The following is a 144179-nucleotide window of genomic DNA, read 5'->3' on the forward strand; positions in this document are numbered from 1 at the left end:
CCCATCAGCACTGTTAATTTTTTCCATTCAGGATTTCAAATTCTTCTTTGCACTTGCTCAATGTCTTTTTTTTTTAAGATTTATTTATTTATTTATAATGTATTTCTCTCCCCTCCCCCCAGTTGTCTGCTGTCTGTGTCCATTCACTGTGTGTTCTTCTGTGATTGTTTCTATCCTTATCAGCGGCACTGGGAATCTGTGTTTCTTTTTGTTGCATCATGTTGTTGTGTCAGCTCTCCACATGTGTGGCATCATTCCTGGGCAGGCTGCACTTTCTTTCAAGCTGGGCGGCTCTCCTTATGGGGTGCACTCCTGGTGTGTGGGGCTCCCCTATGCTGGGGACACCCCTGTGTGGCACGGCACTCCTTGCGCACATCAGCACTGTGCATGCGCCAGCTCCATGTGGGTCAAGAAGGCCCAGGGTTTGAACCACAGACCTCCCATGTGGTAGGCGGATGCCCTATCCATTGGGCCAAGTCTGCTTCCAGCTCAATGTCTTATTGATGCCATTTATCTCTTTAACCATATTGTCTTTAATTCATTAATTTAATTTTGGAAATTTGTGTGCATCTCACTGATTAGTTCTCTCAAATTCTGCATCTCTTCTGGGGCTTGGCTTTATTCCTTTTCTTGGACCATGTCTTCTATTTTCTTAGTATGCCTCATAATTTTTTGCTGATATCTAGGCAATTGATTAGAATGTAGTTTACTCAGATGCTCAATTTCTTTCTCTTAGTATGGATTTAGTGGCAGGAGGCTTGTGTTACCACTGCTCTTTGATTCTTGGCTCAACCTGGATTGTTAGGATTGTCCTGCTGGTTGCTCTATCCTTGGCACTAGACCCAGGAATTGGTTGTAGAGTCATTTCCTAGGGCCTTGGGGAGAGAGGCTACAGAGACCAGAAAAAAGCCTCTCCTACTTATTTCTAATTTTCTTGCATGCACTACCTTGGTCTGCCAGCAGATGGTGCTCCTTGGCAGCTCTCTGTTCAGTGTCTGGTGGGAGTGTATTTGTTGCAACCCAGACCAGATCAATGTGGTAGGGCTTCCTGTCTGGAAGCTATTTGCCTTGTAATTCAAACTTTCTCTGAAAGAGTTCTCCAGCCTTCTCTGTCTACCCGCTCCCTTTTCCCTGGTGAGAAATATTTCCACTCCCCTCTGAGTCCTCAACAATCAGTCTCTGTCAGTAGAGGAGGAGATTTGGAGGGTCATATATCTTTAGCCCCTTGTGGGCTCCAAAGCAAACAAGGTGGAATCCCACCAACCTGGAAGGACGCCTGGGACACAGCAGACCAAATTTGTGAGTCAAAAGCTGAGTCAGCATTAGGCTGTATCCCTCTCTCTCCCCTTTCCTGGGGTGTCCTCAACAATTAGTCCCACCTAGAAGAGAGGGAGGTTACCAGGGTTGGATTTTTCCAGTCCTTCCCCAGCTCCCAGAGCAAACCGGTGTGTGGTCCCACCTGGCCTGGAAGGACTTGTGAAACATAATATACCAAATTTGTGGGTCAGAAACTAAGTCAACCTTAGGTTGTGCCCCTTTCTCTCCCCTTTCCTGGGGTCATAGATCCCTGGAGACCCCTTTGTCTGTAGTAACAGTCCCAGAGGCCCAAGATTTCTGAAGTGTCTTTAGTATAGGGGATGGTGCTGGCAGCAGCAGCCACTGGTTTCAGCTCACAGTTCTGCCATTGAAATTTTCCTCCTTTGTCCCTCTCTTCTGGGCAGTATCCAGCCTTTGCCTGGTGTCCTAAACCCTAGAAGATCTTTTCTAGGCTGTTTCAGCCTGTCCTCCAGCTGTCCTCCTGTCCTCTCATCCAGAGATGAGAGTCCCATGTCATTCTAGACCACGATCTTCCTGGAAGTCCCAGTGTTTATTTCTTAAAACAATTCATCAAGTCCCTGTGTACAAGGCACAGAGCTATACTATAAAGAAGAAGCACAACTGTGACAGCTCATAAATGCAAGAAACTTGATAGAGTTTCCCATATTTGTCAACAGTTCTAAAAATTTACATGATATGACAATAATGAGTTGTAAAGCTGAAAGAAACTTTTCTAAACTGGCAGTAATAATATATTTTGATCAACCATGATGAAGGAAAGAGTGAGTTGTCATTCACTTCTTGGTCTAGAAAATATCACACACTGTTTTCATATAAAGAGATGATAAAGAATTTGCAGTCAAAAATGAAGGTGAAAAATACTACAGCAATGTGTCAGGAATTAAATTTTGTGATATTTGTTATATTTATCAGCATCTAAAAATTTGTGCTTTGTTTTGATTTCTTGGCACACATAATTCTGTATCTAATTTTGTATTCTTATTCTTAATGAGAAATATTAAAATTAAATAAACCTTATGCCCTTCAAAACTGAGGTCTACCCTGAATGTAAAGTCTCAAGTGGGAAAGAATGTGATGAAAGTAGTGATTTGGGAAGGAAAACAACAGAAATTCAGGTTTAAATTCTATTCATATTTCCATTCATAATAATTGTTCCTTTCACTCCCATTAGAATATAAATTTACTTTAATTTGAGAAATATGCGGTAACATTTATACATGAACTGACAAAATTGGAGTGTCTGTCACAAAGCAATTTCAATGAAATAGCCAATATTAATTGGGGAATTGCTTGTAATAAATGCTGTGGCAGACTGTAGCTCCTCATTTTCTACAGATAATAATGAGAACATATAGTTTATTTTAGCTAATATGACTGAATTGTGAATTCTTAAATGGGAGATGATAGAAAATAAAATTTAGCAAAATGAAAACTGAAAGCCTAAAAATACAGCATCTAAACCAATGATAATTAAAAAGATACATTTAGCTAAATAAAACTGTCATGCTATTAACTAAACCCCCATAATCCTCAAACAAAGAAGAAAGGAAGGAAGGAAGTAAAAAGTAAAATGCCTTTCAATCAGCAACTTAAGGACTGGTTATAAGAGAGAATAAAAAGGGGAAAAAAGAATCTATGGTTTTTAGTGCAATGCTCTGGATCTAAAGAGTCAATTAATTTTTAAGCAAATTTAAAAGTTGTTCTCAAAGAATATGCAATCTAGGTAGAGATGAAAAGACAATAACAAAAATTTATTTATCGGAATCACAAGACTGAAGGTAAACGTAGAGATAAGGTTATTAAGCAGTATGACACTACTCTGATTCATTAAATCTAAAGAATTGGTGTGGTTTAGTAGAAATCACTAAAAGAGCAATGTTTGTGTAGTTAAGAAGAAAAACCTGTCAAATAGAATTCCTAAAAGCTTCTGGCTATTAGATTCTATCACAACCTCCATCAACTTTTCACAAAATATCTACATATAATAAATCCTTGAGGAAAAAAAACAGCAAAATTGTAATCATAGCGTAAAAGCTCAACCTATCTTGATATGGGCTGTGGGGCTGGAGGGGGGCTATGCATTTCTTCATAAATAACCTGGGCTGTGTGTGCAAGCTAAATGTGTTAATTCAAGCTTACCTGGAGAGTATGTGTTAATTCAAGACCTATCTGATACTCGGATAAAATGCTTGAAACTCTAAGAAACTAACAAAAAGTGCTTTTGCATATAAGCACCATTTGACTCCCCACTCCTATGTCCTCTGCATAAAAGAAACCCAAAGATACTATTTGGGGCTCGGGTTTTTGAACAGGAGTCCCTGAGCCCAGCCGGTCACTAATAAATTTTCCTTCCCAAGAATATTACTGAGTCCTGGCCTTCCATGCGTGATCATTGAATCTCTCTGCTTCCACAACAATCTCTCTCAGAGGTTGACAAACCATGCAGACAAAAATAAGAATGAAGACTATTTGATTAACACAATTAGCAAGCTTATCTAATAGATAAAACTTTATGCACCACGAAAGAGGATACATATTCTTTAAAACTTCTATATATTAGAAAATAAACCAACTAAATTTGAAACTCACAGGCTAGAAACAAAACAATGAAATAAACATCCATAGACATAGAAGGAATAAAGATATATAATATAGGAAAAATTAATGAAATGAAAAACATTGTAGAATCATAGAAATGAAGAATAGAATCAAAAAAATTTTTTTAAACTAGCTTTAGGGAAGCAGACTTGGCCCAATGGACAGGGCGTCCACCTACCACATGGGAAGTCTGCAGTTCAAACCCTGGGCCTCCTTGACCCGTGTGGAGCTGGCCCATGTGCAGTGCTGATGCACGCAAGGAGTACCGTGCCATGCAGGGGTGTCCCCCGTGTAGGGGTGTCCCTGTGTAGGGGAGCCCCACGCACAAGGAGTGCACACCGTAAAGAGCGGCCCAGTGTGAAAAACAGTGCAGCCTGCCCAAGAATGGCGCTGCACACATGGAAAGCAGACACAGCAAGATGATGCAACAAAAAGAAACACAGATTCCTGGTGCCACTGATAAGGATAGAAGCAGTCACAGAAGAACACACAGTGAATGGACACAGAGAGCAGACAACTGGGGGGGGAGGGGAGAGAAATAAATAAATAAATAAATCTTTTTTTAAAAGGATTTTAAAAAAACAAAAAACTAGCTTTAAATCAAATTCAGCAAAGTGATGGGGTACAAAATCAACACACAAAACCAGTAATGTTTCTATACACTTGTAACACATGTATATATTTTATAACACAGTGAGCCCTGCTGTAGATGATAGTCTATAGTTAATAGTACAAGTTTAAGAATGCTCTTTCATGACTTATAACAAATGTATGACACTGATACATGGTGTTAATAATAGGGTAGTATATGGAAAAAAATACACCTCATGTAAATTATGGATGATAGCCAATAATACTATTTTGATTATCTTTTATCAATTGTAACAAAGGTAACTACTCTTAAAAGAATAGTGCAATCATTAAAATGTGCTATCATCAATTGTAACAAATGTTCCAGATCAATACAGGGTGTTGGTGAGGCAGTGGTGTATGGGAAACCTGTATTTTATGCATGATTGTTGTATAAACCCACAGTTTCTCTAATGAAAAAAAATTTTGAAAAAGAAGGCATCAAAAAAAAAAAACAACAACACCACAAATGACATAAGTAAAACTTTGGCAATTCTATTGACAAAAAAAGAGACAAAAACATTAAATTTAGAAAGAGAACAATTACAAAGAGAGATATACAGGAAGATGTTAGAATTATAAGAAAATAATATGTAAAATTTTATCAAAACAAATTTTCATATCTAAATGGAATAATAATTTTCAAGGAATAGAAAAGTATCCAGGGAAGTGGACTTGGCCCTATAGATAGGGCATCCGCCTACCACATGGGAGGTCTACGGTTCAAACCCTGGGCCTCCTTGACCCATGTGGAGCTGGCCCATGCGCAGTGCTGATGTGCACACGGAGTGCCGGTGCCATGCAGGGGTGTCCCTGCGTAGGGGAGCCCCACGCACAAGGAGTGCGCCCCATAAGGAGAGCCACCCAGCACAAAAGAAAGTGCAGCCTGCCCAAGAATGGTGCCACACACACACACGGAAAGCTGACACAAGATGACGCAACAAAAAGAAACGCAGATTCCCGGTGCCACTGATAAGGATAGAAGCGGTCACAGAAGAACACACAGTGAATGGACACAGAGAGCAGACAACTGGCGGGGGGGGGGGGGATAAATAAATAAATAAATAAATAAATAAATAAATAAATAAAAGTCTTTTTTTAAAAAAAAAGTATGCACACTGACTCAAAAAGAGATGGCAATCTAGGTTTTCTCCATAGTTATTTAGTCACAGATCTACCCTGATAAAAAGGCACTAAGGCCACCAAATTTGGTATAAACTCTACAAAATACTCAATAAACATATCAATTTTATGATATTCACACTATTTCAAAACTTAAATGGGAAACTGCTCAACATATTTTGCTGTCCAAACTAACCCTAATACCATAATTGGGCAAAACTGTATGCATGCCCACAAACATATACATACACAACTCTGTCATTTTCACTAATGAGCATCCTCATGTGAAATATTAGAAAATTGAATCCAACTATATAGTTATTGAATACTCATCATGAACATGGTCTGCTTATCCCAGGATTGCAAAGATTTACCATTAAAAAGTCTATTGGTGTAATTCACTAGATTAACAGATGACATACCCAAAAAAATGTGATCATCTCAAATTATCTAAAAACTTTGATAAAATTTTAAACTATTTTCTGAAATTAATAAAAACAAACAAGCATTAGTATACTAGGAATAGGGGGAAAGTCTTCCTTAAGGTAAAGTTTATCTCCCAGAACCTTAGAGCAAATATTATATTTAAAGTTGATGCTAAAATAATTCTTATCAAAGTCAGAAAATAAGGATGGAAACTGCTGAGCAATATTGTATTGGAGCTCTTATCCAATTCATTAAGAAGAGGACAAAAAGAAACAAGAGATTAAATTATTATTTATAGAAAATAGGGTTGTATTATCTAACAGAATCAAGTGAAACACCATTAAAATTAATGAGACCAATAAAATCTCAGGATATAAACAAACTTCTTAAGTCCTATATATCAGCAATAATCAATTTTTAAAAGTCTTTATGTAAACTATAATCCATGTGGTGCAGAAGTGCTCCAAAATGTATTCACCAAATGCAGTGAATGTGCCACAGTGATGAAAGAGGTTGTTGATGTGGGAGGAGTGGGAGGGTAGGGTGTGGAGTATATGGGAACTTCTTATATTTTGTAATGTAACATTTTTTGTGATCTATGTATATATATTTTTAAAAAGACAATTAAAAAATAAATAAATAAATAGGATTCTATTCCAACTAGAAACCAAATAAATAAATAAACCTAGTAATAAATCTAACAACACATACATAGAACCTATTAAAATTAGTTGAACATAACAGACCATTAGAATAAATAAGGAGAAAAACCACTATTTTAGAGTCGTCAATTCTGCCCAAATCAATCTATAAATTTAATATAATCTCCATACATATCTGAACAGAATATTTTTTAGGGAACTTGACAAACCGATTTAAAAATTTTCTTCAAGGAGAAAAATACATAAGAATAGCCAATACGTTTTGAAACAAAAGAATAAGAAATAGAAAAATTAATCAATGGAAAACAATAAAGAATCCAGAAATGGTTCTCTCTTTCTCCTTCTCAACTTCTCCAATTCTCCCTCTCTCTTTCCACACATAAACACATGCACCTGCATACACTAGAATTGAGTTTATTTTAGATGTGACATTTCGTATCATGGGGAAAGGGAGCAAAATAGAACAGTTGATAGTTTGGCGATTATTAGCTATCCATTTGAGGAAATACATTAAATTTTATTCCTAATTTCACCACATAAAACTCAATTCCATGAGTAAGAGCCAATATTTAAAGCAAAACATTTTTTTTAAATGTATTCAATTGTAGACAATCTTATGATGGGAACCATATCTGAGCAAGCTATAAAACCCAAATATCATCACAAAAAAGATAAACAGATATGACTAAAAAAACACAGTTTAATTCTGCATGGCAAAAACTCCCACAAACAAGGTTGAAAGACAAGAAATGTATAGGCAGAAAAATAATTGCAACATATATAATAGATAAAGGATTCATACTCAGAACATGTAAAAGAGCTCCTACCAATTAATAAGAAAAAGTAGCCCATATGAATATGGTCAAATCATTCATATAATATGAACGAGCACTTACAGATGAAATGCAATGTCCAATAACTACATGAGATGCTGGATGGAATGCAAATGAAACAAGATGGTTTTTTACCCTAAAACTGACCAAAAAAGAGCTAAATAGTGACAATATTTCGTATACCTCTTATGGAGGTAAGCAATAAAGCCTTCTTTAGAAGGCAATTTGGAACAGTATTTCCAACTTTAACTTAGCTATTCCAAAGAAATACTTTTACAGTATGCACAAACTTGTATGAAGAAGGAGGCTTATTTCAACACTGTTTGTAATAGTAAAACTTGTGGGAGAAAGCCCTAAAACTAAATATCTATCAATAGAAGAGTGGTTAAATAAATTACATTAATCCATCCATACCATGGAATACTGTACAGCCATCAAAAAGAATAAAGACTGCAGGGACGATGGGGCGTCCAAGAACTTGGGTCCGCGTTCGCCGCCACCCAGAGTGTGACATCACTCCTGAACAGCCGAGGACGGTGCTTAGCTGGCGAGGGCATCTGGAAGCCAGGTCCCAGGAGCCAGAGCAGGAGAGGGTCAAGGCAGAGGCAGGCCGGGCTCACAAGAAGGGAGGCTGCCCCAAGCCTCAGGCCTGGCTTGGCCCTTTGAGCCCCTGTCCAGCCACAAGGGCCTACGCCCAGACCCTGCCCACCCCCTGCATTGCAACAATAAAGCCCACTGCCTTTTTATGCTTGAAAAAAATAATAATAATAAAGATCAACTGTACTAGCATAAAAGATGTCTAAGATAAATCAAATGGAAAAGAACCACCACAGATGCTTCTTTCCACAACAAGACAAAATAAGCACCCTACTTACATGGGTATATGTACAGGTATGTACATAAATAAGTAGGTAAATGACTAAAGTACGTTATTAAATTTTAATAGGGGAGAATGTGTATGAGTGTATATAGGTGATAGCACGGGTTTAAAGGAGGATGGTTAAATCTCTTGTGGACCCCAGAAAATAATGATTATTTTTAAATTTTGATTTTTTAAAAATCTTCATTTTTAAAGATATGTAGATCACACAAAGTGTTACATTAAAAAACATAAAAGGTTCCCATTTACCCCACTCCCCAACCCCCCTCCTCCCACACCAACAACCTCTTTCATCATTATGGCACATTCATTGCATTTGATGAATACATTTTGGAGCACTGCTGCACCACATGGATTAGTTTACATTGTAGTTTACACTCTCTCCCAGTCCATTCAGTGAGTTATGGCAGGATATATAATGTCCTGCATCTGTCCCTGCAATGTCAGGAAATTATGTTCTTAAATTGAACCTATTGTGAGCCTTTGACTAGATTAGATCAGTTAAGGGCCATTTGATTAGATTGCTCCAGTAGCGTATAGACCCGGGTAAATCTTAATCCTCTTACAAAAGTCCTTTATATATGGAGGAATAAAAGCCACAAACACAGAAAACCACTGCAGAGATAGAGAAGAACCCAAAACTGAGAGAATAGGCCCCAGGACCCATGTGCCTGATCACCCCACAGCTGAGTTTGGGGAGAAAGTGAGCCGCGAGGAGAAGGCAGAGACCAGCAGAGCCACCATTGGGCCCTATCTCATGGCAGGAGTCCAGGATCACCAGCGCAGACCTCTGGGAAGAGAGCTTCACCTGATGCCTTGATTTGGACATTTTTCTCAGCCTCAGAACTCTAACCTTTTAACGTAATAAATCCCATTGTAAAAGTCAACTCATTGATGATATATTGTTCCCAGCAGCATTGAGCAAGGTAAAACAGTGGACTACCATATTTTATTCTATATCCTTACATATTGCTTGAATCTTTTGTAAGAATCTATTATAAGAATGTGGTCATATAATAATATACAATTAATAAACAACAATATTCAAACAGCCAAAATGTTATCTTTTGGGGGGTAAAACAAAAGTACAAAAAGTCCTAAAACATATTAGTTCTGCTTCCTATATTGGATCATCATTTCCTTACCTATAAAGTGAGAATTTGAAAGTAATTTTCTCTTATTTCCCCAATAACTTTAAGTTTCTATCAACGTATAAAGTATACTTTGAATAATTTTTCATTTTGATGTTTTTGTCTTTTATTTTTTATTTGCATTCACCTATTAACGCATCAATCTTACAGGCACAATACCAATGTAATAAATAATGAAATTTTTGCCTAAAGAAGTAAATTTCATCTACCATGAGTACAGTTATCTGTTTTTATACTTAAAATGATACAATGTTCAGGTTAGTTCTTTATCTTATTGGAATTGCTACATGGTCAATGGATTTTATAAGGTAACACAGAATATAAATTGCACAATTGTTCTAGTTGGAAAGATATATGGCAAATTTGACCAAACTGAAAGATTCTGGGTTTCCTGAGATCTCGCTCTCAGCTTCAGCTTTTAAATCTCGGAAAAGAAAATGACAAAACGTAAAATTTCCATGAAAAAACACCAGGCAATTCTCCAGAGGAAGTAAGAAAGTGTTTATGATAGAAAACGAAGTCACTTCAATTCTTTAAGAGAACACATTCTCAGTTTTTTAAGATATAGAGAGAAACATCAATGGATACCATTTGAGGAGAAAATGTATTTTCATGCAAAAGTACCTAAACAATTCACCCAGAATGGTCCCCAAGTCATCACCATCCTGATAGTGTAAAGCTAGAGGAAAGAAAAAGATATATACATATTCATAGCAAAAAGTTCTATCTCCATTAGCTACCCAGGCCTTGAATGCAAACACAGTTTTGTCCGTCTTAGATCCCCAGCCACGATGACAAATGGGTTGTCTTAGACAATGAGGACGTTTGCTCACAGTTATGAGGATAGGAGAAGCCCAAACTAAAGGCGTCAGCAAGGCGACGGTTTCTTCCCAAAGTCGGTAACTTTCTGGGGTTAGTGCTGGCAGTCCTTGGGATCCCTTGCCTGAATCCCTGCCTGGCATCATAGGGCAATCTCCTCTCCTTTCTCTTCCGGGTTGCAATGACTTCGGAATTCCTGCTTCTGGCTTCCCCCCAGGCTTTTTCTCCTACTGTGTCTGACTTTCTTCTTCTTATAAAGGACTCCAGTTAATTGTGACCAGGCCCACCCTCATTCAGTGAGGCCACACCTTATCCAAAAGTAACATCTCCAAGAGGTCCTATGTACAATGGATTCACACCCACAAGGACACTGATTATGACAGAGAACATGTATCAACTGGGGTATGTGATTCAGTCTATCACAGTGCTCTCGCTCTTGAGGGCATTCTTTTTTATTTTTAAGATTTATTTTTTATTTATTTCTCTCCCCTTCCCCCCCAACCCTCCGTTGTCTGCTCTCTGTGTCCACTTGCTGCAGGTTCTTTGTCCGCTTCTGTTGTTGTCAGCGGCAGGGGAATCTGTGTTTCTTTTTGTTGCGTCATCTTGCTGTGTCAGCTCTCCGTGTGTGCGACACCAATCCTGGGCTGGCTGCACTTTCTTTCGCCCTGGGCGGCTCTCCTTACGGGGTGCATTCCTTGCACATGGGGCTCCCCTACGCAAGGACACCCCTGTGTGGCAGGGCACACCTTGCGCGCATCAGCACTGCGCATGGGCCAGCTCCACACGGGTCAAGGAAGCCCAGGGTTTGAACCACGGACCTCCCATGTGGTAGACGGACACCCTATCCACTGGGCTAAGTCCACTTCCCGGGCATTCTTTATTATGTTTCATATTTAAGTAATCTTATTATCACAAGATACCTCATAACAATGGCCAAATGAAGCAAATTGAATTTTGGATAAATACCTCTTCTATTAATTGATATAGGCAGCAAATTTGGGCCCTTTACTTCAACACCCCCTATAAGAAATCCTCGCTTTCTTCTAGACGGAACTCTTTCTTCCACAGCAATTACAGAAACTAGCAACAGAGGCACCAAAGTAAAGGTAAGAGGAGAAGATATGAAAAGAAACCCTCAGGGATAGGGGTGGGCACACACATACCCATGAGCAACATGTATGTACACAGGTATCATCAGAAAGGGAAGGAGTAAAATTCCACTGCTGATAGAAAGGTGAAAATATGTTCATCCGTTAAGCTTTTACTTTCATTTATCCATTTATTCATTCAAAGGGCACTTGGGGGGCACCAAGCACAGATCCAGGGATAGAAAGATAAATAAGGCACAAACCCTAGAGAAGACAATCTAATGGGCGAGACAGAGAAATGAACAGTTACAGGGTGATACGATCACTGCTATAAAACAGGCATATCATGAAGGACTATGAGGGCCATAGAGAAGGAAGCCACTTCCCTGGGAAGACAGGGAAGGCTCCATAAATATTTGAGCTCAGTTTTATAGGATAGCAGAAATTCATGAATTATGCAATTGAATTTCATTACTTATGAATTAAGAATATTAGCAATCAAAAACAATAGTTGAAAGCACCAACCCAAAAGTATGAATAGAAAGTAAGATGGGGCGGCGGACTTGGCCCAGTGGTTAGGGCGTCTGTCTACCACATGGGAGGTCCATGGTTCAAACCCCGGGCCTCCTTGACCTGTGTGGAGCTGGCCCATGCGCAGTGCTGATGCGCGCAAGGAGTGCCGTGCCACGCAGGGGTGTCCCCCGTGTAGGGGAGTCCCACACGCAAGGAGTGTGGCCCATAAGGAGAGCTGCCCAGTGCAAAAGAAAGTGCAGCCTGCCCAGGAATGGCACCGCCCACACAGAGAACTGACACAACAAGATGACGCAACAAAAAGAGACACAGATTCCCGTGCCGCTGACAACAACAGAAGCAGACAAAGAAGAAGATGCAGCAAATAGACACAGAGAACAGACTACCATGGTGGGGGAGGAAGGGGAGAGAAATAAATAAATAAATACATCTTTTAAAAAAAAGTAAGTAAGATGGGTCTTGTGGGGTACACACACAGCTGGGGAAGTGGAAAAAATTAACAAGTTCAAGAGTCAAGCAAGAATATCCACACTTACCGTTTCTGTTCAATATTTGCAATAAGTAAAATGAAACAAAAAGGCAAGAAAAATAAAAGGCAAAGACTGAAAAGGAATACGTAAAATTGTCTTTTCCGCAGATGACTTGATTTTGTATATAGAAACTCCTAAAGAAACTTGAAGAAAAAAAAAAACCCTAGAATAAATTAATTTACCAAGGCTGATATATAAAAACTAATTGTATTTTTACATTGCAGCAATGAATAATTAGAAAATTAAAGAAAAAATTCTTTTCAGTAGCATCAGAAACATAAAATAATTAGGAATACATTTGATAAAGGCTATGTAAGGCCTTATGTTGAAGATACAAAATATTGCTGAGAAATATTAAAGAAGCCCTAAGTAAATGGAAAAATATACCATGTTTCTGGATAAGAAGACTCAAAGTCATTAAGATGTCAATAATTTCCAAATTGATCAACAGCTTTAATGTAATCCCAATCAAAATCCAAACAAGCTTTTTTGTAGAAATTGACAGTATGATGCTAAAATTTATGTGGTAAGGCAAATGCTCTGAAATGGCCAATAAAATCTTGAAAAAGGACAACAATGTCGAACAATTCACACTCCCTGATTTCGACACTTTATAAAGCTACCACAAGATAGTGTGGTACTGATATGGTATTGATTCCCTCTAGATTGACTGGAAAGGAGTATAAAGGAACTTTCTGGGCATGGAAGGAAATTTTCTATATCTCAACTGAAGTGGTCACACAGGTGTTTAACAAGCAAAAAAGAAATAGCTCTTGGGTCCTGATCTATCCTGGCTGTGGGGGCACAGAAAGGGCCATTTAGGGCAAATGAGATTGCTCTAATCCCTAGCAAGCTACAGAGAGCCCTTGAGAACTGCTTCTGGAAAGGCAAGGGTACAGAGGAACAGCAGCCAGAGACTGCACAATTTTGATAGTAATGGATATTTACTGATTTTCTGGAATATTAGTGCTATATGGCCATACAAACTGGGAATTCTTTTTTTGTGTGTGCGGTTCAGGGCATGTTCTGGAAGAACACAGTCTGTTTATTTTGCTCTGTCTGAAAGCAGTATTAGTGTAATTGAGGCAGGATAGAATAGGGACCAAAGGAGGAAGGGGGCAGAGAATCTAATAAGAAAAACCGAGGGAAAGACCTGCCAGCTCTCATTAACCTACTGAGTCACACAGGCAAGTTAGGAAGGGGCAGCTTACAAGCACACACACCATGCAGATTGCAGCATACATCCCCAAAGGCTGCGTTATTAGAAGGCAGCCAGCAAAGAGGGAAGGGCCGAGAGGGCACCATCTCCATCCACCCACTTAACTTTCAGGCTACCTCATGCTTCATGGACAGTGACCAGAGGCCAATCACCAATGGTCAACACACCCTGCAGAGCTCCTGGACAGCAGCCAGAAGCCAATCATACTGGACAGCAACCCCTAGGTGCCCCACATCCCTGGATCTGATGCCTCTAAGCCCTTGCTTATCAACAAGGGAGCCCTGTACTCCCATAAAACAGGGAACCCCAGGGCAGAACTCCACATTTCTTTTTGTTGAGAATGCCCACCCTCAATTCTGAAGGTGTGCTTTTGTTCTCTTGCTTTGCCTTCCAATAAATTCTCTGTTTGTTTGATTGATTTGTGGCTTGTCCTTGAATTCTTTCTCACAAGGAAGCCAAGAACCTAGACACCTGACTCTGATCACATAATGGCACCAATCAGTTGGATCCACCCAATTCTAACAGTTTTCCTTAACAATATCTTTCCTTTTTTGTTTCTGTTTTTATCCTCGGGTCTTCATAAAGGCTGTCCGATGGTTGGAAAGAATCAAACAGATACCATGAAGTAACCCACAGATTCCCAAATAGTTAACTGTAAATACCAAATATAAAAGAAAGCATGAATATTAGATAGCAATCCCTCTCAGAGACATGGCCAAGTTTAAGGGAGACACATCTACAAATCACAGAAAGAGAAGAGTTTTGAATGATAAATGAACAAGGTTATGAAAGGTATGAAAGGTATGAAGAGAGAAGAAGAAATTTTAGCTACTACTTTATAGTCCACTCCTGATATTAATAACATAATAGAATCTAATTTTATCCAAATCCCTATCTGACTAGCCTGGCTGTCATTGTGGAATCCAAGCCATTGATTGAGTTTAATGACTCAATTAGAAATATGTATCCATCCATTTCATGGCAGTTAATCTCCAATTCTATTGCTTTAAGGACACATTTGGTATTTACTTAACATGATACTTATTAAATCAAAATTAAATGTGAATTAATTAACTTGCAACCTAATAGGTATTAATGTTGGTTTCCAGTAGGAAATGCTTTGGAGTGAAAAACAACACTTAACCTATGTATACATCCCCGGATTTCCCCCCACTGCATTCAGTATTAATTTGTGTGACAAGTTTCACCTCACAAAATTGCATCCTCCTATTTGAACTTTTCTAAATGCACATTGAGGTCTATTTATGTATTAATTTCTGCTATAATCACAAATGTGTCCTCCTTCATGTCTCCTACCCAAAGGACCAAAAGGGCCTCTTGAGTGGCTATGAATGTCTCATTATAAACACTTAATTAAAAACTGCATCACAGTTAGAATCAATCTGGTCTGCACTCTCATGCCAAAAAGCAAAGTCTGTCAAGCTGTGCATTTTTACTATTAACTTTCCTGTGTAGCTTTAGAATCTTAATCAATTCTTTAAGAAATGTAAATGTTCTTTTCCCTTTGACTTAGCAGTAGCCACTGGAAATTACGTATGTACAATTCTTCCTGTCTATGCATGTGCTGAAACAATAATTAAAGCTAGAAAGCCCAAGAAGTTATTCCAGAGGATGCTCAACTTATTCCACCTTAACTGTTGGAGGCCATTTAACTTTCAGCCTTCCACTTGGCCCAGCCAGGAGGATAGTGAAGGTACCTCTATTCAAATGCAGCCTGTCTACAGGAGGGGACCCGTGCCTGCCAACCTGGGAATCAGCAGAGCAATGGGCAGCGATCCTCTTCAGCAGCAGCAAACCTCCAAAGAAGCGATCCATACTGCAGTTATCATATTTATTTTCTTTTTATTGACTTCAAATCCTCAAAAGTTTCTTTCCAGTTGATATCATTTGCTCCCCTTGTAGATGACCTCATCAACCATTTCCTTTAACTTTGCACTCCTCTGTCAACAAACTTACTGATGGTTTTTCCATCCTTACTTCTCGTCCTCCTCTTGTGAATGGTTAGTCTCTCTCCTAAATTCTAGAACCCATTCCTACCCTAGATATTAATAATTCCATAAATTATCTCCTTTCCATTACTGATGCTTAATGCAAGTAGAAGTTTTAATTAACTTTACTGTAAAAGTGTAGAAATGGATGGATTTGATGGTGACACGATATAGTGACTAGCAGGTGGTTTATAAATGGGAATGTGGCTGGAAAGGGTAGTCTAGGGATGTAATTGTCAATTGAAAGAAAGCTTGAGAATAATCTAGATACTGAATAACACAGTGAATCCAGAGGTGGTTGAGAACTGTGGTTGATGGTATAGATACAAGAGTGTCCTTCTGGGAGCTAGAACAGATGTACATCACTATGGCAGAGTGGTGGGAATATGGAGAAGTACGGGAAAAATACAACTGGTGTGACCTATGGACTGTTGTTAACAGCAATACTGTAATATTCATGCATCTATGCCAAAATGTACTGTGTTGATAATGGGGGAGTAACAAAAAAGTGTGCCAAATACATGCTATGGACCATGGTTGGTGGTAATAGTTGGATGATATTATGTCATGGTCTGTAATAAATGTTTCACCACAGTGTGGTGTGTTTGTGAAGGAGTCTTGTATGGGAATTCTGCATATGTGCCTGATTGTTTTGTAAGTTCACAACTTCTGTAATAAAAATGTTTAAAAAATAATAATAATAGGGTGGTTAAGGGGGAAATATACCAAATGTAAGATATGGACTATAGTTAGTAGTAAGATTTTGATGATATTCTTTCATGATTTGTAATAAATATTTCATAACAATGCAGGGTATTGGTGGTGGGTTGATATATGGGATCCCTGTATGATGTTATGCATGTTTGTTTTGTAAGTCTGAAATGTTTGTGATACTCTTATTGTTTATGTATGTTCATTATGTCTGATATATTTCAATAAAAATTTTTTAAATTATCCGTCTTCTTTATTTTACACTTAGCTTCTCCCATTCCCATCTTCCCCATCCTCAAAGCCTGTCCCATCTTCTTCCCTTCCCCTTCAGCCCAATTACTGCCTTTGGTTGCCATTTTCTATCCTTTATGTCTCAGTCAAGTTCTTCAAAGAAGTGTCTTTACTGACTCCATTTCTTTCATTCTTCAGCCAAAATGGTTCCTAAACCCATAATTCCACCAAGACGTTTATCAATATCCTTATATACGATCCAATAAAATGTAATAATTATTATATCCCCAATAATTCCTTGCTGGACCCAAAGGAAACTTTTTAGTCTGATTTCACCTCTGAGACAGTCTGCTTTGTTGACCACTCTGTCCTTTTAATGAACTCTTGCTTTTCTTGCCTTCCACAACCTATTCTCTACTGGCTCTCTTAGTACCTCTTTGATCTCTACTTCTTAGTTCTTTCATCAATCTCTCTTCCTCTACCTATTCTTTAAATACTGAGTTCTATTTTCAGCCATCTTCTGTTCTCACTTTCACTTTCATACCATCAACTACAACTTAAATACCTATCATCCCCAAATCTCTGCCAACCTCCCAAGCTGTATAATTCCAGATACCTACCGAGTGTCTCCACCCAGTTTCCAACAGTCATCACAGCTGAAGTTCAAAATCAAACTCACTTCCTTTCCTGCTGCTCCATCCCACAGACTCCACTACCTCCTGTATGTGTGATCAAGGCAGAAACCTGAGCATCCAACATCCTTCCCTGTCCCTTGCCTCCCACAGCCCACCATTCACCAAGTCCTGTCTTGTAAATTAATCACAATCCATTCTCCAACTCCATTTCCACTTCTGGTCCTGGGCCCCTTTCCCTCCTGCCCACCCTCCACTCTCTTGCTCAGGTCCTTCATTACCTCCCCAAGCAGCCTCTCCAGATTCATGATCTGCATTTCCCCAGCCCCCCCACCCAGAAACAACCCTGTGCTCAATCATGGAATCAGTAGCAATTGACAAAAACACACCTTGTACCTTGTGCCCCCATGCCCACGTGCATGCATCCCCTCTGCCTGCAGTGTCCTTGGACCCCAGGGGATCACCTACCCCTTAGTCCCAAAGTCATCTCCTCTGCAAAGCCTTCTCTGACTGCTCTCCCCTATCCTAGGCAGAGTTGAGAATTCTCTCCTTTGATTCCCACAGCACCTTGACCCACAATATTATAACAACATGTCACACAGCTGTCTCCTGCACTAGGCTGTGAGCTCCTTAAAAGTGGAAACATTTTCATTCTTGTGTTCCCAGCTTTTGGCACCATGCCTGTTATACAACACATAATCAAGAAATCTTTATGGAATGAACAGAACAGGAAATGGTGAAGTAAATGCGACAGGTATGAATTTTCTGGCTCCCCCATGCCCTTAAGAGCCTGTGAATTCCACTTTTATGAAGATGGATGACCCAACTCAGACTGGGCTTAAATCCCTGACTAAGCAAAGAAACGTGGAGATGACACTGTTACTTACAGATGCCCTCTCATTAGCTTTTTTTTTTTTAAAGATTTATTTTTATTATTTATTTATTCCCCCTCCCCCGCCACTTGCTTCCTGTTGGCTCTGTGTCCATTTGCTGTGCACTCCTCTGTGTCTGCTTGTTTCCCTTTGTTGCATCATCTTGCTGTGCCAGCTCTCCGCAGGCACGTGTCATCAGCTCTCCGCAGGCGTGGGCCATCAACTCTCCATGAGCACGGGCCAGCTTGCCTTCACAAGGAGGCCCTGGGACACAAACCCAGGGCCTCCCACATGGTAGATGGGAGCCCAATCAGTTGAGCCACATCCACTTGCCTCTCATTAGCTTTTGTCTCTGTACCTCATGGGACACACATCTTGCAAGCATTGAGACATGGGCACAGAGTTACATGGACAACTGATGATACCTACAGAACAGGGGAGGAAGGAGTTCTCCACTTGGAGGCCCAGGCCATCAATAAGCTTCAAGACCTTCAGGTGGCTGGATTTCAGGACCAGGCAGAATGAAAACTAAAAAAAAAATTTGGAAAAGAACAACAAAAAATGATTGAATGGGAAAAATTGCCTTGACTTTGCCACAGATCCTGGATCTCAGTGGTTGTCCGATCGACAGAGCTCAGGTAAACTGAATCAATGGAAAATCCCCATGCCTTATTTCCCTTCCTAGCCTCCTCCCAAATGAACCTTTTTCTCACTATTAACTGGTAACATTGACCTTGCCTGTCTCCTTTCATGTAAAGATGCTGACGAGCAACAATAATGTAAAAGAGGGTAATGGATAAGGGAGAAAGAGAAGGAAAAGGATAAGACTTTCCCACAACTCAGCCATGTTGTTGAATCAAAATACCACTACTTCTCTTTTCCCCTCCAAAGTCTCGGGTACAGATGATCTAACCAGTAGTTTCAAAGTGTGTTCTCCTGAGTCTGGGGAGATGCCTCCCAATGTCATCAGGGGTAAGGGGGCTACCTAGCCCTCACCTTGAATCAGCACCAGTTTTTTCCTACACCAAAGTTGGGCTTGTGTAAAAGACTCTATTAGAATGAAGAGTTTTAGAGTTAAAATGAGAAAATAAAAAGAACAACAAATCCCACCAATCCAGAAAATGAGGCCACTTGCTATGATGAAATTCCAGCTGACTGCTACAGAAATAAGAAAGGCTTAACTAGGTCTGTGCGGAAAAGAAGGAACCCAGAATTAAAGACAGGAGCCCAGAATCCCAGGCCTGTGCCACTATATTTGAGTGTCTGCCTTCCCTGCCAGATTGCCAGGGTCCATGAAAGCAGCAGCTCTGTCTGTCTGGCATACTGTGGAATCCTCAGGGCCTAGCTTGGTATCTGGGAGATGGAAGTCACTCAATAACTAGTTATTGAACAAATAAAGGACACGAGTTTCCGTTCTGGCTCTGGAATTGTGGATTCTCATTTGCTAGATCAACCTCTCTAAGTTTCAATGCTTCACCTAAAAAACAAGCATAATAACAATATCTATGCCAGAGAGTCATACTTAAGGATCAGATAAGAGAATCCATGTGAAATGCTTAAGCATGATGCCTAATGCAAGAAGGCATCTGATAAAAGTTACTGGTTTTTTTATAATTAATATTAATATTATTACTCCATGGGCATGATTGAAATTCCTCCTCAAAGCACTGTTTTTCCCAGCTTCAGGTTTGAGTGGGTGCCTGTGAAATTTTAATTGGACAAGGGTGTATTTTGAAGACATAAATTATATCATATGTCTCCCTTACTTAAAACCCTCCTTTGACTTTTTTTTTGGGGGGGGGGGTGGTATGTGGGAACCTCTTATATTTTCTAATGTAATGTTTTTTGTGATCTATGTATTTTTTAAAAATACAATAAAAAATAAATAATAAAAAAAAGACAATATGGCTTTGATAAAGGAGTAGATATATAGATCAGTAGTTCAGAAATTGACTTACACCTTTATGGTAAATTGATTTTCAGCAAAGGTGTGAAAGCAGGTTACTGGGGAAAGGAACATCATTTCATAATAGTGCTGAAATAAATATAGATCCATATGGAAAAATGAACATCACCCTATTTACAAAGATTAACATGAAATGCTGTAGAGACCCAAATGTAAAAGTTAAAAGTTTAAGACATCTTGAATAAAACATATGAGGAAATAAGAAAGAAAGAAAGAAAGAAAGAAAGAAAGAAAGAAAGAAAGAAAGAAAGAAAGAAAGAAAGAAAGAAAGAAAGAAAGAAAGAAAGAAAGAAAGAAAGAAAGAAAGAAAGAAAGAAAGAAAGAAAGAAAGAAAGAAAGAAAGAAAGAAAGAAAGAAAGAAAGAAAGAAAGAAAGAAAGAAAGAAAGAAAGAAAGAAAGAAAGAAAGAAAGAAAGAAAGAAAGAAAACCCAAGTCCTCAGTGTAGCCTACTAGGTCCCTGCCTGCCTCTCCCGCCTGACTTCCCACTCCCTCTAAACCTATTTGTCTTCATTGCTCACTTGTTTATACTTCCCCTTCCACCCAAACACGAGCCCTTGAGAGAGGGGCTTTATCCCTCTTGTCTGCTACTGTGTGCCAGTGCCTGGACAGTGGGTGGTTGAAATAGGCAATGGTAATGATGACGCTTGCCTACTAAGCACTTCCTGGGCACAGTCCTGAGGTCAGCACAGCATATCTACTCACTCCTACCATGCCTTCCATATTAGGAGGACCCAAGTCACAGAGGGAAACACCCAGCAGGCTTTTGGGGGCATTTGAACCCATGGTGATCTGGCTCCAGGGCCAAGCTCATGGAACATGATAAAGTGCTGCCTCCATACATATTTGTGGCAAAACAGAAACTAAAAACAAAAAGCAAGATGGTTAGTAGGGTGGAACTGCATGGCTCTTCCCCTAACATCTGCCAGCCTTTCTGATCTCCCTTCTCTAGAACCCCAAGCGTCCAACCATCCAGCCAAGCCTGGGGAGACAATTAAGCAGAGAATGCCAGATCTGGGGGACACGCACTGTGTGGTCAGTGCTCATGGAGCCTGTGGCCCATATCCAGCCCACAACAAAATATCTGTTGAAAGAATGAATAAAAGTGAGTGTGGAGGAAGATGGACAAGGGCAACCAAATTCCTCCCATCCCTAATTCTTCAGCCCATGAGGGTGCCCCCAGGGGCATCCCAGCCTCCTCAGACTTAAACATGCACCTGAACCTCTTGGGAGAGGTTGAGGGGGTGGAGCATCTCAAAAATACACATTGCTGGACCTCACCCTGCAGAATCTGTACTTCCAGGATTGGGAACCTGATGCTCATGGGACTCACGGGGGATCTCAATTTCCTTAGCCACGCTTTCGCTTCAGATTCCCATCACTTTTCGCCAGAGTCACTATAGTGGTCTCCAAAGGACCTCGGAGCCTCCCTCCCTGTGGTCTCTCACTCCTCACAGTCCAAGCTCAGCAAAGGGGCAAGTCAGGTTGTTTTGAAGACACTTTGTGGGGCTCCACTACTTTTAAGATAAAACCCCACTCCTTAGTACAACGTCTAGGTCAAGAGCCTCATGATCTTAGCAATTCCTTCCTCTGCAGCTTCAACTGCCTCTGCAGTCCCGCTCCTGCCCGTGCCTGTGCTCCACTTATACCAACACAGCCACCATGCTCCCTGTCCCCACACCTGGACCTTGGCCACCCTCCTCTCTGTCTCCTCCTGGACAACACTGAGTCCTTAGAGCCACAATGCAAGCATCGCCTCCTCACCAAGCTTGGCTGGGCGGCCTTCCCTGCATGTCCATGGTGACTTGTGTCTGGTCCTCATCACACCAGCTTGTAAAGCATACTTACTCGTCTCTGCCTGCCCATTTGACCGTGATTCTGAGAGAAGGACACTTTCCCCCCTGTTGTCCCAGATCCCACTTAGCACAGTACCAGCTATATCATGGGCATCCAATGTGGTCGATGAATGAACGCAGGTGGTGACGCACTTTGCAAGCTGTGGTGCTGGCCCCGTTGCCTAACTTTCCCACAGGATTACAAGGGAACACATGGTCCTTCTGTCCAGACTCTGGCCTCAAGGACAACTAGATTAGCCAGAAAATGTAGTCCATTTGTTTCAGACCAGCCTGGTCCTGACAGCTGGAAACTTCAGCAGAGACAGGGACCCACAGGGTGAAACCTCAGAAGCTGCAATCCATCACCTGAATGTCATCATTCACGATCTGGTCAGCAACTGTTGCCGAAATGCAGGAAGACCGTTCAGTAGTTTTCCTCACTGATCTTTCTCTGCATCCTATGAACCCACTATTCTAGATAAGAGTCCTTAGGGTGGAGCAACAGCAGAAGACTCAGAGCTATTGCTAAACCGTGCGGTTCACTTCTCTTCAGGGATTCAGGGAAGTTGCAAAGCATGACAATCATTGCATGTTAAAGGAAGCCCCCCTGGGGCGCCCGCTACTCAGTGTGGGCCTTGCCCCTGCGATCTAATGGAGCAGCGAGGAGCATTGCTTCTTCAGGCCTTTTGTAGTTTGAAATTAAAACCACTATCTCTTTGGGATGATGGAAAAATTTTGGTAACGGATGGTGGTGATACTGGTGGTAACATAACATGAATGTAATTAATAGCACACTGGGAATGTAATTCAAGTACTTATTTGAATGTTGTTAAAAGGGGAAATTTTAGACTATATTTATGATACTAGAATAATTTTTTTTAAATCACGGGACTATACAAAACAAACAGGTAAACCATGGACTACAGTAAATATTACAATTATAAAAATGTACTTTCATCAATTAATAATGTAACAAATGTTCTGCCCCATTGCAAGGTGTTAATAATATCTTTCTGCTCAGCTTTGGCAATAATGCCAAAGCTCAGTTTGGAAGCACTGGTCACTGGCCTTCGGTAACTGGCACACACAAGATTGTGCCTGTGTTGGCACCTGCATTTCCAGCCCAGTGCTTCTTACTCAGCAGGGCAATGGTGATGTCCGCGGTGTTTGTATTCACTCCTTTGTTCCCAGTGTGCTCTTGTGGATTTGTTTGTGTTACACTCACTCTTTAGATGTGCTAAAATCCTTCATGGTGACATGATTCTCACCCTAGATTGAGGGGACATGAGCTGGCACAGGTGGGAATATACTGGCTTAGGAAGGACTGTGTCACTTCCATTCTGCAGAGATTCTTCTGTATTCTCAACATGAAAATTAGAGCTTTGGCTTTCTACCACTGTTCTTTGTAGTGTTTGTGGCAAACTTATTTATATAATTTCATTCATAATAATAGCTATCATTCAAACTTCACAGCAAGCTGCTGAACTAGGCACCCTCATTTCCACCTTATTGAAGAAAATCTGAGAGGTTATTTGCCAAACACTCCCACAGTCAATATCTGGTAGATCCAGGATTCCAGCTTAATTCCTTCCTTCCTTCCTTCTTTCCTTCCTCCCTCCCTCCCTTCCTCCCTTCCTTCCTTCTTTCTCCCTTCCTTCACTCTTCTTTCTTTGTCTCTCCTTCCTTTCTTCCTCCTCTCCTTCCTTTCTTCCATCTTTTCTTTGTCTCTCCTTTCTTTCTTACTTTTTCTTTTTTTCTTTCTCTCTATCCTTTCTTTCTATCTTTCTCTCTCTCTCTTTCTCTCTCCCTCCCTCCCTTTTTCTTTCCTAATTTTTATTCTAGTCACATATATATTTACCACATTCAAGTATATAAGTCAGTACTGTTAATTATATTCACAATGTTATGCTACCATCACCATCATCCAGAATCCATTTTTTTAGCTAAATCACCTCTGGTGTCTTCAGGTCTTGAGAAATAAAAGCCAGAAATAAAAATCTGAATTGAAAGAGCCTTAACTTTGTCCTCTGCACTTCCAGAAGAGAGTACAAAAACTGATCTTATGATCGAAACTGGAATCTTCCTCAATTGTCTCCCTGGCCCACCGCCTCCCCTCATTTGTTGACGCAAATGGTGGGCTGAGACAAGAAGGCCACCCAAGTGGAAGCACAGGATAGAGAGAAGAAAATAACCTTCTTGTACTCAAGTAAACCTCCAGCAGATTGGGCCCTGTGGGGATCCTTATACAGCCACACCAGAGCAGCTGTGCCTGGGTTCCAATCTCTGCACTATCTTTAGACTGTGCAGAAAGATACTGGGTCCTGCATGCCTCACAGAGAAAGAAACTCAGCTCCTACAGGGAGTGCAGAGGCAAAAATATTCCATGGGCTCTTCCAGAAGTCATTCCCTGTGCCAAGGAGCGAGGGCTGCTGGACAGGAGGCCAAGGCTGGAATCGCAAGGGTTCTCAGGAACTTAAAAGATATATATATGAGGAGAGGAAGCTGATAAATGGCCACAGCTGACCCAAAGACATGACCAAGCGCATGGATTTTCTTCATTGTAGCACAATACTAATTCATGCCCATGCGTAAAATTAGGAAAGCACCTGGGGATGTTCATAAAACTGACCTGGTGGCATTTATTTAAAGCATTGGTTAGCTCTGAAGTCTGCAGGAGAAACCAGGCATGCTCAGGGCTTGGAGGAGCCTTGCACACCCCTCCATTGCCACAGCCTTTCAGAGACTCCACTGTCTTTGGGAGAAAACCCAAGCTCCTTGGCAGGGGTAGCAGTCAGGGTTCTCCAGAGAAACAGAACCAACAGGATCTAATGTCATGTACTTCATGGAGAGAGTCATTTCAAGGAATTGGCTCACATGACTGTGGGGGCTGGCAAGTCCAAAATCTGGAAGGCAGGCCGGGGGACTGGAAATGCAGAGCTGCTGTTACAGCCTAGAGGATGAATTTCTTCTTTGGGAAACCTCATGTTTTTGCTCCTAAGGTCTTCTACTGATTGGATGAGGCCCACCCACAATTTTTAGGGTAATCTCCTTTCCTTAAAGTCTTAAGCAATGTAGATGTTAATCAAATCAACAAGATACCTTCATATATATCTAGGCCAGTCTGTGAGCACAGCCGACATCAAAGCCTAGCCAAGGACACCTAATATTAACCATCTCAGGAGGGGCTTATGAGGCCTGCTCACCGCAGCTCCTACGAGAGCCCTCGCCGGTGCTCCTGGGCTTCCGTAGATCCTCTGACACGTGTGTGCTCTTGTCTTCAAAGGGGCTGCACCCCAGAACAGTCTCTCCACCCCTCCTTGCCTCAATTAGGTCTCCAGTGATTTACCACCTCCTCCTGGAGGCTGCCTTACCTCCCCAGAGGCCCAAGCCAGTACACTTCCCATGGTGCCTCCTAGCAGCTCTACTCCCCTGTCAAAGCACTAAGCAGGGGCACCAAGCCACACAGGTTCTTTTGGTTTCAACTGCATCGCATTAAAATATAATCCATAAATCGGGACCGAGGCTCCATCCATCAGATTCCAAAGGCCAAACCTGCCATCATCAATAATGGGGCTGATATTGCTGTCAGCAACAGGAAATGAGGCAAGTGATTCAGGCCCAGCAATTCATGGCCTCCAGCAGCCGCACCTGCTTTGACAGATCGCCTTGGGATGCTTGGAGAATGTGCCTAAGAAACAAAGGATTTTTACACAAGAGTATGGCAGAAATCAAGCTTTGCTTGTTGAGATACAATAAAATAGCGTAATAAAACATTTAGATGTACCTTAATTTTTCATCTGGCCTCAAGATGTACATTTTCTTTAAGAATAAAACCATGCTGCCATTGAGCAGTTACCTGCTTAGAAGGAAATTCAACTTTGACTCATTTTAATACTAGACTGGAGTGAGGGGGGCGGGGGAGGGGGAGCGGCTTCTTTATTATTAAGGTTAATCCAATTAGGTCAGAAGATATTTTGACATTTTTCTGCCTTTGGAGGGTCTGAATGGGACTTTAGGGGAATAACAACAACCTGCCAGTGAACTCTAACTTCAGAATCCACCCTCCATACAAACCTGCGCTGGAGGATTCATACTCTATATATCCTCCCCAATCCTTAGAGTCTTGAAAAGTGGCCTATGGACAAAAGCTTTTAGGGTGTTCACCCAGTTCACAACATTTTCCCTTCTCTGGGAAATGCCCTGGCCAGGGTAAACATTCAAACATATCTGTGCTCTATGACCTCCCTTGCCGGCGATGGGGGATGGCATCTGGGTGAGGGCACCAAACCTAAGTTGTACCAGAGTTGGAAATCTGGAATCGGGGCTAAGAAGTGTGAAATGGACTTTTGAGCAGAGGAGAAGCAAAAACTGAGGGGCTTTGAGGGCAGTCATATTCTGACAAACAAGGTAGAGAAAGCTGGTGTGTAGAAATGTAGCAGGAAGCAGCTGCAGAGAGAAGCAGAGACAAGAGATGGAGAAAGAAGAGAAGTTCCAGAGTTCCCTCACCTAGACTCTCACTGTTCCCTCCCTGCCAACTCTTTCCCCTCTGATCCCTAGACCCTACCCATTGTAAACAAATTACTCAAAACCCTCAAATTCCGTAGAATTGAGCCTCTACCTCACTAAGCCCTCCTGGCTTGATGAAATCTGACTTTAAAGGACCCTGATTTGAGGACTAAATCATAACTGCATGGAAACATTGCTTTCCCAGAAGCTGGCTCAAGGTTTTGTGCATAACATGTGATCAATAAATGTTTATTGAATGAGTATTGATATCCTCTTTATTGAAGACCTCTCAAGCTGAGGATATTCATTCACTTTGTTTCTCACACACCATGAAGGTAGATGATATTCTTCCTGGTCCCCATAATGCTTCTAGACATCATTCCTTCTCCTTTATAAAGAAAAATAAGCACAACAAAAATCCAATTATTCCTCCTCTGAGGTTTGTGATAGATATCATGGTCATCCACCTATCTCAACCCCATTTTCTAAATAAGTTCTCCTCTCCAACCCATCACAGACTTTCATCAGCCCTTGGTCTGATTCCATCCATCAGTTTCTTCTCAGGGTTTAACAGAATCCACCTTAAAGGAACTCTTTGGGAATACCCTGGTAATAACCAACGTGCTTGATCTTAAGGTAATTCCATGATTGGAACTAAATATAACAAGAAAGAGGAGAGTTAAGTCCATTCTGTTGAGTTGGGCTCATGTAATCAGCCAAAGTGGAAAAGTCACCTTTGAGAAAATGCTCTCCTCCCTTCATAGTAAGGGCTTACACATGGTTGTGAGTCTTAGTTCCCCACTAAAATTGAATAGGGTGACCATTACAATTTTTAGCACTTTTCTTGGACAAGAATTCATTTAGTACCAGGAATAATATCCTGGGTTCTTTATTTTTCTATCAGAACTGAGACAGCATGACAGCATCTATTTATCCCATTCTCCCCACTTTGCAAAGCCAGGAGAAGGGGCTTTGGCAATAAAAAGGTGTTTTGGAGGGGTTATCTAGTCTCTTTTTAAGGTTCTGATTAATTCAATGTGGTTCAATCACTTATGAGCAATCACTTAAGGGAAGAAGTACTGCAAAGAAGTTTGCAATTATACACATGTATAGCTGCCTTCACGTCTCTTTGAACCACTTTCATTTCATAGGCCCTGCATAACCTGAGAGCTGTGCATGTGAGGAGCAATTAGGCCTTGAGAGCTTCCTCCTGCAGAATCAGACAGATCACCTGATGCAATTTGCTGCCTGTAGCAGAGGCTACAGAGGGAGAAGAAGCCTCACAGTCCCAGCCTGGTGGCCCAGGGGTAATTGTACATGCTTTCCCCAGACCCTAGAATGGAAATCAGGTTCTTTGGTTCCCAACTGCTGCCCTCTGCTTCCTGAACAAGTGGACGTGTACATATGGGTGAGAGAAGACTTTCCCCTAGGAGGCCCTGACTGGTGACAGTTACAGTTTCCATAGGGCCAATCAACACTCACCCATCCATGGCCAAACCCAGGTAGCTCCAAAGGAAGCTCTGATGACCAGTAGGCACACTGTCTGTATTGAGCAGTAGAGCAGTAGGAATGACCCATTCTAAGAGTCTAGCAAGAAGTTCTTGCCACTGGGGGCTCACACACAAACATGCATGCACACACACACACATTGTTCTTGCCTCTCCTTCCTGGAGCAGATCCTGCCTGTGGTGCAATACAAAGAACCCTTGGGAACATGCAGGTGGGTGGGATGACAATCATGTTTTACCTCCTCTTGTTCACTGGTCTTGGCTGTTGTTTACACATGCAAGCTCAAAACTATCTAAATTATCTAAAGTGTGATAGGCAATTGCATTTTCCATTTCAATATATCATACGAATTATGTGCTATTATATAGCTCAAAATCATAACCTTTTCATTGTCTTTTTTTAAAAGATATATAGATCACACAAAACGTTACATTGGGGACTTCCGGCAAGATGGTGGCTGAGTGAGCTTGCCTTGCCGTCTCTCCTGGGAAGAGGCAGCTGGGCACCGCTGGAGGTTCTCCGGGACCAGGCTTTTTCAGGATTTTTTCAGGGCAGGAAGTGTCTGGACATCGATTTGGTGGGAAGGTAACAGAAAGGACTGGTCTATAAGATATAAATTGGGACTTTTCAGGAGGGGGAGGCAAGATGGCGGCTGAGTGAACTTCCCGGTTACTAGCTCCTGGGGGGAATCGGCTGGGAGGCGTCGGAGACTCTTTGGGACCAGCTGTTTCGGGATTTTTCCTGGTCCGGAGGTGTCTGGACATCGATTTGGAGGGAAGGTAACAGAGAGGATCCATCTGTGAAATATACACGGAGATCCCAGCTACGTGTGGAGGATTCCCTCCTTGGGTAGGTGGAGCCGAGGCAGCTAGCACCGCGCGGAGCCCCGGCGGGCGGCGGCCAGGGTAGCCGGGTCCGGCCGAGCCCGGCTGAGCCGCGGCGGGCGGAGGGGCGGAGCCCGGCTGAGCTCGGCCGAGCCCAGCCGCGCCGCGCCGCGCCGGGTGGCGAGCGGGAGAGCCGAGCCGCGCTGCGCCGCGCCGGGCGTCGGGCGGGAAAGCCGAGCCCGGCCGAGCCCAGCCGAGCCCAGCCAAGCCGCGGCGGGCGGGGGACCGGAGCCCAGCTGAGCCCAGCCGAGCCTGGCGGCGGGGTTTCTGTTCTTTGGTTTTTTTTGTTTTTTGTTTTTTGTTTTTTTTTTTATTTTCTGTTGTTGTTGTTGTTCTTATTGTTCTTTTTTTTTTTTTTCAATCCTCTCTTTCTTGTCCCCAATATTCTTCTTATACTATTTTACCTTAACAATACAATAGGTCCTACAGGAAATACCTCACATTTGCTGGGTTTCCTCACCCTCCACTGCCTCATTTCTCTGTGAATAGATTTAGCCTATCTACACTATCCCCTTTCCCCTACAACTTGATATCCTCCACCATCTGCTATCTCTCCTATATTCCATCTCGCTTTCTTTGATCCACAAAGTGTCTAACTCTTAATTTCTAATACCTTTGTTTAGTTTTCCATCTGGTATTCGTCCCTGAAACTATTACCTTTCTTTTCTCTTTCCCTCTCTCACGAAAACAATAGCCTCTTAGTACGTACCACATTCCTCCCATACTCAGTCGTTTACCTCATTATAGGTACTTTCCTACTACTATAACTCTACACAATTTACATGATCTAACCTCCATCCTCCCAGAACTCATATTGTTGCTTTGTAAACACATATCACCAATACTACGTCACACTTTTTCCTTCCTTACACAATTGACTTTCCCCAGCACTAATACTTTCCTTTAAAGTGAGCTTAACTAGCAATAAGAAATTGGAATAAGAAGAACAAAGTGACAAAGAGAAGATATAACACTTACGCAAAAACAACAGCTAATTAATCTCCAAGACTAGACAAAGAAGCTAAGGAACTGATTAAACCCGTCAAGAAAAAATGTTGACAAGACAGCAACAAAAATCTACAAACCAAACCAGTAATCAGGAAAATATGGCTGAATCCAATCAACAAACTGAAAATCAGGAAGGGGGGCAGGACTTCGCACAAGCAATGAAAGATCTCAGAACATTTATCACCGACAAATTTGATGAAGTAATGAAAGAGGTTAACAGCGTGAAGACAACACTTGGAGGGGAAATTGCAGACATGCGCAAAAAAATAACAGATATGATGGAAATGAACACCACAATTCAAGAAATCAAAAATACACTTGCAGCAAATATCAGCAGACTAGAAGAGGCAGAGCAGAGAATTAGTGATGTGGAAGACAGTGCATTGGAAATCAAACAGATAGTAGAAGTGGTCAATAAAAAGGTAGAAAAAATCCAGATAGGACTTAGGGACCTGAATGATAACGCAAAACGCTCAAACATACGTATTATAGGCATTCCAGAAGGAGAAGAGAAGGGAAAGGGGTCAGAAGGAGTGTTGAAGGAAATAATGAATGAAAACTTCCCAAATCTACTGAAAGAGACAGATGTACATATCCAAGAAGCACAGCGCACTCCACTGGTCATAAACCCCAACAGGCCCACCCCAAGACATATACTTGTCAAATTATCCAATGCTCAAGACAAAGAAAAAATTCTAAAAGCAGCAAGAGAAAAGAAAACCATCACATACAAGGGAAACTCCATAAGATTAAGTGCTGATTTCTCATCTGAAACGATGGAGGCAAGAAGGCAGTGGTATGATATAGTCAAGGTACTAAAGGAAAAAAATTTCCAACCAAGAATACTCTATCCAGCTAAACTAGCATTCAAAAATGATGGAGAGTTCAAAATATTCACAGATAAACAGAAACTGAAAGAGTATATCAACAAGAAACCTCCCCTTCAAGAAATTCTTAAGGGAATTCTGCAGGAAGAAAGGAAAAAACAGGACAGTCAGAGATGGAGGAGAGTGTAAAAGCAACAAGAAAGACAAAAATAGAAGGGGAAAATAAAATAATACAAACAAAATATAACAAACACAAATCCAACCAAAATATGGCTACCATAAATAACTCTCTAAACGTAATAACACTGAATGTCAACGGATTAAACTCACCTATCAAAAGATTCAGACTGGGACACTGGATAAGGAAATACGACCCATCTATATGCTGCCTACAAGAGACACATCTTAGACCCAGAGACTCATGGAGGTTGAAAGTGAATGGCTGGAAAACAATCATACAAGCAAACAACAACCAAAAAAAGGCAGGAGTAGCTATATTAATATCAGACAAAATAGACTTTAAATGCGAAACAATTGTGAGAGACAAAGAAGGATACTATATTTTAGTGAAAGGGACAATCTGTCAAGAAGATCGAACAATCATAAATATTTATGCTCCTAACAAGGGCGCCTCTAAATATGTGAGGCAAACGCTGGAAAAACTAAGTGAAAGAATAGATGCATCTACAATTATAGTGGGGGACTTTAATACACCACTATCAACTCTGGACAGAACATCTCAAAAGAGAATCACTAAAGAAACAAAACATTTGAACAGTATATTAGAAGAGCTGGATCTAATAGACATATATAGATCATTACACCCAAACACAGCAGGATACACATTTTTCTCAAACGCACATGGAACATTCTCCAAGATTGACCATATGCTAGGCCACAAAGAAAGGCTTAATGAATTCAGAAAGATCGAAATCATACAAAACTGTGGAGTCAAGCTGGAAATTTGCAAGGGACAGAGACCCAGACTTCACACGACAATTTGGAAATTAAACAGCACACTCTTAGAAAAACAGTGGGTCAAAGAGGAAATCTCAAAAGAAATCAATGACTACCTTGAAACAAATGATAATGATAACACAACATACCAAAATTTATGGGATGCAGCAAAAGCAGTACTGAGAGGGAAATTTATAGCCATAAATTCATATATCAAAAAAGAAGAAAGAGCAGAAATTGAAGAATTAACTGCACATTTGAAGGAATTAGAAAAACAACAACAAAGTAACCCAACAGGAAGAAGAAGGAAGGAAATAACAAAGATAAGAGCAGAACTAAATGAAATAGAAAATAAGAAAGCACTTGAAAAAATAAACAAGACCAAGAGCTGGTTTTTTGAGAAGATCAACAAAATTGACAAACCTTTAGTGAGACTAACAAAGAAAAAAAGAGAAAAGATGCAAATACACAAAATAAGAAATGAGAAAGGTGATATCACCACTGATCCCACAGAAATAAAGACTATCATAAGAGGATACTTTGAAAACCTATATTCCAACAAAAATGACAATTTAGAGGAAATGGACAAATTCCTAGAAATACATAAGCAGCCCATACTGACGAAAGAAGAAATTGATGATCTTAACAAACCAATCACAAGCAAAGAGATAGAATCAGTCATTAAAAATCTCCCAACTAAGAAGAGCCCAGGGCCAGACGGCTTCACAGGTGAATTCTACAAAACATTCCGGAAAGAACTAACACCAAGCCTGTTGAAACTATTCCAAAAAATCGAAACAGAAGGAACACTGCCTAATTCCTTCTATGATGCCAACATTACCCTAGTACCAAAGCCAAACAAAGACACCACAAGAAAGGAAAATTACAGACCAATTTCTCTAATGAACCTAGACGCAAAAATACTTAACAAAATACTTGCTAATCGTATTCAACAACACATTAAACGAATTATACACCATGACCAAGTGGGATTTATTCCAGGTATGCAAGGATGGTTCAACATAAGAAAATCAATCAATGTAATACACCATATAAACAGATTGAGAGAAAAAAACCACATGATTATATCTATAGATGCAGAAAAGGCATTTGACAAAATACAGCACCCCTTCCTGATAAAAACACTCCAAAAGATCGGAATACAAGGAAACTTTTTGAACATGATAAAGAGTATATATGAAAAACCTAAAGCCAACATTGTTTACAATGGCGAAATCCTGAAATCCTTCCCTCTAAAATCAGGAACAAGACAAGGATGCCCATTGTCTCCGCTCCTATTTAACATTGTCTTGGAAGTACTGGCTCGAGCACTGAGACAAGAACCAGATATAAAAGGCATTCAAATTGGAAGGGAAGAAGTCAAAATTTCATTATTTGCAGATGACATGATCCTATATATAGAAAACCCTGAGAAATCTACAACAAAGCTCCTAGAACTCATAAATGAGTTTAGCAAAGTCGCAGGTTATAAGATCAATGCGCAAAAATCAGTAGCATTTCTATACACCAATAATGAGCAAGATCAGGAGGAAATCAAGAAACAAATACCATTCACAATAGTAAATAAAAAAATCAAATACTTAGGAATAAATTTAACTAAAGAGGTAAAAAACTTATACATCGAGAACTATACAAGATTGTTCAAGGAAATCAAAGAAGACCTAAATAAATGGAAGAATATTCCCTGTTCATGGATAGGAAGACTGAATATTATTAAGATGTCTATCCTACCAAAACTGATCTACACATTCAATGCAATCCCAATAAAAATCAACACAGCCTTCTTTAAGGAACTAGAAAAACTAACTATGAAATTTATTTGGAATAGAAAGAGGCCCCGAATAGCCAAAGACATATTGAAAAAGAAAAACAAAATAGGAGGAATCACACTTCCTGACTTCAAAACATACTACAAAGCTACAGTAGTGAAAACAGCATGGTACTGGCATAAGGAGAGACACACAGACCAATGGAATCGAATTGAAAGTTCAGATATAGAACCTCATGTATATAGCCATATAATATTTGATAAAGCCACCAAACCCTCACAACTGGGAGAGAATGGCCTATTCAACAAATGGTGCCTGGAGAACTGGATAGCTATATGTAGAAGAATGAAAGAGGATTACCATCTCACACCTTATACAAAGATCAACTCAAGATGGATCAAAGACCTAAATATAAGAGCCAAGACCATAAAGACCTTAGAAAGCAGTGTAGGGAAACATCTACAGGACCTTGTAATAGGAAATGGCTTCATGAATATCACACCAAAAGCACGAGCAGCAAAAGAACAAATAGATAAATGGGACTACCTCAAAATTAAAGCCTTCTGCACCTCAAAGGAGTTTGTCAAGAAAGTAAAAAGGGAACCCACACAATGGGAGAAAATATTTGGCAACCATATATCTGATAAGAGACTTATAACTTGCATATATAAAGAACTCATAGATCTCGAAAACAAAAAGATAAACAACCCATTTAAAAAATGGGAAAAAGATTTAAACAGACACTTCTCCAAAGAAGAAATACAAATGGCTAAAAAGCACATGAAAAAATGCTCCAAATCTGGAGGACAGTTTGGCAGTTTCTCAAAAAATTATCCATAGATTTGCCATATGACCCAGCAATACCACTGCTGGGTATATACCCATCAGATCTGAAAACAAGGACACAAACCGATATATGTACACCAATGTTCATAGCAGCATTGTTCACCATCGCCAAAAGTTGGAATCAATCCAAAAGTCCATCAACAGATGAGTGGATCAATAAAATGTGGTATATACACACAATGGAATACTACTCAGCTGTAAGAACCAATACACTACAATCGCACGTGATAACATGGATGAACCTTGAGAATCTTATGTTGAGTGAAGCAACCCAGGCATTGAAGGACAAATACTATATGACCTCAATGATATGAAATAAGTTAACTGCCTCAGAGAGCTAGAGTCTGGAAAAGTGGCTTACTGGAAATCGGGGGGTGGAGGAAGGCTGTGAGTTAATGTCTGTAGGGGTGGAATCTGTGATGAGCTGGGGGTAAGTATGAGCACAAAGAAGGGACAAAATGGGGGCAAGGGGTTACCTTCGGGTGGGGTTTTCTGGGTTTGAGGGCGGCTGGGGATGGGAAGAGGGGTAATATGGTCCAAGAAATAGGTGGGAGGGAGGGGCAACATACAAACATGGGAGAGTGCCAGAAGTTCATTGAGAACTAAATGTTGAGTAAAACGTATCAAAGTATAAGTAGGAGGGTTACCTGGTTAGGACGCTCAGGGGGTATGGTCTGATGTGGGACGGACTCCGGAGGGAATAGCTGAAGGCTCATTTTGCCAAGGTGGGTTCTACCATTGGGTGGGGTGGACCTATATCCTGGGGAAGACTAATGCCGTCGAATAGAGAGAACTGTATCTCTCGTGAGAAAGGACGGCTCCCAGGGCATTAGATTGGCAGGTGTTGTGGGCCCTAAGGGGAGGGGAAAATGGACGTGCAATGGATGGAACAAAGGTAAATAAGGGGGCAAAAGAGGAGTTATGTGAGAGTACACGAGGATGAATATAAAACAGCTAATATTACACCAAAAACATATAGGGGACGACAGACTAATAATGAAAACCATAAGACAAAACATAGGATAACTAAAAAATTTAGAAAACTGTACAACCTAAAGTATGGACCACATAGTAAGCACAAATGTTACCTTGTTTGAAAACTATAGTTTTGGAATCTGTACATCAGTTTCAGGAAATATGATATGAATAAGTTAAAAGATTATTGCTGTGGAAGGGAAAAGGTTTTATGGTGGATCTGGGGAAATACTGTATATTGTATAGATGAATTTTGGTGATCTAAGACTCTTCTGAAGCTGACATTATGTTGGGATTCACTTTATGGGAAGTTTTGGATCACAGAGTGGTTCAACAATGGCAGCGGAAGAATACTGATATGGGATGTTATTGACAGGATATATATGGTTGACAGGGAGTTATACAGGGCATATGCCCAGGGTATATGGTAATGTCTATATATACTCATAGTGGAAACAATTAAAAACAACAGCTGGGGGGGTACTGGGCTCCTGGCCGGGGGGACACTGTTGTGGGCCCTGCGAGAGCAGTGGCAATCCTCCAGGTGCAACGGCAAGAACCAGGAAGGAAGGAGGGCCCAACAGTGGGCTCTTGATACTAATGGCTACACTTTTGAGCCTATGCACCTGCAATAAGAACAAGGCCTAGAGTAGCATTGTGCCTGGGGGTTTCCTCCTGACAGCCTTCATGTTACTCAAATGTGGCCACTCTCACAGCCAAACTCAGCGTGTAGATGTGATGCATTCCCCCCAGCGTGGGACACGACACCCGGGGATGAGCCTCCCTGGCACCGAGGGATCACTACCACATACCAGCTGAAGAAGCAACTAGAAAATGACCTTGAATTAAAGATTCAATGCGGAACAGCAGAATATACCTGTCTACATATAATAACATGACTTCGGGAAGCAGTTTGACCTAATGTAAGGGGGAAATGGAAAGGAGAAATGAGATTATAAGGCTGAGAGTCTCTAAAAAAGAGTCTGGAGGTTGTCAGAAGGAATTCCCCTATGTACAACTGAACAGAGTCTAAGAGACAGATAGGGTGGATACAAACCCAGGTATTGGTTCTTTTGAGGGATAAAGAGACCCACGGGTTCTATGGTCATGGCAGAAGGGGTTCACTGCCATGACAGATGGCCCTTCTTTGGAGCTGGTGTTTCTGCGTGATGGAAATGGACTCAGAGGGGATCTCTTTTCACAAGACTTGCATGCTACTTTATTGGAATTGTAGTTGGTGCTGAGTTTAAGATATATGTAGGGGATTTGAATCTCTGGACTGATAATATGACACCCAGGCCCAGAGCCTCAACAGACTTCAGCTCCTACACTTTGACTTATTGGACTTACTCCACTCAGCTAACATGGAGTTGAAGAAGGTCAACCACCACAACATGGAGCCTAGAGTGTCTACAACTGGAAGCGGGAAGAGTGCATCCAGTACCCATGTGGAATCTAAGCCCTCACTTGACATAGGTGTGCAATGGACACAACCAATCCAATGTCCACAGAGAAAATGTGGAATGGGTGTGGGAACGGTAGCCATGGGGGCTGCTGGGTGTGGGGAACGGGAGGAAGAGATGAGATGTGGAGGTGTTTTCGGGACGTGGAGTTGTCCTGGATAGTGCTTCACGGACAATTACGGGACACTGTAGATCCCCCCAGGGCCCACTGGATGGAACGTGAGAGAGTCTGGGCTATGATGTGGACCATTGACTATGGGGTCCAGTGATGCTCAGAGATGAACTTACCAGGTGCAATGGATGTATCACGATGATGGGAGAGAGTGTTGCTGTGGGGGGAGTGGGGGGCGGGGGCGGTGGGGTTGAATGGGACCTCATATTTTTTTTTTAATGTAATTAAAAAATAATAATAATAAATAAATATTAAAAAGAAAAAAAGAAAAAAAATGTTACATTAAAAAATATGAGGTTATAACTAGATCTTAAAACACTTACTGTTCCAATTTGCCTATCTTCAGAAATATGAAATGTAATAGATATAATACCCTGGATGGGAGTCCCTTTCCAATTCATCTCCTCACCTAAACATTCAACCAAGCACAGGAGCAGGGTTAAATTCTATTCTCATGATCATGCTGCAAGCTGACCTCACTTTATCCTCAGTTCATACCAGCCGTTCCTGTGCCCCCTATCATCTGGCCTGCTCCCCGGCTCTGTCCTCCACTGCCAAGCCACCTCTCTCAGCGCTTCCATGCCTGTTCTCCTGTGGTCCTGCCATCCCTTCACTCACACCACATCCTCTACCATCCGTCAAAGACAGGGCCTGGCCAGCTCTCGTGAGAAAACATACCTGCTAATCACTAAATTAGATATGAAGGACCTCGGTTTTTTCTAGGAAGCTTGAGATAAATTTATCAGACAATTATCAAAGTTTGCCCTTCATCTAGAGGCAGGAACACATAGGCTGATTGAACCATTTCCAAAAAACCACTCTGGTCACAGGAAAACTTACCTGACATGGGCTTGATTCAGGAGAAGCTAGATGAGAGAAATGACAGGTTGACTGGAGAAAGGGGGAATCCACATGAGAAGCAAGGCTACATTCCTTTAAGGGGGGGGGTGGCGATCAGATAGGGGCTTACAGTGGGGTGGCAAGAATTTCAGCAGTGACCACCTTTACACTTCTGTTCTAAAGCCTCATGTCTTGTTGGAGAGTATTTGATGAATTTGTTTTGATGTAAACTGGTATCTTATTAGCTCTAGATTAAAATAAATTCAAATTAAGAGAACATATATAAACAAAACAAGGTGACTCCACTCAGAGAAATATTATGATGTAATTAAAACATGGATTCATGGATTGGAAGACTAAATAACATTAAGATGTCAATTCTACCTAAACTGATTTACAGATTCAATGCAATCCCAATAAAAATTCCAACAGCCTTTTTTTGCAGAATTGGAAAAGCTGATTAACAGACTTGTCTGTAAGGGTAAGAGTCACCAAATAGCCAATAATAACTTTAAAAGGAAGAACAAAGTTGAAGGACTCTCTCTACCCAACTTTAAAGCATGTTAATTAGCTACAGTGGCAAAAAAAAAAAAAAAAAAAAAAAACCAGCATGGTATTGGCATAAAGATAGACAGATTGACCAATGGAATAGAATTGAGAATTCAGAAATAGACCCTCACATCTATCATCAAGTGATTTTTTTATAAGGCTGTCACACCCACCCAGGTGGATCGTAAGAGTCTATTCAACAATGGTGCTGGGAGAACTGGATATCCATATCTAAAAGAAAGAAAGAGGATCCCTATGTCACACCTTATACAAAACTTAACTCAAAAAGGATCAAGGACCTTAAATATAAGAGCTAAACAATAACGCACCTAGAGGAAAATACAGGGAAACATCTTCACGGTCTTGTAATAAGTGGTACTAAACTTGTACTAAAAGCATGAACAATGAAAGAAAAAATAAATTGTGCTTCAAATGGTTTTGTCAAGAAGGTAAAAAGGCAGCCCATTTAATGGGAGAAAATTTTCAGAAACCACATATTGGATAGGGGTTTGATTTCCATGTTACATAAAGAGATACAAAACTCAATGATAAAAAGACAAGCCACCCAATTTTAAAATGGGTGAAAGACTTGAATAGACATTTTTCCAAGGAGGAAACACAAACAGGCAAAAAGCACATGAAAGGATGTTCAACATCACTAGCTATTAGGAAGATGCAGACCAAAATTACAATGAGATATTTCACGCCTTACAGAATAGCCATTATTTAAAACAGAAAAAAAACTGCAAGTGCTAGAGAGGATATGAAGAAACAAGAACACTTCTTCTTCATTGTTGATGGGTGTGTAAAATGGTGCAACTTCTGAGGAAGACAGTTTGGCGATTCCTGGGGAAGCTAAATATAGAACTGCCATATGATTTGGCAATCCTGATACTAGGAATATATTCAGAAAAACTGAAAGCAAGGATGCAAAAAGATATTTGCACACTTATGTTCATAGTGGCATTATTCACAATTGCTAAAAGATGGAAACAGCCTAAGTGCCGGTCAACCAATGGATAAACAAAATGTCCTATATAAGATGGAATGCTATTCAGCTGCAGGAAGAAATAAACTTGGGGTGCATAGGACAACATGAATGAACCTTGAGGATTCATTCAACTCATTATGTTGAGTGAAATAAGCCAGAAACAAAAGGACGAATATTGTATGGTCTCTCTGATATGAACTAAATACAATGAGTAAACTTACAGAGTTAAACTATAGAGTATAGGTTAGTAGGAGACAGACTGTCTTGAGAAGGGTGGAGTAGATACTGAATGTATGTAAAATGTTTAATAAGGTTGATAGTAAATATATGGAAATGGAAAGAGTTGATGGTAACATTATAATGGGTATAACTAACACTTCTGATTTATAAGTGTAATTGGCTGCAAGGGGTAGTCTAAGGAGGTTAATGTTAATTGAAAGACAGCTAGAGGGTAATCTGAGGGACTGAATAATACAGTGATTCCGTTGGTGGATGAGGATTGTGGTTAATAATACAAATATAAGAAAGTTCCTTTGTTACAAGGTGTTAAGAATATGGTGATACATGGGAAAAATACAACTAATATAACTTATACACTATAGGTAACAGTAATGCTGTAATATTTTTGTAGCAAAGACAAAGAAGGTACTATATTAATGCTAAAGGTCAAAAAAGGGAATATGGAATTTAGTATTATGAGATGTGAATATGATCTTTTTTTTTCATTTTCTTTATTAACAAGGAGAACTTGGTCATTCATTTAACCAGTCTGTGCTCATTTATTTATCTTTTGGAACACTAGGGAAATGGTTGAGTTTGTTTATAGGTTTAATAAGATAGATGTGCCTGGACAGGTTTTTTTCAAGGAATGCTTCCATAATTTGTTAAGCTGCCTTTTGTGTGTTATTTTATTTCTTGACATTGAAATAACATTTAGAAAGCAAGGATTGTCCCCTTATAATTTTTTGTGTAACATTTTGTGTAATCTATGTATCTTTTAAAAATTTTTTTTTAAACTTAAAAAACAAGGATTGTGAAGAGAATGTTATACTTATGGAAGGAGTTTAAGATGTAATGTTAAGTCAAAAGGCAGAGGGAACCAAAGTGTGCATAACTTGTTACGAGTTCACATTTTTAATAAAACTTATGCAAAGGAAAATACAGCCTGGCAGACAGTTCTCCAAAGTAGAAATGGTGGATGTGTTTAGGTAAAAGGATTCTAGATCCTTTTTTCTTCTTTCTATGTACCTATATTTTCCAAATTTAATAAACATGCACAATTTTTAGTGAAAATATTTTATAAATACTTATTTTAAAATACAAGTAAACCGTTTCAGAGGCTACACATAAAAATCACAGTGTGACGTAGGTGAGGGAAACCCTACATGAAATAAGCTGTTCATCTGACAGAAGGCCAGGGCAAGCTAAGAGACTTGGAAGGTACCAGGGCAATTGCTCTATGGAAAACAATCATGGGGTGCATGCTACTGACATGAGCCCCCATTTCTCCTCTTTCTCTTCTGCTTTACCATAAAGAAATGAAGGAGCAAATGATGCTTTTCTTCTGAGAACTGGAAGCAGGAGATTGAAAGGTTTTTCTTCACTTGGTGCATTTTGAACTTTGATTCTCTTGCTGCTTACACTCTTCCTGCTATGAATCCAAGGAACTAGAGCCAGACCTCAGGGACCATAGAGATCCTGAAAGAACTGCAATTCCAAAAAAAGGCTTGCAACCTATTAGAAGATTGTGTTCCTGCAGACTGTAAGCTCTCTGAGGACAAGGATCAACTTTGTCTTGAGTTACTGGAAACCCAATGTCTAGCACATTGCTTGGTTCCAAAGGGTGCCACAAAGGATGTCTGTTGAATCAAAAATTTTTAAATATTTCCTTAGAATCGGGATTGGCCTAAGCAGAAATTGAAGTTATTTCAAGGTTAGCAGAAATTATACTTTATCAAACTTAGGTACTTGTTTTATTTTAATGTCCCATGGCTTTGTTTTAATTAGACAAATGATTTTACTGTTTTAATTAGTTTAAAATTTGGTAAAATCAGCATGTGGTGTTACTTTTAACACAATTTTTCACAAGCAAGAGAAAGAAACCGAAGCCTGGCAGTAGCATCCACCTACTGGCAACTTACCTGAATCATAAACAGATTGCAAAAAAGGAAATCAACAGCCTCTGGAGCATTAGCTTTGCAAACCCAGACCTATGAATAAGTGACAATCGTTCCACGAGAAGTTAATCCTAACCACTTCCAGGTAGTGTGCCTGCGGGACTGCCTCTTGACACCAAAGCTGGGAGTAAAACAGAAGCAGCTGTGTTTAAACCTCACAATTGTGACTGCACCAGGAAAACAGGTGCCCAGGAGAACCTCCCAAGAGGCCTTGCTTAGGGACACTTCCCACGGGCGCTGCCCGTAAGCTAACTTCAATCAAACTTGCTTTTGTGCTGATTTTCCAGTCATCAATCTACAACGTGCCTCTAGTTCCATGGTACACAGAAAGGTGGGATCTAAGCCCCTTCTCGGTTTAGAGGTTGAGTGGACATCATCTTCCCCGGGTCCTCAGAATGGAGGAATAAAATATGGATTAGAGTGGACTTACTGGTATTCTAGTATAGAATTATTGTGACTCTAGCAATGAAAGAAACTATATCACTGATGTGGAGATAGTGGCCATGGGAGATGCTAAGGGCAGGGAGAGGGAAGAAGAGGTGTGATATGGGGGCATTTTCGGGACTTGGAGTGTCCTGAATGATATTGCAGAGACAGATGCAGGGCATTATATGTCCTGCCATAACCCACTGAATGGACTGGGAGAGAGTGTAAACTACAGTGTAAACTATAATCCATGCTGTGTAGCAGTGTAGCAATGCTCCAAAACGTATTCATCACATGCAATGAATGCGCCACACTGGGAGTGGGGGGGGGGGGGATAAGAGGGATTTACCCCTGGTGTGCAAGGCGGTTCAACATAAGAAAATCAATTAAGGTAATACAACACATTAACAAAATGATGGATGATTGTGTTACTATGAACCAAATATATTGTGTAACATATTGCAAGGTTCAAAAAAATATTTGTATGTATCCAGTACATTTATTTGAGAAATATATGTTTTTATTAACTGTGTTTTCTTATTTTTTAATTATTGTTTGCTTTTTCAATTATTAAATGTACAAAATAAAGTTCGCAGACTTTTTGGGCTCTCTGCCATCTCCTCAATTAAGGACTTCGTAGATTCTTCAGTGCAAATATGAAATAATACAATATGAAATAATAGCAACAGTAATAACACTGAAAATAAGTTCTGGAAGGTTTCAGATGCTCTCCCTTATCAGGATATTATATGATATTCAGTTTCAGAGCCTCCCATTAACCTTTACAGGTTCAGAACTGGGAAATGAAACTTAGAAAAACCTTTAAGGAAATGGGATTGATGAGCCTTAGTAAAGAACAGTGCAAGTGTCTTTCAAGTGTGGGAATGCCTTCTACGGAGAAGACAGATTTCTCAGCTCCTCTAAAGTGGGGGTTCTTAACCTTTTTTGTTCCATGGACCCTTCACTAAGTCCACACTATACTGTGCATTATTTAATAAATATATCACATCCGCACAAGAAAAATATTTTCTTGAATTTCAATTAAAGTTCATGGACCCATTGTTAAGAACCCCTGGTCTAGAGGAAAAACAACAAGACTCAAGAGTTTAGTTGACACTTAAGGAATCTAAGTTAGATAATATGTTGCCTTTGGTTCTATGGCATTTCCTTCTCTGGAATTTTTTTTTTTTAAGTAGGGTAGATTCTTATCTTTCTGAGATGCTTTTAGACAATTTATCCAAAATGCAGAAGTTGGAGCAGATGGACTTTCAAGGACCCCATCCATCTATCAGATGTTGGATACCCGAGAGCTTCAAAAGGAAGCTGCACCTTGTCATGTGATGGCCAATGCAATTCTAGCAAGCATTTCTATAACATCCTTAGAAGACTATGACCTAATAGCGTTCTCATTCATTTAAAACTCCTGATTGGTTTCCTTTTCTAGTTATTGACACTGACCACCCTTTCTCCAACGGAAGCTCGCCGTGTTTCCTCTGACTCCTTTATCCTATCCAAGTCCCTGAGAATTCCCTCTACCTATTCGCAATAAAGGAGGGTTTTTACCCTTAAATCTATATTCCTCTATAAGAGGAGGATTATTAACTTCTTTGTCTTAATCACATTTCAACATGAGAAATTATATTTTGCCTCCCTACAATTCCCCTGTAATTTTAATTAGAAATACTATTTAGTAATCCCATCAAAAGAAAACCTGCTGCAGAGAGGGCTGTTTTTCCAGCACAGAGGAGGCAACGTTTCGGAGATGTGTGACTAATACTCCCGGGGCAGGGAGCTGAGTACATCAGGATCCCTAGGGAATAAAGGTGCTTCCAAAGGATCAAGTTTGCTTTCATTTTATGCCTGTGGTAGGCAATCCCATAAGACAGATTTTTCCCTCCAGCATTTCGCAGCATTTTCTGAGGTTTAGAATCAAGGCAAGAGCTGCTTAGAAACATTTTGCAGATGACGCATTACATGGGGCTGACTTTGTGACATCATGTCGTGTTGTTCTCAGTTAGAGTAACCTGATGTGCCTGCCCTGTGCACCCCAGCTCTGTGAGTCACTGCAGGATATATTGTCCCGGAAATGCAAAACGATGCTCTTCTAAAAACTCATGGTTAAAGAAATTGAGGCTTCCGGCCTGGAAATGGAGAAAGAGAAACATAAGTTCTCCAGAGCAGCAAGTTCTCATTTCTATTTTTGTTTTCATTTTGCTTCTCTGCTTCTTATGACTTAACTATAGGCTCCAACAATGAACTGTAATTTATAAATACACGCAGTAGGTAATTATTATCTTGAAGTTTTATTTTCCTTACAAATGAAGTTTCTTTTACACACCAAAACTTTTTGTATGAACAGCTATATCAATTTTTATGCTAAGGAACTTATAGAATCAAAACTAACTAAACATCTATATGCATATTATACATATAGCTGAATATAGCTAACCAAATAAGCTCCAGTCTTACCTACCTGTATTACAAAACAATTTTGATACAACAAACTTATTGTGGATTTGAACGATGATAGGATAACTAAAATATAAGAATAATCTCCTAAAGAGAAAATAAAAATTTAGTCTTATTCAATTATTTCCAGTTAGAAAAAAAAATTATGTGCTAGACCCCAAACAGTGAGAATTCAAATTTAAAATCTTTTCCTCTTCTGCCTCCACCTTCCAAATTTCAGTAAATAAAAGAAGTGGTGAACCGAGGGTCCAGTGAGCAAAACCTGGAGGAAAAGGTAGAAACAGCAGAGATAAATCATATTAACAAGGATAGAAACTCTTTCTGGCAAGGCTGACCTTTCAAACCCAGTGCTTCTTACTCCTGCAGCTTAAGAGGCTAGAATAGTTAGACACATTAGCAAGAGTGCTGACCCTGAGGGTTGAAAAGCAATCAGGCACAGAGTACATGCTAAATATCCTTCACTGACTCAAAAAAGGACCATCCTCCTTATGTTAGAAATGTTTGATAACAGGCAGGGTAGCATCTTTGAATGCTATTTCTTTGAATGCTGCAGGCTTGATTGGACCAAAGCCTGGTTAAATTGAAGGGAAGTTTCCCCATTAAGGTGATATGTACAAGTTCCGTGGAGGAGGGACCACTCAGGGTAGTCACTTCAACAGGTGTGCTGTAATAAAGTACGATAAACTGGGTGGCTTATTTTTGAAGCTAATACATTCCCGTTGGTGTGAGACCTTTGATTGGACTGGATTTGGCTGGGAGGTCTTTGATTGAAATACTTCAGTGAGGCATGAGCCAGGGTGGGTCTTGGTCCTCTTGCTGGAATCCTTTGTAAACAGAGGACTGAAAACAGAACATGCAAAGAAAAAGCCACAGGGATGGAGAGAAGGAACCCAGGATCTCAGAGAGGAAACAAGGAGTAAGGAAGCCCCAGCTGGTGCAGCCAGTAGCTGAAGCAATGAGACCCGGAAGAGAAGCAGATGCCTCTACGTGCTTTATCATTGTATAAGGAGTCCAGGATCACCAGCAGCTGACCTTTGGTGAGACAGCATCTCTGATGATTCCTTGATTTGGACATTTTCACAGCCTCAGAACTGTAAGCTTTTAACCTATTGAATTCTCATTATAAAAGTCAACCCATTTCTATATATATTGCTCCCAGCAGCCTTTAGCAAACTAAAACACTCATTACATTATACAATCCCACTTTTCTCCTTTAGCATTCTTCCTATTTACCTCTTTCAGCCCTAAACAGATTTATAAATCAGTGGTGTTATTTATATTCAGTGTTACCATCAAACATTCCAAACATTCACATTCAAACTTAACTAAAAATTCTACATACATTAAGTATCAGTTCCCTTTTCTCAACCCTCATTCTATCTCCTAGTGACCTCACTCTACATAATGTCCTCAAGTTTCATCCATGTTGTCATATGCATCCCAATTTCATTTCTTCTTACAGTTGAATAGAATTCCATTACATGGGGATATCCATCATATGTACATATATTTTGTTTATCTATTCATCAGTTGGTGGACATTTAGGTTGGTTGTATCTTTTGGCAACTGTTAATAATGTCACTATGAACACTGGTGTACAAATGTCAGTTCATGTCTTTGCTTTCAGTCCTTCTGAATATATTCCTAGTAGTGGAATTGCCAGATCATATGGCAGTTCTATATTTAACTTCCTGAGGAACTGTCAAACTGTGTTCCACAGTTTGCACCATTCTACATTACCACCAACAGTGAAGGAGTGTTCCGGTTTCTCCACATTCTCTCCAGGACTTGTTGTTTTCTGTTTTTTTAATAGTGGCCATTCTATAAGGTGTGAAATGATCTCATTGTAGTTTTCATCTGCATTTCCCTAATAACTAGTGAAGTTGAGCATCTTTTCATGCACTTTTCAGCCATTTGTATTTCCTCTTTGGAGAAATGTCTATTCAAGTCTTTTGCTCATTTTTAAATTGGGTTGCTTATCTTTTTATCATTGAGTTATATGATTTCTTTATATAACATGGAAATCAAATGCTTACCTGATATGAGATTTTCACATATTTTCTCCCATTAAGTAAGTTGCCCTTGTGCCTTCTTGACAAAGTCATTTGAAGCACAAAAGTGCTTAATTTTGAAGTGGTTTCAATTATCCATGTTTTCTTTCATTGCTCACACTTTGAGTGTAATGTTTAAGAAACCACCACCTACCACAAGACCTTGAAGATGTTTCCCTACATTTTCTTCTAGGATTTTTATGGTTCTAGCTTTTATATTTAGGTATTTGGTCCATTTTGACTTGATGTTTACATCAAATATGTGATAGAGGTCCTCTTTCTTTCTTTGAGATATGGTTATCCAGTTCTCCCAGCATCATTTGTTGAATAGACTGCTCTAAACCAACTGGTTGGACTTGACAGTCTTTGTCAAAAATCACTTGATCATAGATGTGAGGGTCTATTTCTGAACTCTGAATACCATGCATTCTTACCACTGTAGCTAAGTAATAATATTTAAAGTTAGGAAGTGAGAGTCCTCCCACTCCATTTTTTTTTTAAGATATTTCTATTTGGCGCCCCTTATTCATCCATATAAATTTGATAAAAGGCTGTTGGAATTTATCAGAATTGCACTGAATCTGTAAATTGATTTGGGTAGAATTGACATTTTAATGATATTTAGTCTTCCAATCCATGAACACAGAATAACCTTTCATTATTTAAGTCATCACTGATTTCTTTTAGCAATGTTGTGTAGTTTTCTCAATACCGGTCCTTTACATCCTTGGATAAGTTTATCCTTAAATATTTGATTCTTTTAGTCACTATGGTAAATGGAATATTTTTTCCTGACTTCCTCCTGAGATTACTCATTACTCTTATATAAAAACTGTCCTGATCTTCACTCTGCTGAACTCATTTATTGGCTCTAGTAGTCTTGTTGTTTATTTTCCAAGACATTCTAGATAAAGGATTATGTCATTGGCAAATAGCAAAAGTTTTACTTTTTCTTTCCAATTTGGGTGCCTTTTCTTTTCCCCCTACCTAACTGCTCTAGCTAGAACTTCTAGCACAATATTGAACAATGACAGAGGGCATCCTTGTCTTGTTCCCAATCTCAATGGGAAATCTTCCAAACTTTCAGCATTGGGTACAACATTAGCTGAGGGGATTTTCGTATATACCCTTTATCACATTGAGAAAGTTTCCTTCTATTCCTATATTTTGGACTGGTTTTATCAATAAATGATGCTGTAAATTGTCGAGTTCTTTTTCCACATAATCAAGATTGTCGATGCCCTCAAATAGAGGGAAATGTATCTCTCAAGAGAAATGGTGGCTCCCAGTGCATTAGAGCAGTTGAGCATGTCAAGCCCTCAACACTGTTGCAAGTATCTCTGAACATGGCCCTTCAGGCAATGAAGATTGACTATCACTGTGGGCCCTAAGGAGAGGTGGAAAGAGGTATTGAATAGATGGAATCAATGTAACTGTGTGGGCAACAGAAGTGTTCCACAAGAGTACGCAAGGATGGATATAAGACATGTAAATTTACACCAAAAATATATAGGGGCTGATAGGCTGAAATGTATATCATAATGTAAAACATAAGATAACTAAAAATTTAGAAAATTGTATAGTCTAAAATATAAACCACAATATAAACACAAATGTTACCTTGTTTGAAAGCTATTGTCTAAATATCTGTACATCAGTTTCAGTAAATATAGTATGAATATGTAAAAAGATTATTGCTGTGGAAGTGAAAAGGTTTTATGTTGGATATGTGTGAGTACTGTATATAGTATATATGAATTACTGTGATCTAAAACTCTTGTGAAGATAAGCTTAATAATTAGAAAAAAGAAAAGAAAAAGATAGGATGTAGACACTGAGGAAAAGTCGTAAGTAGTTGCCTTACCAATTTGCATACAGGGCAACACTTATTGCAGTGATGGAAGGCAAAACATCAAAAACAAAGCTTTTGCATTTTTTAATTTTTTGATACCCCAATTTATTTTTACCTTAATTTTTCCAAATTAATATGTATTCTATATCTAACCTTTAAACTCATCCCTATATTCCATTTTACTATTAATAGAACCTGGCAATATATTGGGCTTCACTTTTCAGGAAGTTTTGGATCACAGAGAGGTTAAACAATGGCAGGGGAGGAATACTGGTGTGGGATGATATTGACAGGGGACACATGGTTGGCAGGGAGTTCTCCAGGCTATATATCCAGGGTACATAAAAATGTTTGGATATTTTCATAGTGGTTACAAATAAAAACAACTGAGGGAATGCTGAGTTCCTAGCCAGGGGAGCTCTATCACATTCCCTAAAGGAACAGCAACAATCCCCCAAGTGCAACGGCAAAGACCAAAAAAGAAGGAAGGTCCAACAATGAACCCTTGATACTAATGACTATGCTTGTGAGCCTGTGCACCTGAAATAAGAACAAGGCCTAGAGTTGCAGGGTGTCTAAGAGTGGCCTCCTGAGAACCTCCATGTTGCTCAAATGTGGCCAGTCTTAAAGCCAAACTCAGCATGTAAATGCGTTGCCTTCCCCCCAGCATGGGACATGACTCCCAGGAATGAGCCTCCCTGGCACTGAGGGATTACTACCAAGTGCCAGCTGATGATATAACTAGAAAATGACCTTGAATAAAAGGATAAACTCAGACCAGCAGAATATCTCAATCTACATATAATACCAGGAGTTAAAAATGCTTTTTGACCTGAATCAAGGGGGAAATGGAAAGGACAAATGAGTTTATATGGCTATGAGTCTCCAAAAAGAGCCGGAGGCTATCAGAGGGGTTGCCCTTATGCACACCTCAGCAGATCCCAAAGACAGATAAAGTAGTTACAACCCTGGGTATTGGTTCTTCTGAGGGCTTCAGAAACTCCCAGGTTCTATGGTCATGGCAGATGGAGTTCAGTGCCATGTCAGTTGGCCCTACTTTTGAATTTGTGTTTCTTTGTGATGGGGCTGGACTCAGATGTGATCTTTTTACACAATCTCTCCTGTTACTTTTACCAGAACTGTATTTGATGCTGGAGTTTAATATATACCCAGGGGACCTGAATCTCTGGGCTGACCATGTGATAGCCAGGCCCTGAGCCTCAACAGACTTCAGCTCCTACACTATGGTTTATTGGACTTACCCCACTCAGCTAACATGGAGTTGAAGAAAGTCAACCACCACACCATGGAGCCAAGAGTGCCTAAAACTGAAAGCAGGAGGATTGCATTTAGCATCCATGTGGAATCTGAGCCCCCTCTTGATATAGATGTGGAGTGGACACAACCATTCCAGGGTCCACAGGATGGAGGAATAGAGTGTGGATTAGAGTGGATTTACTGATAATCTATTCATGAACTATTGTGATTAATAATTGAAGAAAATGTGGCATTGGTGTGGAGAAAGTGGCCATAGTGGCTGCTGGGGGTGGGGAATGGGAGCAGGAGGTGAGATGTGGAGGCATTTTCAGGACTTGGGTTTCTCCTGGGTGATGCTGCAGGGACAGTTACCAGACATATGTCCTCCCATGGCCCGCTGGGTGGAACATGGGAGAGTGTGGGCTATGATGTGGACCATTGACCATGAGGTGCGGTGGTGCTCGGAGAAGTATTCACCAAATGCAATGAATGTCTCATGATGATGGAGGAGATTGTTGTTGTGGGGGGAGGAGTGGGGTGAGGGGGTTGGGGGGATATATGGAGACCTCATATTTTTTTTTAAATGTAATAATAAAAAAATAAAGACAAAAAAAGATTGTCATGTGATTTTCTTCTTCAACTTATTAATGTGGTATATTACATGGATTGATGTTCTTGTGCTGAACCACCCTTGCATAACTGAGCTAAAACCCACTTGAAGGGAGTGAGTTTAACTCAGTGGTTGAGTGCCTTCCTGGTATGTACTAGGTCCTAGGTTCAATCCCACTTGATCAAATCCACTTGATCATGATGTAAAATTCTTTTAATGTGCTATTAGATTCTATTGCTATGTTTTGTTAAGGATTTTTGCATGTCTATTCATTAGGGAAATGGGTCTGTAATTTTATTTTTTTGTATATCCTTATTTGGTATTAGGGTGATGTTGGCTTCATAAAATGAATTTGATAACATTCCCTCCTGTTTAATTTTCTGGAAGAGTTTGAGTGAAAATTGATATTAAATCTTCTCTGGGGAGGCAGATTTGGCCCAACGGATGGGGCATCCTCCTACCACATGGGAGGTCCAGGGTTCAGGCCCAGGGCCTCCTGACCCATGTGATGGGCTGGCCCACATGCAGTGCTGATGTGCGCAGGGAGTGCCATGGCATGTGAGGGTGTCCCCCACGTGAGGGAGCCCCATGCACAGGGGGTGCACCCCACGGGGAGAGCTGCCCAACACAGAGGGAGTGCAGCCTGCCCAGGAATGGCACTGCACACACATAGAGAGCTGATGCAGCAAGATGATGCAACAAGAAGAGACAGAGATTTCCATGGAAGAACACACAGCGAATGGATACAAAGAGCAGACAACTGGGGGCGGGGAGGGGGGATATAAATAAATAAATAAATCTTTAAAAAAAAATCTTCTCTGAATGATTGGTAGAATTCACCGGTGAAGTCATCTGTTCCTGGGCTTTGCATTTTGGGGAGATTTTTGATGACTGTTTCAATCTTTTTACTTGTGATTGGTTTGCTGAGGTCTTCTATTTCTTCTAAGGTCATGTAGATTGTTCATGTATTTCTAGGAATTTATCCATTTCATCTATGTTGTCTAGTTTGTTGGCATACAATCGTTCATAGTATAATCTTATGATCTCTTTTATTTCTATGGAGTCAGCAGTAAAGTCCTCCCTCTCATTTCTGATTTTATTTATTTGCATCTTCTCTCTTTTTTTCTTTGTCAATTTAGCTAAGGGTTTGTCAATTTTATCAATAATCTCGAAGAGCCAACACTTGATTTTGTTAATTCTATTTTTTCTCAATTTCATTTATTTCTGCTCTAATTTTTATTTCTTTTCTTCTGCTTGGCTTGGGATTAGTGTGCTGTTCTTTTTCTTGTTGCTCCCAGTATGTAGGTAGGTCTTTGATATTAGCTCTTTCTTCCTTTTTAATGTAGATGTTTAGTACCATAAATTTTTCCCTCAGCACTGCTTTGGCTGCATCCCAAAAGTTTTTATATGTTCTGTGTGTTTTCATCTTCATTTATTGTTCTACCATAATTTCCTCAAGTATTCTCTCTGTCTCTTTTCCCTTCTCTTCTCCCTCTGGAACACCCATGACAAATATGAACACCTTTGCTTTCATTCAGTTTCCTGAGATCCTGTGCAATTTTTCCCATCCTTTCCAAGCAGTGTGGGCCAAAATTGACTGCTGTTGCCCAGAAAGAACTGACAAAGCTCCACCCACCCTTCTCTCCTGCCAGCGGCAGGGTTAGAGCCCAGGCTGGCGCAGCAATCTGACCTGAGCAGAAAGAAGCCAATCCCAACCATCCAGGAAGTCACTGTGATTTTCATTCAGCTCTGCTTTAGCTCCTGCCAGGGGCAGAAGTTTACCAGCTTCTATCTGACTTGGATGGGTTCAATCTTTAGCTGTACTTAAAATTGGGCTTTAGCCAGCCAAATTTTCTAATCAATAGTCAAAGCTGGTGCCTGGCTGTCTCCTCCTCCCTTATTCTTGGGAAATGGAGCCTCCAACTCCATCCAGGGAGTGGCTCCTAAGGCTGCCTGCTCTGCCAGTGGGGGATGAGCACCAGCTTTTGCAGCATGGAGGCATCTACTTACAGATGGCCAGCCTCCTCCTTCCATTCTCCCAAAGATGGTACATGGTGCTCTTCTGGTCTCCTGAGTCCCCCAAACAGGTGATGTATATATATCCTGGCTGATTACTAACTGCACTATAGGATGAGCTGACTCTTAGATCTCCCTACTCTGCTACCATCTTGCCTGTCTCAAGCCCCCAAGTAATTTTGAAGAATTCCAGCTTAGGGTCTTGTGAAACAGTTTGAAAACCACTGCTTTACAAAGTTAGTTTAATAATAAACATAATGGAACAAAAATCAGATTTTTAAGGGGAATATTAAGTGGATCCAGAAAAGTGAAAAGCCCCAGTCCAGGGTGAACAATTTTTTAAAAAGCCACCACAGGAAGTGCCTGCTGGAATACAAATCAGATATGTCCACACCCAAGACAAAGCGGAATTTCTGCTTCTTTTGCTTCATCACATTATGAAATGAAGGATAATATAGGAAATGGCAGTGTTTTTTCCTTCCAAACTTCTTTCTTTATAAAATAACTTCTTAAAATAGAAACTACAAGTTCTTATTAAAACATCTTACTATGGAAACTGGACATTTAAAGGGAAATCTATTAGCCAAGGAATGTCATTAATACAAGGTGTTCTCTCTGAAGTTGACACTAATGATCCAATTGATCAGCAGCTTTAACTAACATCAATCACCACTGGTCCTTGGGTAGCATTCCAATAAGAGCACAGAAAGAGGGTGTTGGAAAGAAGTGTGTTTTGAAAACTCTAATATAAAGAGTAAACAAAATCTATTCTGTCCAAAAAACCCACTGTTCATGATGAGCCCTCATTAGTTTATCCTGTTGCAAGCATGTCATGTTTGTGTTAAATTGCTTTTTCATGGACTGTTCATGTTCTCAATAGTTTTCCAACTTCACACTTTGCTTTTCCTGTGATTGCATAATTTGGTACACTAAAAATAGCAATATTAACCATTACTTTTAGTATTATAAAAGCAAGTCAGAATGTCCAAGAAAGGAATAAATTTATATATTCCCAAAGAATATTTAGCAGTATGGGGATAAATTCTTGATACAATGTAAATTTTAAAAAGCAGAAGATACAAAACTATATTTTCAGCTGCAGTAAAATTAATTGATCCCAATTTTGTAAATATGTGAACACATATGTTTAAAGAGACATATTGAGAAACACTGGAGGGACATTTACCCAAAATGTTATCAGTGCTTAATTCTGGTATTAAGAGTATAGTATTTTCTTCTTTATATATTTTTTGTTTCAAAATTATTTATAATAACTGTGTATTAGTTTTGTAACTAGGAAAAAAATGTATTTTCAAAGTGACCATGCTAGGATCCTTTCTATTTATTCATGAATTATTCATTTCAGCAAAAAAAAAAAACCACTCCCAGCTAGCCCATTTCAAAATCTCCTTCAGGCACAAACACATTGACCCCAAATTAAATAAACATAATCAAAGTTTTGAAATTATATGATTCTAAATATCAATGTATATAGGCTTACATACTTATTTCACACATAAAGAAGACATAGAAAATAAGGCCACATTGTCCTTCACATTCTATTTTACTAATTTTAGGCTTTATTAAGGAATATTTCAAATGCTAACTACTGAGACATCACCTGTTAGAGAAGCATTGCTTAGGGATATAAATCATACATACATCCTGTTCCTAATTAAGAAGGAAGATTGTCATATGTTTTGGAGACAACATAACAGGCAGCTGCTTCCATGATGTCAGTTCTTGCATCAGTCAAAATGTTGCTTGGGAAACACTTCTGATAATATGACTAGGTTATATTTAATATTACCCACAGGGCTAAGGACAGTCACCCTCTAGACATTCCTGTGCAAGGCAAAGACATTTGCTACCTAAAATCTCCACTTTCTAGTTGTTCCAGTGGCATATACAGCAAAGAGAGGGTTGGGACTCAGGAGGGAAAATGGAAGGGAACCAGTGGGGCCCCAGGATTTGCACACAGGAGAGATTTGGAGCTGGGAATCTGGTTGAATAGTAGAGAGGCACCTTGCCTTGAAGCTGTAGTCAAACAGTCCTGGATTCAAGTCGCAATCATCCCACTTACTACCTTTGTAACCACTGATAAATCATGCAACTTTTTTGATCCCGATTTCTTTCACTTGGGAAAGGAGGATAAAAATATCCTAATGGATAGGGTGATTATGAGAATTATATAAAGAAATAAATGCAAATTATTTAATCATAAGTTTTGGGTCTCCCAGTTATCAGGTTCAGAAGTGGTTTCTCCCCAAGGAAGCAGACATTGACAGCAAAAAAAAAGGAGGAGAGGGGCATGGCTAAACATCAAGCCCAAATCCTATAACAGCATTTTTTCCAACTCTGGGTTACTACCATTAATGGAATGTACATCAATTTAGTGTGTTGTAATTAATGGAAGGAATGAAATACATCAAATGCAGTAAGGATAAATTTCACAAAACTTGCAGTTTCATATACATGTATATGTTAGTACACATTTACTGGATTGTGAAGTAAAATGTATTTCTTATTGTGGATTGAAGTTTTTTTTAAAAAATGTGAAAACTACTTCTTTATGAAAGCCAGGTTTCCAAGTCCCAGTCAAAAGGTTTATATCACAATAATTCAGAGTTTGGAGGAAATGGGATTGGAACTGCTTGGGAACAGTATGGGTAAGATCTCGTGTGACTGCTGGAATAGCTTTGAGGTGACCACTCTTCCATACCTGTTGTTAACACAAGCCAGGCTAGCCTATCAGATGCATAGCAGGTGCTCTTGACACAATTTTTTTTAAGGCAGAGATTTGCTACTGAAGAGATTTGGTACACAGGATGCTATGGCACAGCAGCGTCTTTAAATCTCTCCCAGGGAAACCATTGGTCCCCTCTGCTGGAATCACTAGGGCATCCCAGGTTTGGCCCACCTCCTGCTCGGTGGTCTCCTTGCTGGGACCAGCTGTCTCACCTCCCTCCGACTCATCTCCTGGGGCTGGACCCTATTCACATTCTTTCCTGCCTCATCTCACTTAGAGTTCCATGGACTCAACTGCTCTGTCTCCAGCTTTTCAACAGTTTCTACTCTTACCCCTAATTCCCAACCCCATTACATCCCATAGATGAATCCCCACACTTACCCTTCCCATCAGACTCCACCATTTTCCCTGATATGGAATTGATTCTCCACAGGTTGACTCATGGATCAGACATGGAAAACCCCTCTCCTACATGAAAACCTTTTGATATTTACATCTTTAAATTTGGTTAAACATGCTCAGGTTAAACCTGAGTCACCACTATATACCAAGGAAAGCCCTGGAGCACTGCCAGAAACCTCCTTCTGGAGGCACTGGTCCATTCATACTGCCACCAGCAGCAGGCCAGGTGCTCTGCTGTTTGGAGAGCCACCCAGCTCATATCTGCCTTGCATACAAGGATCTCACATCTGGTTGTCAGTTGCCTTGCTGAGGTCCCCATCTACCATCAAGGTATGGGAAATTATCTTGATGCCATATAGGGTAGATTGAATCATGTACCCCAACAAAAGACATGTTCTTAATCTTAGGCCACATTCCTGTGGCTGTGGACCCATTTGTAAATAGGATCCTTTGAAGATGTATTGTCAGGTTAAGGGTAGACTCCTTTGTGAATAGGATCTTTTAAGAGCCTATTTAGGTATGGCCAAACTGAATCAGGGTGTGTTACTGGGGGCCTCATAAAGAGAAGCCGGAAGTCAGAGGAAGTCAAAGAAGGTGATCAGGAACAGAGATGGTCATGCGATGGGAGAAAACATGACTTGACAAAATCTTGGTTTTGGACTTCTAGCCTTTAAAACCTTGAGCCAATAAATTTTCATTGTTTAAGTCAACCCATTTTGTGGTATTTACCATAGAAGCTCTAGAAAACTAACATACCATGATAGACTTCAAATATACTACCAGGTGGTCATGGAACAGCGAAGCTCATAGACTAAATTAAAATGCTCAAGTCACGACTTATTAAAATAGATTTATAACACAACAAGAAAGAAGTGGAAAAAGATGGGAGTAAGTTAACATACATAGGATAGGGTGCATACAGGGTAGATGGACCACACTGTCTGATTCCTAGGTTGGCAGTGTTCAGTTGATGTGTGTGTGTGTGTATTTGTTGTGTGTCTGATGTGGTTAGAAGGACCAGAATTGAGATTTGAGCAAACAGACAGAAGATGTCCTGGACAATGATACACATTTGTTCCACTGGAGAGATGCAGAGAGAAGTACCTCTGGTCGTAGCTACAGTTCACCAGTTAGCCTGATAAACAGCCTTAGGTTTTACTTGTGCTTCTTATGCAAAGTATATATGGGCCAGAATGATGTCAGCAATGGGTAGTGCAATTAGGGCCTCATAAATATTATGTGCTCATGAATATTTAGTGCATCCTGAATATTTTATGACTCTTTTATATTTAGCATCTCATATATGCCATGCATATTTAGTATATAATGAATATTTAGTAGCCAGTACCTTATGAATATTAGGTGGGTTTTTTTGTCCTTCCATCCCTTCCTATCTGTGTTTAACCCACATGCTCTCCTTATTAACTGCTTAACTATACCTAATACATCTTGAAATATTGCACCTATATTTTAAAAACTTATCCATCTTTCATGGTGGAATCAAATATTCTCAAAAGGAAGTGCACATTACAACCCATTTTTCCTAATTGCCAGGCTTGTAACACTATCAAAGAAAAAGAGAGTTAAGCCAACATAACTTATCTATATAGAACACAGGGAATCAGCCTGGCCTCAGAGCCAGGCTGGCTGGCTTTAAACCACTGATGAGCTAAGTGACCTTGGGCAAGTTACTTAGCATCCCTGTGCTTCAGTTTCCTCAACTGTAAAATGGGGGAGATAATCCTACCTATCCAATTGGGCTGTTGTGAAGATTAACTGAAGTAATCTAAGTAAACTTTCTAGAACAGTGCCTAGAACAGAGTGAGTACAATATAAGTAATACTTTTATTATCCCTAGACCCCTCATGCAGGTGCCTGAGAGCATCTCTTCTTTGTCAACTTCCTTCATCTAGACTTGATGTCATCTGTAGGTCTGGAATCTACTTCCCTCCTATTGTAATTTCGTAGGCTGCTCAAACAAATACTATGAAATGGGTTGGCTTAAACAATGGGTATTAGCTTACAATTTTAAGGCTAAAAGAATGTCCAAACCAAGGCATCATCAAGGCAATGCTTTCTTCCCAAAGATTGGCATTCTGGGGCTGGCTGCTAGCAATTCTTGGCACCTCTGTCACTTGGCAAGGCACATGGTGGCATCTTCTGATCTTTCCTTTCTCTTTCGGGTTCCATTGGTTTCAGTTTCTTCTTGTAGCTTTCTCTCTCTGTCTAAATTTCATTTTCTTATAAAGGACTCCAATAATAGGATCGAGACCTAGCTTGACTGAGGTGCTTACACCTTAACTGAAGTAGCCTCATCAAAAGGTCCTACTTGCACTAGATTTACACAGGAATGGATTAGATTTTAAAGCATGTTTTCCGTGGTACATAATAGCTTCAAACCACCACATCTCCCCTTTTAGAAAATGAGGGTGATATTTGTCATATCTCAGATTGTGTTTGCAAGGCAAAGTGTAAACATGACATAATTGTTATACAATGTGATCAGTCCAATGAGAGGACAATGCATAGATTATTACAATCTCCAGATCCCTCCCCAGCTGTCTTTTGTTTGACTCACCACAGTCTCCCCTCACTTCCTTCCTTTTAATCCATGACTCCTCTTCTCTGTAGATCTGAATTTACTGATTTATCTGATTGCTATTTTCTCTTTCTCTCCTTCCCTATACAGTTTAAACCATTCTCTCTGCTGGCTTCTCATCAGATGCATTCTGCCCTCCATCCATTCTCCACCTTTAACCAAGAATGCATCATTCTGGTCTCTTAAGCCAGACCCCGTTTGTCAACACCATTTGCATAGCCCGCTACTTCCCTCCAAAGATCCTCTGTCATCCAAGTCTCATTTGAAGGTAGAAATGATAAAAATGATAAGAGTCACCATTTACTGAATGCTGCTATGTGCCAGGGAGTATGCTTAGAGGTTTCTACTCTTAATCTTTAATCCTGTCTCTGTAGGCAATATTGTGAGCACCCAGCAGCCATATAGTGAAGTGTCTCTCAAGAATCCAGAGACAGAAAAAATAAAAATGCTTTTAGCATTAATTTGCTCAATCAATACATGATAGATCAGAGATATGCTGTCACCTTAAATATCCAAAAGGCAAGGAGTCTTTTATTACTTGACTATAACTAAAAAGAATATATAAAGCTACCTAAAGACAGACTATGCCACAACATCTGCAGGAAAAAGAAGTCAGTCACAAGTTCACTGTCCTAAGAGTCATTCCCAACTCCCTTGTCGCTGTTGTCTATATATCATGAAATATCTAGACACTTGCCTTCCCAGCCTACATACAGCTAGGGATATCTTATAAGGAGGCTATATAGAATGAGAAATAAGTGGAGGCCTGCTAGGGATGTCTAAGGTAGATTTTTCTTTCCTGATTAAAGGGACAGGTAATGATGGTACTACCACTCCTCCCATTTCTTACAGCCTTGAATGACACATGTATTGGCTGGAGCCAGAAAGGACATGATGCTTAGAATCAAATCTCACTTTCCCCACTTACTAAATGTGTGGTGTTGGGAAAAAGCTTAACATGCCTCATGTAAAGTAGGTTTAATAATACCAGCAGATGATCCAATGAGGAGGAAATGGCCACCCCAAAAGTCAGATGCTTGAGTCTTCCAGCCGGCACATTATCTCTAAGTAGGTGAGCTCCATGGACCACCACATTTTAATCATAAGATGGAAGATGTTTTCCACTGTTGCTAGTCTCTGGGTGCTTTCCCATCTCTTTCTAATTTCCTTGACCTTCCCCAGATCTCTTTAAAAAGGCCAGTCATTAAACTCTCTTCAATTAGCCATTGCACTATAGTATCTATTTCCTGCTAGAGTGCCAAATGAAACAATGACTCAAACATATGTGTCTATGGTCACTTTGCTCAGACCAAGAGTAACCAGTTCAACGAGGCCTGAGGGGCCCACTTTGATCCAAAGGATCTTGAGCCAAGCCCTTCCCTCCCCTTCAAATATCTCATTCACTTCCAAGTTGCCAAGAACATGCCCTGGTCTCCCTGTGGGGACCTGCCTCAGGGATGCCCCCCTCCATCCCATTCCACCCAAAGAAAAGCCAGAAGTATCCAGGCAGGGCAGATAAGTGAATTAAGCTTTTAGTGGAATAAAGAAGGAGCAAGGACTAAAACACTTTAAGCTCTAGGAAGTCAAGAACCCCTCTAGTTTCATGTTGTATTCCTAAGCCTCTTACAATGTGTCATTGAGCTCATAAATGTTTTCTAAATAAGTGAATGATAGAAAAGTCTCCCCATGTCCACTTCCCCTCTCCAGTGGAGAAAGGAGGAGAAGCCAACATTCATTAGGGATTCTAGTAACTTGCTATATGTACACCCTCCATTCGTTTTGATTAGGTTATCAAAATCTTGAACATCCTTATTTCCATTTGGTACTATTCATCTTGTTTTATCTTGAATTCTTCAGAATTCTGACACACGGAGGCGTTGCTAAGTGTCTTGTTGGACTGCCTCGGCAAGTTGGGCCTCTAGGCACCCCAACAGGAGTGCTATCATTTGCACCATTCTATCCCCACTCTTGAGGACTTTGATGTTGCCAGGACAGCCACTTGTTTTCACTAGCAATTTACCAGCAACCAGCAACAAAAAGCAAGAACATGAGTTAACTCAGAAATCACTCAACAAACCTCTGAGAATTTTAGAGTGGCTTACCTCCTTGCATCCTCCAGCTACAGAAAGAAGCCTCAAGCCTACCTCCCCAGAACTCCAAAGAGGCTACCTGCCTACACCAGATCTTGTAAACTCACAGGGAGCTATACCAGCAACATATCTTTCAGGAGCTCCCTCACTGAAACAGAGTTTTGTAACCCCCACACCCCAGGATGGCAGGGGCTAGCTCCATGCTGTTATCGATGACACTGGCTCAGAAGTCATAGACATTGAGCTCCCTCCATTAGCAGAGTGGCCCCAAGAGTCTTCTCATGGGTGACATGTGAAGGTGGCACACGAAAAATGAGTCTTAACACCCTCATTAGCCCATCCAGGACACAAACTGGTTATGCCTACCATTCTGTGCCCAGATGTCAAAGTTCACTAAAAGATACAACACGAACATCAATGTGGAGCATCTGGTCACCTCTTGGAGAAAACCAACCAGCAATTATTCAACAAGCATTTGTCGAGCCTCTCCTATGTTCCAGGTACAGTGCAGGCACTGGGATACAGAGCTGAGGAACTCAGAGCCAGCAGCTAAGTAGACAGTTATAACAAGGTGTGGTGACCACTGTGACAGTAAGAGGCACTGGCTGCCAGGGGATCTTATAATGGGGCATCAAGGAAAGCTTCCTGTAGGAAGTGATGCCAAAATTGGAGCTTAGAAAACAAATAGGAGCTAAAGGGGTCAAAGACAGCAGGGGGTACATCAGGTAGAGATGCTCTGAGACCAAGAGAGAGCCAGGACCTTTGGGAGAGCTCTAAGTTCATTTCAGCTGGTGGGTCAGAGGATGGTACAGGCAGGAAGTAGCAAGAGATGAGACTGAAGAAAGAGTCAAAGGAGACAAAAGTCAAAAATTTCTTGATGAATTCCAAGATTCTTTCAACTACTATCTCTATTTTGTTAAAAAAAAAAATAAAAAAAAAATATATATATATATAGTCATGATAGATTGGAATTTTAGAAATAGAAGAGAACTTGGACATCAACTAACCACCTATTTTATAGGCAAGTAAGCCAAGGCCCAGGAAGGCCAACTGCCTGGGGCAATGTCATACTAGTGGTGGGCTGAGACAAGAGGCAGCACTAGTAGATGATGGGATCAGCTCCCATGTGTGTAACACTTTCAGTCTAGCAAACTCTCACCACATTTCAATAATGTAGGGCACCGTGAAAAAATCAAAAGACCTAAGTCATAAGTATGTTTCAACCATGGCCTGGTTGTGCGGCCTTCAGTTAAGTTCCTTTACCTCTCTGGCGCTCACTTCACATCTATAAAATGAAGAGGTTGGATCGTTAATGCTCCTTCTAGTTCTAACCATCCACACTTCTTGAATCTGATTGTACAGTCTTTCCTACTATGTTAGATTATTAAAAGGTAGCTTCTCCTATGAGGACCTACAGCTGTAATTTTCTGAAGGTTTTCAGGGTGACTCTAACTCATATTTCTAATCATAATCCATATTCCACTTAGGTTTATCAATCACAGAAAATCTAATATCACCCTTATCAAAACTATCTGCATTTCACACTCTCAAAAATCCCCCTGATCCCACAGAAGTCATTATCTCACTCCAAACTGAAATTGTTTTATGATATGCTACCAAAGGCCCAAAATCATAGCTTTCCTTTCTTTTGAATTTAAATTTGTACACTGGAAACCTACAGGGACTTTCCATAATAAAGAAATAAATATATCGTCCCTTCTGCCTTTCTCATCACTTATTATTAAAGACATTTACATCAGAACAGGCTCCCATAACTTGGGAATTTATCCAGTTCTGCTGTTAATTCTCATTATGAGGTTTGGACACAATACTCTTTATCTTACCCTATATGTACCACTGTGGCTCTTACCCACCAAGAATTAAAGGATTCCTCAGCAGCCTGATCATGTTTCATGCAAATGACCTGAGAAATGAGAGAAAGGAAAAATAGAAAATGTAATTTGCTATGTTTTTCAACAATAACATTCATTTTTAAAATAAGCAGTATTTGCTTCAAAGTACTTTGCTACAATGTGAGGTGCAGATTGTGAGAAAATCTCAGTCCCTATCCTCAAGGAGTTTACAACTGAAAGGAGGGATAAAAAATGAAAGTAGAAGGCAGAATGAAATATGAGCCACAAAAGTAGAATAAATTGTGTTCAGAGAGCAAATAAGTCCCATCATGCTGAGGTGATCAGTGATGGCTGTGGGAAACAGGGGTACCTCTCTATCGCTGTCACCAGCCACCTCCCTCTCACCCACACTCTCTACTATTTAATAATTTCCTTCATTGTACTTATTACCCTCTGATTCTGCTGACTTTATTTTTCCCTCCCTCCCTTCCTTCTTCTCTCCTTCTTTCCTTCCTTTCCTCCCTCCCTCTTTTCTTCCTTACTTTATTTAGTGTGTGTCTCCTCCACTAGAATGCAAACTCCATGAGAGCTGAAATTTGCCTTCTCTCCACACCTAGAACAGTGTCTGTAATAGGTGCTGAAGAAATGTGTGAAGGCAAGAAAGCAAGGCAGAAAATAAGGGAGGAAGACAGTGAAGGAGGAAGAGAAAAACAGAGGGAGGGAGGGAGGAAGGAAGGGAGGGAGATTGGCCATGGATGTGAAAGAACAAGATATTGATGGGGTAAGCAATATATTGCTTGGAACAGAAGATAAATAATAGAATCCTGGAAGATAAAGCTGGAAAACTAGTTAAGGATTTTGAACTCCAAAGTAAGAAGTCTGGATTTCATTCTATGGAATATTATTATCCAAAACCATTGTGCAATCCAAGGGACAATTACTATGCATTTAAAAATATTCCACTATCGTTCCTTGGCAGCAGCAACTAGGGTAAAAGCAGAATCCAAAGACCAGCTTCTCGGTGGCGTGCTCTCAAACTTCAAACCCTGTGGGCTGTCACAGTGCCCCCTGCTTTGTCTTGCCTTGTTGCAGAACTGAGGATGGAGTCCTACTACGAGCTCACTTATGTGCACCAAATGTGTGTGCCCTAATTCAAAGAGTGCTCGTGGGTGCATGGTTGGGTGCAACCAGAACCACTTGAGTCCTCCCCTTCTGGGTTTGTGTCCCTACACATCTTTCATTAATATGCTACTGACATTTCCAAGTGTGATGCAGTTTACTTCCACTGAGAGATCTGCCCTGATACCTTCAACTCACCAAATTCCTAATCTGGCCCTAAATTCTGACACCCCCTGTCTGGCCACTCCCTACTTGGGAGTAGTGCTCTATTTATCACGTCACTAAGAAGAAAAAATGTAATGAGTAGGGTGTATTATACCTATCCATGAAATGACCAAATGGGATTGTATTGGTCAATTGAATGATTAATCTCATGTTTTTGGTTTAACACAGTTTATGGCAATCACAGCAGCCATGTATCTTAGGCCCTAAAAGTTAATGCCTAAAATTGCATCTGGCAGAATTACCTACAATCTTCGATCTAGAAGTACACTCTTGAGAGCTCTAAGCAAATGAAAAATTAATATAAGAAGATGAGCTGTCTGAGCAACAGTGTCAAAGCCCCAAAGGGTAAAAAAGAAATAATCCTCATGGTACCCAACTTTGCTATAGGATAAGTAACAGGCACATGACTTCTTTCCAGCTCATGATTCAGCACAGAGAACTTTCACCTATTAATCCTAAAGTCCATCTCTATCGCTAAACAGATGAGTGACTTTAGACTAATCATACAATTTCAATGGCTTATACTTTTCGGTCTATCATGAAAAGGGTGTGGGCTCGCAGATCTCTACATTACCTTCCAGTGCTAACATCATCTGAAACCTACAAAGAGATGTTTGTAAAGGAGAAGACCTTTTGCTGTATCTCTCAACCTGGAGATACATGTTTTGAAAAAATATGCAGTGTGGCATGAATTTCAATTGATAAATACCCTGACAACCAAGGAGAAAAACAATCTCAAAACGGCAACCAGAAACTCAAAGGAATTATTATCATAAGAATATAATATTACCCTATTTAAATTGAAAAAAAAAAGGAGGTTGTTTATCAATATATCCCTTGGGTTGTAAAGAAACAACTCAGGCCTCAGGGAACCAAAAGAGGGACACGATTAAATGGAAAGAAAACTGCTCATTTGATAGCATGGTCACATTTCACGAAGTTTCTGAATGGTCCTTTCCCAAACTGCTCCTTGCTGTCCCTTCTGAAGCTTCACAGAGGAATTCATGTGGCCTTGAAAAGCGCAGGTTGACATTTGAAATGCGCTTTCAGTTTATAATGTATAGCTAAATGTGAAGAAATAAAATCAATGACCTTTCAATTAAATAGATCCATAACACATCCAATTGTCCGTGCTGCCTGCTACAACAGTGGGAGTCGACAAGATTGCCACCTTATCCCTTCAAACACAGTAGCAGAGGGATTAGGTCAGAAACCTTGAACGATAAATGCTTTAACTCCTCATTTCCCTGTTAGCATCGGCCCATGGGGTCCTGCCTGGGCTTCAACACTGGGTCTGAGTGAGGAGATACTGACTTTAAAATGGAATATCTGAGCTTTACAGACGGGAACCAGCAAGTACCAGGGAACTAATATTTTAAGAGCCTTGTATGGAGATGATGCTTAAACCAACTTTGTTGTTTTAAATAAGCCATTAAAATTGAGCATCAAATGACCTTATGAACACTTGGGACTCGTTAAAATCATATCTCCCCAAATGTGAAATTCTTCATCACACTAAGCCCTACACTCTTCCAGAAATTAACAATTCTTATTTTATCGAGGAAAAAAGAAACTGAACTTCATCATCTTCCATTGCAGTGATGACACTAACACCAGCTATTGTGTTACATGCATTATTTCTTTTAAAACTCACAACGAATCTAAGTGCTCAGTACTGTTATGTTGCTCACTGTACAGATAAGTACACTGAAGCAGGGAGAAATTAAGTAACCTGCCCAGGGTCACACAGGAAGAAAGTGTTGAATGTGGGACCAGTACCCTGAGATCCAGACACATGTCACATAATATATCTTTTCAAAGCATCCATCTCTACATGTAATGTCACATGCTTCCTCCCAATCCTGGGAGCAATCTTCTTGGGACCCCTTGCAGCCATGTGACTCTGTCCTTCTAGTCAGAGCTGATTGGATCATGAGTGGACACATGATGCAACTTGGACCAATCAGAATCCCTCTCTCCACAATGTAAACTAAGGGTCATCCTGTCAAAACAATGGGAGCTAACAGCAAAGTTCTGGGGTCACAGTGGTATTGCCAAAGCCCCCAGAGGTGCCCTGCCTTATCCCCTTCCTACATTTTGGTTATTCATTTTTTCTTAGAATTCCACAAGTTTTCTTTTCATTAATCTATATTCCACAAGAGTTGTAACTGAGATATAATCATTTATTCATCCAACAAGCCTTTTGAGTATCTACATGGGCCAGCCACACAATTTAGAATTTAGTAAGTAGAAGCAGACATTTAAACAGCCATACAATATACCAGTTATGAAAAGTGCCATGGCAGAAGAGTTTGGGTACTCTGAAAGATTCTAACATGGGGAATTTTGTCATAAATGAGATAATGTATGTGAAGCATTTAGTACAGGGCTTGGCTCATAATAGACTCTCAGTGGATGTTCTTTGGTCAAATTCTCTCAAAATAATAGTCTGGCACAACGTCTTCTAGTAGAGGTCCATATCACACCAGGTTACTTTAATTGACCACTAATTTATTCACCACCTTTAGTTCCTGCTGCAGATTATTATTCCTAAAACACCAGTTTCATTATACAGCCTATTTGTATACTATGCTAAAGAATTTGGACTGTAAGCCAGCTGTGAGGTCTCAGATGGGAGAAATGTGGCAGGAAGGACTGTTGGTCAGTACTGGATTGGAACCCAGTACTCTGAGCTACCTACATGAGTTTTGACAGGTGGGGAAGGTGAGGAGGAAGGAGAATAAGTTGAAGTAAGCCCATCAATGTTCAAGAAAAGAGTGCTGTGATCACTCAGAGCAAAACATTGATGGAGAAGACCAATTTAATGAAAACCATAGTGTGACCATCTCCTCCACCTTTGCCCCCAGAGCTCCAGTGGTTATCTGAGTAATGCAGGCATTCTCTCTGGGGGACAGGAGGAGGTGTAGACCCACTAGGTGCTACTCTGCTGTCTACTTACTCCTCCCCTTCCCTTTTTGCTTCTTCTCTTTCATCTCTCATTCTAAAGCATTTTGTGACATTCAATGTAGCTAGACAAGGTAACAATCAATTGCACAATTCTGTGCCCAAGCATCTGGCTGTTTTACAATAGGAATTACAGCAGCAGAACAAGTTTAGTTAGAAAGATAACTAAGGCATGAGAGCTTTATTTTATGAATCATGCTTCCCTGTATGGAGATAAAGGCCATCTTATCAAAAAATAATTACTACTCATAAAACCAAATCTAAGTCTGCTCCTGAAGGAGTATTGAGTTTGATGGAACTCATTCCTCTCTCCAGGGAAATGCTATGATACTTATTAAATGGCAACTTTAAAATGACCTAGAGAAAATTGTTTATAAACTAGTATTTAAATGTAAATATCCTTGACTGTCAGCTTTTTCCTCTCTCCAATTTTTAAGTAAAAAGTGTGTAAATTAAAAGCAAAGTCTTAGAAAAAATTCAGTAGATAGAACAGAGTTAAAGCAACGTATTGGACCTCTAAATGCAATGCAACATGCAATGCAATGCAAAATGCAATAAGCACTTCTTACCCTGAGTCCAAGAACATCTGCTTTCTTCTATAGGGCCAAGAGAACTCAGGCAGTGACAGGAAGGGCTCGTCCGTGGAGTCAATGGATTCTGGATCCCACCTGCATGGTCTGCCTTCCTTCCATTTTTGACCCCGACATTCTAGCATCTCTTCCTCAGGAGACCAAATGGAAAGAAGCTTATTTAGATTCTCAGAGGGTTTTCTGGTTGGTGATGATTTAAAAGTCATTGTGTGGAGGATTTCTGTTGTTTGGGTTTGTTTTAATTTGTTTTTGTTTTTGTTTTTCATCCTTAAAGTCCTGAGAGTCTGAAGGAATATAAAGTAGAGACACTTTAGAAACTTTGAATGATATTCAGAATAGACTTTTTAATGACGCTGTCTTTAAGACTGAGGAGAAGGACCCTTGACTTTACAAATACTTACTGACCTGGGAACTTGACTAGGAGCTAATTATTCAAATTTGAATGCCACACATCTTTGTGTGTGAATTAGCCCTTAATAAATTCATAGTCTAGTAGGAAAGGCAACCATCTTAAAGATTTTCAGGAATAATACAAACTCATACAGTAGCTAGGAAGCACATTTGTGTTTTAATACCCAGTATCCATTCCCTCTTCTGATAATTGCATCCAAATTTGCCTCCCGATTGGATTCAATCTGGGTGGAAAGGGTCAGTCATGATACCCTGCTTTTCCCTAGCCAAGATCCAAACTAAACCAACCAGATACCAATCACTGAGAATTATGTACAACGTTCTATGGAAATACAGGGAAGGAATAAATAACTCTGACAGGAAAGTTCAGGAAAGGTTTCCTGGAGGAAGTGACATTAGATTTGAATTATGATAGCCAATTATGAATTAGAGAAATAGGGTCTAGAATAAGAATATTCTGGGACCAGCATGTGAAAAAGGAAAAGAGACAGAAAAAACAGCATATTTGGAGACCAGCCAATGGTTGGGCATTACTAGAGTAGAGATAGAACACATCTATGTATATTATCTGAAAAAAAAAAGTTTAAAAATAATTCTGATGCTCAGGTCTAATACCATACCTAATTAATCAGAATTTCTGGGGCAGGATTAGGCACTCATCTTTTACAAAAGTTCTCCATGTGATTCTAATTGTGGCTAGAAGATTCAGTACTCCAATCAATAAAAGACAAACTCATTTGCTTCGCACAACAGACCCCCCATAATCTTGTTCCTGGCTTCACATTCTGCTTTTTTCTCCCACCTCTTAACCCTCTTACATTTTGATCCAACAATACTAAACTTCTTTTAGATCCTCAAGCATCCTATGCCCCCTTGACCATCTTCACAGGCACATCCTTCTAGCAAGTCTGTATCCTCCTGGTTAATCATCTGGAAAGTTGTCATTCTTCACAGCCCAGCTTGAAGTCCAGCTTCCTCCAGAAAGCCTTCCCTGACTCCTTTGCAGATGGAGCAGTTTCTTCACCCACATTGTTCCAGCACTTTATCCCTATCTCCATAGGAGCAACCACCTTGCTGTTTTGTAACAGTTTTCACTTCTCCTTCCATACTATATTTTGAGCAAGGAGCTGGTCTTGCATTACCTTTGTATCTCTAGTCTACTGCTGTTGATTGATAGCCAACAAATATTTGTGAAAATATGGCAAGGAGGAAGGAATCTATTTGCCTCCTTCTTCTCCTAATAGACTCTGCCTATCCTGGTTACTATTTCTTCCACTTAAGTAAAAAACCTTAAGGTAATTAAGACTCCTTCTGAAAGTAACAGTTCAACAAGAATCTTTGCATAAAGTCTGTGAAGGACTGCCTATTCTTATTTCATTTTGATCTCTTTGGATAAATGAGAAACTAAGGAGATGGGATAGGCTCCCTTGAACCAGGTAAGTTTTTTTAATGTGTCTTACAGCAACCTCTTGGCTTTGCCACTGTTGAAGAATACACAAGAGTTTCCCTATATCAACACTTCTGTCTCTTCAACTAGACTACAGTCTCCTTGTAGACAAAATTTGAGTCAAACTTTGAATTCACAACAGATAAAGGAGCTTCTGGCATAAATAGAACAAAATGACATTAATGATGTTAGGAAATAAAAGGGAAAATAAATTCAAATAGACAATATGTTTTAAGAATTTAGTCTGTTCTCATCTCCTCATTATAGCTTCCCATCTTTTCTATTTCTGGGGATTTTTTTCATTCTGTCAACAAATATTTACTGAGACCTTACTTTGTGCCAGGCACTGTTATAGGTGCTGAGGATATAGCAGTTATTAAAAATGGCAATAATCACTACCTTCATTGAGTTTATATTCTAGTGTGGGAAACAGACAATAAACATGTAAAACAATGAATAAATATAATTTCAAATAATGATAAAAACTATGAAGAAGATTATCAAGATGCTGGGTGTTATGGATTGACTCACATGTCTCACAAAGACGTGATCAAGTAAACTTACTTATAAAGAGAATCTTCGAAGATTCTATTAGTTAAGATGAAAACAAACTGGATCAGGGTGGACTTTAATCTAACATAATTGGAGTCCTTATAAGCAGAGGAAATTTGGACACCATGGTAGGAAACAGAGGAGACAGATAGGGAGAGAGATCTCCATAGAGGCAGATGTGAGTTATGGATTATGGATTATCAACAAGCCACCACCAGAGAAAGCATGATCCTGCCAATGTCCTGATTTTGGACTTCTGGTCTCCAAAACTATGAGACAATAGATTTCTATTGTTTGGGTTGACTTGTCTGTGGTGCCTTGTTAAAAGCAGCCCTGGCAAACTGAGACATTGGGATATAAAATTTCTCAGTCTGGTTAGCCCAGATCAATATGGAACCCCACTGCTAGTGAGTGACTAGGGGAACACCCTCCCTTTCTTCTGGCTCTAGACTTTCTTCTTTCACTGAGAGATACCAGGTCTGAGACTCCCCTCTCCCACATACCTATACCTGACCACTATGCCAACCTCAGTGCCACCAAACCAGCTCCTTCTTCCCCTTCAGGTAGCAAGAGCATGGATCAGTTAAAAGCTAAAAAAGCATCAGATAAACCAAGCAGACCAAAATAGCACAGCAAAGGCTCAGAAAATTAAATTGTCATTGAAACCACAGTCCACAAAGGTAGTTCAAGACCTACATGCTAAACCTAAACAAGATGACTCCCTACTAAAATAAAAGATTTAAATAGGAACCCATTTCTAATAGCATAATAGTCAAAATGTCCAAGATACAAACACAATCACCTATCCTAAGAAGAAATGGGAAAATTACAACTTGAGTGAAAAAAAGACAATCAGTGGATACCAACATGAAATGAATCAGATGTTGGAATTAACTGACAAAGATTTTAAAGCATCCATCATAAAATACTTCAACAAGCACTTAAAAATTCACTAGAAACAAATGAAAAAATACAAAATCTCAGTGGAGAAAGAAGGTATAAGAAAGAAAAAAATGGAAATTATAGAACTGACAAATGCAATAACCATAATTTTTAAAAACTAATTGAGTAGGCTCAATAATAGAGTGGAGGTGACAGAAGATAAACTCAGTAAAATTGAGGACAGATAGAATTGAATTAATCTGAACAACAGAGAGAAACTGACTGAAAAAAAAGAATGAACAGAACATGCAGGATAATAATAAAATATCCAACTTTTATTTCATTTAAGTCTTAGAAAGAGAGTGGCTGGAAGAATATTAAAAAAAAAAAAAGAGGTTATAAACTTACCAAACTTGTCAAAAGACGTAAGTCAACTGATTCAAGAAGCTGAACAAAACCCAAACAGAATAAACCCAAATAAATTTACATCAGGACATATCATAATTAAACTTCTGAAAACTAAAGACAAAGAAAAAATTTTTGAAAGCAGCCAGAGAAAAATGATATATTACCTAGAGGGGAACACCAATCTGAATGGCTTAAGACTTTTCATCTGAAATCAGAGACCAGAAGAAGGTGGAACATTTTGCAAAGTTGAAGGAAAAGAATTATCAACCATGAATTCTACCTTTTGGGAATGAAGAGGAAAGTAATACATTCTTAGACAAAAGAAAACTATAAGAAACTACTACTAGCAGATCTATCCTTAAATAATGCTTAAAAGAAGTTCTTTAAACAGAAAGAAAATAATTAAAGAAGCAATCTTAGTGCATCAAGAAGGAAGAAAAAAACAAAAGAAAGAACAGGGATATGTGCAAACACAATAGACTAACCTTTTCATGAGTTTTCTAAATTATATTTGATGACTGAAACAAAAATTTTATCACCATTTGATACTCAAGACAATGATATTTTAAAAAAGAGAAGGTAAATTAAGTTTTTCACTTCACTCAAAGTGATAAACGTTGATACTATTAGGTGGTGTTAAGCCATATGTGTATACTGAAATACCCAGAGCAACACTATGAAAATGATAAAAAGTGATATGCTCAAATCTTTCATAAGTTTATCATTTTCCCAAATTGCAAATCCTGCTCCTGAGAAACACAATGTATTATGTCAAATATGTGAGTGGGTTATTTCATGAAAAATAAAGTAATGTATGTACAATATTTGACTCATAGAAGAAATTATATTACAGTCTATTGACAGTATGTAAATTACTAGGTGATCCAATGACATTTTTTTCCTGAGATATGTTAAAGAAGATTTTTCTTATCTTGTACTTGACTTTATGATACTGTTTTTGATAACATAGAGGCTGACCATATATACAACAGACAAGAGAACACTTGCAGAAAAAATACATAATGTAAAAAACAAAAATAAAAATATAATCTTTGAGCCCCACCCAAATCAAGATGGCAAAGTAAGATGCTTCATGATCCCAACACTCACAGAAGATCTGAACAACCAGCAGCAACTGAGAGAAACACCTTTCTGAAAGCTCCAATAAATGGTTAAAGGACTGCAGTAAAAAGGCAAGTGTCAAATCAAGAAAAAGAACACTTAAAACCAGTAGGCAACTCCCTGGCTGGCTCCTTCTCCACCCCTCATCAGCTCAGCATGGAGCTGGCCCATGTTTCCAGTGGGACTATCTGTTACCAGTTCAGTAGGAGCAGAGTTAGCACTCATGCACATACTAGTAGGATATATGTCTGATCCAGTCCATCTAGTGGTGGCATGAGGAACTCACCATCCCATACCTTTCCCTGCATGTAGAGGGCAACTCAAAGAGCTCTCCTACAAAACTATTGGAGAGAAGACAAGTGGAAGCCTGGGGCAAAGGATTACTGAAACACAGTGTAGTACCTGTATGTTATTTAGACACATAGGAATCTAAATTCCAGTGATAACCCATGAAAATATCAAAATGCCCAGGCTTCAACAAAAGTTTACAAAACATACAAAGAAACAGGAAGTGATACCCCAGGCAAAAGAGAAGGCTTCAATGAGGAGAACAAGACTTGGGACATACCAGAAAAAGACTTTTTAAGAAATGGTCCTAAATATGCTCAAACAGCTAAAGGTAAACATGGAAAAAGAATGAAAGGGAATCAGGAAAGCAATAGATGAACACAATAAGAATATACATAAGGAGGTGGAAATTATGGAAAGGAACCAATGTGGGCTGAAGACTACAGTAACAAAACTTAAAACTCCCTACAGGGGTTCAACAGCAGATTGGAGCTGGCAGAAGAAAAGGTCATTAAGCTTGAAGATGACAATTGAAATCACCCAGTCTAATGAGGAGAAGGAAAAAAGAATGAACAAAAGTGAACAGACTCTGAGAAACCTGTGGGACATCAAGTATACAAATATAGGCATTCTGGGAGTCCCAGAAGGAGAAGAAAGAAAGGGACAGAAAGAATACTCAATGAAGTATGACTGAAAATTTCCCAAATTTAGTAAAAGACATGTTATTCACATCCAAGATTCTCATGAACTCCAGAACAGGATAAACCCAAATAAATCCATGTCATGGCATATTATAATCAAACTGGTGAATGTCAAAGATAAAGAAAGAGGGAAACGGACTTTGGCCCAGTGGTTAGGGCGTCCGTCTACCACATGGGAGGCCCACGGTTCAAGCCCCGGGCTTCCTTGACCCGTGTGGAGCTGGCCCATGCACAGTGCTGATGCGCGCAAGGAGTGCCGTGCCACACAGGGGTGTCCCCCGCATAGGGGAGCCCCACACGCAAGGAGTGCACCCATAAGGAGAGTCGCCCAGCACGAAGGAGGGAGCAGCCTGCCGAGGAATGGCACCGCCCACACTTCCTGTGCCGCTGACGACAACAGAAGCGGACAAAGAAACAAGACGCAGCAAAAAGATACAGAAAACAGACAACCGGGGGAGGGGAGGGGAATTAAATAAATAAAAATAAATCTTTAAAAAAAAAAAGATAAAGAAAGCATTCTGAAAGCAGCAAGAAAGAAGCAATATATTATATACAAGGGAACCTCAATAAGATTAAATGCTGATTTCTCATTGGAATCAATGGAGGCCAGATGGCAGTGGGATAACATATTAAAGTGCTGAAAGCAAAAAACAAAAACAAAAACCACTGCCAACTAAGAATTCTATATATCCCAAGAATGAGGAAGAATGAGGAAAAGACTAAGACATTGCCAGATAAACAAAAGCTGAGGGAGCTTGTCATCATTAGACTAGCCCTACAGAAGATACTAAAGAAAGTTTTGCAGGTTGAAAGGAAAGGACAATATAAAACAGGTTGAAGTCACACGAATAAATAAAGATTTCCTTTTAGAAAAACTAAAATAAAGTAAAAAGTAAATTGGGGTATTAAAAAGTAAAAATATCCACCGAGGGACCACTATCAACTACCAACTGATGATGCAACTGGAAAATGACCTTATATGGAAGGTTCAATGCGGATCAGCAGAATATCCCTGTCTACATAAAATAACATGACTTTAAAATGCTGTTTGACCTAAAGTAAGGGGGAAATGGAAAGGAGAAATGAGTTTATATGGCTACGAGTTTCTAAAAAAGAGTCTGGAGGCTGGCAGAAGGATTGCCCTTATGCACAACTGAGCAGAGTCAGAGAGACAGATAAAGCAGATACAACCCCCAGATATTGGTTCCTTTGAGGGCTAAAGAGACCCATGGGAGTTATGGTCATGGCCGATGGGGTTAACTACCAGGTCAGATGGCCCCTCTTTGGAAATGGTGTTTATGTGTGATGAATCTGGACTCAGATGGGATCTCCCTTCATAAGACTTTCATGCTAATGTGCTGGAGGTGCAGTTAATGTTGGGGTTTAAGATATAGTTAGGGGATTTGAATCTCTGGACTGACAATGTGATAACCAGGTCCTGAGCCTCAACAGACTCCAGCACCTACAATCTGTTTTATTGGACTTACACACTCAGCTAAGATGGAGTTGAAGAAGGACAACCACCACACCATGGAGCCTAGAGTGATTACAACTGAAAGTGGGAGGATTGCATCCAGCATCCATGTGGAATCTGAGCCTCCTCTTGACATAGAGGTGCAATGGACACAACCAATCCAATGTCCACATAGAAGAGGTGGCATTGGATTGGGAAAAGTGGACATGGTGGCTGATGGTTATGGGGAAAGGCAGGAAGAGATGAGAGGTGGAGGCGTCTTTGGGACATGGAGCTGCCCTGGATGGTGCTTCAGAGGCAATCACCGGACATTGTAAATCCTCACAGGGCCCACTGGATGGAATGGGGGAGAGTATGGGCCATGATGTGGACCATTGACTATGAGGTGCAGAGGTGCCCAAAGATGTACTTACCAAATCCAATGGATGTGTCATGATGATGGGAGGGAGTGTTGTTGGGGGGGGGTGGAGAGGTGGGGTGGGGGGGGGTTGAATGGGACCTCACATATATATTTTTAATGTAATATTATTACAAAGTCAATAAAATAAAAAAAATAATAATAATAATAAAGGAAAAAAAATAAAAAATAAAAATAAATTTTAAAAAAGTAAAAATATCATAAAACTTTTTTTTGACATTTTGCCTTTCATCACTGTAATAGGTGTTGCCCTGCATGTATAGTGGCAAAGCAATTTCTTTCATTCCTTCCTGTCTACATCCTCTTAATTTTTAATTTTTTCTTCAAAATAGATTTAGATCACAATAAAGTCACCTATACAATATAGGGGATTCCCATATATCTAACTTCAAACCCTTTTCCCCCTTCCCCAGCAATGATCTTTTTACATGTTCATGTTATATTTGCTGCAGCTGATGTACAGATATTGAAACATAGCTACCAAATATGGTTCCATTTTGGTTTACATTATGGTTTATATTTTAGACTGTACAATATTAATTTTTCTAAATTAGTATGTATTCTATTTCTAATCTTTAAACCTATTATTACTATTTCATTTTCTGACTAATTGAATATGGCAATATATTAGGCTTCATTTTTTAAGAAGTTTTGGACCACAGAGGGGTTCAACAATGGCAGAGGAACACTGGTGTGGGGTGTTATTGATGGGGGACACATGGTTGGGAGGGAGTTCTCCAGGGCATGTATATAGGGTATATAAAAATGTTCGGATATTTGTTAGGTATTTTCATAGTAGTTACACTTACAAATGACAACTAAGGGAGTGCTGAGTTCCTAGCCAGGGAAGCTCTGTCACATTCCCCAATGGAACAGCAACAATCCCCCAAGTGCAAGGGCAAAGGCCAGTGAAGGATGGTCCAATGATTAGCCCTTGATACTGATGACTATGCCTATGAGCCTGTGAGCCTGAAATGTCAATTAAGACTAGAGATGCAGGTGCCTAAGAGTTACCTCCTGAGAGCCTCCATGTTGCTCAAATGTGGCCCCTCTCTAAGCCAAACTCAGCATGTAAATGCATTACCTTCCCACCAGTGTGGGACATGACTCCTGGGGATAAGCCTCCCTGGCACTGAGGGATTACTACCAATCACTAGCTGGTGATGCAACTAGAAAAAGACCTCGAATAAAAGGGAGATAACGGCAAAGACAAATGAGTTTATATGGCTAAGAGTCTTCAGAAAAGAGCTGGGAGGTCATCAGAGGGTTCACGCTTATGCACATCTCAGCAGGATCCAAGAGACAGCCAAAGTAGATACAACCCCACATACTGGTGTTTCTGAGGGCTACAGAGACACACAGGTTCTATGGTCATGGCAGATGGCTCTGGAGTTGGGTGCCTTTTCAGTGGGCCCTACTTTGTAATTTGTGTTCCTGAGTGTGATGGAGTTGGACTCGTATGTGACCTTTCTACACATTCCTCTTCCATCACTTTTGCTGAACCTGTGGTTGACACTGGGGTTGGTGTATACTCAGGAGACTTGAATCTCCTGACTGTCCATGTGTCAGCTGGGCCCTGAGCCTCAGCAGAATTGCAACTCCTCCTCTCTGGTTAATTGGACTTACCCAGGTCAGCTAACAGGGTGGCGAAGATGGTCAACCACCACACCAGGGAAACAAGAGTGCCTACAACTGCAAGCAGGAGAATTGCATCCAACAATCATGTGGGATCTAAGCCCCCTCTCAATTTACAGGTGGAATGGACATCATCATCCCAGGGTCCACAGGATGGAGAAATGAAATATGGATTAGAGTGGACTTACTGGTATTCTACTATTCTACTATTCAATTCTAGCAATTGAAGAAACTATCATCGATGTGGAGACAGTGGCCACAGTAGTTGCTGAGGTCAGGGAAAGGGAAGAAGAGATATGAGGTGGGGGCATTTTTGGGACTTGGAGTTGTCCTAAATGATATTGCAGGGGCAAATGCGGGATATTATATATCCTGCCATAACCCATTAAATGTACTTGGAGAGAGTGTAAACTATTATGTAAACTATAATCCATGGAGTGAAGCAGTGCTCCAAAATGTATTCACCAAATGCACTGAATGAGCAACAATGATGAAAGAGGTTGTTGGTGTGGGCGGAGTGGAGGGGTGGGGTGTGGGGTATGTGGGAACCTCTTATATTTTTTAATGTAATATTTTTTGTAATCTATGTATCTTTTTTTAAAAAGGCAATTAAATTTTTAATAATTAAAAAAAAAAGAAATAAAGATTTCCAACAAGGGTGATGACATAGGTAAATATAAGTACCAGTACTATTATATTTCTGGTTTGTAACTCCACTTTTTACTTTCCACAGGATCTAAAAGATGAATGCATAAAATGTAAATAGAAATAGTGCAGGATATCATTGACTGCCAAAGTAAATATTGCCTCAAATAGCAGAGACATCCAGACACTATAGGTAGGGCAGACAGCTCAGAAGTTTGGTGCCCAGCCAAGGGGCCCTACATGGGAACTTATGCTCCCCAATGTGACAGAGTTGGACTCAGGTGTGGTTTCCCCACATGGCTCTTCTGCCCCTTCTATTTGAACCTATAGTTAATGCTAGAGTTAATAGATGTATGTCCAAGAGACTTAAATCTTGGGCTGTCCGTGTGCCAGCTGGACCCTGAATCTCAACAGAGTTGCAACACCTACTCTCCAGTTCTTTGGACTCACCCAGGACAACTAACAAAGAGATGATGATGGACAACAACCATCCCAAGGAACAGAGAATCTGCAACTGCAAGTAAGATAGTCTTATCTATCTGCCCCATGGGTTCTAAGCTCCCTATCAATTAGAGGTAGAGTGGGCATCACTACCTCAAAATCCTCAGGATTGTGGAATGAACAATGGACTAGGGTAGACTTACTGGTATTCTAGTTTAGACTTATTGTGATTCTAGCAGCAGAATAATTTCTATCATTGATGCAGAGTCAGTGACCACTGGTGGTTCTAAGGGGCAGGAGAGGGAAAAATAGGTGTAATATGGGGACATTTTTGAGACTTGGGAATTGTCCTGAATGACACTGCAATGACAGATATAAGCCATTATATATCTTGTCATAACTCACAAAATGGTGCAGGAGAGAGAGTAAAATACAATGTAAACTCTAATCTACACTTAGTGACAATGCTCCACAATGTGTTCACCAATTGTAACAAATGTACCACACTAATGATGGATGTTGTTAATGTGGGAAAATGTGGTAGGGGTTGGGAGTAGGGCATATGGGAATTCCCTATATTTTTTATGTAACATTTATGTAATCTGTGTACCTTTTTTTTTTATCCCTCTCCCCTTGTGGCTTTTGCGTGCTGTCTGCTCTCTATCCATTCACTGTGCATTCTTCTGTGTCTGTATTTATTTATTTTATTTCCCCTCCCCCCTTGTGGCTTGCTTGCTATCTGCTCTCTCTGTCCATTTGCTGCATGCTTTTCTGTGTTTTTGTTTGTCTCCTTTTTTTTGTTGCGTCACCTTGCTGAATCTGCTCTCGGCAGCGCTTACGGGCTGGGTGGCTCTCTGCAGCATGTAGCGAGCCTGCCTTCACAAGGAGACCCTGGGACACAAACCCAGGGCCTCCCATATGGTAAACAGGAGCCCAACTGATTAAGCCACAGCCACTTTCCCTGTGTATCTTTTTTTAAAAAAAAAATAACTTTTTTTTACAAAGAAATAGTGGTTTGGGGCTCATCATGTAAAAATATGTCATTTGAACTACATAAATGTAGGGGAACAGAAGGGTATAGGAATATAGTTGTTTATACTATTGAAGTTAAATCAGTTATCAAAGTAAATGAGATTGTTACTGATTTAGGATGCTAAATTTAAGGCCCATGGTAACTACAAAGAAAATATTGGAGCATATTCAAACTCATAGAGACAGGAATTAAGAGTACAGGTTGCCAAAGCAGGGGACAAGGGTAATGGGGAATTAATGGAAATTGGGTACTGGGTTTCTGTTTGGGGAGATGAGAAAGTTTTAGTAATACAAGGTGGTGAGGGTACCTCAACATAGTGCATGTGATTAATCCCACCAAATGGTACGCTTGGGAGTGGTTAAGATGAGAAAGTTTAAATTGTATATATGGTCCTACAATTTTAAAAAGAGAGACAATGACAATTAAATGCAATACATGATACTGGGTGGGATCCAGCAAGGGAAGAAAAAAGGCTCAAAGGAAATTGTTAGAACATATGAAAAAAAGTTGGAATATACACTGTAAGCTTTATATCAATGTTAAATTTCTTGAACCTGATAACTATACTTAGGGAGAAACAAAAATGACTATCCTTGTTCTTAGGAAATTTACATGGCAGTGTTAAATGTTCAAGGAAGATTTATACATTCCAGTGTTCAGAAAGTAGACTGATAAACAGATGGATAGATAGATGAATTGATAAGATTGATTGATAGAAACAGTGATATGGCAAATGTGGCAAAATGTTAAAACTGGTGGATCTGGATATCAGAGGGTTGAGGTGTGTTGGAGAACTCTGTATAGGTTTTGTATTCTTTTTACAACTATCCTGTAAGTTTGAAAGTATTTCAAAATTAAAAGTTAAAAATTTTAAATATATATATTATCATTTTATTCAAAGATACCTGATTAGAATAACATTTAAAGAAAAGAAAAAATAACAAAAAAAGAATAACTTTAGCCACTCAAATTAAAAATAACTGGGAAAGAAAAAAAAAAACAAGAAGAATTTTTAAAAAAATAATAATTGAGGAGGGTGTATCAGGGAAGGGAGATTACTTTAGAGAGAAGAGTCAAAAAGGGCTCTCCTAGACAGTGATAATTGAGAAGAACCAGGAAAATGCATTCCAAGCAAAATGAGTAGCCAGTACAGTTCTTGAAACAAAAAAAGACCTTGATTGGTTCAAGTCTTCTGCCAAGTGTAGCTCATTTATAGGTGCACCTTCCCCTATGTTTTTTTGTTCTTTATAACACACAAATTCTTTTTTCTGTAAATGTTTTACTAACACCTGCTATATGGAGAAAGAGTCAAGCCAATAACAAAATACAGAGGTCTTGGAGTTATAAATGAGGTCTGAATTTGTCTTTGCCTTTTGGCATCTCTTTGTGCAAATGACTCCATGGAAGAGCCTACCTTTCAAAGTTAGCCTTCCTTGGCACACACAAATTCAATCTTCTGGATAATTCTCCTATTTCAGTACTTTTAATATGTAAAACAAGTATCAACTTGTGAGCTTTTTAGTGGTTCTCAACCAGGAGAAATATTATCCCCCAAGGGACATTTGGCAATATCTGGGCATGCTTTTGATTTTCATGACAGGGGTGCTACTGGTAACTAGTCAGTAAAGACCAGGATGATGTTATACATCCTACAATGCACAGGACAGCTCCATACAACAAAGAATTGTCTATAATTTTCATCTCAAGATAATTCCAAGGCTTATTCTCCCAAACCAATGTCTACTCCTGATTTCTCCTTGAAATTTATTTTAGTCATTCCCAGAAAAACTAAAATACCTTGGATAGCATTCCTAAAGGATGCTCCAAGTATTATATGACAAAACTGTACTATGATCAAATAAATTTCAGAATACTCTAACAAAAAAAGATGCATAGATTTCTTTTGCACAGTACTTCTTAGAACCCAGCAAGATCAATAGCAATGGCTAAGACCATCAATCAGAGTGGAAATGAGCACCCAGTATTAAAGGAAAAGCACTTTAACAACTACCAGGGAGGTAGACAGGGGAAAAGAGTCTGGCAATTCTGTTGATGGAGGCTGGGACCAAATACCACTTTTGTTACTAACATATCTTGATTATTTAAATCAGGCACCAACCTGAGAAAAGCTAGGCAGACACAAGAAACAGTGGTACCAGGGACAATGAATACCAACGTAGAATTTAAATCCAAGGGTCGTCCAAACTCTTTGTTTGGGGAAATGGTTATAATTTCCTGGCCTAAAAACATTTCACTAGGGACATTAATGAGTAGTGTGATGGGCAGATTTGATTCAATGCCTTCTTATGCATGGACTAGTGGGTAGAAAAACTGTCAAGGGCTGGACAGTGAGCAGGAGAAAGAATAGAAGCCACATGTTGAGTAATCATAGATTAATTATGGACATTTGTGTTTCCAAGGCAAGTGAACTGAGCTATCACAAACATGTCAGCATTTACCTTCAGATGTAGTGTGATAAGCATTTAAGTAAGGGACAGTCATTCTTCCCATTGTCAGAAACAATCACAAAGCCTGTCAGACCCATGACACAAAGCTCACATCTGCAAGAGCCCACCTGTGGCAATTCCCTTCAAACCTATCTTATCCCCTACATCTCCTGCCATTTATTCATGTTAAATGGCATTGCAAATTATAGCAATTATGTGGATCCTGACCTGGGAGCCGTCAGTGCTCATGCACCTTCTTCATGGACCTTGTACTTCTCTACAGAACAGACTGCATCCCAGTCCACTTCAATATGAAGTCTAGGTCTCTTGGAAACTATGTGGTGGCAAGTGAACAGCTGACAACGGAGCCTCTGAAGTCCACCTGCTCTGGAGTTTGATTGGGAGCCATAACCCAAGGAAAAGTCATTCCATGCCAATTGTGACTGAAAATCATGTGGTGCCAAATGTCTGCACACTCTCCTCTCTGTTTTTATTTTTAAAACGTATACTGTTCTTACTATTTGTCAAGGACATAACTCTAAGAGATAGGTACAACTTTTACTCCCATTTTGCAGATGGGTAAACCAGAAGGTAATGAGAAATTAAATAACTTGCTTAAGGTCACTTAGCCAATGAATGGAAGAGCATACATTTGAACCAGCCAGCCTGCCTTCAGAATCCAAGTTTTAGCCATTGGACTCTGCTGTCTGTATACTGGTTTTGAGAGCCAACATGGGAGACTCCCAAAGATACAAGACAGAATTTGTTTATATATGATTATTGAGGCAAATCTTGTGTTGCACTCTAAATTCTAAACAGATGGACACTGCTCACAGCAACTTTGTGAGATAAGTACTATTTCTATTTCTATTTTATATTTTGGTAAATTGAAAGACCTAGGAAGTTAAATAATTTTATAAGGTCACTTATAAATTGTCCCAAAAATAGTGCAAGATGCTATAGAGATAAACATGAACAAGGTAACAATGGTGCCTGTCCTGAGTTTATACCACAAATGGGAGCACAGACAAATAAACAGGCACTTGTACACACTGTGGTGAGTGCCAAGGTAGGGTTCCATGGACTATGAGAGCACCTGGAGGCAGTATTTAAGCCTCCCTTTGGATGCTGAAAAGACTTCCTCCAGGAATGACAATTTTGCTTAAACCTGAAGATTGAGTTAGATTGGCACAGAGCTGGAGAAAAGGGGAACGTTGCTCCAGCAGAGGAAACTGCACTAGTAAAATCAGGAAACAAGATAAAGGGCATGATTTGTTCTAGGAACTGAGAGAAAATCTGACGAGGTTTGGTAGGTAGAATGCAAGGAAAAGAAGTGGCAGGAGATGAGGTGGGGAATTAACATGATACCCTAAGAACTGTGAGGACCACTGGGTGTTCTCATAATTCTACCACTGGTAGAATGACATGATTAGATCAACATTTCAAAAGGCAAGACTGTAGGGCATGGACCAGTAGGAGGTATACTGGAGGCAGAGAGGACCCCTGGATTACTGCAACAATCCCAATTTAATATGGCAGAGGCAAGAATCAAACCTGGAGAACGAAGTGCCGAGCATGACTTTTAAGTCTCTGATTTGCACACTTAAATAAACAGTGATGCCGGGCGGGGAGGGGAGGGGAGGTGGTGCAACAGAGGCCAAGTTGGGGACAGCAGTAAAAATGAATTCCATTTGGTGCAAGTTTGGTTTCAAGGGCCTACAAAAGGCAAATAGATAGATGGGTCTGAAGCTAGAGATTAACCTGGACTAGAGATAGAACTTTCACAGATAACAACAAATGGGTGGATATAGAAGCCACAAGAGTGAATACATTGACCAGGGAGAGTGAATAGAGGAAAAAGAGAAGAGGATCTCCTGTGATATCAGCATATAAAGGCTAGCCAAGAAGAGGAGTCCACAAAAAAGACTGAAAAGTTCATCCAGAGAGGTAGGAAGGACTCCAGGTGGTATCATGAAACCCAAGAGAAAGCAAAGGAAGATTCTCCATACATGTCAAACGCCCTAGACATATCAATTAAGAGAATGACTGGGAAGCACCCACCTGATTATACCATATTGGAAAAGCAAAAGTGCTTGTTTCCGAGGGTTGCTTAAGAAGACAGCAGAGAGCCACCTGAAGAGAAATGAGAAACTTGAAAAGCAAACATTTCTTGTCCTTCACTATTCTGGGCCTGGTGTAATTGGGTGGATAAATTACTCATGTCCTTTGGGTGCCACCTGCAGCAAAAGAACAGCATCTTCAGTTCTGGGAGATTAACATAACACTATCTAAAATTGGACGAATTTTTTTTTTATCTTTGGGTTTTTTCATTCTGAGATTTCTGAAGAAAGCATATTAGTCAGGGACACAGATAAAATTGGGAAGTAGGGAAAATTTGACTTAAGAATCCTTATCTTCCATCCCCTCCCAAAGCTCTCAGGTCCTACACTTTCCCATTCCATCTCCCAAGACATCAAGACCCCTGCAGGCAAAGTTCTGACAGTGTTAGCTGCAGGCAAGTGCGGTCACCCTCGGGCTGAAGTGTGGTTTGCTGGCCTGGCAGGGGAGCGGCCGCGGTAGGCCTAAATCTGCTGCCCCCATAATAGGGTGGTTGGTCGGGCCCACCGCCACCCCTGAAGGAAGCTCGGCATGGGCGCAGAGTGCCCTCGGGTCTCCCCTTCTCGGCAGCCATGCTTCCGCAGCCGCCCCTCCTCCCAGATGGCGCCACCCGATGCCTTGTGGGGCGGCACCCTTCTTCTTCCTTCTCCCTGCGCAGGCGCAGGGCAGAAAATTCCAGTCTGCCCTTTTCCCCTCCCCCGACAGCAGCAACAGACAGGTGTGGGCGGAAAAATCCAGCCCGCCCTTTTCCCCTCCCCCAACAGCAGCAACAGCCAGGTGTGGGCGGAAAAATCCAGCCCGCCCTTTTCCCTTCCCCCGACAGCAGCAACAGCCAGGCGTGGGCGGGAAACTCAAGTCTGCCCTCCACCCCAGCAACAGCAGCCACCAATCCCTAAACCCTGCCCCTTCCCCCAGCAACAGCGACAGCCAATCCCTAACCACCACCCCTCCCCCGTCCAGCACCTCCCACTGACCTTTCTCCGGCAACCAATCAGAGCAGGGTGTGGCTTCGACCAATCAGCCTTCCCCAGCCCCTATAAAACTGTTGCCTCTCCCTCAATAAAGTGGACTTGCGTGTTTACCTTGTCTCCGCGGTAGTTCTTCTGCCGTGCGCCCTCCAGTCCTGAGAGCCCCCGACAAGGGCCTGGCCTCCCTTGTCCCCAGTTCGTCGCCTGCTTCTCCGGGCGACCCCTTCGTCGCCTGCTTCTCCGGGCGACCCCTTCGTCGCCGGCTTCGCCGGGCGACCCCGTCAGCCGAACCGCGCAACCCCTTGTGAGACCGATCCCTCGTCTGCTGCCGGACCAACCCCTCGTCCAGAGCTGGACCGACCCCTCGTCCGCAGCCAGACCCCACCTCTACCGACCGAGCAAGCCGTCGCAGTTGGCGCCCAACGTGGGGCAGAGCACCCCCACCGCCACCGACTGAGCAAGCCGCCGTAGTTGGCGCCCAACATGGGGCAAGGCAACCCCACCACAGCACAACGTGGGGCAAGGCAACCCCACCACAGCCTCACTCCATAACCTGGCGGCCCCCCCCTCCTCTCTTCTCACCGTGGGACTTCTCTCGTGCAACATTGCTGCTACCTGAGCCTTGGCTACCTCATACGATCCACGGCGGTCTGGGAGAATCGCTGGATGGCTTTCTCCTTCCATGTCGGGGGCTTATACCGATCCGCTATGATTAAGAGGAGCCTTGGATTTCTCGGGAGCGTGCGCTTGCACGTCTGAAGTAATCCTACCACAGCCCTACGCCCTCCTCTCTTCTCACCTTGGGACTTCTCTCGTGCAACATTGCTGCTACCTGAGCCTTGGCTACCTCATACGATCCACGGCGGTCTGGGAGAATTGCTGGATGGCTTTCTCCTTCCATGTCGGGGGCTTATACCGACCCGCTATGATTAAGAGGAGCCTTGGATTTCTTGGGAGCGCGCGCTTGCATGTCTGAAGTAATCCTACCACAGCCCTACGCCCTCCTCTCTTCTCACCTTGAGACTTCTCTCGTGCAACATTGCTGCTACCTGAGCCTTGGCTACCTCATACGATCCACGGCGGTCTGGGAGAATCGCTGGATGGCTTTCTCCTTCCATGTCGGGGGCTTATACCGACCCGCTATGATTAAGAGGAGCCTTGGATTTCTCGGGAGCACGCGCTTGCACGTCTGAAGTAACCCTACCATAGTCCTACGCTCTCCTCTCTTCTCACCCCTATCTTTTTGCTCTGCATTGCTGCTCCTGAACCTTGGTGACCTCATACGATCCACGGCGGTCTGGGAGAATCGCTGGATGGCTTTCTCCTTCCATGTCGGGGGCTTATACCGACCCGCTATGATTAAGAGGCGCCAATAAAACTCTCAGGAGCGCGTGCCTGAGCACCTCCACCCCTGCCTTCACCTCTGCCTTCTCCCCTCTGCGCTTGCTCCCCTTTGCCTTGCTCCACTGCTCGTCGTCCCGCCCTCCCCTCGTCGGGGCCTTCTCTTGGCCCGCGACCACCGTCAGAGCCCCACCGGCTCCGACCCCTCGTCTCACCGCGCACCTTGGCTCCCATCGCTGCGCTCTCAAGGTAAGGGCCCCTTTTCTTATCAGCTCCAAAAGGCCATTAGCAATGGGTAACATCCTATCTGCTAAGCAAGCCCCACAAGTTCGGGCTCTCGCCGGTCTCCTAGACACTCACCGGTGTAAGATCTCTTTCAAACAGCTTCAAGTATATTGGGACCTTCTTCTCCCCTTTAATCCGTGGCTTACCACGTGTCAGCTTTGGGACCCGGACACCTATACTCGCCTTATAGATAGGGTCACTTTTGCTGTGGAGCAGGAAGGTAAAAGATTCCCTCCTGGCTTATTACAGGCAACATAAAGTCCAGAAAAAATCTTGAAGGGTATAATCTATGATATGCTATATAAAAAAAGATTTAAAAGCAGCTATACCAAGAAAGTAAGAATTATGAGTCAACTGTAAATAAATTATATATTTCTGTTAATGTGTTGTAATTGTTCTGTGTCTGTCTGTTCGTTCAATGTCAACGTATATTGTGATACCTCCGGATGGTAAATATAAATTACTAGAAATCTTTAAAAGAGCTCTATTCAAATGGCCAAAAATTAAATAAGCGCTTATATTAATACTTAAGTTTATTATATTAATACATAAGTTTAAATGTTAATAAGATATCTACAATTTAAAAAAAAATTGTAAGTCTTAATTAACAAAATTAACTGTACGTCTTCATAAAAAGTTGCTCTTGCCTAGATTAAAATGAATAACTTATTTTTCTTCACAGGATAATATAAAGAATGTAAAACTTATATGAATATTAAAAAGGTTAAAAGTTTGTAAAAATGCTAACGGAAATGTAATAAGTTTTGCAAAAAGACGTATTTTGTCCTAAAGTAAGATGGCTAATTTTTCATAAACTCTTGAAATTTAATTTGCATGCGGCAAGTGTAAAAGGTATTGTGATAACTTTACGTAAGGGAATGTGTTCTGTAAAGATAAAATTTATCTTCAATAGTTTACATTAAGGTATTAAATGGCTAATTCCAAAAGGTCATTCTTAAATATATATATATAAAACTAAATTGATGATAATAATAATAAAAGGTAATTTTGTAACAGGAAAGATTAACAGCAACCAAGCTCCCCTGCCAACTTGCTTTTAGGAAACGGTTTCTAATATTGCATGCTACTAAGTATTTAAAGAAAAGTTATTCTTAAGGAAACAGAGGATGATTTTGTCTTTGCAGCCATTGTCTACTTAGCAACACCCCTCGCTATCGGCCTAGCCACTGTTGCGCCGGACGATTGAAACCTTAAACAAAGACTCCTCCTCACTGTCATCTTCCTATCTATCATTACTATATTTACTGCCCTCATTCTCCTTCGTTTATAAAGCAGTCTCCTACAAACCACAAAGCTTCTGTCTTAAACATACCATTCTCAACCCTATCCTCTAAATGATCTTCTCACTTCCCCCACAGCCTTTAATACTCTATTTCTTTCTCATAACCTTTGCTTTCTTGATAATATTTTCCGCCATCTGTCTAGCCGCTACCACCCCAGAAGATTGTAACCACGGCCCCCATGCCGCCATCGCTCTCAAGCAGCTCCAGCCCTGCTAAACGGCCCGCAACCCGCTTTCCCCGGCCCGCGGCCTGCTTTCTAGCATCCAATAATGCTTCTGCTCTTGCCTCCCCATACTTCTGCGGAGCTTCCTCCTGTCTCGACCTCACTCCTCTTCTCAGCCATCCAAAGCGTCCTTTCTCGTCCCCCGCCCCCCTCCTTTTTTCGCTTGAACCCCTACTGCGTTGCAGATTGGGCCGCCCCATATTGGCCTGCCCCATTAACATCGGCCTCTCTCGCACCCGTGAAGACTTTGGCCTTCTTATTGTCCTCACCTACGTCTCCACCACTCCCGACGCTGCCGCCACCACCGTCGCTGGTGCCCTGACGTGACTTGTCCTCACCGCTGCGATCCTCCAGACCATCACACAGTCTGCCTCTACCGCTCTTCGCTGCCAAGAAGAGATCAACTACCTGTAACGCGCTGTCATCCTGGACTTTTAACAAGCAGATGGACCTTATAGCCACCGAGATCAACAAGAATTGGACATTGGCCACCCTTGCTTGCAACGGCAAGATACTGCCCCCCAAATTGTACATTTGTATCCCCGTCATACTCACCTCCCTCTTCAGCCCCGCTTCCCTCATTGCTTACTGCCTCTTGGGCCTCGGCTACTTGTTGCTGCTGCCATCCTGGCCCTTATTTGAAAAGAAGGGGGAAATGCGGTCACCCTCGGGCTGAAGTGTGGTTTGCTGGCCTGGCAGGGGAGCGGCCGCGGTAGGCCTAAATCTGCTGCCCCCATAATAGGGTGGTTGGTCGGGCCCACCGCCACCCCTGAAGGAAGCTCGGCATGGGCGCAGAGTGCCCTCGGGTCTCCCCTTCTCGGCAGCCATGCTTCCGCAGCCGCCCCTCCTCCCAGATGGCGCCACCCGATGCCTTGTGGGGCGGCACCCTTCTTCTTCCTTCTCCCTGCGCAGGCGCAGGGCAGAAAATTCCAGTCTGCCCTTTTCCCCTCCCCCGACAGCAGCAACAGACAGGTGTGGGCGGAAAAATCCAGCCCGCCCTTTTCCCCTCCCCCAACAGCAGCAACAGCCAGGTGTGGGCGGAAAAATCCAGCCCGCCCTTTTCCCTTCCCCCGACAGCAGCAACAGCCAGGCGTGGGCGGGAAACTCAAGTCTGCCCTCCACCCCAGCAACAGCAGCCACCAATCCCTAAACCCTGCCCCTTCCCCCAGCAACAGCGACAGCCAATCCCTAACCACCACCCCTCCCCCGTCCAGCACCTCCCACTGACCTTTCTCCGGCAACCAATCAGAGCAGGGTGTGGCTTCGACCAATCAGCCTTCCCCAGCCCCTATAAAACTGTTGCCTCTCCCTCAATAAAGTGGACTTGCGTGTTTACCTTGTCTCCGCGGTAGTTCTTCTGCCGTGCGCCCTCCAGTCCTGAGAGCCCCCGACAAGGGCCTGGCCTCCCTTGTCCCCAGTTCGTCGCCTGCTTCTCCGGGCGACCCCTTCGTCGCCGGCTTCGCCGGGCGACCCCGTCAGCCGAACCGTGCTACCCCTTGTGAGACCGATCCCTCGTCTGCTGCCGGACCGACCCCTCATCCCAAGTGGGACCGACCCTTCATCCCAAGCGGGACTGACCCCTCGTCCAGAGCTGGACCGACCCCTCGTCTGCAGCCAGACCCCACCTCTACCGACCGAGCAAACCGTCGCAGGCAAGGAGTAAAAGTTTTGCCTATATTCTTCCCTCCCTCCACACTCTATCAGACATACCTTCTTTAGATCCCGATAGGCATCAGAAACTACTCAAAGGCATTTTTAATGTAATGACTGAAAAATAATAATTTAAAATAAGAAAACCTGGGATGGATTTCTAGTTTTACTTCTTAACAGATCTATGGGATACTTGACAAATCATTTGTCCAGTGCTCTCTCTGAGTCTCAGAACACCTACTTCTCAAAGATATACAGATTAGATGGAAAGAATGCATGTAAAAAGTTTTTAATATAATGTGGAGTCATATTCCATTTTCCCAAGCATACCTTAGAGAAATCTGGAAATGACAGAAGTTTTTCTAGCAAGTAATATTTGTTTTGGTATTTGGTGAAATTACAAAAAATATTTTTCAGATAAATTTCTGTGGGAATATTATTTCTGATACTCTGGATGAGGAAACAAACATTTCATCTCTGGATGGACTGAGTCTTAGGTGTGTTTGAGTCAGAGAGGTGTGATGAGCTCGATGGAGGAATTTCCTGTTACTTCCTATTTTAGCAGACCTATATAGAAATAGCAAACACTTTGCATTTTTATGGTGCTTTCCCATATCCAAAGTGCTCTAAGGTTGCACCAGTGTATCAGTTCCAAAGTGTGACATCACAACAGATTGAATGCAGAAGCAGATACAAGAAATTCAACTGTCTTCTATTGAGCAGGGCATTAAAGAACTTGGCAAAAATTTAAAGCAATATAACTTTTCACACTTTTTTTTTTTTGGAAAATATTAGTTTTCATAAAAATGTGTTAGTTATATTAATATGTGATGGATTTACTATAGTTATTTTTAAATGAATTAATGCATTTTTTCCATTGCTAAATAATTTTGTTTTACATTAAAAAATTTAAGGGGTTCCCATATACCCCACACCCCACATCCCCCACTCCTCCCACATCAATAACTTCTTTCATTGGTGCAGTACACTCATTGCATTTGATGAGTACATTTGGGGGTACTGCTACAGAGCAAGGATTATAGTTTATATTGTAGTTTACACTCTCTCTCAGTCCATTCAGTGGATTATGGCAGGATATATAATGTTCTGCATCTGTCCCTGCAATATCATTGAGGACAACTCCAAGTCCCGAAAATGCCCCCATATCACACCTCTTTGTCCCTCTCCCTGCCTTCAGCAACTCCCGTGGCCACTGTCTCCAATCAATGATATAATTTCTTCCATTGCTAGAGTCATAATAATTCTATAGTAGACTTGGCCTTTTGGCTAAGATCAAGTGTAGTCAGTTTAAAGCATATTTTTAACTCCTTTTAAAATTTCTAATATGATAAATGTCAATAGATGCAACCCAAATCAACAAAAGCAGAGAGCCTCAATAATTTTTAGGAGCAGAAAGGAGTCCTGAGACAGAAACATTTGAAAGGCGCTGCCCTAGGGTGATGTCCAGTGTCTTATTTTCCCAGCTGCTGAAACAAATACCATATAATGGATTGGCTTGAACAAGGGGGATTTATTGGCTGATGGTTTTGAGGCTAGGAGAAGCCCAACATTGAAGCATCAGCAAAGCTGTGCTTTCTCCCTGAAAATTATTGTGCTCTGGGGCTGGCTGCCAGTGACACTTGGTCCTCGGTTTTTCTGTCACATGGCAATGCATATGGTGATGTCTTTTCCTTTCTCCTCTGGTGTCACTGACTTTTGACTTCTCATGGCTTCTCCTTCCATGTCTGATTTCCTTTGCCTCTAAGGACTCCAGCCATATTAGATTAAAGCCCATTTTCATTCAGCTTAACTAATAACATCTTCAAAGGTCCACTGACAAATGGATTCACGCCCACAGGACCAGGGGTTGGGACTTGAACATGCCCTTTGTGTGAGATATGATTCAGTTCCCAAACCTGTGAAATGGAACTTTAAGTATGTTTTAGTGGGGAAAAAAAATTGCTATTTGGAAATTGCTAATCATTGCTTGGTTTCTAATGGTAGCAACATCAGGTCACCTTGAAGCCTTCCCTTTTTCTAGACAAGTCACCATTGTTTTGGATGTCATATGAAAGCTCTTTGGGTGATGAGGCACAAACACAGATAGCCAGTCAGGCAAAAGTGAATGAAAGGACAGCTTTGTTAGATCTCAGGCTCTGGAAGAAGAGAGGGAATAATGACAGTGATGGAGGGTCCCACTGGGATTACCAAACCTAGGCTTCTGTGAGGAACTGTCCAGGTGGGGGGAGGGAAGAAGCATACATGTGAGTCCCAGGCTCTTGCCTTTATGGGGATCCAAAGGGGAAGGGTAGGGCTTTCCTGCAGATTTACTAGGCATTGCCAAGTTCAAAGTATACAACTTGAAAAGCAGAAGTAGGAAGGGCCATTTGGAGGAAATGAGGGCAGTTTCTTATCATCCAAGCCATGTGGAAGTACCTGCCCTGCCAGTAAATTAGGTGGCACAAAATGGCAGAGTGGCAGGGGCCATGCAGAAAAGCAAGGGGTTGTTCTCATCATCCAAACCATATAGAAGTACAGGTCCTCCTCATCACGGTTATACCCAAGTCAGAGCTAATTGGGGTGGTCACTCAAAGGGAAACTTATGACTAAGTGTATTAGTCAGGGTTCTCTACGGAAACAGAATCAACATGGGATATCTGTCGATAGTAAGAGATTTAACAGTCTCTGACGCTGCTGTGGGGATGCACAAGTCCAAGCTCTGCAGGCAGGCTGCAACCAGGGGCTCCGATGAAAGTACAATGAAAGTTCTTGACGAGTTCTGGGAGATGTTGGCTGTCTACAGATGAGCTGGAAAACTCTCACTCAATGCTGGAATCACTTTCCCCTTTTAAGGGATTCAACTGATTGGGTTTAGCATCACTCACTGCTGATGGCAATCTTCCTGATTGATGTAATTATAACCAGCTATCTATGATCTACCCCTGGAGTAAAGTCAATAGTGACCAAAGTCCATAAATGCCCTTGTATTACAGTTAGCCCAGTGCTTGTTTGACCAAACAACAGGGCACAATTACCTGGCCGAGTTGATCCAATAGCCTAACCATCACACTAAGCCAGGCGAGTTGACGAGGCACCAAACAATTCATTTCATGCCATTAAAACCATAACAGCCCTTGAGTGCTAGAATCAGGACCCAACTCTGGTATGCCCCACCCTCACCCCCACCCATACCACACCAACAAACTTAAAGATTGTCCAAGAGAGGTGAGTAGCCCACAGGCTTGAGTGGGGTCAATAGGAAGGAACAGAGAACCCCAATTCCTTTTCTCCCTGTTTCAAAGTTTCCATAACTGTCACCTCCCCAGTGTTGGGAGGCAGGTAAGCTCAACAAGTGCTCCTCAAGATCATCCTGAGTTCAGGGGACAGGCAGTCAAAGGGGGTGCCTAAGGGAAGCCTGGATCTCCCTGGACCTTAGAGGCAACTGGTTCCCGAGAAGTAGCTATTGATCTTCGAATAAAAACCACATCATTAAAGAAAAGTCATCATTTAGAACTGGGGGCTGCATGGACACAGAGCCCCCACTGGCTAAGGAGACATCACCCCTCCCCACCCTGCCCCAGTCCCAATGCCACAGCAGTGGGCATGGGCATACAACACTGGAGTATTGGCAGGGAGCTCTGTATTTGGCAATCCTAACACCACTGCACTTTCCACGACAGGCAGCCCTTGAATGGTCCTACTTGATGCCCAATTTGGGCAGAGATGACACCAGGGGATGGAAACAGCATCAGCAGCCAAAAGTAGGCTCTTGAGGGCACTAGTCATTTTCCTCTCTGCAAGACAGTATTAATGGAGACCTACTGCTTGGATTAAGTTCCTGGGGTTTTTGGACTGATCACAGGAGGCCCCCCTCCTGCCCTCACTTCAGCCCCAGGACCTCTAGTTAATTAAGAGGTTGGGGCTCAGATAGAGTCATTTGGAAAACCACTATGAGATGACATTGTTAGACTCTAAACTGTTAATGCCAGACAACCCTGTTTTAGTTTCATTACTGTAGTAGATGGAATAATGGATCCCAAAGATACCTGTGCACTAATCCACAGAACCTGTGAAGATGCTTTACATAGCAAAATGGACTTTGCAGATGTGATTAAGGTTAAGGATCTTGAGGAGGAAGTACCTGAACTACCTGAGTGGGCCCTATCTAATCACATGAGTCCTTAAAGCAGAGAACCTTCCCTGACAGCAGTCAGAGTTAGATAGAACAAGGGAAGTGGTCAAACTGATGCAACATGAGAAAGACTCAACCTGTCATTGCTGGCTCTGAGGATGGAGGAAGAGCCCATGAGCCAAGGAATACAAGCAGGAATGGCAAAAAAAAAAAAAAGAATTCTTTCCTCGAGTCTCCATAAAGGCACACAGCCCTGCTGACACCTTGATTTGAGCCCTGTGAGACCCATGTTGGACTTCTGACCTCCATAACTGCAAAATAATAAATTTGTGTTATTTAAGGTACTAATTTTGCACTATAGCAGTGATAGGAAATTAATACAATTATCAGTCAGTGCCTTGCTCAAAGGTAATTCCTACTCCCCTGTAAGACACTAGCTTGAGAATTGTGTGTGTTAAGAGCTGGAAGGAACCAGTAGAACACAGTGAGTGGATACCTCTGGAGCAGTTGGATCAGAGGACCCCAGGCAGCAGAGAGCACTGCAGAAGACTCACCTGGTTGCTACAGTCAGCCACCCCAGGCCCAGGAGGAAGTGACACTGAGAAGGCTCACTGTCAGTGAAGATTACTGAAATCTGACCATTGCCTACTATCTCAGGTCTGCATGAATTTTTGAAGTAATCTTAGGAATCAAGTAGTCTTTACATCTGCTCCATGTATGATTACTCTCCATCAAAAGGCAAGACTTCTCTTTTGGCTTTGCCTTCAGAGGAGGTCAAAGTGCAACTTTCTTCAGTGGCCTTACATCTGGGTTTGTCCAACACCAGCCACCTCTGCCAGGCTGCCCAAGTTCGACCCTAATGAGACCAAAGTAGTATACCTGAGGTGTGGGGAAGTCAGTGCCACATCTGCCCTAGCCCCCAAGATCAGCCCCCTGGGTGTGTCTCCAAAAAAGTTGGTGATAATATTGCCAAGAAAACCAGTGACTGGAAGGGTCTAAGGATTAGGGTGACACTGACCGTTCAGAGCAGACAGGCCCAGATGCAGGTGGTACTTTCTGCCTCTGCCCTGCTCATCACAACCTTCCAGGAACAACCCAGACACAGAAAGAAGCAGAAAAAACATTAAGCACAGTGGAAATAACACTCTTGATGGGATTGTCAACAATGCACAGATGTGGCACCAATCTTTAGCCAGAGAACTCTCTCGAACCATTAAAGAGATTCTGCGGACTGCCTGCTCTGTGGCTGCAATGCTGATGGCTGCCACTGTCATGCCGTCATCGATGACATCAACAGGGGAGCAGTGGAAGGCCCAGCCAGTGAAGAACTGCAAAGGGAGATATTTCAATAAAGGATCATTTGACAGCCAAAAAGGCAAAACTTCATTTTACGACATTCTGTTTGCAAGTAGAAGCCTTGCTATTGGCCTCACAGAGGACCTGCGAAGGTATTTGCTCATATATCTCATCTTTTTCTGGCTAGACTCAGAAGAGGTGGAGCCAGTATGGCATCAGAGTTTAAATGGCTTAAACACAGGCTCGGCATCAGGTTTCCTGGATTTGAAAACTCTCTCTCCACTTACCAGCTACTAGACTCTGTGCCTCCATCCCCTCAACTGTAAAATGGGAATAATCATAGTGCTTCCCCACAGAGACCTCATGAAGAGCTACTGACACAATGCATATCAAGTGCCTGGTACATAAGTCTTTAACAAGTGTTTTTATTATGATGTAGCACACGTCTTTCAAGGGACCCAAGGGTATGCTTACTTAATTACAAATGAGATGGTGGTTGGACACAACCACTCCAGGGTCCACAGGATGGAAGAATAGAGTATATGTTAGAGTCAACTTACTGATATTCTATTCATGAACTATTGTGATTAGTAATTGAAGAAAATGTAGCATTGATTTGGAGAAAGTGGCCATGGTAGCTGCTGAGGGTAGGGAGTGGGAAGAAGACATGTGATGTGGGGCCATTTTCAGGACTTGGAGTTGTTCCTGGGTGGTATTGCAGAGACAGATGCTGGACATTGTATGTCCTACCATAGCCCACTGGGTGGACTGGGGGAGAGTAAACTATAACGTGGACCATTGACCATGTGGTGCAGCAGTGCTCAGAGATGTATTCACCAAGCACAATGAATGTCCCATGATGATGGAGGAGGTGGTTATTATGGGAGGAGTGGGGTGAGGGGGGGTAGGGGGTATATGGGGACCTCGTATTTTTTGAATGTGACATTTTTAAAAAGACAAAAATTTAAAAATTTTAAAAAATTAAAAAAAATTACAAATGAGATGAATGGTCATCAAAGAAAGAGGCCTCCACTTGTTCATGCCTCTCCCATGAGTGTAACTGACAGACACAAGTCATAGCTGCCAGCCTGTTCCCCAGAGCAGATAAGTTATCACAAACAACTCAAATACTTAACCCATGTTGGGCATTTGCCATGTGCCAGGCAGGGTCTAAGCTATATATATCTCCATTTGACAAATGAGTAAAGCGAGGAACAGGGAGGTTGTGTAATTTGCCCAAGATCACACAGTCACTAAGTAGTGGAGGCAGGCATGCACCCAGTCAGTCTTCTCTGAGGTTCATGCCCTTAATTATTATAATATACTGTTTTAAAATTGAGCTGTAATGACATTTAAACCTTGCTGAATCATACCTCGTAAGCACTTACCCTTCAGCAGGAAATAGGAAAGTTTCGGTTGGCTTTGAGTGATCTTTAAGGAGCTGTGAAAGGCACTATAAATTGACTTTCAGACCCTGGGTTACCAAATGGTTCCCTGTGAAGGAGACACACGAGACGACGCTCTGCACTGAGGCAGCCAGGCCTCAGGCATGGGCAGCTTGGAGAAGACTTACAAGAAATAGGAGAAAAAAGAAACCTAAGCTCTGACCAAGCAGCTTCCAACACGTTTCCTGCTTTCTCCTTGGTCCAATAAGCCACGAGAACAGAACTCACCTGACAACGGTGATTTGCTCATTTGTGGGAGGCTGTAAATTCCCAGGGCCCCTGAAGCTTTGGAACCCCTGCTTTTACCTGGTATTGCCTGATTAGTGAATTTTATACTGTTAATAAAGCTCTCTTCTTTCTATTTGCAATAGCAGTTCTTTTGACAGAGCCAAATCTTCTCAAAGAGTGCGTGATTTCTTGGTAACTACTTTGTATGGGACAAGCTCAACTGATCTTACTTAACTGTTACATTGAGTTTGAAATTTTAACAAAAGTAACATCCCTTTTAGAATTATTTTAGGAAGAACATAAGAAATACATTTTGGCTGAGTTATTCTGCTTGGTCCTAAACCACCTGGGTATCATACAAAGAAGGAAGAGTTTGGGGTACTATAGAAAGGAAATTAATTCAAGCATAGACCCAGTTCTAGAAAATATTCATTTTATCTCTTTGTCCTATGGGTTTCTCCCTCTATATTCTGCTAACACTTCTCCTTGCTGGGTAATTGGTTATTTTGGTTTTCAGTGGCTGCCACAGTGAACCCTGCTAAACTGTTGATTTCTCTCATCCCTAAACCTTCACGTTCTACTTTGCACTTTTCCCAGGTAGATCTCAAGAGGCTTAAATAGGTTTGAATAGCACAAATTACTTCTCATAGTCCCCTGCGAAGGAGACCACCCCTGAGACCAGAGAAGACTCAGTTTGGGTGCAAATGAAAGAAAATGTCATGGGAACAGGGAAACTTCAGCCTCCTCTTCCCAGATGGGACTGGGTCTTTGGTGACACTTCTTCTCTTCCTTCCCATGTTTCCTCATGCTCATCTGCTCTCGGGGTATTTCACTGGAGATAGGACATTTAAGACTTTTAGACTTGTTTCCTTTCATCTCACTACTTCCCATTCCAAAATTTCAGCAGAAGCATTCCCAAAAGAGGCTCTAAAAAGCCGCACCCCCCCTTTTTTTTTCATTTCGCAAATCATGCTGCAAAACTTCTGACCCAGAGGAGGCAGCATTTCAGAGTCAGTAATGTAATTTGGGAGTGGTTGGCCCTTTGTATCTAAGCCAACCACCTTCTACCTATATCACAGGTCATGTATTTAGCAGCCCATGGAAGAAAACATGAGATTATTTCTCAGACATGCATATTCATGGGTTTAGGGGTGAAATTATGTGGCATCTATAATTTAGGTTTTAATAATTCTGCAAAAAAAATTGAAGCAAATATGGCAATTTAATTTTAAAAATCTAGGTGATGCCTATATTAGATCTTCATTATACAATTTTCTCTCCTTTTCAGCATATTTGATTTCTTAATAAAAAGGAAAAAAGAATAAAGAAAATAGGGGGAGAAAAACGAGAGGGATTGTATAGACAGTCTCTGTAGAGGACTTTTTCTGACATATTGAGCCACATGGCTCTCCTCAAGCCTAAACCTTGAAGCTACATCTTCAGGTTGGTTGGTGTCTCTTTCCAAAAGGCTTCATGTGAATCAAATTTACCTTGGCAAAACCAACACCTGCTACCTTATACTTGGAAATGACCTGCAGACTATCAGATTCTCTCTTCAGATTGCTCCTCAATCTACTACATCTCCAAAGTTGGAAACCTTGGCACCCCAAGGTGCAGCCAATTTGAGCACTGAGCCTCTCACCTGTGTAGTGGTCTAACAACGTCAGGAGGAGTCAGATGGCTGCAGAGCTATTTGGTGTTCCATGGTGACTTCCAAAGGCCACTTGCCTGGCTGTTCTTTACACTGCCCATATAATTATTCTCACCACCTTCCTTAGGTGAAGAGCTGGGTAAGAGCTATATAAGAGCTGTGTAAGAGCTATTCCCTTACCCTGAATATCCTCCATCCTTTTCTCCAGATTCAAATCTTGCCTTTCAACATTGAACCAAGTTAAAATACTTCATTCTTTAATAAATTCACAACAACACTTGTCCACAAAGGTCTCTACACTTTATCAAAGTTTGCTTTCACTCATGGACGAGGCAATCTTGTCCATGTTTCCACCTTATGAAATGCCCAGATTGATCTGTTGACAGCCAATGGGAGGGCCCTTGGGCTTTCACCCAGAGAAGAGCTACAGAGGTGCTCATGGGCAAGGCAGGATTGACTCCGTACAGGTTCTTTACCAGGAGATTAGGGCCAGATGTATGAAGAGGTTTCCTCTTAGATGCTGACATGGTGTAAGCAATTGGGAGCTTGAGATGGAGGAGGAGTCTAAGATCCCATTAGGACTTTGTAATTAGTGATATAATTGATTAATAAACTGTCAGGGATCCAGGGATGAGGAGAAGGGCCAGATACCACATACTTGCCATCTGTGACTTGGGTCAATAGGAAACCACCACAACAGATAACAAGTAGAAATGGGAAAGGCCAAGAGAGTTACAGCTTCTACAGAATGACACACTTTGAACTTAAGGTTTTTGAAGATAATACAAGCGTAATTTAGGAAAACTGGTATTTAAGCCATTGTCACCCATTAACATTGCAGCAATGTGAAAATGTGATTGTCATCTGGTGGGGTAATTTTATTCATTCATCCATCCATTTATCCATTCAACAAGTATTAACTGAGAACCTACTAGGTATACATACTAAGGTAAACAAAGTGGAGGAGACATTACAGCACAATAGTTTTGAATGTCTGATTTCAAATCCCAACTAAAAAGTTTCCTGAAGATGCTTAGAACAGGGTCTAATATATTGATAGCCCTCAACAAATGTCAGTTGCTATCATCATCCCATCATGACCTGGTAGTATGATAATAAACAGAAGCTAACAATCTAATAAGAGAATGCAGTACAGGTGTTTTGATGGGAGGCCCAATTAGGTCTTCTCATTATGCATTCTTACTGTGCCATGCACTCTTTTTCAACCCTTGTTTTACTGTACTTGTTCAATAGTTGTCCCCTCTGCTAAAATGTAAGCATCACAAGGGAGGAGAATATGTTTTCTCTATTCTTTACTGTATCCCCAGTCCATAATCGATGCTCAATAAATATATCTTGATTGATTGAGAAAGTTAGTAAATGAGTAAGTGAGAGCCATAGAGAGAAAAGTGTGGCAAGCAGAGGAGCCAGAATGCTCAGGGCAGGGATCAGTGGGCCCTTGTATGATTTATGAATTGTTCTAATCCTATAAAATGAACATAATTTCATAGGTATTTTTAAATAAACTTATATAATTTATTCTCCAAAATGTTTCTCTGATTTTCCATGGATTTCACTGCAGAGGAAATTCTAATACAGACATTACAATAAAAGGCAATGAGAGTTTTTCTTGACTATAAAAGCACTGATACATTTTCCAATTCGTTTTTGCTGCGGCCTCCCAGAGGAGGCTCAAAGCTTGCCAAACTCAAATATTGTTAGAACTCAAACAACTCAAAGGAAGCAAGTTTTTAATCACCTCTGGGATGTTCACTTTCAATAAGGATATTTAAGGCTAAGAAAGAATAAGCCCAAATATAGCACCAAGATCACTGAGCTATCTACCGTTATAACTCCATTGATGACAGAATTGTTGTTGCTTCCTCAAATCCTGCTGCAGTTTGACCCTTCTCAGTGGGAACTTGGTGATTAATAATGCCCTTAATTGCATTTCCTCCTGCCCTCACAGCTGGTAGTAGAAGTGATGTATATCATAAAGAAACACCGAAGGGAGTTTTAAGGACAGAAAGGAAGTGCTGGGTTAATGTTGGGTTCTGCTTCTACCTGCATCATGGGGGGTGGGGGTGGGGGCTTTCCTTTATTAACCAGAAGTCTCCGTCCCTCGTCTGCTGTGATTCCTGGTCCAGCTCTTGACTGACAGGGAAGACTTCCTAGAGCCCCAGGCCTTGGTGGAAGCTCTCTCCATCTGCCGCATAGGCCTGGGTGAGCAGATTAATGAGCAATGAACCTGGTCTCCTTCTTCAAGTACCTCTCTGATTATTAGATGATACAAGAGCTCAGAGACTCAAAACGCCTCTTTTAGGGAACCATGGATTTCTGGTGCAGTGAATCAACTGTGAGTGTTCGGGAGGAACTAAGATGGTATGGATAATGTCCTGATTCAGCACCCACAAAGGAAGCTACTCAAATGGAGAATCAAATGGGGAGGGAAGGAGAAGGAATGATGATGGGCAGTGAATGTGACTGGGATTCAGAAACTGGTTTTTATATCATTTGAGATAATTTAGTAATTTTCCTAAAAGACAGAATGAACTTCTATGATTAGGTTCCCCAGATTAATGAAATGCCTTTTAATCATTTCATTCTTTTGCTTTTAACTAGTGATAGTGGGAGAGTAGAGAGGAATTAGTATAGCCTCAAGCAGTAAATTGCCTGGAAATTAAAAAAAAAAAGTAATGATCTAAAACTTCAAGAAAGGAAAGAAGGGATTTTTGCCAATAGAGCACCTGTAAGATGTCCAGGGACTTATTGATTGTAAACTGTACTGATGATATAATAAATACTATTTGTCCCTTCTGGCTCTTGCATCCTCTTTGATGTGGATTTCACTTAAAATTAGGAGAAACTGAGAAAATAGATTACATCATATGCCCTATGAGATTCAACTTAAAAATACTCCATTTGATATTTCAGTTTTCCCAAAATCCCTCTTCCTACAACTCTTTCTTTAGGCCTTTCCTCTCTGATCCTGGCTTCTCCCTCCACAATCACACACACACACTCACACACACACACGCACACAATTTATCTGAACTCCAGCTTCTATTCACAAATTTGTGTACCCCAATTCATCTCTGGTTCAGCTGAACAAGAGGTCTTCCAGTTAACAGAATCCACTTTCCTTGGAAAATAATTCACTCACCATATTTATTATTTGCACAAGTCCTTGAAGTTAAAATAAGAGAAGCCATCTAAATTGTAGCAGTTTGATAGTATTGATGAATTCCAAAAAGAAATATTGGATTATGTTTGTAAACTGATCTTTTCCTCTGGGCATATTGGATTATATTGGATTCAGAGGTTTATTTGATTAAGTAATCAGGTAAACCTCTTGTGCCAGTAGGGTGTGGAGCCCCCACCCTTGGTGGGTGGAGACTCACAGATAAAAGGCATGGCAAAGGACAGAATTGGAGGGCTTTTAATGTTGGAGTTTTGATGTTGGAGTTTGATGCTTAAGCCTTAAGCAGGGGCCCCAGAAAGTAAGCTCACAGAGGAAACAGAAGCAAGCCCCAGGAAGAGAGAACCCTGAGCCTAGGAAAGGAAGCCTGAGGAAGGGAGGAACCAAGGAAGCCTGAACCCTCGCAGACATCAGCAGCCATCTTGCTCCAACACAAGGAAATAGACTTTGGTGAGTGAAGTAACTATGTTTTATGGCCTGGTATCTGTAAGCTCCTACCCCAAATAAATACCCTTTTTAAAAAAAACAACCAATTTCTGGTATTTTGCATCAGCACCCCTTTGCCTGACTAATACATAAATCCAGCCTCGTTTCTGTTGGGTGCTCCTGGTGAGGAGAGGTGAGGAGCAGAGAATAGAGACGGGAAGGAGCCAAAGTCCTCCCCAAAAGATAGGTCCAACAATCTAAATCTTGTACTTAGTCATGAGTTGTCTCAGGATATTTATATTTTCCAAAGACCAATCCCTTTAGGAAAATTAAGGAAGCAGTGTACACTGTTTCTATAATAATAGAGAGATGCCTAGATCTATATGTTGACTATACTGAGAACATGAGAACATCTTCATGTAATGGTCCAGAATCTCATGTCACTAACTGGATAGAAATTTTAAAGTATAAAAATCAAAATTACCTATTCCAAGATGTTGAATTTTTATGGGCTTCTGGCTCCCTACCCCAAAATCATCACTGGAAATTAAAAAAAAAAAAAAAGAGGGAGACTTAGATCTATAGGATAGTGATTATTCTTCCTTTCATTCTTAGAAAATTGACAGGGAAGTGAATTTGGCTCAACTGATAGAGCACCTGCCTACCAGGGTTCAAATCCAGAGCCTCCTGACCCATGTGGTGAGCTGGCCCATGCACAGTGCTGATGCGTGCAAAGAGTGCCGTGCCACCAAGGGGTGTCGCCTGAGTAGGGGAGCCCCACATGCAAGGAATGTGTCCCGCATGGAGGCTACCCCACATGAAAAAAGCATAGCCTGCACAGGAGTGGCACCACACACACGGAGAGATGATGCACCAGAATGACACAACAAAAAGAGACAGATTCCCAGTGCCGTTAACAAGAATGCAAGCAGACACAGAAGAACACACAGCAAATGGACGCATAGAGCAGACAATGGGGGGGGGGGGGGGGGACGCAGGGGAGAAGGAGAGAGAAATAAATAAAAAATAAACCTTTAAAAAAAAAAAGAAAAGAAAATTGACATGTGATAGTCTATACAAAAAAAATAAACTCCAAATAGCCAATATCTCATAAACTCAGTTCTCTGACCAAATCCAATAAATTTTAAAATAACAATAAAAGGATAACGTTTTAGAAAATATCATATGCTTATGGTTAATTATTTGGAGAAAAATATAAATGGATTCCTACCTACTACCAAAATCAAGCATGGACACCAAAATCAAGTGGATTAAAGACCTATATTTGAAAAATAAAATATAAAGTTAATAGAAGAAAACATAGGAAAATATCCTAGTAATCTAATGAAATAAATGATGGTTTTTATTACCTCAAAACTAAATATTATTTGTTATCAGAGGATATCATGGATAAAGTTAATAAATTACAAAAAATGATATTTGCAGTTTCTTAAGTTAACAAGTGATTAATGTTCAGAACATATAACTCCTGAAATTCAAAAAGATAAAGGCAAAAAGTTCTACAGAAAAATGGGCAAAAGATATGAATAGGAAATTTATAAAGAAGGAAACTGAAAAGTCTAAAGTGTATAGAAAAGATACTCCAATTCATAGGTAATTAGAGAAATTAAAACTAAAACAACAATGAATTATTACTTTACCTTGTAGATTGGTAACAAGTTGAATAATACCAAGAGTCTATAGGAATACGACCTTCTAGTAGGTGTGTAAACCACTACCATTCTGGAAAGCAATATGCAACTACTATACAATTATACATACATTTATCCTATGACCCAGAAATGCCCAGAGAATACATCCCAGAGAAATTCTCTCATGCGAAGAGGAATGAAATGTACAAAGAATGTTCATTGCAACTCACCAAAACTGAAGGGGAAGTAGAAAATCTGAATAACTCTATATCCATTAAAATGCTGAATTTGTCATTTAAAACCTTCCTAAAAAGAAAGCTCCAAGCCCAGGTGGTCTCGCTTATTAATTTTTTCAAACTTTTAAGGAAGAAATAATTTTAATCTTACACAAACTCTCTCAGAAAAATAGAGGAGGTGTGAATACTTCCCAACTTGTAAAGTTTGAAAAGGTATATTCCTGATATCAAAACCTGACAAAGACATTACAAAAAAAGAGAACTTCAGAGAATATGCCTCTATACCTCATGTATACAGACACAAAAATCCTTAATAAAGTATTAGCAATTTGACTCCAGCATTACACAAAAAGGGTAATAATATATCATGACAGTTTTGTCCCAGGAATGCAGGAGTGGTTGAACATTTGAAAATCAGTCAATGTGATTCACAGAATAAGGGAGAAAAACTATACAACCTTCTCAATTGATGCAGAAAAAGCATTTGACAAAATTAATACACACTTGGGAAGTGGATGTGGCTCAACCCGTTGGGTATCCACCTACCACATGGGAGATCCAAGGTTCAGGTTCTGGTGCCTTGTAAAAAAGACAAGCAGATGCTGCATCAGCTGCAACAAGTCAGACGCTGCACCCACTGCAATGAGCAGACACCTAAACAAGCAGATGCCCCAAGCCAGCAGACTCCACAGACCACTGAGAGTAGATGTGGCTCAGGCCATTGGGCACTTGCCTCCCATGTGGGAGGCCCTGGATTTGGTTCCCAGGGCCCCTGAAGAGGGCAAACAATGAACAGACAGACGAGAACCATCTGGGGAAGTGGGATAAATAAAAATAAGTAAATAACTCATTTAAAAAGTAAATAAATAAGTTTTTTTTAATATTTAATACACACTCATGTTAAAACTCTGATATAACTAAGAAAAAAGGGAATTTCCTCAATCTAATGAAAAGCACCAAAGTAAAACCTGCAGCTAACATATTTCATAATAAAGAATAAACTTAGTGACAAAGAAAGAATGTCTCTTCTAAACCCCTCTCTTCAGTATTATTTTACAGGTCTAAGTCAGTTCAAAAAGCAAAAAAGCAAGAAAGATAAGATAAAAAGATTAGAAAGGAAAAAGTAAAACTCTTTTTAAGATTAGTAGGGCTTTATTTCCTCACTTTACAAATAAAGCAGATTATGTTGGCTGCTTAAAACTTTTTTCATGGATGATATCATTGTAGATGTAGAAAGTCCTAAGTAATCTACAAAATACCTTTTATAATTAATAAATAAATTTAGCAAGGTCATAGTACATAGGGTCAGGATACAAAAACAAACTTCATTTCTACATGCTAGTAGGAAACAACAAGAAAATTCTGTTCATCAAAAGATGTCATAAAAGTGAAACACCGGGAGAAAACATTTACAATACATAAAATCCAAGGATCTAATATCCAGAATATATAAAGAACTTCTACAGAATAATAGCAAAAAAGACAAAAAAATAAATAAAATAAGCAAAAATCCTGAACAGAAAAGGCTCAGAAGAATATAAACAAATGACCAATAAGCCATGAATATGTTCTCAACCTCTTCAGTCATTAGGGAAATACAAATTAAACCCACAATGAGTTTCCGTTTCATATCCACCAAAATGGCTAAAATTAATAGCAAATGTTGACAAAGATGGGGAGCAACCCAAAGTATCATATATTGCTGGAAGAATTGTAAAACAACATAAGCACTTTGGAAAATTGTCAGTTTTTTATAAAGTTAAATATATATCCATATTATGGCCCAACAGTTCAACTCCTAGATATTTACCCAAGGAAATGAAACTTATATCCACAAAAAGATGAATATGAGAATATTTATAGCAATGTTATTCATAATAGGCAATAAACTAGAAATAATCCAAATGCCTGCCAAAAGAAGAGTGGATAAGCAAATTATGGTTTAAACAGATATTAGAATTCTACTCAGCAAAAATAAATAAATAAATAAACTATAGATGCACATAACAACGGATGAATCTCAAAACCATGATGTTGAACAAAAGAAACCAGAAACACAGAAGTACTTACTATATGATTCTATGTACGTGAAGTTCAAACACAGGTAAAATGAGGCATAGTGGTGGACATCAGAAAATGGGTTGCCTGTGGGGTTTGGGGATTGACTGTGGGAACGGAAAACTATTTGGGGTGATGGAAATGTTCTGTTACTGGAGTGGTGGGTATACAAATATATGCATTTGTCAAAATTCATTGAGCTGTGTGTTTAATATCTGCACAATTCACTGTTTGTGAAATTATCTAAATGAAAAATAAAATTACCAAGAGAAGGAGGAAGCAATATGGCCAAGTAACAGTTATGAAAGTTCACCTTGAAAAAAAATCAAGGTAGACACAGAAGTCTCACATCCCACCAATTGAAACAATGTTCCTTGATATTTCTAGTTCTAGAAAGTATTTTCGGAATGCTGTAGGACGAATCTTGACCACAAGTACAAACAAATAGATCTACAGTGATTTTATTTCCTTTTGTTTGTGCATGTGACTCAGCGTTTTCTGAACAATTCAGAAACAATGAAACCTGAAAATAGCTTTAATTTATTCTAGTTGTTGTAGTTAACATGATACTTTCTTTTTTTTTTTAAGATTTTATTTATTAGTTTATTTCTCTCCCCTTCCCCACCCCAGTTGTCTGTTCTGTGTCTATTTGCTGTGTGTTCTTTGTCGCTTCTGTTGTTGTCAATGGCACCAGAATCTGTGTTTCTTATTGTTGCGTCATCTTGTTGTGTCAGCTCTCCGTGGGTGTGGCGCCATTCCTGGGCAGGCTGCACTTTATTTCGCGCTGGGCAGCTTTCCTTACGGGGCGCACTCCTTGCACGTGGGGCTCCCATACACAGGGGACACCCCTGCGTGGTACGGCACTCCTTGCGCGCATCAGCACTGCGCATGGGCCAGCTCCACACGGGTCAAGGAGGCCCGGGGTTTGAACCACGGACCTCCCATGTGGTAGACAGACACCCTAACCACCAGGCCAAGTCCGCCGCCTAACATGATACTTTCAAATAATTTTGAATTAAAATTCACCCAGCAGTCTTGTGACAACCTCATACATGTCTCCTGATACAGCTGCAGCTCTGTCTTGGGAAAGCTACAATATCCTGCTCATTTATTTTAAGATCATCCTTCTCTCAAGTAATTGCAAGAAAATTTCAGCAAGCATGAGGCCAAGTCCTATTATAAATCTATGAGTTCCTGGGTTCCTTTTAAACTAGCCTCAGTTTTCTCTTTATTTAGCACTCCAGGTATTTTTTCTATGCCCTTTTTATTAAATTCAACATTTACCTTTCTAGAACTCATCTTCACATATATTAGATTCAGATTTGCCAATGTAATAAGCCAACCAATATAAGACTTTTTGTCAAAGTCTCTCCCAATAGTGTCTTCAGTCACTAGCAAGCCTAAAGAATTCTTTACTTCAACTGAAATGGTCCATGTTTAGTCTTGGACAAAAGAGTAAAACATTATGTTCCAAGAATAAGGAAAATTTCTAACTCCTTTTTAAAAAAAGTATTTCAAGCCTAATATCACTTGCTAGCATTCAAAATCAAGTAGCATCTCTAGCTATCAAGGAAATGCAAATCAAAACTACAATGAGATACCATCTTACACCCATAAGATTGGCAGCTATGAAAAAAACAGAAGAATACAAGTGCTGGAGAGGATGTGAAGGAAGGGGAACACTCATCCACTGCTGGTGGGAATGCAGAAGGATCCAACCATTCTGGAGGACAGTATGGTGGTTTCTCAAAAAACTAGCCATAGATTTGCCATATGACCCAGCAATACCACTGCTGGGTATATACCCAGCAGAACTGAAAACAAGGACACAAACCGATATATGTACACCAATGTTCATAGCAGCATTGTTCACTATTGCCAAAAGTTGGAATCAACCCAAATGCCCATCAACAGATGAGTGGATCAATAAAATGTGGTATATACACACAATGGAATACTACTCGGCTGTAAGAACAAACACACTACAAACACATGTGATAACATGGATGAATCTTGAGAACCTTATGTTGAGTGAAGCAACCCAGACATTGAAGGACAAATACTACATGACCTCAATGATATGAAATAAACAAGCTGCCCTAGATAGCAAGAGACTGAACGATAGGCTTACAGGAAATCGGAGGGTGGAGGAAGGATATGAGCCGATGTCTGCAGGGGTGGAATTTAAGATGAGATGGTGGTAAGTATGAACACAAAGAAGAGATAAAAGGGGGGCAAGGGGTTGCCTTTGGTTGGGGCTTTGCGGGTTTGAGGGTGGCTGGGGAGGGACGGATGGGTAACATTGCCCAAAAGTGGGGGGAGGGAGGGGTAGCATACGAACACAGGAGAGGGTCAGGTGTTGGTGGAGAGTAAAATGCCGAGAAAATCATATCAAAATATAATAAAGAGGGTTACCTGTTTAGAATGCTCGGAGGGGAGGGTCTGATGCAGGACGGGCTCCTGGGGAATGTCTAAATGCTCATTCTGCCAGAGTGGGTGACACCATGGGGTAGAAACCCAAGTAGTGAGAGTGGGGGTGGACCCACATCCTGGGGAGGACTAATGCCATCAAATAGAGGGAACTGTATCCCTCGAGAGAAAGGGTGGCTCCCAGGGCATTGGGGCAGTTGAGCAAGTTAGGCCCTGAACACTATTCCATCTATCTCTGGAAGTGGCTCCTCAGGAAACGGAGGTTGGCTGTCACTGTGGGCACCAAGGTGGAAGGGAAAATGGACGTTAAATGTGTGGAACCAAGGTAAATGGGGGGTAAGAGAGGAGTTTCTTGAGAGTACACAAGGATGGATATAAAACATGTAATATTACACCATAACATATAGGAGATGACAGACTGATAATGTAAACCATAATGTAAAACATAGGATAACTAAGAATGTAAAGAACTGTGTATCCTAAAGTATGCACAATAATGTAAGCACAGATGTCACCTTGTTAGAAAGCTAATGTCTCAGACTCTGTACATCACGTTAAGTAAATATGATGTGAATAGGGTATAAGAGTATCGCTGTGGAAGGAAAAAGGTTTTGTGGTGGATGTATGGGAGTGCTGTATATTATATATAGGCATTGCTGTGGTCTAGGACTCCTGTGAAGAGAAGCTGAATAATTAGGGGAAAAAAAAAAAAAGAAAAAGATAGGATGTAGAATTTTTTCAAGTCAACATTCTTTATCTAAGTTCTTTATCTAACTTTATCCAAGTTCTTTATCTAACCTTTAAACCCATCGCTATATGCCATTCCCTAGTAAGGGACCATGACATTATATTGGGCTTCAAATTTCGGGGAGTTCTGGATCACAGAGTGTTTCAACAATGGCAATGGAGGGATACTGGTATGGGATACCAATGACAGGTGATATATGGCTGACAGGGAGCTGTACAGAACATATGTCCAGGGTGCATGGTAATGTTTGGATATACTCATAGTGGCAACAATTAAAAACCACAGCAGGGGGGGTACTGGGTTCCTGGCCAGTGGTGCTCTGTCGTGGTCCCTAGGGGAGCAGTGACAGTCTCCCATGTACAGCGTCGGGGACCGGAAGGGAGTGAGGGTTCAACAGTGAGCCCCTGATGCTAATGACTATGCTTGTGAGCTGATAAGCCTAAAATAAGAACAAGGCCTAGAGCAGCATTGTGCCTGGGAATTTCCTCCTGTCAGCCTTCATGTTACTCAAATGTGGCCAGTCTCGAAGCCAAACTCAGCATGTAAATGCAATGCCTTCCCCCCAGCGTGGGACATGACACCCAGGGATGAGCCTCCCTGGCACCGAGGGACCACTATCAACTACCAACTGATGATGCAACTGGAAAATGACCTTATATGGAAGGTTCAATGCGGATCAGCAGAATATCCCTGTCTACATAAAATAATATGACTTTAAAATGCTGTTTGACCTAAAGTAAGGGGGAAATGGAAAGGAGAAATGAGTTTATATGGCTACGAGTTTCTAAAAAAGAGTCTGGAGGCTGGCAGAAGGATTGCCCTCATGCACAACTGAGCAGAGTCAGAGAGACAGATAAAGCAGATACAACCCCCAGATATTGGTTCCTTTGAGGGCTAAAGAGACCCATGGGAGTTATGGTCATGGCCGATGGGGTTAACTACCAGGTCAGATGGCCCCTCATTGGAAAGGGTGTTTATGTGTGATGAATCTGGACTCAGATGGGATCTTCCTTCATAAGACTTTCATGCTAATGTGCTGGAGGTGCAGTTAATGTTGGGGTTTAAGATATATTTAGGGGATTTGAATCTCTGGACTGCCAATGTGATAGCCAGGTCCTGAGCCTCAACAGACTCCAGCACCTACAATCTGATTTATTGGACTTACCACACTCAGCTAAGATGGAGTTGAAGAAGGACAACCACCACACCATGGAGCCTAGAGTGATTACAACTGAAAGTGGGAGGATTGCATCCAGCATCCATGTGGAATCTGAGCCTCCTCTTGACATAGAGGTGCAATGGACACAACCAATCCAATGTCCACATAGAAGAGGTGGCATTGGATGGGGAAAAGTGGACATGGTGGCTGATGGGTATGGGGAAAGGCAGGAAGAGATGAGAGGTGGAGGCGTCTTTGGGACATGGAGCTGCCCTGGATGGTGCTTCAGAGGCAATCACCGGACATTGTAAATCCTCACAGGGCCCACTGGATGGAATGGAGGAGAGTATGGACCATGATGTGGACCATTGACTATGAGGTGCAGAGGTGCCCAAAGATGTACTTACCAAATCCAATGGATGTGTCATGATGATGGGAATGAGTGTTGCTGGGGGGGGGGGAGAGGTGGGGTGGGGGGGTGGGGTTGAATGGGACCTCACATATATATTTTTAATGTAATATTATTACAAAGTCAATAAAAAAAATAAATTTAAAAAAAAAGAAAAAAAAGGAAAAAGGAATGGATACAATAAAAACTCTAAATGTACAATTCAGAAATATTAATTAAATTCATAATGTTATGCTACCATCAAAAAAAAAAAATCAAGTAGCAAATATTTTCCACATTTAGTAAAAGTGGAGGCAAGTTTTTAAAGTAAGATATCTGCATATAGGATATAGCTCATTTTAAAACTTTTAAAAGGTCAATTCCTACAAATCACTAGTCTGCTGGGTGGGGAAAAATTTTTGTTTTCCAGTTTGGACCACTGGAATATGGTTTGCAGGATGGGAGCAGTGTCTTTTTAGTTTACCACTATTACTCCTGCCTAGCAGCATGCCTATTTTAGTTTCCTAGGTTGCTTAAAACAGATACCATGAAATGGGTTGGCTTTAAAAAATGGGGATATATTAACTAACAGCTTTGAGGCCATGAAAATGTCCAATTCAAGCCATCATCAAGGCGATGCTTTCTTCACAAAGACCAGCTGCCAGTGATCTTTGGCTCCTCTGCCACATGGCAAGGCACTAGGTGGTACCTGATGGTCTCTGTCTTTTCTTCTGGGTTTTGTTGATTTCAGCTTCCTGCATCTGTGGCTTTCTCATTCTCTCTCCCATTTATAACAGACCTCGGTAAGAGGATTGAGACCCTGGGCCACGCCTAACTGAAGTCATCTCATCAAAAGGCTCTATTTCAATAGGCTTACACCCACAGGAATGGATTAGCTTTAAGAAAATGATTGTCTGGGGTACATAAAATTTCAAAACACCTCAGTGTCTAACAAATATGTTTTGAGTGATGAAAAGAAACCATTGCTCTCAATGAAATGAGGTGTCCTAGAACACTGGAGTTCCATGATCAACTGTGAGATATGTTGAAAATAATTATTCCTAACAATTGAATTGTTTTGAAACTTTTCATTTTATTTGACAAAATTTTAGGTTTATGGAGGAGTTGCAAAGATAATACACAGTTCCTACAGACCTTCTACCCAATTTCCCCTAATTTTAACATCTTACATAATAATGGTATATTTACAAAACTAAGAAATAGCACTGCCACAATCCTATAAATGAACAATAGACTTTATTCAGATTTCACCAGTTTTTATACTATTGTCATTTTTCAGTGCCACATTGCATTTAGCCTCTGTATGTCCTTGGACAACTCCAAACCATGACAGTTTCTCAGGTTTTCCTTGTTTTTCATAATCTTGGCACTTTTGAAGAAGGCAGTTCAAATATTTTGTAGACTGTCTCTCAATAGGGGTTTGTCTGGTGTTCCCTCATGATTAGACTGAGGCTATAGATTTGGGGGAAGAATACCATAGACATAATGTGTCCTTCTCATTGCATCCAATCAGGGGTACATGGTATCAACATGACTTATAAATGATAAGGTTAACTTTGATCACTTGGTTAAGGTGGTATATGCCATGTTTCTCCTTAAAGTTACTATTTTTCCCTTTCCATATTCTATTTCTAATATTCAAGTTCCTAAATCAAACTCACACTCAAGGAGAAAGGAATTGTGCCACCTCCCTACAGAAAAACTTGTGGGTATATGTTAAAACACTTCAGTAATTAATAAATATATTTGAGGAAATACTTTCAGCTATGCAAATAATCTGTTTTTCCTTACAGTTTCACCCACTAATTATAGCATTCATCAGTGGGTCTTGCCTGTAGCAATTATAACTGTGGTGCAAAAAATCCTTTTTTTAACTTATTTACGTCATATAAATATTAAAGCCAACTAAAAGTTACCCCTATAATGTCATATTCTCAATGACAGACACTGTTTATTTCCTGTCCCTTCTTTCCTGCTAACAGAACTCTGGCTTCGGAGGAGTCCCTATGCCGTTTCCCTTGCAAATGTTTGATTTAAGAATTGGCCTTTGACACATTCAGATATGAAGGTGAGTCTCTTCAGGCAGGTTTGTAGCTGAATTTTGTCTAGATCCTTGGCTAAAACCTGCAAGAAATGTATTTCAAGACTACACCACGTTGATTAGGCCAGTAATTTATTAAGGTAGGGAGGGAGGATAAATGCAAGAAAATAACAGATCAGAGGTCCCAGGTAGAAAGGAAGGGGCTGAAAAGTGATAAAGCGGGTCAATTTACAAACTATAATTGTCCATTATAAATTATAAATACCCAGGTTTTACTTGCGTGTTGATCCATGTGGGGGAAACACAGCAAGAGCAGGGAGCAAAAGGCAAGAACATGGGTGAAAAGGCAAGAGAGAGTTTGCTTTTTAAACTGGTATTCTGCCCTTTTGCAAACAGTGTGGGAGGAGTTCCAGCTGTTTGCTGTTTTTGATTGATCATATCACACATCAATCCCCAGAAGGGCCCAATGAGACTATCCAGAGCTTCTCTTGGCTTCCAGAGGAAATCTGATTCCAAATGGGATTTCTCAGAGGGTCTTCCAGCAGCCATGTTGGGGATATCGATGTCCACATGGACTCCTTGCCAGGTTCCAGATCTATCTTATGATTCCCTATCTAGCCTGCTTCAGGTTCTAGGAGATCCTTTTCTTTTCTTTTTTTTTTTTTTTGGTCTTTATTTTTTTAATGTTACATTCAAAAAATATTAGGTTCCCATATACCCCATTCACCCCACTCCTCCACCCATAACAACAACCTCCTCCATCATCATGAGACATTCATTGCATTTGGTGAATACATCTCTGAGCACCGCTGCACCTCATGGTCAATGGTCCACACCATAGCCCACACTCTCCCACAGTCCACACAATGGGCCATGGGAGGACATACAATGTCCACTAACTGTCCCCGCAGCACCACCCAGGACAATACCAAGTCCCGAAAAACCCCCCACATCACATCTCTTTTTGCCACTCCCTACCCCCAGCAGCCACCATGGCCACTTTCTCCACATCAATGCCACATTTTCTTCAATTACTAATCACAATAGTTCATGAATAGAATATCAGTAAGTCCACTCTAATCCATACTGTATTCCTCCATCCTGTGGACCTTAGAATGGTTGTGTCCACTCCACATCTATATCAAGAGGGGGCTTAGATTCCACATGGATGCTGGAGGCAATTCTCCTGCTTTCAGTTGTAGGCACTCTTGGCTCCATGGTGTGGTGGCTGACCTTAATCACATCCATGTTAGCTGAGTGGAGTAAGTCCCATAAACCAGAGTGTAGGAGTTGCAAGTCTGTTGAGGCTCAGGACCTGGCTATCACATGGTCAGTCCAGAGATTCAGGTCCCCTGGGTATACACTAAACCCCAGCGCCAAACACAGATCTGGTAAAAGTAACAGGAGAGGCTTGTGAACAAAGATCACATCTGAGTCCAGTTGCATCACACAGAAACAAAAACTCCAAAGTAGGGCCAACTGACATGGCACTGAACTCCATCTGCCATGACCATAGAACCTGTGGGTCTCTGTAGCCATCAGAAGAACCACTACCTGGGTTGTATCTACTTTAGCTGTCTCTAGGACTCTGCTGAGCTGTGCATAGGGGCAACCCCTCTGATAACCTCCCGACTCTTTTTGGAGACTCATAACCATATAAACTCATTTGTCCTTTCCATTTCCCCCTTGATTCAGGTCAAAAAGCATTTTTAACTCCTGGTATTATATGTAGACTGAGATATTCTGCTGGTCTGAGTTGACCCTTTTATTCAAGGTCATTTTCTAGTTACATTGTCAGATGTTACTTGGTAGTAATCCCTCAGTGCCAGGGAGGCTCATCCCTGGGAGTCATGTCCCATGCTGGGGAGAAGGCAACACATTTACATGCTGAGTTTGCCTTAGAGACTGGCCACATTTGAGCAACACAGAGGCTCTTAGGAGGTAACTCTTAGGCACCCTGCAGCCCTAGGCCTTGTTCTTATTTCAGGTGCAGAGGCTTACAAGCATAGTCATTAGTATCAAGGGCTCATTGTTGGACCTTACTTCTTTTTTGGTCTTTGCCGTTGCACTTGGGGGATTGTTGCTGTTCCTATAGGGAATGTGATAGAGCTCCCCTGGCTAGGAACTCAGCACTCCCTCAGTTGTTGTTTTTAATTGTAACCACTATGAAAATATCCAAACATTTTTATGTACCTGGATATATGCCCTGGCGAACTCCCTGCCAACCATGTGTCCCCTGTCGATAATATCCCACACCAGTATTCCTCCCCTGCCATTGTTGAAACTCTCTGTGATCCAAAACTTCTTCAAATATGAAGCCCAATATATTTCTGGGATCCATTAATAGTAAAATGGAATACAGTGATGAGTTTAAAGGTTAGATATAGAATACATATTAATTTAGAAAAATTAAGGTAAAAATAAATTGGGGTATCAAAAAATTTAAAAATGCAAAAGCTTTGTTTTTGATGTTTTGCCTTCCATCACTGCAATAAGTGTTGCCCTGTATGCAATCTGGCAAGGCAACTTCTTCCATCTTTTCCTCAGTGTCTACATCCTTTTTCTTTTTTTTCCCCTAATTATTAAGCTTATCTTCACAAAAGTTTTAGATCACAGTAATTCATATATACAATATACAGTACTCACACATATCCAACATAAAACCCTTTTCCCTTCCACAGCAATAATCTTTTTACATATTCATACTATATTTACTGAAACTGATGTACAGATACTGAGACAATAGCTTTCAAACAAGGTAACATTTGGGTTTACATTGTGGTTTATATTTTAGACTATACAATTTTCTAAATTTTTAGTTATCTTATGTTTAACATTATGATTTACATTTTAGCCTACCAGCCCCTATATATTTTTGGTGTAATTTAACATGTCTTATATCCATCCTTGCGTAATCTTGTGGAACACTTTTATTGCCCACACAGTTACATTGATTCCATCTATTCAATACCTCTTTCCCCCTCCCCTTAGGTCCCACAGTGACAGTCAATCTTCATCGCTTGAAGGGCCATGTTCAGAGGTACTTGCAACAGTGTTGAGGGCTTGACATGCTCAACTGCCCTAATGCATTGGGAGCCGCCATTTCTCTTAAGAGATACAATTCCCTCTATTTGATACAATTCCCTCCCCAGGATGTGGGTATACCTTCACTCTCATTATATGGGTCTCTATCTAATGATATAACCCACTATGGCAAAATGAGCACTCACACACTCCCTAGGAGCCTGTCCTGGATCAGATTATCCCCTTTAAGCATCTTAAACAGATAACCTTCTTTATTATATTTTTGAAAAAGTTTTCTCAGCATTATACTCTCAACCAAATACCTGACAATCTCCTATGTTCGTATGTTCCCCCACCTCCCCCCAATTTCTTGGGCAATATTACCCATCCTCCCATCCCTAAACCCCCTCAAGCCCTCAAAGCCCCACCCAAAGGTAACCCTATGCCCCCATTTTATCCCTTCCTTGTACAAATACTTACCTCCAGCTTATCATAGATTTCACCCATGTAAGTGTCAGCTTACATTCTTCCTCTACCCCCCAATTTCCTTTAAGCCTATCATCCAGTCTCTAGCTCTCTGAGGCAGCTTGGTTTACTTATTTCATATCATTGAGGTCATGTAATATTTGTCCTTCAATGCCTGGGTTACTTCACTCAACATAAGGTTCTCAAGATTCATCCATGTTATCACATGTGTTTGTAGTGTATCCATTCTTAAAGCTAAGTAGTATTCCATTGTATGTATATACCATATTTTATTTACCCATTCATCTGTTGATGGGCATTTGGGTTGATTTCAGCTTTTGGCAATATTGAACAATGCTGCTATGAACATTGGTGTGCATATATTGGTTTGTGTCCTTGTTTTCAGTTCTACTGGGTATATACCCAGCAGTGGAATTGCTGGGTCATATGGCAAATCTATAGCCAGTTTCTTGAGAAACCGCCAAACTATCCTCCAGAATGACTGGATGCTTCTGCATTACCACCAGCAGTGGATGAGTGTTCCCATTCCTCCACATCCTCTCCAGCATTTGTAGTCTTCTGTTTCTTTCATAGCTGCCAATCTTAAGGGAGTAAGATGGTATCTCATTGTAGTTTTGATTTGCATTTCCCTGATAGCTAGAGATTTGGAGCATTTTTTCATGTGCTATTTAGCCATTTGTATTTCTTCTTTGGAGAAGTGTCTGTTTAAATCTTTTTCCCATTTTTCAAATGGGTTGTTTGTCTTTTTATTTTCCAGATATAGGAGTTCTTTATATATGCAGGTTATAAGTCAGGAGACTTATCAGATATATGGTTACCAAATATTTTCTCCCATTGTGTAGGCTCTCTTTTCACTTTCTTGACAAACTCCTTTGAGGTGCAAAAGGCTTTAATTTTGAGGAAGTCCCATTTATCTATTTGTTCTTTGGCTGCTCGTGCTTTTGGTGTGAAGTTCATGAAGCCATTTACTATTACAAGGTCCTGTAGATGCTTCCCTACACTGCTTTCCAAAGTCTTTATGGTCTTGGCTCTTACATTTAGGTCTTTGATCCATCTTGAGTTGATTTTTGTATAAGGTGTGAGTTGGTAATTCTCTTTCATTCTTTTACATATGGATATCCAGTTCTCCAGGCACCATTTGTTGAATAGGCCATTCTCTCCCAATTGAGAGGGTTTGGTGGACTTATCAAATATTATATGACTATATATATGAGGATCTATATCAGAACTTTCAATTCGGTTCCCTTGGTCAGTGTGTCTATCCTTGTGCCAATACCATGCTGTTTTCACTACTGTAGCTTTGTAGTATGTTTTAAAGTCAGGTAGTGTGATTCCTCCAATTTCGTTTTTCTTTTTCAATATGTCTTTGACTATTCGAGTCCTCTTTCCTTTCCAAATAAATTTCATAGTTAGTTTTTCTAGTTCCTTGAAGAAGGCTGTGTTGATTTTTATTGGGATTGCATTGAATGTGTAGATCAGATTTGGTAGGATAGATATTTTAATAATATTTAGTCTTACTATCCATGAACAGGGAATATTCTTCCGTTTATTTAGGTCTTCTTTGATTACCTTGAACTACCTTGTTGTGTAGTTCTCTGTGTATGAATTTTTTACATCTTTAGTTAAATTTATTCCTAGGTATTTGATTTTTTCATTGACTATTGTAAATGGTATTTGTTTCTTGATTTCCTCCTGAGCTTGCTCATTATTGGTGTACAGTATTGCTACTGACTTTTGCGCATTGATCTTATAACCTGCAACTTTACTAAACTCATTCATGAGTTCTAGGAGCTTTGTTGTAGACCTCTCAGGGTTTTTTATGTATAGGATCATATCATCTGCAAATAATGAAATTTTGACTTCTTCCTTTCCAATTTGAATGCCTTTTATATCTGGTTCTTGCCTCAGTGCTCGAGCAAGTACTTCTAAGACAATGTTAAATAGAAGAGGTGATAGTGGTCATCCTTGTCTTGTTCCTGATCTTAGAGGGAAAGATTTTAGGATTTCACCATTGTAAACAATGTTGGCTGTGGGTTTTCATATATACTCTTTATCATGTTCAGAAAAAATTTCCTTGTATTCCAATCTTTTGCAGTGTTTTTATCAAGAAATGGTGCTGTATTTTGTCAAATGCTTTTTCTGCATCTATAGATATAATCATGTGATTTTTTCCCTTCAATCTGTTTCTATGGTGTATTACATTGATTGATTTTCTTATGTTGAACCATCCTTGCATACCTGGAATGAATCCCATTTGGTCATGGTGTATAATTCATTTAATGTGTTGCTAAATATGGTTAGCAAGTATTTTGTTGAGGATTTTTGCATGTAGGTTCATTAGAGAAATTGGTCTGTAATTTTCCTTTCTTGTGGTGTCTTTGTTTGGCTTTGGTACTAGGGTAATGTTGGCATCATAGAATGAGTTCAGCAATGTTCCTTCTGTTTCGATTATTTGCAAGAGTTTCAGCAAGATTGGCATTAGTTCTTTAAAGAATGTTTTATAGAATTCACCTGTAAAGCCGTCTGGCCCTGGGGTCTTCTTAGTTGGGAGGTTTTTAATGATTTATTCTATCTCTTTACTTGTGATTGGTCTGTTGAGATCATCAATTTCTTCTTCCATCAATATAGGCTGCTTATGTGTTTCTAGGAATTTGTCCATTTCCTCTGAATTGTCATTTTTGTTGGAATATAGTTTTTCAAAGTATCCTCTTATGATAGTCTTTATTTCTGTGGGGTCAGTGGTGATATCGCCTTTCTCATTTCTTATTTTGTGTATTTGCATCTTCTTTTTTTCTTTGTTAGTCTAGCTAAGGGTTTGTCAATTTTATTGATCTTCTTAAAGAACCAGCTCTTGGTTTTGTTTATCTTTTCAAGTGCTTTCTTATTTTCATTTATTTCTGCTCTTATCTTTATTATTTCTTTCTTTCTTCTTCCTGTGGGGTTACTTTGTTGGTTTTTACTAATTCCTCCAAATGTTCAGTTAGTTCTTCAATTTTTGCTCTTTCTTCTTTTTTGAAGTATGAATTTATGGCCATAAATTTTCCTCTCAGTACTGCTTTTGCTGCATCCCATAAGTTTTGGTATGTTGTGTTATCATTTTCATTAGTTTCAAGGTAGTTATTAATTTCTTTTGAGATTTCCTCTTTGACCCACTGTTTTTCTAAGAGAGTGCTGTTTAACTTCCATATCTTGGTGTGAAATCTGGGCCTCTGGCCTTTGCATATTTCCAGCTTCACTCCACTGTGGTCAGAGATATTATTTCATATGATTTCGATCTTTCTGAATTCATTGAGCCTTTCTTTGTGGCCTAGCATATGGTCTATCTTAGAGAATGATCCATGTGCACTTGAGAAAAATGTATATCCTGCTGTATTCAGGTGTAATGATCTGTATATGTCTATTAGGTCCAGCTCCTCTAATATACTGTTCAAGCTTTTGTTTCTTTATTGATTCTCTTTTGAGATGTTCAATTGATAGTGGTGTATTAAAGTCCCCCACTATAATTGTAGAGGCATCTATTCTTTCACTTAGTTTTTCCAGTGTTTGCCTCACGTATTTGGAGGTGCCCTTGTTAGGAGCATAAATATTTATGATTGTTTGTTCTTCTTAAAAGATTATCTCTTTCACTAATACATAGTATCCATCTTTGTCTCACAATTGTTTTGCATTTAAAGTCTATTTTGTCTGATATTAATATAGCTACTCCTACCTTTCTTTGGTTATTGTTTGCTTGTAAGATTGTTTTCCAGTCATTCACTTTCAACCTCCTTGAATCCCTGGGTCTAAGATGTGTTTCTTGTAGACAGTATATAGATGGGTCATATATCCTTATCCAATCTTCCAGTTTGAATCTTTTGACAGGTGAGTTTAGTCCATTGACATTCAGTGTTATTACTTTCAAGGAATTATTTATGTTAGCCATATTTTGTTTGGACTTGTGTTTGTCATATTTTGTTTTTTTCCTTCTCTTTTTGTCTTTTTTGTTGCTCTTACACTCTCCTCCAACTCTGCCTCTTCTGTTTTTTTCTTTCTTCCTGCAGAACTCCCTTTAGTATTTCTTGAAGGACAGGGTTCTTGTTGGCATACTCTTTTAATTTCTGTTTATCTGTGAATTTTTTGAACTCTCCATCATTTTTGAAAGCTAGCTTAGCTGGATAGAGTATTCTTGGTTGGAACATTTTTTCTTTTAGTACCTTGACTATATCATACCACTGCCTTCTTGCCTCCATGGTTTCAGATGAGAAGTCAGCACTTAATCTTATGAAGCCTCCCTTGTATGTGATGGTTCTCTTTTCTCTTGTTGCTTTTAGAATTTTCTCTTTGTCTTGAGCATTGGATAATTTGACAAGCATATGTCTTGGGGTAGGCCTGTTGGGATTTATGGTGTTTGGGGTGCATTGTGCTTCCTGGACATATACATCCATCTCCCTCAGTAGATTTGTGAAGTTTTCAGCCTTTATTTCCTCCAACACCCCTTCTGTCCCCTTTCCCTTCCATTCTCCTTCTGGGATGCCTGTAATACATATGTTTATGTGTTTTGCATTGTCATTCAGGTCCCTAAGTCCCAGCTGGATTTTTTCTATCTTTTTATCGATCAGTTGTACTATCTGTTTGATTTCAGATGTACTGTCTTCCATGTCACTAATTCTCTCCTCTGCCTCTTCTAATCTGCTGCTATTTGCTGAGAGTGAATTTTTTATTTAACTGTGGTATTAATCACCATCATATCTGTTATCTTTTTGTGTATGACTGCAATTTCTTCTATATTCTCTCCAAGTGTTTTCTTCATATTGTTAATCTCTTCTTTACTTCATTAAGTTGGTCTCTAATATGTTTTGTTTTGTTTTGTTTTGTTTTAAAGATTTATTTATTTATTTAATTCCCCCCCCCAGTTGTCTGTTCTCTGTGTCCATTTGCTGCGTCTTGTTTCTTTGTCCGCTTCTGTTGTCATCAGCAGCACAGGAAGTGTGGGCGGCGCCATTCCTGGGCAGGCTGCACTCTCCTTCGCGCTGGGCGGCTCTCCTTATGGGTGCACTCCTTGCGCATGGGGCTCTCCTATGCGGGGGACACCCCTGCGTGGCGCAGCACTCCTTGTGTGCATCAGCACTGCGCATGGGCCAGCTCCACACGGGTCTAAGAGGCCCGGGGTTTGAACCGCGGACTTCCCATGTGGTACACGGATGCCCTAACCACTGGGCCAAGTCCATTTCCCTCTAATATGTTTTGAGATCTTTAATTACTTGTCCAACGTTCTGCTCCTTTTCTTGGTTTTTAGTTTGTTCATTGAATTTGGCCAAGTTTTCCTGATTATTGGTTTGGTTTGTAGTTTTTTGTTGCTGTCTGGTCATCATTTTATCTTGATGGGTTTAATCTGCTCCTTAGCTTCTTTGTCTAGTCTTGGGGATTAATTAGTTGCAGTTCGTGTGTAAGTGTTATGTCTTCTCTTTGACACTTTGTTCTTCTTACTCTATTTTCTTGTTGCTGGCTAAATTCACTTTGAAGGAAAATATTAGGGCCAGGGAAAGCAAAATGAGTAAGAAAGGAAAATGTATAAAGTAGTATTGGTAATATATGTTAACAGAGCAACAATGTGAGATCTTGGAGAATGGATATTAGACTCATGTAAGTTGTGTAGAGTTATAGCAGTAAGTAGAGTACCTATACTGAGACAGTCAACAGAATATGGGGAGGAATATAGCATGAATTAAAAAGCCAGTGTTTTCATGAGAGAGGGAAAGAGAAAAGAAAGATAATAATATCAACAGTGGATAAAAGACAGAAAACAGAACAAAGGTATTAGAAATAAAATGTCAGACAATTTGGGGGCCAAAGAAAGGGAGGTGGAATGTAAGAGAAACAGTAGATGATGGAGGATAGAAAGATGTAGGGGAAAGGGAATAGTGTGATGGCCAAAATCAATACATACAGAAAAGAGGAAATGGAGGATGAGGAAACACAGCAAATGTGAAGCGCTCCCTGTAGCACCTATTATATAAAGAAAATAAAATAAAAGAAGAAAAAGAGAGAAAAGAAAAAAAGAGAGAAGAGAAAAAGGGGGGGCAAAGAAAAAGGGGGAAAACAAGCAAGAAAAAGGAAAAGAGGAAAACTAAATAAATGAAAAAGGACCTTGGGGAATAAAATGGGAGAAAAGACCAGGAGACAATGCAATATTAGCAACCCTGACAAACAAACAAACAACAACAACAAAAAGAACCAACATTTCAAGCTAGGTATCCTCTTTGCAGTTAAATAAAATGCTTAGTGATCTGACCTTCCCTCTCTCTCCCTTCCTCACTTCTCTCTCTCCCAGGGCAGTAGGAAAGCTGCTGAGAGGTCCGGTAGGAGATTCAAGTGGGTCCTTGTTGAACCAACTCAACACAGAAGACTATAACACTTTATTTCCAGCATGAGAGCACCTACACCTCACCAGAAACCCCAAATATGCTACTGGAAGCTTGTATAGCACGTCCTACAGTCCCTCCCCCTTACATGTGCTAGGGGAGGTCTAATTGATTTTCTGACTCCACCTTCTCCCAGACCAAGTTTCCTGTCCCAGGACATTTAGGTAAATTGGGCTTCCTCACCAGATTTACCTCTCCTTTCTTCCCAGACTCTCCCCAAATCAGCTGGTACACTCCTCCAAGCTCAAGGAGAAAAAAAAACAACAACACAAAACGTGGAGGGCTAGGGTAATCAAGGACCTCAGACGGACTTCAGGGCAAGGTAGATTCAGGAATGGGAAGTCCATGATATTGCAGACTCAAGGTGCGTGAGTCTCTGGAGTGTGGGCTACCAGGGTTTAGGGGATACAGACCTGGGAACCACGCATCCAGGTAACACAGTGTTTGGGAACACCACAGCACAACAAAGTTTTCAGGGATTGCCACGGCCGGGCTGCCAGCCCTAGGGGGAGGGGTCCCTCCCACAACTTCTGACCTCCCTGTCAGAAACCCAAAATTCCACCTCTCACAAGAATCTCTTCTGTCACTGTCTCACCAAATCAACGTCCAGACACCTCCTGCCCTGCAAGCACCCGAAACAGCCCATCCAGCAGGACTCCAACCCTACTCAGCTGCTTATTTGCAAGAGAGATTATGAGGTGCACTCACTCAGATGCCATCTTGCCCAGCCTCCTGTAGTACAGTTTTGCAAGGTGCTATCACTGTGGAAAATGGATAAAGAGTATACAGGATCTCTTTTAAAAAGAAAGAGAAAGAAAAAGAGACACAGGAAAAAGATGTTCTGTTCTCTGTAGTTTAGGCATAGGTATATGAGGATGTAAAGCTTGTAGTTGCTGTAGCCATCTTGTGGCCATGAGGTGATGAACCTGCAGGCAAACACAAACATATCAAGATGGTGGAGTAGAAAGAACCTGGTCTTGATGCTGTTGAGTTGTTAACAAACTCTGGATCCACTCTAATTCTGGATTTCATTTTGTGAAATAATAAATCTCCTTACTATTTACACAAGTTTGAGTACTACTTAGAGCTGAAAGCACCCTAACTGATAAACTCACTTCATTGTAAGAGACTTTTTCAGTAGTGGAGAAGGGTCACTGAGTGATCTCATCCACCCCTCTCATCCACCCCTTGCTTAAATTATAAATACTACCTCATTCCCTTTTGAAAAAAATCAAATTATAATCACTATACAAATTTCACTTAAGAGGGTTACTTTATAAAACTTTAGTAAGTTAATGCTCACTTCTAGTCAGTTTACATCATGTCTTTCTCATTCCTAATTATTAAAGTGTGATGATTCATTTATTTATTTATATTTTATCATCAATTTTTTTCAAGAAAGTCTCATTAATGCCTGACACTAGACATATTTGGGGAAGTCATTCTGTTATATTTATTTGTGAAAATGACATGGCTTGGGTATAAAATTCTTGCCTCGTAATGTTTTAGTTCTCAATTCCTTGTAGAAATGATTTCACTCTTTTCTGGCATTTAATGTTGCTATAGACAAGAATGAGGCAAGACCTATACTTTTCACCTTTGTAGATGACTTTGTTTTTGGCTTGGTTGAGCATAGGAGACTTTTCTTGAATTTGCAATTTAATAGCGTCACCAGGATAGTCTCAGTGTTAATCATTACAAGTTCATTTTTTCTGTAGACCAGATGTTTTCTCAATATCAGGATTTTTTTTAATTCTATTATACCTTGGAATTCTTTTCTTTCTCTATTTATTCTATATATTTAGACAAATAAATTATGCTTCTGTTGGATCATTTTTTTCTATCTTTCATTGCTTTCATCTTTTTTCTATTCAGTGTTATTTTGGTAGGTTTTCTTTTTTTTCTTTTGTGAAATTTTTCTCAAGCTGTCCTATCTGACCTTTCATCTCACTAGTATCTTAGTTCTTGATGTTTCTGAGGTTGTTTTTGTGTTTTTAATAGATTTATTTTTTATTTTCAATCTTTCCAGAGCTCTGTCAGCTATTTGCAATGTTTGTGAAAAAAATCTCTTCTTGGAGCTCTTTTTTTCAAAGTCTGTTTTCCCATTATTTTCTCTGCAATCTTCTTCTCTGTACTGGGATAAATTTAACTGAAATATAATATTTATCTACCTTTTCCATATTTTATTACTTTTTTCTCTTTTCTGTAGCATCTGTGAATTGGTTTCATGCTGAATCCTTTTGGCTTATTACTGATTAATGAACAAATATAAATCTAATCAGCAGGGATCTTTAGTAAAAAGTGTGTGGATAAGCAATCTTGGACTTTAGCCTCCTTCAATTTTAGTACATTTTCTTTTCACATTTCCCAATCAAGTCTTTTTTAAGTAAAGGTCTCCCTTCAGTTTTCAGAGTTACCCCTTCATAGTAAGCCCAGGAGCAAGGTCATTGAAGTCTAATAACTCAGAGGGCTTTTTGCTCAGTGATTGGGCTACTCAGGAGACTGGCAAGAGCTGCAAAGCCTACTGGTGCTTCACTTGTCTCCATTCAGATAGTTACTCCTGGTTAGGAAATCTAAAGAGCAATGTATTGGTTTTCTAGACTCCTCCTCCATTGGTTAGAAATTTCACCATATTTAATAGGAATGTTTCATAACCTGTATGGCGTTCTTTCCTAGTTTCACTAAAGATGAAATCTTCATATTTTTTTTATTTGTGTCCCATATGACAGATTTTAATAAGAGGAGGGGTATACACATGACTTGACTCTTCCATCTTTCATTGGGACCTCCTTTCATCATTTGTTTATATGTCTGTCTCTCCCACTACAATGGGTGCCCCTTGTGAACAGGGACCATATCTAACGTACACCCTATGTCTAATATAGAAGAGGTAGCCAATAAATATCTGTAGCGTGAACATATGAATTATTGAAATACTGAATGATACTGCTTTATGTGCTAAAAGCAGTCCTACTTATTTTATTAACTATGTCACAAAACAGTAAACACGGCAGGTCGTAGGAGGTGAGAAGTTCAGAAGATGTATCAGTTTTGCTTAGGGATGTTAGTACAAGTGGAATACAATGAATGGAACCCTAGGTCCTTTGTCCCTCCCTATCAACACTGTCTTATCCCATGGCTTTAAAATCATATATATGCAACTGCCTGGTTGGTATCTTTACTTAGGTATGTAATAAATGTTTCAAACAGGTTCAAAACAAAATCTTGATTTTTCTTTCCCAAAAACATGTTTTCTCCTAGTCTTCCCCAAATCACTAAATGTGAACCCCTTCCATCTAGTTGCTCAATCTAGAACACTGAGAGTCATCCTCAATTCTTGTTTTCCCTCCTTTCTATATCCATTCCAACAACAAGTTATGCTTGTTTTACTTCTCTCCCAAATCCATGTACTTAGTTCTACCTCCATTGCTACCACCCCAGTTCAAACCACCATCATCCCTCTAACAATTTCTACAATAATCTTTTAACTGACTTGTTCTACCTTGGCCTCCCTACAATTCATTCTTTCATGGTAGCAAAAGGGATATTAAAATGCAAATGTTACTCCCTTTCTTAAAATTCTCCAATGGCTCCATATTGTATTAAAATAAATCCAAACTCTTTACTTTGGCTTCTAAGTCCTGAAACAATTCCACCCCTACAGATATCTTCAAAATTACTACCCACCAGCCTCACTTACCTTCCAGCAGCACTGGCCTTCTTTCTGTTGGTTAAACACTCTAGGCTGGGGTTCTCAGATCTAACAAATAAAAAATGAACAATTATTTTTAGTGTAAGTATGTCCCAAATATTGCATGAGTTATACTTATACTAAAATGTATTCATTCTGTGTCTGAAATTCTAATCTAACTGGGCCTCCTGTGTTACCTGGCAAAGCCATTGCTGTCCCAGCTCCTTTGTGCTGGCCTTTGTCCCCTCTGCCTGGAGCCCTCTGTTCCCAGATCATTGTCATATGACTGACTTTTCTTTGTCTTCAAGTAAGAGTAAATATCATCTCCTCAGAAAAGCATTCTCTGGTCACTTAATTTATATGGCTCCCAACAGATACCTCCCCCTGACCCAGTCACTCTCTATCACATCTTATTTTCTTTTCCTTTTTAAAATATAAGCTTTATTAAGGCATGAATCTTGCCTGTCTTGTTCACTATTGTATACTCATTACCTAGAATGGTGTCCGGTATGTTGTACATGCTCAATAAAATACATGTTGAGGGAAACGGACTTTGGCCCAGTGGTTAGGGCGTCCGTCTACCATATGGGAGGTCCGCGGTTCAAACCCCGGGCCTCCTTGACCCGTGTGGAGCTGGCCATGCGCAGTGCTGATGCGCGCAAGGAGTGCCGTGCCACGCAAGGGTGTCCCCCGCGTGCGGGAGCCCCACGCGCAAGGAGTGCGCCCGTGAGGAAAGCCGCCCAGCGTGAAAAGAAAGAGCAGCCTGCCCAGGAATGGCGCCGCCCACACTTCCCGTGCCGCTGACTGAATATCCTCTATGGTGACAGAACAGTACCCTCCAAAGACGTCCATGTCCTGATCCCCAGAACCTCTGAATATGTGTGCTTATGTTGCAAAAGGACTTTGCATATGTGATGAAATTAAGATTCTTGAGATGAGGGGGGATCATTCTCAGTTATCTAGGTGGGCCCAATGTAATCACAAAGTTACTTATAAAATAGAGACAAGAGGGTCAAAGTCAGAAAAGGAGATGTGATGATGGAAGAAGAGGTTGGAATGATAAACTCTGAGGATGGGGAAAGAATGCAGATAGCCTTTAGAAGCTAGAAAAGGAAAGGAAATGGATTCTTCCCTGAAGTTCCAAAAAGCACATAGCCCTGCTGACAGCTGATTTTAGCCCAATAAGACTTTAGTACTTCTGGCCTTCAGAACTGTAGATAAATATATGTTGTTTTAAGCTACTAATTTTGTGGTAATTCGTTACAGCAGCAATAAGAAACTAATATACCCTCCCAATACATTGACCTGAATAATATCTGGACATTGAATAAACTGCAGGTAATAGGAGGTGAGTCAGACTTGTGCTTCTGAAAACTGGAGGAACTATGATCAGAAGTAGCCATCTAAATGAGTAAATAATACCTGAAATATAGCCCTAATCTAACTATTTTGGTTATTTAAATTTCCCCTCAGAAATATATTAAGAAAGAAAGGAAATAGCAACTCTAGTTTCTGAAAGGGACCTAAATCATTAAAATTACCCCCTTAACAAAAAAATAAAAGTTAGGATTTGCTAAGAAGGCAAGTAAAATTGTCACTAATTAGATGTTTAATTATTGTTTTTTCTAAACAGATATTAGTCACAAGTCAAAAGTTTGACCTAATAAGCTCTATTTTGTGTAGACAGTTTAAAAATAACGCTCTTGAATATATATTGGTACACAATTGCTTCCATTGCTTAATAATATTTAGAATTTGTATAATATTTTATATTTTATAGAGTGTTTTAAAACATATAACCACACTTGATCACTCTAGTAGATCTGACCTCAACCACAATTTTTCTATATTTAATTACTATAGAGGACTCAAACCCAATATTACCTTTGCTTTTTTTTTTTTACTTTTTTTTCTTTACCTTTGTTTTTATGATTTTCATAAAATCCCCAGGTACCACATTCTTCCTATTGGAAAACATTATCTGATTAACACCAATCTGTCTATGATGCCATTTTCAAGAATACTTTGCTTCCAAAAAATAAAACTGCCTTCGAATGAATAGCTTTTTAAACTCTAAAGCCCTGTTGATTAATTTACCTGGCTTAAAATGTTTTTAATGCACTGACTTTCCTTGTTCCCACTTTTTGTATTCATTACAATAAGGGAACTAATTATCAGTTCTTGGGGAAACTGTCAGTGCAAGACAATGCCAGTGTAAAACCTGATACAGATTCCTTACAACCATGTTACCAAGTTCTTGGGTTTTAAATCTGTATTACTTGGTTCCAACCTCTAAATTTGAATAGTCTTTAATTCCTCTTTGAGGCAGTCACAGAAGAGATTTAATAGGAAATTTTTCCCTGGCCTCTTCCTTGACTGTTGAGAGAGTGATTAATGCTCTTTGGCACAAGGATGATTTCATCCAGGGACATGGAGACAGTTCCGGTTGCTTCCTCACCCGTTCTCACTGCTCTGCTGAACCTCTTCAGCACAGTCTGTGGAAGTGAGCTGCTGAGCTGCTGAATTAATTGCTCTGCTCCAAACACACTGGGCAGTCTGGCAGCAGACAGAATCATGTGACTGCAAAATGGATAATTCAGGACATCGGGCTGTTACGGTATGTGCCCAAGGGAAAATGACTGGAAATGGCCACAGTCTCCATTTATCCTTGGCCTTTTTTTGACCTCCTGTAACACGCTTGACTTAATACATTTTTCTTCTCTTTTTGTCAAATAACACAACCATACAGCCCAGAGTGCTAATTATTCCAATTTACATGAGCTAAGAGACTGGAGGTTCTTCCCAGAGTCCTTCAGACAATCACACATATTGCATCTCATTTCTGTATCTTCCTATCTGTTATCTGCATTATCCTTTTTTCATCTGCTTATCCCCCAACATAACACCCACTTGGTATCAGTCCTGTCCTGAATTGAAAGGCAAGGGTGCCCTGACAGCTATTCAGCTGGTTCATCCTTTTGACCTGAAGATTAATTCACTCGCACAATCATTCATTCAATATGTATTTATTAAGTGCCTAAAAGATGTTTTATACTATGTGGAAATAAAGATAATTCAGGCCCAAGGCAATCCTGAAGGGGTTTACTGTTCATTAGTAGAGATAAAACATCTACCTAAACAGCGTCTCTACTGCCAGGGGAAAAGTGCCACAGCCCATAGAGAAAGAAGGCCTCCATAAAAGGGAAAGACATAAGAGCTGTTGAGTACTAGCTGGTGGGGTCTGAGAACGTTTCATAGAGAAGGTAGCGTTCAAGGATGCCTTTTTTGGAGGTAGGGAAGGGCATCTAAGCTCAGCTGCAGGCCTCAGCACAGATACAGAGGTGGGGCAGGATACTGGTATCTCCTGATAGTTCAGTAGAGTGAAAAGAATACTAGACTTGCAAGAAAGCCTTGGGTCAAACCCCAGCTTTGCTAGTTTTAGTAAAGTAACCGTAGTCACTTAATTTTGCTGAGCTTCAGTTTTCTCCTGTAAAGTGGGAAAGGTAATTACCATTCAATTTTGCAGGCTATTGTGTAAATAACATAGGAGAGCAGGGAAGTTAAAGTTTATGATTATAATTAAAGTCATGTCCCTTTTCATAAGACTTTTTTCCCCCACTTGCCCATCCTCTTCCAACAGAACAATAACAAGAATATCATTTAATAGTCATCCTTCTTCTTTGGAGGCTGAGTGTAGGTGGTACTGTTTCCCTTTGAAGATGGTTCCAGATTGCCTTCCCAGCTAAAACTATCCACAGAATTTACACCCTTTGATAAGCCCGAATGAGAAACATGAGTCTTCCAAATTCCAGCACATTGGGGTTGGTATGTAGGGCTCTTCTTTCAGTGCCATTTCATTGTATTGAATATGTAGATGAGATGACCTTATCAAGGATCAAAAGTTGAAGACATATGCATCCTCAAATTGTTTCTTCTAATGAAGAAGTATTTTCTTTTTCTAGGTCATAAATTACAAGCAATTATAATTTATGTGATGAAACTCCTAATACAAACCTGTAATCATAGCAGAGCTAAAAAGTACACACATTTATTCACATTAAATAGTTACGATGTTGATCTTGATCATTTTACAATTACATATCAATAGATGAGTGTCCTTTTCTTGGTCTACAGCAAAAAGGAATTCATAGAGGCAAAGTTTATGCTTTTCATTTTTGTATTCCCAATGCCCACTATGGTATCTAGCATACACAGGTGCTCAATAAATATTCACTGGATGAATGATGAGTAAGTGAAAACTACATCTTTAATCCTGCCTCTAGTCCCAAAAACCATCACAAACTGGGTATTCCATTGATACCTTAAACCCAACAAATACCAAGCCAAACTCATCCTCTTTTCATGATTGTCTGCTTCTATTAATGGTGCTACCATTTTCTGAGTCATCCAAAGACATACTTACTTTTGGTCCCTCATCTCATACTTAGTCCCTTTCCATCAGTCATCAATTCCTGTTGATGGTGTCCTTAGGTTAATCCTTACATCCATTCCTTCTTTTTCACCCACCTCCACTGTCAACCACCTGAGACTATGGGCCAATTTATCTTCCTATGGGTCATTTAGATTCTTTATTGGAGGGGGGTTTCTTTGGTCAGATGAATTGTCTAAACTCCCAGGATCTGATCTGAATTACCTCTCAAGCCTAAAATTTTCCAGGTTCCTCCCCTGAGGAAACAAACGTTAACCGTTTCTTGGGTAAACTTCTTGAAATAAGTTATGGAGCAATATTTTTTAAAACTAAGTATATTCCAAATGAATCGTATAATGCTTTTGTAATGAATAAATGCTTACTTTAGAAAAGTTAGAAAATACAAATAACCACTAAGACAAAGTTATCCTCTAATGCTGTTAATATTTGAATATATATCTTTCCAGATTTCTATATGTTTGCATTAATATCTATGTATACAATAAAGATACTTCCACACATTATTTTTTAGGCACCAGGGGCTGGGGATTGAGCCCAAGACCTCGTATGTGGAAAGCAAGCGTTCAACCACTGAGCCACATCAGTTTCCCTGAATTGGTTTTTTTGTTTGTTTTGCTTGTTGTTTGTTTTTGTTTTTTTCAGGAGGCACCAGGAACTGAGCCCAGGACTTCCCAATGTGGGAGGCAGGAACTCAACTGCTTGAGCCACATCAGTTCCCCACATATTATCTTTAATAGCCAAATACCATTCCATTATTTGAGCACAAGATTATTTAACTGATCTCTACTTGCAGGATATTTAGAATGGTTGTTGAAATTTTTAATTCTGTGATAAATGCCTATGAGTGTGTGTGTGCATGTGTGTGTATCTCTGTCCGTATTGATGTGGGCTATGGGTGGAAGGCTCTTTGTCTCTTCAGAGATAACTAAGTTGTTTGACTTGTGGGTGTGAAACGGTAAGAGGCTGCAGTCCTGCTCTTAGGGACCAGCAGGCTCCAGTCCCAGGAAATGTTTAACAAAGCAAGGGCTATAAACTTTAAGTATTTAGGGGAAATGCAAAAACCAAGGCTTATCTAAAATGTCTGGAGTCCTTGCTAAAAGCTTACCTAAGATGTGAAAGAGATACATGCTAATTGAAGCCTATTGAGAACTGAAACAAAGGGACCATTTGGCCTTTCCTCTCTGTATAAAAGACGTTTGAAAATCTTGTTCGGGGCTCGGGATTCAAACAGAAAGCTCCCGAGTCCGGCCGGCCGTCAATAAACCATTTTTCCTTCTCAAAATCATTCCTGAGTCCTGGCCTCTCTATACTCAAATAATTGAACTTCTCTTAAATTCCACAACATTAATGGCGACCACGAAGGGACAAAAATGAAGGCCAGAGACGGTAGCATTTTGCTGCCCCTTCCAAATCCCCGAGGAAGCCGGGAGGACTCGGGTGAACCCCAAATCTGGGCGCCCCTGGATTAAATTTAATCCAGAAAAGATGTGGGCTCCACCAGAATCTTCCCGACAAAATCAAGGGCAATGGAAGGTCTGAAGAGAAGGATTCTGGGAACAAAAAAGAGCTCCGAACAGGGAAGAAGGTAAGACTCCCCGGGTGAGCAGAGTCTGGAAGGCCCTAGCTTTAATTGCTAGGAAGGGGAGGCTGATCACCTCCCGAGAGAACCCTAGTAGCCCCAGAAGGCTGGGGGGAAGCCGTTCTCTCTAGGCTTGGGAAAAGGAGGAAAACCGGGGAAAAGCCCCTGGTGTTTTGGGTTTGTCTAACTGCATGTTAGAATCTGGTACTGGTCTTATATCCACTAAAGGAGTGGAGTCTCGATTTTAATAGGAAGGGTATTTATAGGTTCGAGTCCTAATATCCTGGAAATTGGTCTAGATTAAGGAAAACAAAACTTGGTTACAGGAAAATGGATCGGCTTTTCTGGTGGAGCTTGGTCTGGGTGTAAAGTTTAAACAGTGGAAAAGTCTAGCTGAAATCTTTTGTTATGGTGCTAATTTGTGAATGAATTTGCTTTATACCAAATGTTAAGTGTTCTGAGGTTTGTGATGGCTGTGGGGGCAGCCGTGGTGAAAATAAATATATAAACTTGTGAGTCAGATTAGTGACCTTTGTGCTTCTGTCTGTGTCAGCTCAATGTTAGTGTTGGAGTTGTGTCCTTACATGAAGTAGAATTACAGCTGAGCTGGAGCCCTCCCTTGCCATTGGCAAGGGGGTGAAATGATTCTGGGGCAAAAGCTGAGGAGTCTAGATGTTTGTGCATGTTCTGGTGTCTTGTCTCTGGTCTGGCCCTTTGCCGGGGCTTGGAGGCCATCTGTGTCCGCGCCAAGCACCCAAGTCTGTTGGGAATGTCCCAGTCAGGGCGGCTGGGTTCCTGGGAGAGTTGCCAAATTTGAGTAGGTTCTGTCTGCCCATTTTGGCTGAAAGCTGGAAAGGGGGGAGCGGCTTGCCCCTTTCCAGTGAGTCCACCCTTCTATTCATAAGCCGCATTCCTGTTTGTTGTGCACCCGACTGCCTGGAAGGGGGGGAAGTGAAGGAGGTGAAAAGCAGAATCAGAATAAATGCAGTAAAGTTCCCTCCTTAGGGTGTCAAAGCCAAAATACGTTTGCATTCTGCTCAGGTTCTTAGAAGGTATTGTAGTAACCTTAAGTAAGAGAATGTTCTGTGAAGGTAAAATTTGTGTTAAGGGTATAAATATAAAAGTTTTACAAAGCATTGTTTAAGGTATTTAAGTGGCTAATTGCAGAAAGTCATTATTTAACAAAACTGAATTGATAATAATAATAATAAAAGGCAATTTTATAACAAACTTATTCGGCAGCCAATCTCCCCTGCCAACTTGCTTCCAAAAAAACTGTTTCTGGTATTACATGCTACTAAGTATTTAAAGTGAAGAAAAGTTCATTATTTTAACAAACTTGGTTAGTATTAATGGCAATTATATGTTGCAAGACGTTTGCCTGGTAACTTAGTATGTGGGATATATGGAGTGTGTTTTTATTGTTAAGGCAACAGAAGATGATTTTGTCCTAAGATAAAATGATTGATTATTGGAAAGAGTAGAGTGTGGGACAGAACCTGAATGAATACTGAAAGTGTAGAAGGTTTGTGGAAGGGAAATTTTTATGATTAAATTGAGTAAGATCAATATACAAAGAAAATATTTTATCAATAGCTTCTTGTGCTTTAACCTCATCATATCCTCAATGTTTGAAGAAGAGTTCTTTTAAAAGAACATTTTATGTTCTCGAAATCAAATCCTGAAAAGTAGCCTTTTATTTCAAACTAACTGCAAGAGATTTATTCTTTCACTTTAAAGGAAAAATTAAAGTAATGGTTAAGTTCATTTAATATGTTATAAGTTGAATGAAAGGTATTTAAAGGTGTTATAAAATTAATAGGTTTTAAAAAATTAATAAAAACTGTAACTAAGAGTTAAAATCATTTATAAATGCATTTATATTGTAAAACAGTGGAAAGACAATAACTGAGATTATAGCTGGGTGAATTTAGCCTGAAACTATTATTTAAGTGTAAATTCTACACTAACCTTTCCTTTGTTTATGGTTGCTTCAGGCCTAACCTCGCCCTTTGCCTTTGCCTGTGGTTATTTCATAATTGAGAAGAGCTGGGACATCACTGTCTCCTCTTCTGGTATTAGTAACCCTTTCTCTCATGAATTCAAGTGTAAACTAAATAAATTGCTGCCTGATAGAATAAGGTTAAATGACCACTGGAGTTTTATTATCTCCAAAACCAAAAGGGGGGTGGAGGGGGAGAAGTCTCCTGCCTTGACGGTCAGTGTTCCTAAGAGTGGCAATTCATGAGAGAAAGCAGTCTGTCTCCCTGAGGCTTCAAATAGCCTCAGTAAATAGATATAAAACTAATCTTGTTGCTTATCCAAAATTCTGCTAATTTCAAGGTAAAATATAAAGTTCTAAAACAAAATGGTGCTAAGGCATTGAGAACATTTTGGTTATTACAATCCATTAAGTAAGAAAGAAAATTCTTGTGGTAAACTGCATGGTCATAGTGCAAATTAAGAAGAGTTTCAAAAGTCTTTGAAAAGTTTAAAGTAACTAAAGTCATGTTGTTGTGTCAAACTATTCATGTCTGCCTATTTGCTCAAATTGTTAAAAAATATGCAGTTATATTTATAAATATTCTTAAAGCCCAAATTGAACTAAGCAGGATGAAAAAGTCATAGAAATCTGATTATGGAAACAATTGGGAAAGGGCCTCCTCTTTGCAAGAGCTTTTAAGGCAAGACTAGGTGTGGCAGATTAAACCTATCTACTAGGCTAGGGAATTAAGAATCAGTTTGCCTGGTAATTTCCCAGTTTAAACCTTTGTCAGCCATAAATTGGAAAAAAAAAAAAAAACAAAGATTAGGTTAATTTTCACAGAAGAAAAATGTTGATGTAACCCGGCGGCCTGCTGCCTCAGTCTCCCACTCCCGGGTTGGACAGCAGTGGAGGAGACCAGTTTAGGCCAGTCCTATGGGCAGTGGAAGGATGCCCAAGAAGGAGCTAACTAAGTCAGTGCCATTTCAGCACTAAATTCTATTCCTTATTTGACAAAGGGGGGGAGCAGGTAAAAACTAAAATGGTTGGAATGTGATAGAAGAAGCAGTTAAATCAAACTTTTGCGTGGGAAAGTTAAATCTCAGCTGTAACTTCTGAAGTATCCAATCTATGGAAAAACAGGAAGAGCTTGCATGCTAGGCTTAGGGGTATAAATTGTGTCATTTTTCTTTGTTCGGGGCACCAGCCATATCTGGCTCTGCGCCCCTTCTTGCAAGATTGAGAATAAAGTATTTTCTTCTCCACAATCTGGTGAGCCTTATTTTCTTCCAGAAGATTTCTTTCCAACAAAATAAGGTAATTAGTGGCTCTATTAACAAATTTCAGTAAGTAAAGGAAAGTCCATAAAAACTATGGAGAGATCTTTCCTGGGTTATGATTTTAAAAAATTAAGTAATTGTGTAATGTGTTTTGAAACCTGGAAGTCAGTATGCATGTGCTTTAAAACCTGGTAGTCAGTTATGCTTTTAAATTAATAATTTTCATAACTTAAAGAAAAGAAGTTTTTAGCTTCCTGTAAGGGAAAAAGAGAACATTCCTTGCATAAACTATTATGGTTTCAATTTTATTTAACTTGAGTGTAATCTCCCATAGTTAATTTATAAACTAAATTAACATATGTACAAAATCTTTACAGTAATGAAAATTGTAAGTGAAAATTGTAAGTTCACATTGGTGAAATTAGGCTAAAGGGAAAAGATTGTAGATATGCTCTCTTAAATAAAGAGTAAATTTCTTTCATTGGTAATTGTAATTTAGTAAGTTTATTTAAACATGAGGTGTCTAGTCAATGCGGTTATAGTCAATTATAAAGAGTTTGTAAAACATCTTCCAAACTGAAAATGTTTAAATAGTTCTAGTTGTAGAAGTCATTGTTAACTAAAGAAACTTAGATTGGTATTGGTAGCAGAAATAACTTCATGATAATAAACCTGTCTGAAGGCCACTGCAAAATACACATTTAAGTAAATGGTAATAAAAAGTTGTCTTGATTCTATTGGAAATATTCTGTTTTCATTCTAACAATGAAAAATAATATTTTTCCTCTATTACTAAAGTAAAGTACCTACTGTTATCTTCATAGTAAAATTGTGTAAGTAAATAGTCATTTGATATATGTATTGCGTTAAGTTGTTTAAAATATATATAAAACAAGGAATAAACTTTAACATTGTCAAACTCTTGTGCATTCGAACCAGGCCTTGTATACATTACAGGTGGCCTCTCCATGTGAGTTATTGGCTAGGCTGGTCACTGACCCCTCAATTAAAAATATGTGCTATATCAGTCTCTGGTTCTGCTCCTGAAGTTGATGGAAACTATATTGCAGTTTCAAGCTCCTGCAGCCAATAATGACTCGGTACAGCCAAGTGTACAATGGATATCGCTTCCAGACTGGCACTGTTCCATGGTGCCAGAGAGCGCTATGCACCAGGCTAGTAGAATACTGGAAAATCTCTGGAATACTGGAAGGATGCTGCAACTTGCTCACTGCGTTGAAGAACATGCTAAGTGGAGCCATGATACCAGGAGACTGTAAGTAAAACTTAAACACAATTGGCATTATGGCCTGCTCTCATGGAGAGATAACATGTAAAGTATTACAAACCTGAAACTCAAAACTAATAATGGCAACTCTGAATCCTTATGCATTAAGTAATACATTAGTTAATATTAAGTGCTGTACTTTTATCCTGTACTAAATATATGCCTAATAATTGTAATGTTATCTTTTCTATTTTGGATCAAGTGCAGAAGTATATTAGACATGTTAAATTCCTGGTAAAATCATTTTCTAAACAGTTAATAACATGTCTATAGAATAAGGTGGCAGTCTCAGCCAGTCTCAGTTAGCAAAAGTGAGGCTTGCTTGCTGATGGTGAGTCACCTATTGAACAAGTCAAAATTGCTAGAAATTGTACAATGAAAACCAAGGTGTAAAAATCTTTATTCTGTAGTTCTGATCACTCCCACAGGTGAAAACTAAGAGTATTTCCAAATTAGTGTTCTAATCCTGAGTGAAGCCAGTTGCCCAAGGAGTGCCAGTTCACCAGGAGCATCTGACAGAGCGAATGAGTGTCAATCATTGAACAGCTTGGAATGTGTCTTCAGACAAAGCTAAGTGTCTGTTGCAATTTCTCTCTAAAGATGGATAACTTAAAAAAGAATATATATGCTGTTCCCACCAGCTTTTAAGGAATGCCATCTTTATAGGCATCTAATCTTGTCTATCTCTGTAATCCAATGTGTCCTCTTTTAAAAACGGGTATTCCAAATTTTTAATTAAGTTTGTTTCTTTCAGAGTGAACATCTTATTAACCATATGAAAACTTCATCCAACTTCGTACAGAATGCCAGATCCATCTTCCTCCAGTTAGAATAAATTAAAGAGTTTTTACACCTTATTAGGCAATGACTACAGCCCATGGCCAGCAGGAAGCAGTTACAGAAAAGAGATCGTCTCCCTTCAGCACCCCTTTTAAATTAAAGGTGTAAACTCTTTAAGAGTAAAAGAAAAGTAATAGATGGATCTGGAACCTGACTGGAAATCCACGTGAGTGCCAGTGGCAGCAGAATAACTGCGGGAGGCCCCTGCCCAAGATTCTGCTGTCCAGAATGAAAAGTTCTAAACTTCTAAAAACGGTCCTTGATGCTGTACTAAAGACTGATAAATAATCAGTCAAGACAACAAACAGTCATCCACCTCATAGCTACAACAATAATTATGCCAAAGCTTAGCAAGTAAACTTTGACAAAGGGGGGGAATGATGTGGGCTATGGGTGGAAGGCTCTTTGTCTCTTCAGAGATAACTAAGTTGTTTGACTTGTGGGTGTGAAACGGTAAGAGGCTGCAGTCCTGCTCTTAGGGACCAGCAGGCTCCAGTCCCAGGAAATGTTTAACAAAGCAAGGGCTATAAACTTTAAGTATTTAGGGGAAATGCAAAAACCAAGGCTTATCTAAAATGTCTGGAGTCCTTGCTAAAAGCTTACCTAAGATGTGAAAGAGATATATGCTAATTGAAGCCTATTGAGAACTGAAACAAAGGGACCATTTGGCCTTTCCTCTCTGTATAAAAGACGTTTGAAAATCTTGTTCGGGGCTCGGGATTCAAACAGAAAGCTCCCGAGTCTGGCCGGCCGTCAATAAACCATTTTTCCTTCTCAAAATCATTCCTGAGTCCTGGCCTCTCTATACTCAAATAATTGAACTTCTCTTAAATTCCACAACAGTATCACTGATGATACCTAGAGCACTGATTCCCAGATGGGAATTGCTAGGTCAATTTTTTCTTTTTTTAATTAATTTCTCTTCCCTCCCCCCCGCCCTGCCCCAGTTGTCTGTTCTCTGTGTCCGCTTCTATTTTTGTCAGTGGTACCGGGAATCTGTGTCTCTTTTTGTTGCATCAGCTCTCCGTGTGTGCAGCACCCCTCCTGGGCAGGCTGAACTTTCTTTCACACTGGGCAGCTCTCCTTACGGGGCGCACTCCTTGCGCATGGGGCTCCCCTATGCGGGGGACACCCCTGTGTGGCAGGGTACTCCTTGCACACATCAGCACTGCGCACGGGCCAGCTCCACACAGGTCAAGGAGGCCCGGGGTTTGAACTGTGGACCTCCCATGCGGTAGACGGACGGACACCCTATCCGTTGGGCCAAGTCCACTTCCCATGCTAGGTTAATTTAAGGCTTCCAGAAAGGACACTCCCAAGTGCCACCAAAGAGAACTGGTACTTCAGTTTTGAAAAGCTGCTAATTCCTGATTGGCCAAGAGAGGAAACCATTCTCATGTGATAAAAAACATAATTTAAAACTCACTAACTACTTTTTTGACTCCTGTAGTACATTGAACTATGTACCCGAATTTAAACACATTCTCAATCTTAATCTGTGTCCCTGTGAGTATGAACTCATCTGTAAACAGAACCTCTTAAAGATGTAACTTTTAGTTAAAATGTGGTCAACTGAAGCAGGGTAGGCCTTAATCTCGATTACTGGAGGCCTTATAAAAAGAAGGAACAGGGATCCAGGATCAGAGAAGGCCATAAGGAAAAACCAAAGTCAATAGGAACCCAGAAGGGAAAAGAGATGACATCGATATGTGACAGAAAATCAAGGAACGCCAAGAATTGCCTGCAGCCAGCACCAGAACACTGTGGTCGTCAGGGAGAAAGCAAGCCTTGCCAATTACCCAGAATTGGAACTTCACCTAGCCTCAAAGTCATCAGTCAATAAATTCCCATTGTTTAAACCAACCCATTGTGTGACATTGGTGATAACAGCTAAGGCTAACTAAGACAATGCAGGAATTGAATTGGGGGGGGGGGCAGGGAATGAACCCAGACCTCATATGTGGGAAGCCAATGCTCAAGCCACATCCACTCCCTCGAATTCACTTTAAAGTAGCTACCATTTCCCAACATCCACTCCCTGTTCAAACTTCTCTCCCTGCATTCCTTTTTCTCACTGCCCAACACATGGATAAAATCAAAATTTTAAAAAGCAGTGAGCTCAAACACAGAGTTAAAGAGGACATAACTACTACAAGTGATTTCTTCACAAAATAGTTCAGCTGAAAATGAATGTCAGTCATACATGATCCACCACCATTGAGTGAGGGCCCATTGTGTGCTGTGCTAGGCATATTATTTATATGATCTCTTCTTTTATTCTATGAGGTAGGTACTTTATTTTCCTTATTTTACAGATACTAACTAATATTAAAAACACACACACACACAAGTAGCTCACATTTATAGTGCGCTTATACTGTTCTGTGTTCCATATTCATTCAACAAACATTAACTGTGCTTTCTTTTTAGTTTTTAATTGTTTATATTTTCAATTATTAAATACACAAAATGAAGTTTAAAAAAAAAACAAAAACATTTACTTAGTATCTGCTTTGCGCCAGGCATCATTCTAGATGATAGAGCAGTGAACAAAACAGACAATCCCTGTCTTCATAGAGCTTACAAACAATAACAGAAACAACAGCAAACATACAGAAACAAAGATGAACAAGTGAAATGTAAAGTAAGTGACAGTGAGAGGTACGTAGAAGGAAAAATAGAGTAGGTAAGCAGGATATGAAATTCTCATTAATCCTCATAGCAACTATATGACGTCTTTTCGCAAGTAAAAAATTGGAGAGAAAGAGAGGCTACGTAACTTGCCCAAGCGTTATGGAGCTAAAATAGAGGAGCAATGGCTACATGGAAAAGACCTGTAAAGGTTTAAAGCCCCTACTCCACATAATCTCCATCAGGACCCACCACAAGTTTTGGAGTAATTAATGTTTTCTCCATCTTAAAGGGCCCTGGAGGCACAGCCTCAAAGCCCCAGTATCTACCAAGCCGACACAGCCTGCTTTGGGGACATTCTGGAGCTAACACAGCAAAGCTGGGCCATGATTTGCCCAATGGCAAAGAGAAAGAGAATTATCACTCATCCTAAAAACAATGCTGTGAGACAGTATTATTCTCCTAGTGGGGACATTGAGGCTTTATAAATGAGGCCAATGCTGGATTCTAACCCAGGCCTGGTTCCTAAAGCTCAGCTCGGTGATGCCTTCCAGTGTGGCCGAAGGCTTCAGACTCGCCCAGCTGGCCACCCAGACCTCCATCTTCTGGGGACGGAGCCTCAGACAGGTCCAGGCCCAGCAGCCTGACTCCCGCAAAGGCCCTTGAGAGAAAGTGGCATGTGTGCATCGCAAGAAGATATTTGTGAAATCATTTCTAGGGGAAAAATGGAAATCTTCACAAGAAACCAGCCTCAGAGAAGCAGCCATGAAGAAACTGGCTGATAGGGGAGGCCGTCCAAAGTACTTCCCCACCCCCCATCCTTGTGGTTAATAGAGCTTCAAGAGCTGCTCAGTCCCAAACCATTTTGTTTTAGGAAGCTCTGATTTGAAAAATGAGACAAGTAGTTTCGATGCTGTCATCAATAGGAAATTAGGGGATAAAAGGAAATCTATTTAAATGGCTTTTGAGTATTCACAATGAGATTGGCAGGGCCTCACCTGGTTCCTCTCTTCAGAGGTAACCTGGGGCATCAGTATAATGACCACCAGCTGCGACACTGCCAGCAGGTGCTGAAGACAGGTATAGAAAGAACAGCAATCATTGGTGTGAGCTCTTGACCCCTTAGGAACTCACTTCTTTGGGGAAATGGTTCCGTAAAGGGACTTGGTTGTGACTTTTCTCAAGCAATGGGTGGCACAAAATGCACTGGGGAGCTATAAGCACAAAGAAATGATCTGGTTTCAAAGGAGCCTGTAAGAGAGTATAAACTGGTATAACCTCTTAGCATGCCATTTGACAAAATGCATCAAAAATATGTGGAGCCCCTTTGACCCAGTGATTCCAATTCCAGGACACTAATTGGAGCAAGAGTACAGATGTACATGCACGGATGTTCACCTATGCGCTGCTTGTTGGTCTGAAAAACAGTGAAGTAAAACTACCTCAATAAAGGAATGGTTAAACGAATTATGAATCATCTATACAATGTTATATATTATGCAGTAAGTAAAAAGGATAAGATAGATATGTATTTCAATGAGGTAAAAAGTCTATAATACATTTTTCTTTGCCAAAAAGTAATAGGCAAGGCAGCTTATAGAGCATGATTCCATTTGCATAAAATGTACATATTTGTGTTTATATTTGCATTTAAAGGCATGAAGACTAGAATAATGCTAGCTGTCCTTAACTTTGAGGAGTGGTATGTGGCTGGGACAGAGACTGAGGGCTTTTCACTCTTTACTTTATATAGTTAGTTCTCCATTGGTGGAATTTTGACCAACATGTGATATTCTAAAGTTTTTAAAGTCTAGAAGTCCTCATACTTTTGAGATTTGCCACTTTTAGAAAAAGAAAAATTAAGTCAATCAGACAAAGACACACTAGCAAATGAAGCATTAAGCAGGTAATTATGTGATTTGTTTCAGCCATTTCACTTGAATAAAATTCAGTGTAATAAATGATAGAATTAGGAAAGTTTTCTTGGGGTTTTGCAGTATACATTTTCTTTCAAACTGCTTAACTTAATAAATATCAGTAAATATATACTTTGTCTTTGACTTTATAAATGCAACCTTTATTTCATTTTCTTTTCTCATTCATGAATTCCCTCACAAGTCTGAATATCTGGCTGATAAGTATTTGTACTTGGATGTTCCAAAGTACTTAAAACTAACATATCTAAAACCAAATATATCATATTCCCAAAATATCCAATTTCTTCTAAGGCTCTTACCATTCTTCCCCCCTCTCAATCTTGAATCTTTATTTGTTGAATATTCCTCTATTTGTACCCTCGCTGAATTGTTGGTTAAGTACTACTTGTTCTTCATCCACAGTATCTCTTACATCACTCCTTCTTTTCCAGTCCCAAAGCCAGTCCCTAAATGCAGGCAATGTCACTTGTGTCTGTATTAAATTGTCCATAATATTGTGTACTTCCATCCCAGATAATAGACCACACGTTCCTCAAAAGAAGACTTCATGTTCCAATCATCTCAGCACCCACATCCTGCCCAGGATGCAGTAGGTCCTAGACTAGTAATTGATCAGTGAACAAAAAAAAAAAGGGAAGGAAGTAGCTGGTCTTTGTTTCTAGCAGGTTCTTTCCTCTCTCTCCCTTCCCTCCCCCACTTTTTCAATATTCCTTCCTAGCTGTTAATTCAATTGAATCATCATCATTGGTAATTTGCCACTTCTCAGCGGAGACCATAATCCTTTCAAATTCAGTCATGAATGTGATTTAAAAGGCTTTATTTGATATATTCAACAGTTTTCAAAAAGAAAACTTGAAAAATTCAAATCTATAGAAACTGACAAACTCCAATAGACCCTAAACTTCAATTGAGACTCTTACAAAAGAGTAGAAATGTGCATTTATGAATCACTGAAGTGTTAAAGACCAAGTTCCTTAATTATCGATCCTCAAATATTATTTTATAAGGGGACTGCACAATCATTAAGAACGGAATCATGTAATTTCCAAACCTCTTCCAAATAGCTCTCTGAATATGATATTCAGCTATTAGGGGTTGTTAATATTCTATTACTCAGAGGTCATTAGCACATTCTGCTAGCAGTATGGATGACATAATATCAAGTGACAAGGGGAGAACATGAAGTATCGCAATTATGATTTCTTTTTTAAAAGGGGGCTGTCATGACCTTTTCCCAAGTGTGGATCACATCTTGCAAAGTCTGAAATGTTAAAACCATTCTCCATTAAATGGGCTACTGTAGGGTCCAAGGGGGAAGATTACCTCAACAGAATAGCTAACATTTCCTATATGCTTACTATGTGCCAGACACAGTGTGGCCAGTTGCAACTGGTCACACTGTTTATGAATTCAAAAAAGAAATACAGATTATGTTGTAAATTGGCCAGTTCCTCTGGCATGATAACCCTTTGATTGTATAAGATTTAGCTGAGACATTGGATTAAATTATGTTAAGATTATGGCTTTGATCCAAACACGTCATTAGAGTGAGACTCAGCGTCGGGTCCCAGTCCACTTGGGCTGATAAAACAGACTCTCCCACAGAAGTAGAAATATAGAAGCAGATATGCAGGAAGAGAGTGATCCATAGACAGGGCCCCAGGAAGAGAGATGAGCCTGATAATCTGCAGCTGACCTTGTGGCGAGACCAGCACAGCTGAGCCCAGAAAGAAATGAGCCCCTTGGGAGAGTGACAAGCCTTATGCCAGTCTATAGGTGAGATCAGAAGAAGCTGGGACCAGGGAGCCTTAAGAGGAAGGAGAAAGGTTGAACCCTTGCAGATACTACCCGCCATCTTGTGTCAACATGTGGCAACAGACTTTGGGTGAGAAAGTACTTCTTACAGTACCTTGAGTTGGACTCTTTAAGGCCTGGTAACTGTAAACTTCTACACCAAATAAATACCCCTTATAAAAGCCAACCAATTTCTGGTCCTTTGCATCAGCACCCCTTTGGCTGACTAATACACTCAGTTCTAGGGTTTCAGAATCATTCACTAAATCCTCACAAACGCCCTATGAGATAGGTCTTATTTTGCTGAGGAAAAAACTGAGGGCCATTGAAGTTAGGTAACATGTCCAAGATTATGTAGTTCCTAATAAGGGACTCAGGTGTTGTGGACATGGTCATGCACCACCAGAACTGCTTGAAGGACATGCTGCCCCAGCTGTGGGCAGTGCAGTCTGCACCAGCCTCCAAGTGTCCGCACCTTCAGAGATTGCCCCAGCTGCAGAAAATGCCCCAGCTGCATAGAGCACCTTGCCCAAGCGCATAATCTTCCTAGGACCACCCACACTCAATGACCAATTAGGGCAGTGGTGTAAAGGTCTGGCCCTCTTGGATCTCTGAGGAGCAAGAGTGAAGGGGCATATAGACTCCAAGCCCCCACCGAGTGGCTGAGGTTTTGTTAGACCTGCACTGTGGTTCCACTTCTCCCTCTGCCCAAGCCTGCTTTTGTCCTCTCCTGCCCACAGGTGTTGATCCCCACATATCCTATACAAAGAACTTTGTCCAGATAACCCAACACACAACACCATGTGAACCAAGTCGTCACACTCTACAGCCCTTACTCCCAACTCTACTGTCTTCCCAGATAGAATGACAGGCAGAAAGAAATCTACAAATCATTCTAAAGTCTCATCATGGCTAATAATTTCTACCTCTGTTTATATCAAACATTTGTTAAAATGGTTAAACATAGGCAACAATGTGCCATGCTTTGGCCCAAACTCTAGAAGGAGGAAAAAAATAACAACAGAGACCTCGGCTAATAGCTACA

Source organism: Dasypus novemcinctus, chromosome 14, assembly GCF_030445035.2.
Source record: "Dasypus novemcinctus isolate mDasNov1 chromosome 14, mDasNov1.1.hap2, whole genome shotgun sequence".
Classification (NCBI taxonomy): domain Eukaryota; kingdom Metazoa; phylum Chordata; class Mammalia; order Cingulata; family Dasypodidae; genus Dasypus; species Dasypus novemcinctus.